Source organism: Epinephelus lanceolatus, chromosome 15, assembly GCF_041903045.1.
Source record: "Epinephelus lanceolatus isolate andai-2023 chromosome 15, ASM4190304v1, whole genome shotgun sequence".
Taxonomy (NCBI): Eukaryota; Metazoa; Chordata; class Actinopteri; order Perciformes; family Serranidae; genus Epinephelus; species Epinephelus lanceolatus.
The window spans coordinates 19,578,239-19,722,417 of record NC_135748.1 but is presented as its reverse complement, the minus strand read 5'-3'; the positions used below and the strand labels follow the sequence as shown (position 1 = coordinate 19,722,417).

The 144,179-nt window shown below is 41.4% G+C and overlaps 6 protein-coding genes across 7 annotated transcripts in view; 5 read left to right on the top strand and 1 right to left on the bottom strand.

Annotated features, from left to right (window-relative positions):
- LOC117267638 (delta-like protein 4) overlaps positions 1 to 101 on the top strand; it is an 8,272-nt gene extending 8,171 nt beyond the window's left edge. Inside the window, exon 11 of the mRNA XM_033643657.2 lies at positions 1 to 101. This exon is cut by the window's left edge and continues 1,504 nt beyond it. The gene's annotated coding sequence lies outside the window, so the exon portion shown is untranslated.
- A 2,886-nt stretch (positions 102 to 2,987) lies between these two features.
- LOC117266898 (glutathione-specific gamma-glutamylcyclotransferase 1-like) lies at positions 2,988 to 5,229 on the top strand. The gene is made up of 3 exons (XM_033642314.2): positions 2,988 to 3,414; positions 3,571 to 3,606; positions 4,380 to 5,229. Exons 1-3 carry the CDS (start codon positions 3,244 to 3,246, stop codon positions 4,797 to 4,799), a joined length of 627 nt encoding a protein of 208 aa, XP_033498205.1. The 5' UTR covers positions 2,988 to 3,243; the 3' UTR covers positions 4,800 to 5,229.
- A 21,395-nt stretch (positions 5,230 to 26,624) lies between these two features.
- On the top strand, positions 26,625 to 27,820 carry LOC117267510 (rho-related GTP-binding protein RhoV-like). The gene is made up of 3 exons (XM_033643472.1): positions 26,625 to 26,848; positions 26,924 to 26,982; positions 27,066 to 27,820. Exons 1-3 carry the CDS (start codon positions 26,689 to 26,691, stop codon positions 27,513 to 27,515), a joined length of 669 nt encoding a protein of 222 aa, XP_033499363.1. The 5' UTR covers positions 26,625 to 26,688; the 3' UTR covers positions 27,516 to 27,820.
- Positions 27,821 to 30,894: 3,074 nt separating this feature from the next.
- LOC117267134 (zinc finger FYVE domain-containing protein 1-like) lies at positions 30,895 to 42,269 on the top strand. Its single transcript, XM_033642819.2, has 11 exons — positions 30,895 to 31,743; positions 31,836 to 32,340; positions 33,076 to 33,290; positions 33,509 to 33,615; positions 33,732 to 33,840; positions 33,973 to 34,070; positions 35,426 to 35,543; positions 35,662 to 35,832; positions 36,068 to 36,248; positions 36,363 to 36,476; positions 40,125 to 42,269. Exons 1-11 carry the CDS (start codon positions 31,234 to 31,236, stop codon positions 40,352 to 40,354), a joined length of 2,358 nt encoding a protein of 785 aa, XP_033498710.1. The 5' UTR covers positions 30,895 to 31,233; the 3' UTR covers positions 40,355 to 42,269.
- A 529-nt stretch (positions 42,270 to 42,798) lies between these two features.
- LOC117266606 (zinc finger protein DPF3-like) lies at positions 42,799 to 72,071 on the top strand. The gene is made up of 11 exons (XM_033641862.2): positions 42,799 to 42,857; positions 51,919 to 52,079; positions 55,777 to 55,884; positions 60,364 to 60,491; positions 62,000 to 62,095; positions 62,420 to 62,480; positions 65,041 to 65,082; positions 65,562 to 65,702; positions 67,341 to 67,454; positions 67,608 to 68,393; positions 70,049 to 72,071. Exons 1-10 carry the CDS (start codon positions 42,826 to 42,828, stop codon positions 67,766 to 67,768), a joined length of 1,044 nt encoding a protein of 347 aa, XP_033497753.1. The 5' UTR covers positions 42,799 to 42,825; the 3' UTR covers positions 67,769 to 68,393; positions 70,049 to 72,071.
- Positions 72,072 to 76,853: 4,782 nt separating this feature from the next.
- On the bottom strand, positions 76,854 to 137,518 carry LOC117267433 (regulator of G-protein signaling 6-like). 2 transcript variants are annotated; one of them, XM_033643346.2, is made up of 17 exons: positions 137,202 to 137,518; positions 133,068 to 133,163; positions 94,923 to 95,022; positions 94,084 to 94,134; positions 93,857 to 93,963; positions 92,453 to 92,504; positions 91,927 to 91,991; positions 88,898 to 88,974; positions 87,946 to 88,027; positions 87,455 to 87,529; positions 85,035 to 85,136; positions 84,719 to 84,891; positions 84,303 to 84,428; positions 82,677 to 82,863; positions 81,802 to 81,891; positions 79,192 to 79,251; positions 78,772 to 78,961 (listed from the first exon to the last, which is right to left on the bottom strand). In XM_033643346.2, the coding sequence occupies exons 2-17, from the start codon at positions 133,149 to 133,151 to the stop codon at positions 78,911 to 78,913; spliced, it is 1,482 nt and encodes a 493-aa protein (XP_033499237.1). In that variant the 5' UTR covers positions 133,152 to 133,163; positions 137,202 to 137,518; the 3' UTR covers positions 78,772 to 78,910. The 2 variants fall into 2 exon arrangements, with proteins under 2 accessions (XP_033499238.1, XP_033499237.1); XM_033643347.2 differs by lacking the exon at positions 79,192 to 79,251 and having other exon boundaries at positions 76,854 to 78,961.
- Positions 137,519 to 144,179: the final 6,661 nt, after the last annotated feature.

Genomic DNA, 144,179 nt, shown 5'->3' with positions numbered 1-144,179 from the left:
GTCCTAAACTTGAGTTTTGAGCCCTGAACTCATCATGCACTCTTCACCACATGTAACGCCAATAACAGCAGAGTAATAATATATTAAACATACAAATATCATGAATACTTTTTAAAATGTGTTGTTTGTTGGAAGTTGTTGCGTCCACATCTGTTATTTTCAACCCCCATGCTTGTTTTTTATTAATCTTGCGTAACTAGATCTGTGTCAGCGCTAGAGAAAGGTCCAGAATCACTGATTATTTTTCTGCTATGGGAAAAAAAAGCTCTGGTTTGTTTATGTTTCTGTGAACCAACCACAATCATCTTAGGCGGCACTAAGGCCAGGATGCAGCAATGGTGCTCTTGCAAGATAGTTCATTCATTTATTTGTAACAGCTTATCCTGTTAGGGGTCCTGACATTGGGCAAGAGGCAGGGTACACCTTGGACAGATCGTCATACTATCACAGGGCTGACACATAGAGACAGGCAACCACTCACGCTCACATTCACACCTATGGGCAATTTAGAGTCACCAATTAACCTGCATGTCTTTGGACTGTGGGAGGAAGCCGGAGTACCCAGAGGCCACATCACAAAACAGATCAACATCGGACACAAGAGTCCTTCGAGACAGATCCTTGGCTTTTCCAAGTTCTTTTATTCGTTGCAGATCTTTAAAAGAATTCACCAAAAGAACAAAGCAGGCAGGCCTTGTTGCACAATGTTGTTTCCTGTAGCAAATTGCATTTGGAAACAGTAGCACGCAGAAGTAGGCAATTGTGTCTCAGGAGGCAGAGCAGGTCATCCACTAATCGGAAGATCGACGATTCGATCCCATGCTCCCCCAGTTTGCGTGTCGAAGTATCCTTGAGCAAGATGGTGAACCCCAAATTGATCCCGATGGCTGTTCCATTGGTGTGTGAATGTGTTAAAAACTGAGTAGCAGGTGGCACCTTGTATGGTAGCCTCGGCCACTAGTGTATGAAAGTGTGTGTGTGAATGGGTGAATGTGACTTGTAGTGTAAAACGCATTTGAGGGGTCGGAAGACTAGAAAGGCGCTATACAAGTGCAGTCCAATGCAGGTTGAAATCAGCGCCCAGTGGTAGACTTTTAGCCACAGACTACATCCAGTGACTCAAACTATTTTTTTCATTGACTACTGTTACTTTTAATTTTGGTACACAAACAAAATTATCTTTGGTATTGTTAGTTCTTCATTGTTCTCTCTTGCAGCTTGAATGGATGATGGCGGATTGGTTCAGACAAAGTGGACCCAGGTAATTAAGTGTGTAGAAATGAGTAGTGTTACCGTTATTTGATTCAGGAAATGAACATAAATGGATTGACTGGTGCCACACTTTTTAAATAACATACATTTTAATCTTTGGGGGGAAGGTATCAAGTATTGGGTGTTAGAGTCCAAGACAAGCTGCAAGTATTTTTTATTTTGCAAGTGCAATTCCAAAGTCAGTACATTTGTGACTCAAGTCTGAACCAAGTACAAGCCATGTGGCTCGAGTCCCCACCTCTGCTAGATATGATCTCTGATAATAAGCTCTCTCTTCTGGCTGTGAGGTGAAAGTGGGAGGGGGAGTAGGGTGTGAGGAACATAACAAAACTCAGCATGTTTTTGCGCTTGTGTCACTGATAAAAGTCTGCACATGCCCTTTCACTACTGAGCACAGCAAACAGCCGCTGACAGGCCCCCCACGAGGCAGAGGACCACAACAAACCAGCAAATGACACTTTTACTTTGAAAATGTTGCATTTTCTTCACCTGAACTCCTGCAGTCTCTACAGTGGAGCAGTGTCTTTCAGCACCACTTGGGGGCAGTGAGCTTTATGTGGAGCTGGAAGAAAAGAGTTTCTGTTTCAACTTAGCTCATCAAATATCATTTATAGTAACTGAGGGGCAGCTACAGGAAATGTTATCAAGCAGTCAGTCATAAGGGATCAGCATGTGCCCCTGGCACAATAGTGTGCTAGACAGACCTGTGCAGAACACAGACACGTAATGAGCTTAAGAGAGCACAGATATAACAGTCCCAGTTATTTATAGGTAATGTGATTACCTGCTGAACTATTTCTGACAGTTTGACACTCAAGGGTATGAGAGGTGTTTCCCCATTTAATGAAAAGAGAATGGTGGAGGAAAACGGTAGGAACAATACAGTCCTATATGAAAAAAAGAAAAATTCAAATTACTGTCATGCAAGGTTATTCTAGTAAACTAAACTAAACTAGATTAAATTAAATTAAACTAAACTAAATTAAAAAACCCAGACTAGGTGTATTTTTTTTGTTTAACTGAAATAAAAAAAAAACAAAACAATAGTCTTTGGAAAAAAACTGAAATGATATTGTGTATTCACAAAAATAACCAAAAATAAAATAGAAATATACAGAACATGTCTTTAGTATTTGTCAAATTTGTCAACACAACAAGCATAAAGAGGCTTTAGTGCATATATCTGTTGAGACCGGCATGTACGTGACTGTGAGTCAAAGTGTTTGTATTGTAATTCTTATTCTGAGCTAATTTAATCTCGCTAACTCTTCCAAGTTACAAGATTATTGGACAAACAAAACACTAACAGTGAAAGTGAACACTTGAAAACAATCATAACAGAACTGAAAGGGACAAACACAGCCAGTAAACTGAGTAAAATCAAAACTGAAGTGACAACTATAATTATTAATGAATCAAAAATAGACTGTAGACTGTAATGGCTCTGCTGTCATATGACCTGTGCGTGTGAAGGGACAGTTTTGTGACAGAAATAAATCAAGAAGGAAAGAAAGAGAAATGTAGTGAAGCCACATTCAATGCATTCATACATTTTTTTTGACAGGAGTTTCCTGGACCCTGCTGTTTTTAATTCATGTCAGTGTTCTAACTCCTCCTGATTGGTTTATCTGTCATCTGAGCCCGCCCCTCCTGTGATCCCATTGGTCGACACCCTCTCGCTCTGATGTGTCCTGAACAACAAACACACGTGTTGTTGTACATCAGTGGGATACAGAGGAGAAACGGACGGTGTGTTTTTTTTTGATGACATGGTCATAAACTCGGCGCTTTCTGTATGACTGCATTTCTGGGCGATTACTTTCGCTCTCAGCTGTATATATTAGCGACTCTGGGACGCATTGGAATGTATAACAGGACAGACACAGCAAAGGACGGATCTGAGAGTAGCCACTTTTTGACAGGCACACCAACACACTTGCCTTGTTTTTTAAACACAGCCTAGCGATCGCAATGAAACCTCAGGACATTATCAGAGAAAGAAACCACCTGTGGATATTTGGATATGGCTCCTTGGTGTGGAAGCCTGACTTTGCATACAAGAGGAGCAAAGTTGGCTTCATCAGAGGATACAAGAGGCGCTTCTGGCATGGAGATGATTTTTATAGAGGAGACAAGGAAAGGGTGAGATGTCCTCTGACACATTCATTTATTATTACATTGTATTTCTCTGATTAATTCAGATATTTTCTGATAGTTGTAATTATTTATCAATTAATTGCTCTGTTTATGTTGTGCTGAGTAGTCATGTCCTCATTGTCTATGTCCTTGCTCCCACAGCCAGGCAGAGTGGCCACACTTGTGGAGGATCAGGAGGTAAGTGCCCTTCATCGGGAAGCTCCCAGTCTATTTTGATCCTCTATGCAGCGTGTAATAGTGAATCTGCTCTCTACACTCCTAGCATTACTCTTCTATGACAGAAAAAAAGCAGCAGTGGGAAATGTAATTTTAACCCAGTCACTATTAGTGAACTTGAGCAACACTTCCTAGGAACAAGTTTGTGCAATTTTCAACAACACCCACAGAAAGAGCCCACCTTATGGTGTATACAGTATTCATATGGTTGTATATGACACCCAGTGATGCTGTGGACCTTAACCTTTCCTCAAAGGACCTTATAAACACTTATATCAAGCAAGGGCGTAGCCATGGAGTCAACGTTGACAGGGAGCAAATCTGCTAGGGGGACCCCTTAGCAACGATTAACACTTAACTCAGACGTCACATGGGTTTTCTATCAAATATAAAGAAGTAAAGCTGTTAATGTTAATGTTAATGTTAGTTGAATACACCCTGTGAGCCATGTTCTGCTTGGGTGTGGCAACACCACTTACCGCCAAACCACACACAACTACAGTGCAGCTTAATATAGAACTGGTAGTATTAATAATGGCTTTTTTTAACTGTCTTTATGGTTATGATGACATTTAGAGCATATGTGAATATCAGGGGTTTGTGTCCCTTGGTACTTTCCAAGCTGTGAATGTTCACTAACTCAGGATCAAACTCCTCCTAGGTGTCAAATCAGGTCATCACACACTGTGTTTGTTCCACCATTACCATTCCTCCTCCTCTTGTTTTCTCTGCAGGCTTGCACGTGGGGAGTGGCCTATGAAGTGAGTGACTCCCAGATCGAGGAATCCCTTCAGTACCTCAACATGAGGGAGGTTGTGTTGGGGGGTTACACAACAGAGATGGTGGAGTTCATCCCTAAGGAGAAGGGTCAGGGTGCCATGTTGGCCCTCGTCTACATAGCCACTTCCGATAACCCCACCTATCTCGGCCCAGCCTCGGACAAAGAGATCGCCGCCCAGATTGCCATCTGTAGAGGGAACACGGGTCACAATATTGAATACCTGGTCCGCCTGGCAGAGTTCATGAGGCTGTGTTGTCCCGAGGTAGAGGACGAGCACCTCTTCTCTATTGAGGCGGCGCTTCTGAACATTTTCCATGACCGTGGAGGGATCAAACCCCTAGACCAAACGTCCCTGCTGGTGGGAGCCTCATAAGTCTACATAAGGTGCTCCACTTTAAAAAAAATGTTAATGTTTTTTATTCTGGGTGAAGGGAAATGAAATCTTCTAACACATGTTTGAAGGTATTCAGTGCTTGAAAGAGGAATACCTGACTTGGTTTCAAGGAAAACAGTGATGAAATTTCATGTATCTAACAGTTTAAAGGTCACAGCCTCACAGAATAATGATCTTTTAACCTTCTGACTTGACATTTTATGACTGTAAAGGCAGAAAAAATGTATTTTAAATACTGTATACAAACTCCAGAAGCAGATGGTGTTGTTAAAACATCACACAAAGGGATGACGTCTCTTTTTTAAATACATAATATCTTATACCTTTGTTGTAAAAGGCTCTCAGAAGCAACTGTATAGTGTGCATATTTTTAAAATGTCCTCTAATAAAACACTGAAATCTCGTGAAGTGAAATGTGATTATTTTTCCCTGGCTCATGCTCAACTCACATATGAGTTTGAACAAGTCTCCTATATATTTATATTTGCAGTTGAATGCTCGATTGCATACCTTGACTCATGCTCCGACATCACGTGGCTGAGGAATGTACAGCTGTAGCCCTCGCAGGAAATGCTGACTTTTCCTCGGAGACTAATGCACAGACCCAGCAGCTTTAAGATATCTTTTGTGTAGTTACACTGTACTGCATAGATGTATTCACTCTACAAAAATGTTTGCTGTGCAGTTCTTGAGTTAATGTCACAACCAGCAGGCTATAAATACATTTTCCTTTATGATGCAAGAATTGTCACAGTCTTTAAACCCTCAAACACATAAAACTTCAACTTAAAAGTTCCCAAAGTTCTCAGAGATAACAAATATGCATGCAAACATCTAGGATACTTATCCAGAGTAATGCGAGTGTTGGTAGAAAGCTGTGTTTTAAGAGTACACACAGTCAGATATAGTAGAAACCACAGACCGTGTAAGACTGCCTGCATGCTCTACAGTATAGACAGAGCACATATGGGCTAGGCTGGGAGGTGGGGGTGCAGATAGGGTTTCTGTCCCTGTCTTGACTTTGATCACGTTGCAAAAACATGTGCACATGCCACATGTCAGAATTCTTTAAAAAAGTAGTTGCCCCTGGACAAACAAGCCCACATTTTAAGCTGCACAGTTCTGTGGCACACTGTTCTATTTTCTTAGAAATCAGCCCCAAAGTAGGTCAGAGGTTTGAGCTGTTAAAGGGAGACATACAGTTCAACAAGAGCTCACATGTACAGATCATGTATTGCAGTGAGACATGCACAGAAGGTCTCCTAGTATGCACAGATCACTATGGCCATATTTCATTAGCACAGCACTGTGTCAAGTCTTGTTCTTTTCCAAGGAGTAATGATACAGTCTTTATATGGAAGAGCAGTTTGTGGCTCATGCTATTGCTTAATTTTCCATTGAAAACTGTTTACTACTCAGTGCAAAGCACACTGGGTTCTCTGTGCTGACTGAGACAAAAAAAATGTTTTTGATAAAAAACTAATGAGATCATCCAGACAGACAACAATGAGTCGACATCATGCTGGTCTGTGGTTTCTTGCAGCACCACATAGTAACATCTGGTATTCAGGGCAGAATATGAAACTGATGACTCAGTAAATGTAGTGTGCTCTTAGCCAAATCTGCCCAACCCCACATTGTCCTTGTTCTGTCCATTAATTTGTTGTTGTGTAATTTTCTCAATCATCACTTGTGGTACTCACGAAGCACAAACACGAAACGCTAATTCCATTTTGGATTAGCTGTAAAAACATACTGTGAGCACTGTGTTTTGTTGTTGTAATTTGATGTGCTTTTATCCACTCCTTGTTGCTAATGCCAACAAAACCACAGCCCGTCCTCTCCACCCACTCATTTTGGTACAAAACAATGTGGTAGACAGACACATTAACTATTTTCAGTATCAAAACGCCAATGTCGAAATCATTGTCAGCTGTTACCACTGCGTGGAGGAAACTGCAGCTGCAGTTCTATTATTATTTCAGAAACTAGTAGTGGCTTTCCAGATGCAAAAACATGCACTGCACACAATGGACAAGAACAATAATGATGTCCATAAAACAATAAAAACAATAATAGGCCTAATAAAATGAAACTAGAATACTGCCTCATGGTTGCATGCCTCTGCAAACCAGTCAAGTTGTAGTTGCAGTTTATCCATGTCTGTCCAGACTCATATGTAGCTATGACAGTCAGCTATGCTTCATCGGTGTGTGAGAGCGTGTTAATAGTTACTGAGTAGCAGTAAGTACAAGTAGCAAGCAACAAGTGGCACCTTGTATGGTAGCTCGGCCACCAGTGTGTGAATGTGTAGACTCAGTGGTGTAAAAGTACTTTGAGTGGTCAGAAGACTAGAAAGGCACTATACAAGTCCATTTACCATTTACCAAATATGGATGTTGCTGCAAAGAAGCTATGAATTCTAAACAATGGGTGCTTCTTTGCACTGCAGCACAGTTTCAAGGTTGACACCCAAGATTAGTGTCACCAAATCAGTATCTGACCAAATGTCTTCCCTTCTGTTCCTGAAGTATGCTGACAGTGAATAATAATCAGAAAAGTGTTTTTGTAGAATATTATGATGTCACAGTGGAGATGGCCTTTGACCTTTTGGATATAAAATGTCACAACGTCATCATTTTATCCTCTTTTGTGTGAAATTTTGTCATAATTATGAATTCTTGTTCGTATAAATTCGTATGGGTTCTTGAATTATGGCCAAAAACATTTTTTATGAGGTCACAGTGACCTTTAACCACCAAAATCCTTGAGTCCAAGTGGATGTTTGTGCCAAATTTGTGGAAATTCCCTCCAGTTGTTCTTGAGATATGGTGTTCATGAGAATGACACAGACGCAAGGTTACAGTGACCTTGCCCATTGACCTTTGACCACCAAACTCTAATCAGTTCAGCTTTGAGTGTAAGTGGATGTTTGTGCCAAATTTGAGGAAAGTCTCTCAAGGCATTCAGGAGATATTGCATTCATGAAAGGGGGACAAAGAGATGTACAGACGGATAACTTGAAAACATAATACCGCCAGCCACTGCTATCACCACTGCAGGGGCATGAAAACGTTTCAGAAATGTAAGACCAAAATTTTGCCAACACCAGAGAATGATCAGAACATATGATAGAGGGCAGCTGGAACCTGATGGCATCAGATGCAGGTTGGATCTACTGTACGTCCAGATATATCCTGGTAAGAGAGGCTAGAGAGATGAGAGTCACACTTTCAACTGAAACAAGCTCTATAACGAATTTTTTTAATGTGTTTATGAGGTCTGAAATAAGCATTTATATATCTATTAGCAATTATGCTGCATTAGAGCGTTATGATTTACAACTCACTCTGGAACCTCTCATTAGCGATATAACAATAAAGACGAGTAAATCAATAGATGCCACTTACCACACTGTTAGGGCTCTTTGGAGACTTGCAGAGGGAATATGAAACCCTGGGGTCACGACGTTAGAAGGTACTTACTAACAAAGACAGGATAAAAACATGTCCATGTCTGATTTCTCTGTGCATGCACAGTGAATGTACTATGAGCATAAAACACACAATCTAATTTAAAAGTGTATTCTACTGACATGAAATTTAACAATGCATATGCATATTACACCATGCTCCCTGTGCACTTTGAACCCCTAATCAATATTATTACCCCTCCTGAGGTCATGCACTCTTCAGGAGAAGATGTCAGCCATTATCCTCTGAACAGAACACACACTGATTATGAGGAACACACACACAATACTGCTGAATGGACGTTGAGGTCATGTCCTAAGCACGTGCGTTTGGCCTATCACAACTCAGATTAGCAGTCACACGTCCCTAAAAACATAATGCACTGTGGGAGCCTCCACCTGCATGCTAATGTGTACCTAGCTTGAACTCTGACCATTGACCTTGGCTTGGTCAGTGCAGAGCTGAAGGTCACTGTGGAAGTGTGTTAAAGAGAAAATGATTGGGCCACGAATGGAGTCCATCCGCTTTAGGAGCCCCTCTCATATTGGAAGGAAGGAAAAGGAAGACCCTCCATTAAAGAGGCACAAACAATGGCTTCTCCCAACCCTCTATCAATCAACAAAATAGAAACAGGAACTAAAGTGCCATATGTTTTACTTGAAAGGACAGTTTGGATTTTTTGAAGTGGGGTTACATGAGGTCTTTATCCATAGTCAGTGTATTGCCTACAGGAGATGGCAACTGGCACGCCTCCAGTTTGGAGAGGCAGGCAGGGATAGAACAAAAGCTAAGCAATGCACTGCTGTTGATGGGGGCAGCAGCAAAATGTACTATAGCCACCTCAAAAATCAATATCAGTGTTCACTATATTTAGAATATTATCAGTACTCCAACCTGCTTCTCAAAACTAGGGGCGTGCCAGCTGACATCTACTGTTTACACTATGTATGAGTACCTTATATAACGCCACACTGGAAAAAAAAACAAACCATCCCTTTAAAATACTCAGATCAAAGGACTGAATCTGGTTTGAGGCTTTGGCCTGAGCTGCAGCTCATTTTCGTTCATGAGGCAGAAGAGAAAGAACACAGTTCAGACTCATCCATCATTGTGCAAGTGATAAACACTTTTCTTTAATCCATTCGTCACGGCCACTGGTTGATGTAGAAACTGTTTGTTCTCATCCGAACAGAACATGACTCACATCCATGGGATCTTTTAATCCAATCTGTTTGGAGCAGGACTGCGGACTGAACCAGGCTTGACAAAATTAAAGCTCCAGCCAGAGAGCTGCCTCCCGCTTCATTAGCCTGCTCCATCCCAGAGGAATGGCACTTTTGCTGCACTTAATTTAATTTCCCTAATCTCTTTTACACTCGAACCCACCACAGCTGCTTGCGCTTGGCTGAGGGGTGTCAGGACCTGAGGGGAGACGGCTCTGTGCGATAACCTGAGAGATTTCTTTTAACTTGGATCACCACAAGTATTTTTGAAAATGTGTTCTGTGTTGTTCTGTTTATGTACAAACATGAAGTCATGCTTTGTTGCCTTGATGAAAATCATCAGCTAAAACCAAAATCGGCTGAGCATTAGCTCACTAGCTATGTTAGCGTTAGCCTTGACTGACTGTTCTTTGTCTTAATTCAAATATCAAACAAAATTTTTTCATCTTTGTCTCTGCAACTGTTTTTTGTTTGTTTGTTTGTTTTTGAGTACAAAGACTTGAAATAATCATTGGTATCATTTTTTACAACTGGCTTTCCAATGAATGTAGGATTATGGGGTACCTGGGTCGCTGCTACCAGCCATCCAGTCCCTATATGACCAAACTGAGAGCCGCATCCACATACTCGGTGTAAAGTCAAACACGTTCTTGGTGGGTGTTGGCCTCCGCCAGGGTTGTTCCTTGTCACCGATCCTGTTTGTGGTATTCATGGACAGGATCTCGAGGCGCAGCAGGGAGGAGGAAGGGTCTCATTTGGGAACCTCAGAATTGTGTCTCTGCTTTTTGCAGATTATGTGGTTCTGTTGGCTTCATCACAACGTGACCTCCAGCATACACTGGGGTAATTTGCAGCTGAGTGTGAAGTAGTCGGGATGAGAGTTAGCACCTCCAAATCTGAGGCCATGGTTCTCTGCTGGAAACAGGTGGACTGCCCCCTCCAAGTTGGTAGAGAATTACTGCCTCAAGCAAGGGAGTTCAAATATCTCGGGGTCTTGTTCACAAGTGAGGGTAGAATGGAGTGTGAGATGGATGGGTGGTTTGGTGCGGCCTCTGCAGTGATCTGCAGGCCCTGCACAGGACTATCGTGGGGAAGAGGGAGCTGAAGGTAGGCAAAGCTTTCAATTTACTGGTCCATCTACGTCCAAACCCTAACCTATGGTCATGAGCTCTGGGTAGTGACCGAAAGAACGAGATTGCGGATACAAGCAGCCCAAATTAGTTTCCTCCATGGGGTGGCTGGGCTCAGCCTTAGAGATAGGGTAAGGAGCTCGGACATCCGGAGGGAGCTCGGAGTAGAGGTGGTTCGGGCATTTCATCGGGCTGCCTCCTGGGCGCCTCCTGTTGGAGGTGTTTTGGGCACGTCCCACTAGCACTTAACAATCTATGCCATGGGTGGCCAACCCGCGGCTCGCGAGCCGCATGCGGCTCTTTGCCTATCAGTGTGCGGCTCTTCAATCCATTAATTAAAACCATCGGTGTGCGGCTCTTCCATCATAGAAAAATCAGTTTATTGTTATGAGTGCATATGGCCCTTTAAGAAATGTAACAGGCTTAAGTGGAGCGAGTGAGAGAGAGATGAGTGTGCACGGGCAGGTGAGAGGGTGTGGAGTTCGGGGGGAATGCAGGACTGCAGTGCGGTGGTGATATCGCACAACAAAAAATGTCAGGGAAGAAATGCGTGTCTTTGTGTGTGTGTGTGTGTGTGTGTGTGTGTGTGTGGAGAGAGTATGAGAGAGGGAGAGATTGTGTGTGGATGTGTGTGGAGTAGTGTTGCACGGTATACTGGTACCAACGGTAGACCGCAGTAGGCTGCTACTTAAACACCACGGTACATGACATGGTGCCACTACTGTGGGATAAGTTCAAAGTCCAATCAAAGGAGGATGAGTGTCCATGCACTGGCCAATAACAGCCAGTGCTCCACGGCACAAGATAATGGCTTACCGGTGACCAAGAAGCCCGGCTCCAGGTGAATAAATTGGCGTCATGACTGCCCAGAAATACCTGAACAGCCGAGCCGTGGCGGCACACAGGTATGAGGCGTGTCAGAGGAGAAACGAGCCATTCACATTTCTCTCTCTGTGGCAGGTAACGGCCCACAAACCTCACTGCACTTTAGGGACTGTTCTTTACTTATGGAGGGACTGTTCTTTACTTGTCAGGGGAGGAGGGTGGCTGGTTGATTTTTATTTTATTTATTTATTTTATTTCAGTCCCCCCTATGTTAATCAGTTATTGATGCCGTTTTTGAAGTATGAATAAGTCAATAAGTAATTTATTCCATTGAAATATCATTGATGTATTATAGAAAAGTGATTTATCTTTTTATAAATGACAAAAGGCACATCTGCCTCATTTTTGCTGTGGTATCGTGATACTACTCAGAACCGTGATATTTTCACTGGTATCGTACCGTGGGTCCCAATTTTGGTACCGTGACAACACTAATCTGGAGAGAGTATGAGAGTGGGAGAGACTGTGTGGATGTGTGTGGAGAGAGTGGGAGAGGGAGAGACTGTGGGTGTGGAGGGGGACAGTTTGTTCGTGTGTATCTCTATTCATGGTTATTCATTTGTGTGTGAGATAAATAAATCTGGCTTTGAAAATTGGAAATGTATGGATTTTGATTTTATGTCATTTCGTGTTTGTGTGAGAGAGGGAGTGCGTTTGTAAGCACACGTGTATGATGTGGCTCTTTGTACTACCATGGTAATTTTTGTGGCTCTTGGTCTCTGACTGGTTGGCCATCCCTGATCTATGCCATAGTTTTTACACATGGTTTTTGAACTGATAAAACAAACAAAGTATAATGTTTTATCTAATCAGTGAGCATTTGTTTTGTGACAGTTGTTGCGACAGTTTCATCAAGGGTCACAGAGTTTTGTGAAATTTTCCCAGGTTTTTTTTTTTTGCTTTTGTTTTTGTTTTTGTTTCAGTTTGACTTGAATAAAAAAAACATCTGAGCTAACAATGGTATTAAGTGGGGGAGAGGCTGGGTGTGCATGTGCTTCCTGGTCCGCTTTGCAGGAACGCCAGGAAACATTTGTGTCCAACTCAGTTACTGTAAGCAATGCAAACCTCCTTCACTTTTGCAGATGTCTCTGCACGAGCATCCGCAGGTGCAGAGCATGTCATTCAGTGTACGCCCGCTTCGCTTTGGCAGCAGGCATTGCGCCGATGGCCATAGTTATCACACGTTGCGAAACCAAATCAGCCTCTTGTGTTAACTTTGTGAAGGCAGAACAATTGGGTGAAGCAGGTGGGAAAGGGTGGAGTGGGGTTTTTTGGTGCCAAGTGCAGTGCCACAGTGACATTTGGCAAACAACCACTCACAGCTGATGATGTGGCCTGGTTTCTCGCCCTCCAGCAACATTTTGAAGTCTTATTTGTTCATTCTTCATCTCCTTAATCAGTCAGTTTAGAGCTTTTCTTTTACATAAGGTACATAAGGTACCAAATGTGTAAGAGATTACAAAGAGTGAGAACACAATATCCCAGCTGTGTAATTACACTCTGTGCAAAGAACGACAGGTGCTTGTTTTAGTAACAACAACACGCTGTTTGTTTTGCAGCTTGAGGCACAGAGTGATCGGCCAACCCGAGATATGGTATGCTTACTTATTGAATGACATTACCTTTCTCTTTGCATGTCAGCACCTGCAAAAAAAAAGCTTCACAACATTTCCCTTGAAAGCGATACACCAGGCCTGGTTAGAGACATAGGCAGCTGCTAAATGTAAACAGCGACAACAGGGCTGCAACCAGGACGTCACGAAACCCCAAGGGATTAGTAAGAGGTGTGGTGGCATTTTAATTAAAAGTTCATTTGAGGTTAAAATCTGATAGAGTGCAAGACAATTAAATTCACTTGTAAACTTTGTGTTAATTCAAACGTATCAAGTAATCAAAACAACATAAGCGCTTTCTTGTTTCAGGGACAAGAGTTTCATTCTTTCAGTGGTTCAAACAGAATTTAGTCTTAAAGTATCTGCATTTATGGAGGAGAAAATAAATCCCTAATTACAACATATTGAGAAAGCCCAAGTTCCTGTTTCCTGTCATGGGTTATAACTCAGGCTCCCTGGACTGTAGCCAGCTCTGCATCACGCTTGAATCACAATGGAAAAACACATGTTCCAAACTGCGGCTGGCCAGAACATTGATATCATACTCATATTCTGACATGAGACCAGATATTGTCGTGGATTTTGGACATTGTGATGTCACAAGTGTTGTCTTTTCCTGGTTTTAAAGGCTGCATCACAGTAAAGTGATTTAATTTTCTGCACTTACAAGACTGTTCTAGTTGTTCTATTATTTGCCTTTACCCACTTAGTCATTATATCCACATTACTGATGATTATTTATCAAAAACCTTATTGTGTAAAAAATTTATGAAAGCACTTACAGTCAACCCTAATATTGTCACAATACTGATGTTGAGGTGTTTAATAGAACAAATAAATAAAAACCTTTAATTTCCCTTCCACAAATTACAGCTATTCACACCAAAATTAAATCTGAATTTTGAGAATTTGTTCATTGGGTAAATCTTGTTTAAGATTTAATGTTCACCTCTTTTTTGTGAGGAGGAAGTGTAAATAAAATATATCTTTTTTCCTTATTTTTTTAACCTCTTTAATTTCAAATTCCTAGAAAATATACATGATTTTTTTTTTCATTGAGTTAGGGTACCAATTCTGTAATTTAATGTTTTTGATAACTCTGTTTGTACAATTACTGTCACAAAAGGAAATCCCTTTGATGCAAAGCTGCCTTAGCCCAGGAGAGACCATTTTTTGAACCTTTTTTTTCCACTGGCATTTGGCAGTGGCACTGGCAAAGTGCTTTTCAAAGCAATAAAATATAAAACAGGATACAGAAACGAGTAAAAAAAAAAACATATACATATATATACATATACAGTACAGGCCAAAAGTTTGGACACACCTTCTCATTCAATGCGTTTTCTTTATTTTCATGACTATTTACATTGTAGATTCTCACTGAAGGCATCAAAACTATGAATGAACACATGTGGAGTTATGTACTTAACAAAAAAAAGATGAAATAACTGAAATATATATTCTAGTTTCTTCAAAATAGCCACCCTTTGCTCTGATTACTGCTTTGCACACTCTTGGCATTCTCTCCATGAGCTTCAAGAGGTAGTCACCTGAAATGGTTTCCACTTCACAGGTGTGCCTTATCAGGGTTAATTAGTGGAATTTCTTGCTTTATCAATGGGGTTGGGACCATCAGTTGTGTTGTGCAGAAGTCAGGTTAATACACAGCCGACAGCCCTATTGGACAACTGTTAAAATTCATATTATGGCAAGAACCAATCAGCTAAATAAAGAAAAACGAGTGGCCATCATTACTTTAAGAAATGAAGGTCAGTCAGTCCGGAAAATTGCAAAAACTTTAAATGTGTCCCCAAGTGGAGTCGCAAAAACCATCAAGCGCTACAACGAAACTGGCACACATGAGGACCGACCCAGGAAAGGAAGACCAAGAGTCACCTCTGCTTCTGAGGATAAGTTCATCCGAGTCACCAGCCTCAGAAATCGCAAGTTAACAGCAGCTCAGATCAGAGACCAGATGAATGCCACACAGAGTTCTAGCAGCAGACCCATCTCTAGAACAACTGTTAAGAGGAGACTGCGCCAATCAGGCCTTCATGGTCAAATAGCTGCTAGGAAACCACTGCTAAGGAGAGGCAACAAGCAGAAGAGATTTGTTTGGGCCAAGAAACACAAGGAATGGACATTAGACCAGTGGAAATCTGTGCTTTGGTCTGATGAGTCCAAATTTGAGATCTTTGGTTCCAACCGCCGTGTCTTTGTGAGACGCAGAAAAGGTGAACGGATGGATTCCACATGCCTGGTTCCCACTGTGAAGCATGGAGGAGGAGGTGTGATGGTGTGGGGGTGTTTTGCTGGTGACACTGTTGGGGATTTATTCAAAATTGAAGGCACACTGAACCAGCATGGCTACCACAGCATCCTGCAGCGACATGCCATCCCATCCGGTTTGCGTTTAGTTGGACGATCTTTTATTTTTCAACAGGACAATGACCCCAAACACACCTCCAGGCTGTGTAAGGGCTATTTGACCAAGAAGGAGAGTGATGGAGTGCTGCGGCAGATGACCTGGCCTCCACAGTCACCGGACCTGAACCCAATCGAGATGGTTTGGGGTGAGCTGGACCGCAGAGTGAAGGCAAAGGGGCCAACAAGTGCTAAACACCTCTGGGAACTCCTTCAAGACTGTTGGAAAACCATTTCAGGTGACTACCTCTTGAAGCTCATGGAGAGAATGCCAAGAGTGTGCAAAGCAGTAATCAGAGCAAAGGGTGGCTATTTTGAAGAAACTAGAATATAAAACATGTTTTCAGTTATTTCACCTTTTTTTGTTAAGTACATAACTCCACATGTGTTCATTCATAGTTTTGATGCCTTCAGTGAGAATCTACAATGTAAATAGTCATGAAAATAAAGAAAACCAATTGAATGAGAAGGTGTGTCCAAACTTTTGGCCTGTACTGTATATATATATATATATATATATATATATATATATATATATATGAGGTACCAAATGATTTACAATTTTAGAAAATAAATTAATTTTTTTAATAATCACATTAAAAATATCAAAAGTGCAGACAAGAGGTGCAAAGAAAAAAGGATTAAAAGCACGCCCATCCGCCTCCAGGCAGGTAGTGGTATCGTCTCCCTGACTGCATCCCACCTCCAATGATTCACGTTCTCCTTGTAAACAAACCTGTGTAGTGAAATTCAACTCGTCTGTCTTGGCAGGAGACCAGAGAGAAAGATGTTATTAAAAGTCTCTGTGTTCAGCTCTCAGTGCTTTAGTTGCTACTGACTGAATCTCTGTGGTTTGGAGTTTGGTTTCTGTCCCTGTTTGTACTTTCAGATATCTGCTTTGTTTTAATTTCATGTTTGCTTTCAGCTGTACAGGAGTCGTGTTAAGTTACTGCTGATGAAAACATCACAAAATACCGAGGGACTTTTATTGTGAAGAATCTGTAATAAGTGAAATGTGTTTAGCACCGCATTTTAACTTAATGAAAGGCTATTCCTCCATTAAAACAAGTCTACTAACACCACAGGGAGAAAAAGTAAAAGCAGAAACAGCCACAGTGAGATGTTCAATGAAGAGCTGCAGACCACAGGCTCTTACTGCACCTCTGCAAACAGCTCACCTCCAACAGGTAAACCTCTTTAACCTGCCGTGCTGCGTAATGGAAAAACACTCACAGCAATGAGTAATGTGGAACCTTTAGATGGGGTTCAGTCAACTGTTTTAAAACGTCATCAACTCAAGACAAGCTGACATCAGTTTAAAGACACACCTTCAAGTGGGTAGCCTTGTTGTAATATTTGCCTTGCTGGGCTGATGCGCCAAGTCAAACCAAGTCAGAATACATGTACGGAAAAAACACTTATGTCTTCTTTAACCATTGACCTCGGAAAGTGGAAACGAGTCTGTCCTGGTGGGATACAGCATTTAGTGAGGCTCCAGCCCCCTGCTGGCAGATCTGCGCTGTATTTTAACAGCAAGCACAACTTAAAACTTTGATTTGTGAACCACAACTGCACTATAATCACTGACTTTCAAATACAAACATCCAGACCTTGAGAATTATGAATCCCTGTTCAACTTTCGTACCTACTACTTGACATTTCCCTCCTGAGGTGGCCCTGACATCATGAGGGCTTTTCGCTCTCAGGTACTCTGACTCACTTTCTCAGCCTGAATCAAAAGGCCCTGGAGATTTCCTGCCATTTTTCTCTGGAGTGTTTTCTCTCAAAGAGCAGGAAAGGCAGCTCTGTTTCCCACACACTCACAGAGGCTGGATATCAATGCCATTTTACTGCGCGACCACTGCGGCACACAATCAAGCAGCTGCAGAGTCATTGTGAAAGTCTCACAGACTTTGTGCTGCAATATCACACTAACGTGATAAATGATGCCGGTTCATATATTTTAGGGGGAACGGTGTCTTTGCAACATTACCATAATAGCCTTTATCTGCTTGTAAATGTTTTTCAGCAGTGATAATAAGATCAGTTTATGTTGTTGATGCAAGATCTGTGTTCTCACTTCATTTGTTCTTTTATTTGAGTCTCTTCAGACTGAGAAATTCACCATTAAGGTAATTAATCATCTGCCCTCTCTCATTCTCTGGAACATTTTGTTAAAATCTGCACTCATGCAGTAAAGAAAGCACTTATCTAACACACTTAACCAATTTTGTAGTTAAAAGAATTGAAAACCTCATCAGATAACCATGAAACTTTTTAAAATTTAATTTTTGGTCTGGGTCTAAGTGACTAATAGCATCTAATGACGCTCTGTGTTTGTTTGGAAAGTTTAATCCCTTTGAAAAGATCCTGTTCTCATGTTAATAAGCCAATTGCGGCAGAGTTTCCTGTTTAAGGAGATTCTAATCAGGCTCTGCAAGAACATATGCTGCTGTGTGGATTGATGTGGAGCCAACTGAAACTAAAAGAAGACGAAAACACAGATGCTTCAAAGGCCAAAGGGTGAGACCCCTGGTGATATTGTTATCGGTTCCCTGTGATGCATTGGATCAAACGCTCAGACGCTGAGGGGCTGATGTGTGCAGTTGTACATAAAATCATAACTTGAACGGCTTCTAACAGAATTTCAAACGCTTCTCTTGATTGGTAACAGAATGAACAATAAATTATTTGTCAGATAAAACTTACGTAATCACACCTGACCTCTTTCGCAGCATCTTCCCCGGAATGAATTAAGGTATGTTACGATGACAACACATCAGTCATCACGCTTGCACTTGTCCTCACATGGCACTGACAAAACATAAAGAAGCATTTGAGGTCATGATGTCCTCTTACACATGACACTGACAAAAGGTAGAGGCATTTCAGGTCATGCGTTCCTTCCGGCAACACACATACTACAAGTGGAAATTCACACGGTGGTTTCCCAGCTTATCACAAACAAAGGATTTTATTTGCTGCAGAAATTGCAGCTCTGTGAGCCCACAATCATATTCACACTTCAAATGTAGCATTATTTCTATGTTTTACAATGCGTCCTACATGCTCATCATCAGCTGCTCATGACGGGTTTAACATTAACTTGACTTTTATTCTTTTTAATGATTATTAAAGGAAAGGTTTGACATTGTGAGGAATGTGTTTTCTTGCCAAGAACATTTAAGCTGCTCTCATATCTTTCTATCTATCTGCCTGTCTGTCTGCCTGTGTGTCTATACAGTATATCTATCCAAATATAAAGCTAGAGTAACCGGTTAGCTAACCTTAACACAAAGACAACAGTTGGCCTCACTCTAAAGCTTCCTTATCAGCACCTTATATGTGTCTATTATATCTGTTTAAAACAGGAAGTAACTGCACGCAGCGAAAAAATAGTCTGGCATATATACCCTAAGGTACAAACCCCACTTTTGGGTTTTGTTTGGATTAAATTAACAAGTTATGATGTGTTCATTTGTGGCCTTAAGAGGTTACGGCAGGTGGAGAGCCAGGCCAGCTGTTTCCCCCTGTCTCTAGTCTTAATGCTAAGCTTCATTCCAGGCAAGTTTCTGAGCCCTTAAGTCACCACTTCAAGTACGCCTCACGACTTCATAGTGTTCCAGGCAAGTTACGGCAAACTGTCAAACCAACATGGCAGCCCGTGCGGGGTTTATGTTTGTTTACGATTACTTTTATCGCCAAAGGTGCTGGTTCCTTGCTCATTTGAGCGAAACGGAGGAGGAGAAACGCCGCATAAGGTCACAGATGCTATAATACTTTTTATCTTGTGTTATCTGTGTGTTTGGAAACGTATTTTATATTGATTCATTCTTGCACTAGAAACTAGCTGTTAGAGCGGCTGCCAATAACGCGTTAACATTGGCAGATTTAACGTTAATGTTAGGGCACCGTGTATCACCAGCAGCAGCACCGCATCCATGGGGGTTGCCATTGTTGTTTAGAGGGCTGTGTGATGTCAGAGAGCGTAACTGGAAGTACATCAATCTGGTACGAGTTCACGGGTGGTAAGTTACAGGTTTGACTGCCGTTCCAGTGCAGTTTCACAGGTAGAAGGTTGTAAAAACACGGGTTACAGGTTGCCTTGAATGTGCCATAAGCTAACCAGCTGCAGGTGGTACTGATAAGAGAGGGGTGTCTATCTTCTCATCGAATTCTCTGCAAAAAAAGAAAATCAGTCCTTCATGACCCATGACATCAAAATCCCATTTAAAAACCCACATCTACTCATCTAATATGTTGCCTTTTAAAGCTACTTAGTTTCGAATTTTGGGGTGTTTTTTTTTTAAATAAAATTCATCATTGTAACTTTGTACAACAATAAAAGTTAAAGTTAAGGGGGAAATCACTCCCAGTTATCTCCATCATCAGGCCTGTGTGGGTGTGGTTTGATCAGATTCGATCTACAATGACCTGGTAACATTTGCAAACAAACCATGACACGTTTTGTCTAATTCTGATTAAAATCACACCCAGAGATATTTGCTGTCACCTTGTCCTAACCTACCCTTCCCCTTTTTAAACCAGTGAGAAGAGCACAGATAAAACAGCACATACAGAAATGTCTTCTGTGAAATAACCAAGACTCATGCAAAAAATGAATTCTGTCCATGTTGCACTGCGCTGCATGTAGTTAGAAGCTCACTAGAAGCTTTTCATGAGCTTTTAAAAGGTGTATTAAACCACCAATTCATTTATTTAATGGTCACAGCCATAAAACAATTAAATTGAAGAATACTGACAGTTTTGGAGTAAGGCTACTGTATATCACATGAGGCTCAGAGGACAGACCCCCTGTGATGCTCTCTGGAGGGTAAAGTGGGATTAGTCGGCCGCTCCTGGACCCCCGCCAGGGTTTAATGGAGCAGGAGTAACTAAATTGACGGGTCTGCTTGCCGGCCAACAAAAGCCCAAAAACACTTAGGCTTTACTTAAAAATTGGGACATGCTGACTTACCCTAAGCTGGTTGAGATCCAAATGATACAATACTGGTTATAATATTAATTCAGATTAACTGCAAATGCACTGATCCGACCAAAAAAAAAAAAAAAAAAAAAGGCAAGACATGTATATCCTCAGTCACACGACTGCGATGTATTCACAGACGTAGTTTATGCTTTCCTGCAATAACTGGCTACAAGTCAAGAATGTGAACAACAGGGGTCAGATAGGAGGTAGTGCAGGGGTGGGAGAGATCGACAAAGGTCTGAATTCCCATGAATCACTTGGTGCAGTGACCATAAGGTGCTAGAATTTGAGTTGTCCTGGGAAGGGGGCTGTATCCTGTTGCTAATAAACAGTAGAGACACATGGAGAAGAAACCCCACATCAAACCAGTGCTTTGGGCATTATGAGGACTGAGGACAACAATTTAATGGCTGAGATCTGGTGCAGACGTTCATGGTCCTCAGAGGATGAATCCTAATGACTTTGGTTATATTTTGACTTTTCCTTTAGTACCATAGTAACGTTAAAAAGGTTTTTTATGTCTCAGTAACAACTGTTTTTTGGTGGGCTAGTTTCCTTTAAATATGGTGACCATATTCATAGTCCCCTCAGGATGAATCAGTGACTCATCTCGCACCATCATCAGGTCAAACATTGTAAGTGGACATAGCCACCATTACATCACCCATTGGTTTGTGGAGTACTGTTTTGAAGCCTTGATTTGGCATTTTGGTTGTCACCATCTTGGTAGAACTGTATTCTGGTCTGATAAAAAAGACCCTGAAGAAGCATTTTAAATGGAGAAAGCTACTCACTGTTTAACTCAACACATTCTCTCTCTAACCTTGTCACATATTAATGTTTGGTCATGGACTTTCCATGTCCACATACAACATACAAGTTACCCTGGGTGTGTTGGTTGTTGATGTTCTGGGATGCTGTGTCAAGTTCTGCCTGTTACATGCATTGTCTTCTTTCAAAATACACTTCCATTTTCACAAGAAATTTACCGTTTACATACAGTCTTTTACAAAATAAACACACTACGTTGGTACAACACTGCAAATTGCCTTTTTCTCACTTCAACACCAAACACACATGGTTTGATTTAGTGAAAAAGAGCAGGGTTTGGCTTTAGAATCTTACGGGATGTGAACACCACTTTCTTGGGTGAAAGTCTGTAATTGTTGTCACCCCAGTTGGACTTTCGCCCCCTTAACTTTTGTCCTTGTCCCGCTGCATTTCCCCCTGATGCCGCCGGGCATTGTTAAACTATATCGCAACCAGCCACGTATCATGCTGACGTTTAAGGACGCCTTTTTTCGTTGGTTTCTGATGCTGCAAGTCACTGCCCACTGCACCGGATTTCAACGACCTCAGAGTGTGACCGGGCTCTTTAACTTGCTCCTGAAACCTGACACCTCTTAGCCTTCACAAGTCATCAATATTGGGTGTGCAAGGTGGGCTGGATTTATACCCTTTGGCGTGCCAGTTCTGGCCCGCAGGCCTTATGTTTGAAGCCCTTGCCCTAAAGCATACTCTGCTTTATCATATATTTTACTCTAAATGGAACCATCATTTACCAAATGAACATCATGCTGTGTTAAAGAAGACTTGAAACTGATGACTGAGACATGAACTTATTTGAAACATGTTTACTGAGGTAAAAAGTCAAGTGAGTAGTAGGGTTATCTTTGCATAGACTTGCATACAATCAGACTTCTTTTTGCAAACACTGGAGTCGCCCCCTGCTGGCCAGAAAGAATGCAGGTTTAAGGCACATAAGGCATAATGGCTTCCCTTCTCAGATTCAATTATAACTCCTAGCTAAGTACCTGCAAAACTAATGACATTGCATCAGCTTCAGCTTTGCTTTGTGTTTAGTGCCTTTTTGCAAATCTAAATATGTGCTAAACAGTAGCATGTTTGCATGGTAACATTTGCATTTCATTTGACTCCTGCAGCCCCACAAAGCTGTTGGCATGGCTGTAGACTCTTGGTGCCGTAGTTTTTCTGTTTAATTGTGCTGCACACTTCTGAAATCTGAAATGTGTTGGGCTTAGATGTTATTCTCAGTTGTGCATTTAATGTTAAATAATAGACATGCATAAAATGTGTCTGTGTGGTGCACCAGTAACGGGGTTAAAAACTTACCAACACTTACTGCATATCATCAATGAACAAAAGAAGTTAATCCACCACAGTCTATGTTTTGTGTCAAATTCAAGCAAGCAGGTCAGGACCCTTGACACCACGCTGCAAAGAGTATCACAGAGATTATGCTGAATGCATGTATCGCAAGTGACAGTGTGGCCCAGTCGTGACCCTGAAGTCACACCTAGGAACCAGAGAAGGAGAGGGGAAGGGTTTCCATTATGTGTCAGTGTGATGGAAGCACCCATCCTTCTCTAATCCCCACCACTTAAGAGCCCAGGCGATATCTACTTAAAGAGACATTATGCAGGAAATGTTATGCAAATGGCTTGTTTATCGCTTCATCTCCCTGTCAGCCACTTGTTTCGTGCTCCGTCTGCAGTGTGCCATGCTGATCTCTGGCTTAGGGAAGAGCATAATCTTTTAACACCTATCTGGCAGATTTTTCTATTGTTGTCAGATCTGATATGCGACAGGAACTTGAGTCACTTACTGGGTTTACTTTATAACAACCAGAGCAATATTTCAGGGAGACATGGGGGACACCTGAGGTTATCTCTCTGTATATATTTGCATTAATTCACATGAGTCAGTCAGCACGCGTGCAGTGAATTTTGAAGTGTGCTGTGTGTATATGGGGGGCTCTCCCTAAGCTGCACACATTGGGAGACCCTTACTAAGCAGATTACCTCTGTAAATCTGTGTCAGGATATGTTTCTGCATGTCTAGTCATGCAAAAAGAGAGAGCGTGAGAATGCGGACACAAAGCATGTTTACAGTATCAGATACACATCCCTGTTGAGTGTCTCCAGACACTGAGCCACTGTTGATGTGCCATCTGCTGACATCTACTGCACAAGTTAAGGTACATGCAAACACATTTCCATATATTTGCACACTGCCTGCATATGTGCATTTGTAGCATTGAAGATGATAAAAGTAGCTTTAACAGGAAATAGAATCTTTGGATGTGGAGGTATTTAAAGACCGTTTCCTGTGTTTGACATTTACCTTGAATTAAGGAACACAAGCATTGTGACTCACAGCTGCCAGAGGTGTAGCATGGGAGCCGAGCTGGCAACATGACGTGTGTCCGAGAGGAGGGGGGGGGGGGGGGGACCAGATGTTGTCCTCCTACCGTGGGGAATAAACTCTATCACTCACAGCGCAGGTGGTGGGAAAGGGGGGGAGAGAAAGGGAGAAGAGAACGACTGAGCGAGAAACAACGGCAAACAGGAAGCAGGGACCTTATAACACAATGCTCGCAGAGTTTCCTGCAGGCTCAGACAGATAAGGAGCAACACTTTGTTTAAAGCTGTATTTTCACCCACAAACGTTTCCCAATCTCGAAAACCATGTCTTACAATGCTCGTACGATTCCTCTGCACTTCACCTGGGATCATGTGGATTTTGAGTTTTTGAATGTGTACCTTCAACCTTAATATCTCAAACTATATGCCTGCAGTAGTGCGTTTAACAAAAGCAAAGTACAGTAAGGAAATGTCTAATTATTATAATGACCGTTGCTACTGTTACCATTATGACAATGTTGGCCTACGTCATGAGGTCAGGGGCCAGACACAATAAGCATCATCAGCAGCACATTTCTTATCTTAAACACAAGCATGAATCCCACACTTCCATGTGAAACAGCCATGCATAACTACATAATAATGTCACACAATGCAAATAAACATTGTTAATGCCTGGATGTGACAGTCACAACTTCTTTAGACTGTATTGAGGTGTGACTGGCTAGGAAAGAACAATTAATCCACACCTGACACTCCCTTTTGTGCATGTTGTTCTGCACTAGTCATTACACTGGTGCATCTAGTGCACACTCCAAATGAGCATTATTTATTCACTGGCAGTTTTGCATTACAATCCGCAAGTGAATGTTTATGATTGTGGAATTGTGGGGATTTTAATTTCTAGTAACTGCGTAATATTTTTTGTGTGTATAAATGAACCCAGTCATCCTTGAAAAACGACAGGATGAAAGATGACACATGAAGTTTGTGCTGTAAACTGCAGCCGGTGACAGACTAACAATGCCCCCTCAGCTGTGCCCTTTGCCCCTTTTACATGGGAGAATAAAGCTGCCTTCTAAAAACTGAATTTATAGATTGAAAACACATGAACAATATGACAAGGTGATGACAAACAAGGGTGTGGGTTTTGTTTCAACACTGGGGGGAGACACATATGAACTGGGGGGTGTAGCAGTCCTCTGCCAGAAAATTATGAGCATCAAACACTTTTTTTTCTGAATCAAGTGATGGTCTAAATATCTTTTATTTTGTCAAAATAAAAGTACTTTCAGGTTTTCATTTGCAGGGGACAGATGCACATGCTCTAAATCTTGAATCCCTGTGTTTCCCCTGATATGTACACCTATGCTGAGAGCTTAGCTAACAAGTAATGAAATTAATTGTGACATGAAAAACAGGTCTTTTGTTAAAAATGTCAGGCTTAACTTCTCTGTCCCACTTGAAAATTAACAATACACAATACAGTGTACACACAGCGTTCATTACGTGTCTGACTAACCGTGAATACTCACCAAGTTCTGTTCAACAACCTGACAACAACGTCTGGATGAAGCGCAATGTAGACACCAACATGGAAACGCCACAGCTGGAGCAACATCTCCCTCTATGGACCAATAATGGTATTACACTCAATAATCAAATAAATTCAGTAAGGACATTACTGAGTAACAGACGTAGGAGCAAATTGGGGGAAGGACGATTTTTTTTTTTACATGACAGGGTTGCCTGAAAATAAGATTTCCAAGCCCTGACAACAAGTCATGATATTACTTACATATATTACACAAAATACACTTTTGAGGACTATTTTTGCTTTATAATATTTCACTCTCTCTACAGTAGGAGTTGACTGTTGGAGGATATATGGGTGATTCTTCAACTATCTGAACTGTGTGTCCCTGACAAAAAAAACCCAAACACGTTATTTATTTTTGTTTTTATTCATTATGTGTAGCTATATAAAAACTTCCCTTTAATGTGTAGGTTTTGCTGTATTTTCTTTGCCCCTGGGGCAAATTTTGGACAGTCAACCCTGCTTAAATTGAAATTTAATACTGATCTAATATTAACGTCAAATACAAACGACAAATGAACACCCAGTTCATTAAAATTAATCTACGACACATGTCCCTTGGAATTAATGTAATTTCCACTTCTCTGTAAAATGTAAATTTAGTGAGATTTTTTTTTATTTTTATTTTTATTTTATTTATTTATTTATACTTGGCGACCACCGCATTAGTCACGTGCCAGCAGAGCACATGGCTGAAGATATCAAGGTAAGTTTTTGTGGAAGGACGAGTATGTTTCCTGGCTGTCATTTCCAAACAGCTTATATTTCCGTTGAATGTACAAATAAACTGCATTTTATATCGTGCAGCCAATTTCGTGTACTGTTATATTTAATACCACTAGCAAGCAAGCATAGGCCTATCATGAGATTTTTTAATGTGACAAAATGTCATTTACACAACATCACAGAGGCACATGGAAATGAAATGACAATGCAAGTGATATTTTACTGAAGATACTGTATCAGTAGCCTATGTATCCCCAAATATGTGGTAGATTTTGTTAAAGTTTCCAGACCAAAATGGACCATAGTTGAAGAATGACATACGTTTACATATATATACAAAATAGATCGCACTATCACCATATCATGGAGCATTCAAGGTGACATCAGCTGACTTTGAGCAGCGGTCAGGCCCGTCTTAGTGGGAGTGACTATGTAAATCAGCATCAAAGGGACACAGGCTAAATGCTGGGGCATCCCTCATCTGATTGGGCGCCTTTGTTCTTTCAAATCGAGGTGTCCTCTCCCCTTTATTGGCACCAACGGGCCCCTGAGGGGGACAAGACGTGTTTTACAGTAAGACTGTCCTCCATGCTGCATGGACTGTTACACTGCTGGGATGATGGAGTGACACTGTAAAGGAAAGATGGCCTGTCAGAGACATGATAAACCAAACAGACTGAAGGAAGAGCTGAGCTGCATGCTGGTTGGTGATGGAGCTGTGGGGAAGACCAGCATGATCATCAGCTACATCTTCAATGGATACAACAGCGAGTACAGACAAACAGCGTTTGATGTTTTCACTGGTGAGTAAAGGTTATGTTACGAAGGTTAATGGCTGCTTGACTCAGTGGTTAAACTGATTAATGCTTGACTTCCAGGTTTGGTTCATGTGAGTGGAATTCCAGCTCGAATCAAGCTGATAGATACTGCTGGACAGGTAAATGCTCCATGCCACACTGTGATTTCTTTACCAGAACAGTTTGTCCTTCCCTCCTAATATCTCCTTGTCTGATCTGACAGGAGGAGTTTGGCCACCTTCGCTCTCTGTGCTATGCCCACGTGGACGTCTTCATCCTCTGCTTCAGCCTGGTCAACCCCGTCTCTTTTGACAACATCACCTCTAAATGGATCCCACAGATCAGAGCCGGCAACCCGACCTCTCCCATCGTCCTGGTTGGAACTCAGTCAGACCTTTGCCACAATGTGGACGTCCTCATTCATCTGGACGAGCGTAACACCAAACCAGTGCACTTCAGGCGGGCCAGAAGGCTGTCACGCAGGATCAGAGCTCATGGCTACGTGGAGTGTTCAGCTCTGACACAGCACAACCTCAAAGATGTGTTTGACTGTGCTATATTTGCTGCCATCAAGCACAAGAGCACTGGCACCAAATCTAAAAAGCTCAGCCTGCTGAAACGTTTGAAGACTTTTTGTGATTGTGGATGGAGGAAAATCTCCAGATTCATCTGATGTGGAACCAAAGAGTGGATTAACTGTCGCTACTGTGATTAGTGGAGGCAGTTTTTTGGGGGATTCTTATGACAAATCATGCATTTATATCAAACTATTTCTCCACAGAATATGAACTGTACAACCTGCACTGACATGCATTCAAATGTGACAGTATCTATCCAACATTGCTGTATTAAGAAGGCTTTATATTCTGCTCTTTTTTATCTTCTCTTTCCTTCATCTCCTTTATTTGTTGCTGTTGTCCATATTTCTGTGTGTATGTGTGTCAAAGGTTTGTAATAAATGCACTACAGCTTAAAACACCGAATTACCAGTTGCTGTTTTTTCAGGGATTGCTTTATTTATATAAATGTGAGCACAGACAGTCTGTAGATCCTGCAGTGCGAGATACTGTCAGTGAAGAAATGGAGGGAAAACACAAAGTGCTATTTGAGACAAATGGTTCCTGCTGATTCTTTGAAGTGCTACTTTACAAGACAAAAGCCATTTAGATCCATCCTCTGTGTGAAAGCTTATCTGCTGGGGCATGTCAATCCAAATTACTTTTAAAACAGCCACACACATGCACTTCTCTTTAATAAAATGATGACCAATTTTAATACCAGTAATTAGGGTTTGCCCCAAATTATTGTGATATCAACAGAAACCAGTACAAAAGATGAACTGTGATATTTGGAGTATCTTATCAATATCTTATTATGTTGCATAGTCTCTACTCATTTGAAGAGCACAAACAACACTAAAGAAGAAACACAAGACCCAACAAATAACACATTATCTGCAAAGTAATCTCAAATATGTGGCTTCTTGCTTTCATCCTGTAATAGTCTGAGTGTCATGTAGGAAAGACTAGGTGAGAAAAATGTGACACTTCCCCTCCTTCAACAATTGTTGACACACAACAGTGTTAGGGAGTGGTGAGATACATGTAATTTAACCAGTAGTTCAACCACATTTTGCAGTAGCTTGCTGGTAGTTCAACTACATTCATATTTGCACAAAGCTGCAAGTAGTTCAATTACTTTTTTTTTTTTTTTTTTTTTGCTTTTTTTTGTGTAGCTAACTACTGAAACTATACAAACAATGTTGTGGCATAAAAGGAAAGGAATGATTTAATTATTTTATCATATTTTTTAATTGCTTCTTTGCTGTAATTGAACCGCCACTGACAAATCACAATTTGCCTCACAGGGCTTTACAGCATATGACATGCCTCTGTCCTTTGGACCCTCACAACGGATAAGGAAAAACTCCCCAAAAACCCTTTAATGGGGGTAAAATGGTAGAAACCTCAGGAAGAGCAACTGAGGAGGGATCCCTCCTCCAGGACGGACAGACGTGCAATAGATGTCGTACAGAACAGATCAGCATAATAAATTAACAGTAATCCGTATGACACAATGAGACCGAAAGAGGAGAGACAGAGAGAGATGCAGGACAGACGGTAATGACAGTAGCTTACAACAACATTCAATTAAGTAATAATATTATGATAATAATTAAGGCTATTGTGGTACAATATGTATAGGTATAGTATATGTATGTGACTATCATATATTAATCTATACCTACAACATATTGTATGTCTGTACATATTGTGCCCTAGTACACACATTGTCTCGTCACATGATCAAACAGAGACTCAGCACTTGAAAACATCAGCATATATGTTACCAAGCAATCATCATTGCATCTGTATATGACCAAAAAATACCAAATAAAATAAGAAATTATTAATTTAATCCTTTTATGGTTTATTTATAGTTTATGTAGAATAAGCATAGACATGTGTTATAGATTATAGATGCTACTGACTATTTTACAAAAATAAATAAATGGTACATGCCTGCTCTCTCTATGGGCCTCCCCACCCCACAGGCCCCAGTGCAACACCACTGCCTGCACTATCTATATTTACGCCCCTACTATTGATTATTGCTATTCATTAACAAATGTTCAGTGAAGTAGGTGCATGTTATTCTAGAAGTTATTTGGCTAAATGAGTAATCCTTCCTGGTGCAAAACCCCCTGTTGGACTCTTGTTTATGGAAGGCAGGTGTCTGACTGTTGGACATTGGAATAAAATAAAATAAAATAAAATAAAATAAAATAAAATTAAATTAAATTAAATTAAATTAAATTAAATTAAAAACCAAAAAACAAACAAAAAAGCTGACATTCCTTGCACTTTCCCTTGAATTATTTTATAATTATAATTTCAATTTTATAATTATTTTTTGGTTTATGACCTGCAAACAAGTTGGCACTTTGTGCAATAAACTCAATTTAGTGTCATTTTTTGTTGGCATTTTGTATCATATTTTGTTATAATTTTGTATCATATATATATTGTCAATTTGTCATCATCATTTTTATTTATTTATTTATTTATTTATTTATTTTTTTTTTTACAGAGTGTGACCTGCTTTTTCTAAGTAGTTAATCCGACCAGATTTCTCCCTTTGGTAGCTTTACTGCATTTTCATTTATTTCAGTGCTTTCAAATTAGCCTCCCCAACAGTGCATACAGGACACCCAGACCCTGCAGCACTAATAAATAATTAGGTTTTATGGCGGTGGCCGTTTAAAAGTTCAGATCTGATTTTGTGAACACCTGACAGCATTTTGTAAACAGTACAGAAACTGTTGACTCAGCTCGGGTGCCTTCAGAACTCCATTTCCCATCATGCAGCAGCGCGCTAGCCTCCTCTGACCCTGTGACTGAAAATAATCTGATCAGCTGATCTGACCTGGCAACAAAATAACGTATCTAGAGAGAGCTCTGCCAGGGAGGGGGCTGAAGAACAAAACAATGACACTGCTCGGAAAGATTCAAAGACACTAACACTTTTTAAAAGAGTTTCTAGAAACGGAGCAGCGCGGATTTCCCTCCCGTTTGAAAAGCAGAAGAGTCCGCTGGTATCCGAGCTGTTTGACATCGCCTGCTTGTTGTTTTTGTTGAGATGTTGTTACAGCTCAGTTGACAGACTGAAGGCTAGCTGCTTGTTTGGACGGCTATGAACTGTTGGAGCTTGCTGGCCCGCTAATTAAAGCTTTTTCTTTGGGAAAAAAAGTTAAAGCTGTCCGTCGAAACCAACTAGCTGTGAGCTAAGTGTTGCTGCTTGGATGCCAAAATATCCACCGAGTTTGCCAGCGAGCTACTGAGGGTCAGTTTGCTAGCTAGCCTGTTGTTAGCATCAACATTTGCACATTCATCCTTTCAGGGAGAGCTCATTGTCTCGGTCGGTACTGGCTACCTGTACATGTTTCTGTATTATTTTACAGTTTTATCCGCTAACCTTAAATATTATTTATGTAATGCTAAAGCTAAATGCTAACTTTGGTTCATGAACAAGCTAACTAGTTAGTAGTGTTAAAGAGATATCAGGTGTAACTCAAAGAGACGGCTGTTTGTGCTCCACTGCCTCACTGTTAGTTGCACTAAATGACTTTAATAAAAGCCTTTTAAGTGTTTTAAATTCATTAGAAAGCTAGCTTATTGTGTTACTGTTTAGAGTTGCAGCTATTGGATCATCATCATTGGATCTGCTACCATGCAGCTGTTGTAACTTGATTTAGTCTTTGTGTTTGGACATTTTATTTGTCAGTGTTACTGCATGTTGTACATTTTTCATTAACTGCTGTTGGACATAGCTGCTACTGTTGCTACTCCAACAAGCACTGCTCTGTATTCAAGTTTACCTTGTAAGAAACGATGAGTGGGAATGGCTCATCTTCAGAAAAGGGAGTCAACACCAACCTAATATGTCAAGAGAGTTATACCTGTGGTGGCTCTGAGGAGGCTGCATTTGAGTGTGATGAATGCAAAAGCTTGCAGTGTGTCCGTTGTGAGCTCGAGCTCCACAGTCAGGAGCGTCTGAAGAACCATGAGCGGGTTCAGATAGGACCTGGGCACGTCCCTTACTGTGACAACTGTAAAGGAGGTAACGGAGACAATGGCAAACGCCATAGATCTGTGGTCCGCTGCCAGAACTGCAAAGTTAACTTGTGCCAAGACTGCCAGAAACGCACCCACAGCGGAGGCAACAAAAAGAAACACCAGCTCACATCTTATCCCCCACCGCCCAAACCTGCTGAGGTCAACTCCGTCCAGACGTCTGTCCCAACTGCTGTCCAAATAGCCGATGAGACCAAATCTCAGAGAGCAAAACTTCTGGAGAAGATTTCCAGTTTTCTCTTGGTCGATGAGAACGAGGACATGCAGGTGAGTTGTGCAAAAGTCACATTTGTCTTTGAGTAGGAAAAGACTCAAAACACCTCAACATATTATCTCTTCTTACTTTTGTTTCCTTGAAGATAAAAGATGAGTCTTCATTTGTGAAGAGCCTGAGCTGTAACCCTGACCAGCTGCTGAAGGTGGTGTCCATCTTCGGCAACACCGGAGAGGGCAAATCCCACACCCTGAACCACGCCTTCTTCATGGGCAGAGAGGTGTTCAAAACTTCTCCCACACAGGAGTCCTGCACCGTGGGTGTGTGGGCGGCGTTTGACCCCTTCCGTAACGTAGTGGTCATCGACACGGAGGGCCTGCTTGGGAACAGTTCCAAACAGGGCCAGAGAACCCGTCTGTTGCTCAAGGTGCTCGCCATCTCCGACCTCATCATCTACCGCACCCATGCCGACCGTCTCCATGACGACCTCTTCAAGTTCCTCGGGGATGCCTCGGATGCTTACTTGAAGCATTTCACCAAGGAGCTGAAGGCCACGACGGCCCGCTGTGGCCTGGATGTCCCTCTGTCCACCTTGGGCCCTGCGGTGGTCATCTTCCATGAAACAGTGCACACTAAGCTGCTGGGTTCAGGTGAACACTTGTGTCACTCCCTAGTTCTGCTAGGAATGTTTATAGTGTCTGTTGCACATTAATTAGACAAGTCAATGCTTTAAACATAATTTTACTAGAAAAAGTCCATTAAAACTAAAAACTAAAATACTCTGTGACTGTATCACCATGAAGGTAGGTCTGCACCACCCTAAGGGATGGCAGGTGGTGTCTTTAAAGTAAACTAAGGGATCAGTCCTGCAGATAATGACAGGTTCAGCAAATATTAGCCCACAGCCTACTTTAACATCACAGGAGGTAGCGACCTGCATTCCAGCTTTTTGTGAAATGTGGACACACTGCTTTTTGAACTATAAAGAAAACTGAGCATGCTGTGTAGTTAAGTCAAAGATGTCACATATTTGTAGCGATAATCCAGCAGCCAGTTTTTATTGCTGCAACCTATACTTTACATTTCTGTCAACCATTTTCCAGTGTGTGCAGTCTACTGTAGTTTAAATGTCACTGTGTCGGAGGGAGAAAAAACACATTCAAGATAAGGCTGGCCTTGGAGCATAAAGTGCACATGATTTGTCGTAAATGTGCTAAAACACAATGCACACTGGTACAAGCCTTTCAGGACTTGGGACAACAAATGTAACGTTAAAAAGTGAGCTACACGTGTTTGCTCATAGATTTATCAAGTATGTGAGTTTTATTTTTACTTACTTACTTAGTTACTCTATGGTAACCTATTCATCTGTGTTTCGTTTTTAGATAAATCGTCTGAGTCAGTAGATCGGCTGCTGTTGGAGCGCTTCAAGAAGCTTTCCCGTTACCCAGACGCCTTCAGTTCGGTGCAGTACTGGGGCACGCAGACTCTCAGCCCCCCGACTGACTTCTGTGGCCTGCAGAACAAACTGGAGCAGCTCCTGGATAACAACGCCACCCGTTCCCCACGCACCCCTGTGGTCATCTTCAAAGCCCTGCAGGTAGGGCTGTAGGCCTGTGTTGAATATCAGCCAGTACCGAGCTAAACTGATGGACAGTTTGCCTTTAAACTGGATTAAGATAAAGATGTATTTATGTTACTGTTTGTAAAATGTATCTGTTCTTTCTGAGCAATATTACTGTACGCATGAAGAGGAGGTGCAACACTTAGTTTAGTCTGGGTCTAGCTAATCTCTGCTGGTCCCTGATTATCCCACAGGCACTGAGCGAGCGCTTTAATGGGGAAATTGCAGGTGAGCTTGTAGCCCACAGCTGCTTCTTTCCCGACGAGTACTTCACCTGCTCCAGTCTGTGCCTCAGCTGTGGGTCAGTACCTCCCGCCCTTTAAAAGGAAAATTATCACCACAATTGCCTCTCCTTCTATCTCATGCTCTCATGCTTTCAACATTGTTTAACATTCGGACACTTTACTTTTATCCCAGATCTGGCTGCAAGAACAGCATGAACCACTTAGGAGAAGGAGTGTGCCACGAGGCAAAGCATCGTTGTCGTTACTCTGCTCAGTATGATAATCGCATTTACACCTGTAAGGTAAGCACGGTGGCTCTACTTTATCACTTAGACAGAACTAATCCTTCTCTCTACACCATTGACTGTGTAATTACTCTTGTTTCATGACTAATGAGATTAAAGTTAAAGTCATTGTGTGGTGCATCACTTCAGGGTTGCTATGAAGGGGGAAAGGAAGTGGTGGTTGTTCCAAAGACCTCGGCTTCCTCAGACTCTCCGTGGCTGGGCCTCGCCAAATACGCCTGGTCTGGGTGAGTAGCAGCTGGATGACCTGCAGGATGATAATAATAATAATAATAATCATACTACTACTACTACTACTACTACTGCTAATTATAATAATGATAACAAAAATAATATAATAAAGTTTATTTATAGAGCTCTTTTAATACAGGAGATGTAGCCCACAGCGCTTTGCAATAAAAAATAATAATGAAAATAAATAAAGATAAAAATGCAACACATTAAAACAAGGGCAAATAGACAGTAAAATTAGAAAACAATAATTAGAAAATTATAAAGAAAAATATATAAAAAAAAACATTAGAAAATAGTCAAGTGAAATAAAAAAAATATAGATAAGAAAAATGTTAGGAATAATAAAGATTAGAGAATTGGAACGACTCCAATTCCAAATATGTCAGGATGCTATGTAAAACGTACATAAAAACAGAATGCAATTGTTCGCAAATCCTTTTTGACATGGAGTGGATAAAATAATTAGTAGCTATTCACGTGAAATTTAGACCAAGACTTTCGGCTTAACTCAGTAAATTTACACAGATAAGGAAACTGTAACGTTTCAGTCCAAAAAGTTTTGTGCAATAAAGTGGAATGACACAGGAAAAACTTATTGAACATGCTAACTGGCATTAATTTAATACTTGGAGAAGCAAGACACTTTCTCTCTGAAGAAATTAATCTCTCAGTGTTTAGATGGGATTTGGGCCCATTCTTCCGCACAGACAGTCCTTTAATCTTGAAGATTTTGGGAAGCCTGTTTGTCAATCTTATAAAAGAATTTAACTCTCAAAACTTAAACTAGTAGTGTCCTCAGTTCCCAAACACTTACTGAGTGTTGTGTAAAGAAAAGTGGATATAACACAGTGGTAAACTCAGAATGAGTCTATATTTACAAAAACACAATAAAGGTTTATCAGTTTGAACATTAAATGTCTTGTCTTTGTACTGTATTCAATGGAATATCGGTCGAAAGAGATCTGCTTTTTTTATTCATGGTTTACGGAATTAGGGAATCGGGGTTGTACAATGATAATAACATTTATTAAAAGCCAAGTATAGGTTTAAAATGTTCACAGGGCCTGCGCCTCTCATAGCTCTTACAGAGCATTACATAATATTGGAGCCTAGTTACAAAAGCTGCCCTGCATATTTCATGCGTAACAACCCTAACCTTAACCGTAACCCTTGGGTCAGGCTTATGTTACCTTTTCGCAAGCCTAATTATAGCACTGCTGTTACAGACTCTGACCTAAAATCTAATTAGTCTATTTTCATCATCTTACATGTTCCTAGTTGTACTTCAGATACTTACATTCATATTTTCACACAGACTTGCACATTTATGTATCTGCTGTGTGTTAAGGTATGTGATTGAATGTCCCAACTGTGGTGTGATCTATCGGAGCCGTCAGTACTGGTACGGGAACCAGGACCCTGTGGATACAGTCGTCCGCACTGAGATCCAGCATGTATGGCCAGGGGTAAGAGAAACATGCTGTTTCATTGATTTATCTGATGTAGATTATATGCTCGTAATTGTCTGTTCTCATACAGATGTAGCATTATGGCTAGAGGTAACTAGAGGTCTACTCTTTGCAGTCGGATGGTTTTTTAAAGGACAATAGCAATGCAGCGCAGCGTCTTCTGGACGGAGTCAACCTAGTGGCCCAGTCTGTGTCAGAGCTCAGTGTCAAGCCTGCCAAGGCCGTCACCTCTTGGCTGACAGATCAGATCGCCCCAGCCTACTGGAAACCCAACTCCCTCATCTTGGTGAGTGACACAGACAGCCCCACCCTCTGCCACCCGCCACCAATAGCCAAGTCAACACTTTCGTGTCCAGAGCTGTGTTTACTGTCTGTGCTGTTCTCTGCCTATTACACAATACATGTTTGCAGGTCATAAGTTAAAACCTAGATAGACTCAGCTTGTGTCCACCTCCCTCCAGCTCTTGGTCAATAACAGCTTCTGTTGTTGTTGTGTGTTTTTTTTCTCTGTCTCGTACAAGGTGTGCCATAAGTGTCACGCAGTCTTCCAGGACAATGACACCAAGCATCACTGCCGTGCCTGTGGGGAGGGCTTCTGCGACGGCTGCTCTTCCAAAGCTGCGCCCGTCCCTGAGAGAGGCTGGGGTCTTGCCCCTGTCAGAGTCTGTGACGTCTGCTTCGAGCAGAGAGCTTCTTACGCAGGTACACACACTCTCAATAATGCCAAATGTCTCTTTTTTTTCCTCTTTTGTGTGTCACTCAGCCGTGTGGCATTCGGGTGAGCTCGGCTTGAGCAAAGATATTTTCTTTGTGCAGAGCTGCATGAGGCAGAGCTTGAGGAGGAAGAAGGTGGAACCCTCGCCAGGAAGGTTGGAGAAGCAGTCACCAACACCATCGGGGTCGTGGTCACTGCTATTGACATCCCACTTGGTGAGTGTTCCTCAAAACAAAACCTTAAGGGGATTGTTACATAACATAAATGTGTGACCCAGTAAATGTATGTGATTGGATACAACGCCCTCTAGTGGCAGAGGCGTAACATGCTCATTTACAGTAAGAGAGAAAAGCAGTGAGGTCTTGTTTCCAGTTTGAACTCTCAAAATGTTATGCAGGAGTCTGGCCTGCAAAACCTCCCTTATAAGGACTATGGGATGCCCTAATGACCTAGTTGTAATAGAGCCTGTACAATTATCAAAAAGCTCACAGTCCACACAGCAGCAGTAGATTCCCAACCTGCTTAGTGTGTGTACTGCTTCAACGTTATGTATGAGTGATTGAAATTATATGTGTCATCAAGCAGAGTGAATGACTGTAGCTTGTTGTTCTTGCCAATAAAAAAAGTTTATGGACTACAAATTTAAAATCCTCCCACACACACTGGCTACAGAACCTGAAACTGCCTTTGACAATCTCCTCAGGACATGTCAGTGAAGTTCTCTGCTCCCTAACGTTTCACATTTCAGTTCTTGTATCTGCTGTTTAGTCGTAGTGCAAAGGTGAAACCGATGACCAGTTATCCTGTTTATTCAGTTCACTTTACGAGACATCCTGCTGTAAACTTAACTCACCTTAGTTGTATATTTGTTGAGTCAGTAACATAAATGTTTTGAGGTTTCCTGACTTGACATGCATCGAGATTTCTCACAGACTGCACGGTAGTCTGAATGAGTCACTGCCACACTCTCTGCGCTGATGTCTAGGATGCACTTTGGTCCAGTGTTTATGAGAAGAGCATTTTTTTTATAACAGCCAATATGACTCGTTTCTGTCAAGATAATGAAAATGTGTTTTAGATGGAGAGAACTGGCTCTGCTGCTGGGAAGAGATTGCGAAGAGTTGGCAAGAACAAGTGCTGTACTTGCTCAAATACACACCACAAATCATAGCTATTATTTTCCCTTCAGGTTGTTGTTTCGTGCAGGTTTCAAACATATTTGGAAACTCTATTTGTGTAACCCAAAGCACAAGCAGTATGATTATTATTATATGTTAGGCTGCTACGTGAGCCTGTTGTAGACCTACTGTATAATGGCTGGTAAAGGGCACAGATAAATATGTGTTTGATAACCTGATATCCTTCTGAAAACTTCTCCGTATCCATCACCACCCCAAAAATACCTCAAAGCAAGGTCTGCTCCAATCACAACAAAATCCTTACTTCCAAATCCAAATCTTGTTTCCACGTTTCCATGGATACCCCAACCAAGACAGCTAAGGACGTGGTAGTTGCACTGTTTGTGCACTTCAGACAGCAGTGAGGAAAAATGAGCATGGATAGAGCTTCAGTAGAGCAATTGCAACTGGCAACTGAACTGTCGATAGTCTACTGTTTTAGTCAGAGTGAGTGAACGCACCCCTGAATTAAAGGAATAGTTGGACATTTTGGGACATTCATGTTTTAGAGGGAGGTTATGTGCTGGACTTTTTTCTTGCCAGGAGCAGTTGCCAGGCAACCAGCGAAGATTATAGGACGTTATTGCTCACTGCCAAGAAAAAGTCCGGGACGTAACCCCCGTAAAACCTCAACTTGCCGCTGTTACACTTCAGTTTTTTCACAGATGAAACAAACAAGATATAACGTGTTAATCAGTGAGCTTCAGAATCAGTAGAGCAGAATTTGTCACCTTTGGACAGAGACATTGATATGCTCCGCAGTATATCAGTTTATTAATCAGGTTATTCATCGGTGCCCTTTACTAGTAAATATTAGAGCTGCAATGATTAGTCAATTAATCAGTTAATCAATTAATTTTTTCAAAATTGTACCCCCTTTTAAATATTTTTTCAGCTGAGTACCCCCCTGAGGACTGCAAAACATTTTGGGTAGAAACAACTAGTGAGCAAACATGAACATGACTGCGGTTAAATGTGGTTCATCAAACCTTCACATTACATTTTTATTGAACTTAATGTAGTATAATTATTATAGGAATTATGCATGGCCGATATTTTTTACATGAACATTTTAAAGAAATCTCACGTACCCCCTGCAGCACTCCAAAGTACCCCCACCCCCATTTGAGAAACACTAAATTAGTTGATTGACTGAAAGTTAATTGCAGACTTTTTTGATAATTGAATAATCATTTTATTAATGTTTTAAGCAAAAAAAATCCAAACATTTTCTGGTTTCTTGCTTCTTAAATGTGAGAATTTAACGATGGTCTTTGTGATACGTGATAGTAAACTAGATAGCTTTGGATTTTTGAACTGGTGCTGACGTCACCTTAGGCTCAGGGAAATTACACAGGGCATGTTTCACAGAGACTGACTAGCTGTTTTCCTTTGAGTCCAGTGTTTATGCTAAGCTAACCTAACAGACATGAGAGTGTTATCCATAAGTCATTTGACTCGCTCAAACAAAAATGGCGATTTTTGTTAGCTGTTAGGTGACGTTACACATCACTGAGGCCGTAAGTGTGTCATAGTCACATTTTCTAGTTTAAGAACTCTGTTTTGTCCTATTCTTACACATATTTTTCTTATTTAACAGACAAAATACAACCATACGCCAATCCAAGTTTCTCTCTTTTACCAAACCAAAACCAATGTTAGCTTAATTGCCTTGTTAAAGGAATACTTCACCTATAAAATGACCATTTGTAAACCATTTAGTCATGCCATGTTACCCTGAATTCATAAGGAAAACTGTTTTTCTGGCATGCCTCCACAGAAGACAGTGAACATATTGATTTATTGAATAACTGGGGAGCATTTTACACAACAGCAAAACTATATGAAAACATCCATTTACAAACTCTCACAAAACTGTTGTAGTGTGATCCAAGTCTCATTTATCCAGTTGTGTGCTCAGCATTTCCCAAACACATGTATTTTTGGGAAGCAATGAGCATACGGCTGGATAAATGAGACGTGGATTATACTGCAGGAGTTGTGTGAGTTTGTAAATGGATGTTTTCATATAGTTCTGCTGGTGTTAACTCCCTGAGCAATCAATAAATGTCTTCTATGGAGTCATGCAGGAAAAACAAGTTTTCTCTAGGAATTCAAGATAACACGGCACGACTAACTGATTACAAATGGTCATTCTGTGGGTGAAGTCTTCCTGTAATGCATCATAAAACACAATTCATTAAAACTTGACAGAGACAAAATAAAACTCACCAAACCTGCCTGTCTACTGTTAGTGTTTCCACTGCTCCAACAATCACCAACCCTGGTTTAGTTGAAATAAACCACTGAGAACGTACCACTTGAAAACATACAACTCCACTGCTTGTTTGGTCATCACTGCGAACCCTCACCACAGCGAGTTTGTGACTTCCTGTCAGCTGGTTTGTTTGTGTGGAACTTAGCCTGCTACAACGGTTACAATGGCAACGGTACACTTTAAAATGGCCGCCGCTCTGACCATCCTGCTATGTTAATTCTAATGGGAATGTCCATCTATCTGTTCTATTTCCATGGTGTTATTGATCTTAGCAAGAAAGCGAATGAGCATATTTCCCCAAACTGTCGAACTGTCCCTTTAAATGTCAGTACTATAAAGTTTAAAATGATTTAAAGTGACCGTTTACCCCAACAGATGTGTGTATTCATGTTACGTGTCCCCTGCAGGCCTGGTGAAAGATGCCGCCCGTCCTGCCTACTGGGTGCCCGACCAGGACATCCTGTGCTGCCACAACTGCCAGCGCGAGTTCACTGCCAAGCTGTCCAAGCACCACTGCCGCGCCTGCGGCCAAGGAGTGTGCGACGACTGCTCCCCGGAGCGCCGGCCGGTTCCATCGCGGGGCTGGGACCACCCCGTGCGCGTGTGCACCAGCTGCAACCAGAAACCTGAACTTTAACAGGGACGGCCTTCCTTCCACAGAACACCGGAGAGAACCACTCACTCACTCAGCTCGCAGTCTGTCACTGCTTTACCTCTGTTACTCTAATGGTTCTGTCTCGTATCTGTGGAAAGGAAGTTTTTAGGCTTATATATATACGTATATATATACTTAGGACATTTAGCAGAGTTCCTGTGGCCTTTGTAGAACAGCCAGAACATGAGTTACTTGACTGAGTGTGAAACCTGCATTTCCACTCTGATTATTCAGAGTCAATATTTTGATTCTTACTGACACGTCCCTGATTTTATGTTACATAAGGCTGTTGAGCTATTTTTCTACTATCAGAAAATATTAAAAAAATGTATCATTTAAAGAATACTAGCTAGTTGAGAACCCTGTGGGGTTGGTGTGATTAGTTCCCAGCAATTCTTATTATTGAGCATTGTTTCTCTGATGTCGCACGTGTAATGGCAAGGAGATATTTTATATCCGTGCAGGTAACACTGCAGGTTCCATTGCATGCTGTATTGCAACATTTTAGTTTTTGCACTAAGCCTTTTTCAGCTGTTATAGGCTGTTGCTTACCATGGCTAAAATCCAGATATCCAGATGATCAAGTAGCACGTCTCAAGCTGAGCTGAAATCTACCACAGTAGGTCTAGATTGTGGATATCTGGTGTGCCAAAAATCATTCAGGTCACTGTGTCTGTGCTGGCATAATGTTTATATTTTATTTTATGTGGTTGTATGAAGACATAGAGCTATGTTAGAGGAGTGTACATTTGAAACGTTCAAAATTATTTATGTATTGAAGAAAAAAAAAAAACGTATTAACACTCTGGCATGCATGAGAAATCCATGGCCTTTTACTCGTTCAGAGGACGGTCTCTGAACAAACCTCACTATCTTTTACCAAGCGGCAATCTAGCGTATCCATGTTGTAACATGTTTGTATTTCATGATTTGTTTTCTTGACACCTTGATTTTAATTGTTTTCTAAGTATTGTTGTCTGCCTGGTTGTATGGATATTGTTTTGCAGAACTGAAGAATATCCAAATTTGTCTTTAGACCAGTTTTACATATTACACTCACGCCTCCAGGTTTCAGTAGGCACAGACTGACAGGATAAGGATTCCTGACAACACATTTTAATTCTCCGTTAGAGCTCTTCACAGCTTGTTTTTCCGTTATTGTACATCCGTTATTGATGATGTGTATTTTCTTTCTCTGGTTTTTGTTTGGCATTACTGTATGGATATTTATGTTCTTTGTAGCGACTGTATGCGAACCACTCTGTCTCCCCAGTCTTCTTATTTTTGTCTTTAAGCATAACACAGAAAAATTGATGCTCGAATGTGGAAACCGTGAGATATTGAACCATGTTTAGAGACAGAGCTTTAAATCTGGATATCCTACAAAGCACAAGGTGATGCCTTTAACACATATGCTTGTATTTTGTTGTTAAAAATGAGAAAAAAAGGGTCTTTGTCGATTGTAATGTTTGTAGATAAAGTGAATTCTCCCTTTGCTCCCAACGTGGAACTTTTTGGTTCTGATGTCTGATGAGAAAATGTTGTGTCTGCCTTGTCTCGAAATAGATTTATCTGTCTGAATGTTGCATCACACTCTCACACACACACATCCTCCTCTGAGATGCTAATATTGCACAGTATAGAATAGGAAATACATCGTGTCAGATTACTTGTACTGGAGTTCATTCTCATGCAAATGTGTGCAGTCTGTTGCTTCAGATATCTTATGCATTTTGTGATGTCCAGGGTGCTATCATCGACACTTCTCACCTACAAACTACAAGCCGAGCAGGACTGATTTTAAAAACTGTTGGGAAACTAACTGTGTGGATACTAAACTGATGGAAGATTTGCAAAAGATTAAAGTTGTATCAGCTCCCATCTGTCAAAAACACAATCTGGAATTGCCTCCATGTCTTCAGTGTGTGTTTGTGTGTTTAAATCTCCCCGTGTCAAACCACTTACTGTACTGCATGTGGGAGGAATAGATCGTGTGCACGCCTGTGTGTGCTGTGTGAGCCTCGCTTTCCAATCCTCTCCAACACTGCAGCTCCAGATAAAGTGAGGGAAAAAATTATTTGCTCGGTGCTTATTGATGATGATAAATGATTTATAATTATTTTAATAAATAATTAAACACAAGCTTCCATGTTGATAATTCTGTGCCACTTGCACTGCATGGTGCCTGCACACTCCAGGAGGGGAGTTTCACTTGGTACGAATCCAAGCTCGTCAGGGTCTCTTTAAAAGTGCTGTTATTCAGTTGTGTACAATATAAATACAAGGGAAAACCCTTTAAAATAATTTTGACAGTTTACCCTATGAAGCCACGCCCCGTCCGCGCATCCTGCAAATCTATTGGTCCACGATTTCACCCCGCGCTCTGATTGGTCCATTCCCGTAGGTTTCCCTCAGAACTGCAAGACGCCGATATTGCGTTACATTGTAGCAAAATGGCGGCTGTCATTCAGAATCCACTAAAAGCGTAAGTAATTTAGACATTTAGGAAATTGTGAATAATTACTTTGTTGCCAACTTGTGCGTTAAAACCGCTTGCTCGTGCATGTGTTTCCCAGCCGTGTGCACACGGCACGTTAAGCTGTCCAAATTCATTTTTGTGTACTTCTTGCATGGCAAAGTAGCCTCGTATACTTCTTTTATTCCACGAGATTTTAACATTTAGTGTCAAACATGTGCGATAGGCTGCCTGACATTTCGACTGCACTACAGGAGCTTTTCCTCGGCACGGCTGTGCATTCAACACAACACACTGTCGTCTTTTCCTGGGCTGTAAATTTATTTGAAAACTGTCGACACAACGTGCCTTTGCGCTGCACCGAATAATTAAAAGCCGATTTTCTCCGTGCTCGGTTGGGCATAGCAGGGAGAATATCGTCTGACATTCCGAAAGTCGTTTATAGTTGGTGTGAATTGTCGACATGTCAACTTTGGCTCCTCGGAGCGCAGACGTGGTCAGGACCCGGTAAAGCAAGCAAGGGAGGAGGCATTTTGTATTTGCATGCTTGCTGGCGAAATCGACAAAAGTGACAGCAGTTGGAGTCCGCCGTTGGAAATAGCTTGACACTGTGCTCACAGCCCGAGCTGTGGTCGTTTTTATCCCTCAACTTCAAAGAAATGCTCCACCTTTTTCTCCATTTCCCCTTTGTTCCTGTGTGTTTCACCAATTCCACTGCCTAACATGTAAGTTAGACCCAGATAGCCTCCTGCTTCTTGTAATTTTATTATATTTAAACTATTATTTTAAGCATTTGTTGACATTTCAGTTGGCATGACAAAAGCGTCCAGGGCTGTACTGATGTGTGTTACCATCACCATCACGGCTCCCTGGGACTGTGGAGGTAGAGCAGGCACTCCACTGTGCCTTTAAGTGGAGGAGTGCTGGAGATTAGCTTGGTCCAGGATCCTGGGCCCATCTGTCAGAGAGATGCTCCGACAGAGAGGAAGTGTTGGGCACAAGCAGGAGAACCATCTGCTCCTCCATAGAGGTACCCTGGCACCTCCGTGGACTGTAAGCACGAGGGGTGGACCACACATCACCCACACTGTTGCCATTGTTAGCCGTTGTGACATTGTTGCAACACCTTGGGAAGGGTGCAGAAGTGTTTGTGTGATACCTGGTTGACCATTTCAAACTAGTTATTTCCATTGCATGTGGCATTTTTTTGCTGAGGATACTTTTGCATGTGTCCAGTTTGGTGTTGTCTAAATACTTGAATTTATAACTTTGAAACAATACCTTGAAAAATATCTACATTCAGTATATTTTTTATCTTGATACCTCTATGAAATCAACATTGAGTCACCCCAGCTTTTGTTTTGTATGTATTTTTAATTTCTCCTAGCTCTCTGGGATCAGTAGGACCTGATAAGTATAAAAAAAATAGCATTGCCTTTGAACAGTTAGTAGTTTTAGAAAAAATGATGTCCTCATGTGGAGACTATTGGGTGTATTTTTGATAGTGACAGTGTGTTTTTAAAGTATATCACCGTTCATTTCCATGCCTGGACATTGTTGTGCAAAAACCATATTGCAAACAATGCAGCATATTTAGCTCTGTGAGTTATGGGTCGCTTTTCTAGTCTAAAAATGTTCAAAACTGTTCATTTCAATGCCTGAACATTATTGTGCAGAAACAAAATTATAAACAATGCAACATTTGTTCAGTATTTTATAACTCTATGAGTTAGGGGTTGCTTTATTAGTCTAAAACTGTTCAAAACTGTCCATTTCAATGCTTTAGCATGGCTGTGCAAAACAAAATTGCGAATAATGCAACCTGTCTCAAAGCTTTGCGATATGTTTTTTCTGTAACTGAATTTTCCTCGCACCACACTCTGAGCTAGGAATGTCTTTTCTTGTCTGTAGGAACAGTTCGTCACATCTAATTGGCCTGTGTAAAATGCTGCAATAATAAGTCCCAATGTCCTCAAACGAGTACTTCCTAACAGTGTCGCAACTCGTTACTTTTGCTAAAATTGGTCGAATTTCATCCAACTACAAACGTTATTAGGTGTAAATTAACAAGTTTAAACCATAAAATTTGATCAGGTTTTGTACCTTGTCGTCTTTTTTTTAGAACCTTATTTTTTATTTATTTTTTATCAACAATAATACAGTGTATACATATCCCTTTTTTCCAGCTGTATATAACATTTGTACTCATTATATTAACAAATTACATAAACATAAAAAGAAAACAGCATAGACATTCACTACAGCATGTATATAGTCAAACCCATTGGTTAGAAAAGGCAAAATTTAAATAGAAATTTAAAAAAGGAATGAGAAATAGTACACATCATAATCACACAGATACAGGTGCAAAACTTGTTCTCCAGACAATGACATAAAATGTATGTATGTGATATGTGCATAGGTGGAAGATTAAAAGTTTGGCAGAGCCCTACTGGATGATAAACCTTATTGTATTAATAAAGCCATGACAGGACTCCATTGTTTAGTAATTTTATTGAATCATGTAATTTGTTCCATCTGATCTGTCTGGATCGGCTGAAATGTCAGCCATCTTGATTTTAAATGGATTAGTGTATTGTGGTCTTGCTGCCACTAGATGGCACATAAAAGTGTCCACGAACAAGGACAATTGGTCTTAGTTAAGCAGATTGAAGTATAAGGTGCTGTAAACCCAAAATGCAATGTCCTCGTGTAAGGACGCAGGGTCACAGGAGGATAAAATGGCTACAACATGACATCGACATCTCTTGAGTAGTAGCACAAAAAAAAATGTAGTAGCCTAGATATTACCAATAATAGAGAGCGACAAAATGCAGCAGGTACTGGTGTATCAATACTGAGGAAAGTAGGTATTAGAATTGTTTTAAATAATATAAATCAATATTTTTGACAACACTGGTCCAGGTCAGAGACTAGTTAAATTTAATAATTTAATGGGAGTGACTGCGCCCACACTGTTTGATGCTCTGGATGGTGCTTAAATGCAAAATGTCTGCTGAATCTGTATTTTTGCATTAGTTGACTGCACTTCTCATGCAGCGCCTCGCTTCACAGTTTCACAGGGAATTGTTCAATACAATCACGGCGTCCCTCTGCTGGCACCTGAGCAGCTCAGTGAAGCACTTGATGTTTAAGTACTCGGTGTAATGTTAAATGAATAATACTTCCTCTCATCACGCATCTGTGTTGTTATCTTTTATATAAGAGCAGGATTTTTATTGGAAAGTACATTATCATTATTACCTTGTTGGACTGTTTTCCCTCTCTTGTGTCCCAACAAGCTTCGGCGTGCGTCTACTGTCAAGCTGCTTTTTCATCTCGGAGTCGCTTTAGCATTCTGATGTGGAATGTCTCCTTGCTATAAACTGTGCTTAATGAAGTGTTTCAATGTGCTATAATTAGCCTCTGTCTCGGGTTTCTGACTTCATTTCACACGTTTGTCAGATTATAATTAGTCACACTTGACACTAATTGGATGTCGCTCCTGTGGACCAGTTTGACCTTTTTTTTGTATTAAGATGATTCACTTCAGGGAAATGAAACGCTGGTTTGACTTTGTTGTAGAGATGTGGCGGATGAAGCTGCGGCGTGCAAGCCTGTGCACGCCTGTGTGAGGTCTGTCCCTCCTATGAGCACAGGGGGACAGTAATCTCCAGAATCTGCTGATTAAAATGGAGTCTGGAATATTTGATTAATAAAGAAGCTCATAACGCTGCTCATTAAAATTTTAGCCACAGCTGGAGTTGGACACATCTTCCAGCCACAGCTCTCCTTGACAGCGAGATCCTTCCCCATTCGTCAGCTATCTTGTCATTGGCGTTGAGTAGACTTTGAGTGAGTCAGGCTTGCTGTTTATTGGCACTGCAGTGTGGAGGTGTATGGTCTGGTTTTACTCCTGCCCTCACCCAGACTGTGTTGTTCTGATTGGTGTAATCAGCGGTTGTTGTCAGGATGCAGTCACTCTGTAGGCCCTCCTCCTCCTCCTCCACCTCCTCCCCCTCTCCTGTTATGTGGTGGCTGTAGCTTCCTGTGAAGAAGCAGTGCACCTGCAAATTTGAGAAACCTCCTGAACAGAGCTGAAGTTAAGATTTTGATCCTCATTTATTCTTCACACCGGTCACATCTCTGGAGTGCTGGACCATTTTGAAGCAGGAGCTCTGTCATGACTGTCATGATCACTTTGCCTCCGGGAGCTGCTCTCTCCTGCAAACTAAAGTTTGTCGTCAGATATGCAAAATGAGTGTTGACACATGCTCGCATTACGGACGCAGCCATGTGACACGACGAACCGTTGACAGGAACACGCTGATAGCGGAGGCCCCACTGGCCACAAGATTTGCTTTTGTTCCTCGCCCTTATGCACACACTCACCTTCTCTACTCAACTGGAAGATATTGAGGATGTGTAGCACATACCTCTGAGGCACCTTTTTAAACCCTGAAACGCAACAGAAGTGTTTCTGGTTTAATGTGATTCCACATCATTTTGCCTCCTTTAGGCAGAGCTAGACTTTAAAGCACAATTATGGTTTATTACAGCTTGGGTCTTATATTTTTAGTTTCATTTCAGTTCTGGTGGAACTTGATTCATGAAAGTAAATGTTGAGATCTCAATCAGACGGTTTGTACACAAGCCAGCAGATTATCTAAAGCAGTGGTTCCTAACCTGAGGGTCTGGACCCCTCAGGTGGCTGCAAGACAAATTTAAGGGGTTGATTAGCGTAAGAGGAAAGCAATTAAATACATATGTTTTTTTGTCTTTAAAATTACTGCTTCATTTTACTTCTTGTAGACTCTCAATCTTATAAATCTGCAACTAGGGTTGATGTTTTGCAAGTAGACAGATAGTTCACCCTAAAATTAAAAATATGTAATTCTCCTCTTACCTGTAGTGCTGTTTACCTGTCTAGATAGTTTTGCTGTGAGATGCTGAGTGAAGGAGATACCAACAGTAGCGATGTCTGCCATCTTTTGAACATAATGGAACTAGATGGCACTCAGCTTGTGCAGGGATGGAACTTGATAAGATTTCATACCAGTGCCATTATCGATTCTGTATAGGGCTGCAGCGATGTACTGGTTTTAAGGTATACCGTGATATAAGAGTTGATGGTTATCATACCGTGTACATTTGCTTATCTATGATATTGAAAACAAATGCAACTGGTGGAAAATATCCACTTTTTTTTTTTTTTAGTTATTTTCTAGGGGGCGACTTTTTACACACACGCCCATCACCAAAATAGTTTCAAGTTTCAGTTATAGTAATAAAACATTTGTTCAACCAACAATAACCCTTCCATTTTCATTCCTTTAAGGGTCATTTGGAGTGATTATAATATAAATTCTGTAATACTGTGATTCCGTGAAACCGCAATATTTTCTGACACGGTTATCATACCGTGAAAATCTCAAACAGTTGCAACCCTAATTCTGTACAGCTCTGTATCGATTGCCTTACTGATTCCTGATCAGTTGTCTGTGTGGAGGAAAAAGTAGGTCTACAAGGGTTTTAAGCATCATCACAGCAAAAAATCTTTTAAGACAGCCTTTGTGATGCTAATGCTATTATAAAAAGATATTTTCCCTAGGAAGCAGTGGCATTTGTAGAGTCAAATACATGACACATGCATTGGAAGTGGTGTTTCCACCCTTACTTGAAACGATCATCTTACAGACATTACAAGCAGCACTGTCATCTTTCTTTTTGTAATGAAGCCCAGCTTTGGACTGTTTTTCCTCTCCTCCATGACTCTTCTCATTGCAAGTATCTGGCAGCGTAGATGCAGGAGTGTGACATCATTATTTTGCAATACGTAACTGTCAGAAAAACCTGCCTGCATTGATAAAAGGAAATAATAAGCTTGGAGGCATACAGTTCAAGTGGATAAGACAATTTGGAACTGGTTCTTCATTCCTATCCTCAGGCTTGTGGTGCCCGAAGTGCCAAAACAATATGTTTGAAAAACTTAACAGCAATGTCTTTTTCCAGTAATCATGACCTGGTTACTCAAGATAATCCACAGACCTTGTTGTGAGCAGTTTCATGTAGGAACTATTTTCTTTCTACCAAACGATACATCAACTGTATCACTGCACAGAAGAAGAATGCACCTACTCACGAACGAGAGGCTTGTGCTCATGGCAGCATGAAATGTAAACATAATGACATCTTCCTCAGCTGAGCTTTAACGTTAGCTAGCAGTAGATGCACACTTTTTTTGACACTTGGATACAGTTGGCAGGTGTAGTTCGGTAGAAAGAAAATAGTTCCTGTATGAAACTGCTCCTCACATGTTCTTTGGATTATCTCAGGTATCTGGGTCATGATTTTCTGGAAAGAGACACTGCTGTTGAGCTTTTCAAATGTATATTTGTATATTCGTGCCATCTTGTTCCATTATATTCAAGAGAAGGGAGACATCTCTACAGCTGATATCTTGAACCCTTTGGAGTTGGTGGATTGATAAATAGCGCTAAGTTAAAGTTTTAATATGATACACTTTATTTGGAGGTGAAACTGAAAGTGAGTGCACTTGAAATGTCGGTAATCCTTCATCGTACAGGAAACTGTGTGCGCACATCTGTGGCAAGCACGGTAGGTCAAAGTGAACCAGGAAGCTGGTCTGTAAACTGTAATGGATGTTTACAACAGACAGTTGAGTAATGGTTGTAGTGTTTGCCTTTGTTTCCCTTTCCAAGGGCTGGTTTAAAATCTGTATGACTGTCAGATTGCTCATGTTTTTGACCCATCTGACTCTATTTTAGTGATGTTGCTCAGTTCCCTGTATTTATTCCTTAACAGAAACGTGTGGCTCACAACAGACAAGGGGAAGAGTTGTGTGCTGACATAGGGGTGGTGTGTGTGTCAGTGTGACACACTCTCCCCTCCTGTGTCGTTGGATGTGTGGGTCTTGTCACTCATTACAAGTGTCAGAGAGATCTCTCGCCTAAGCCAGTGCACCTGCTGCTCGGGGCAGTGGGGCTCTGATGGAGAACGTGTCTATGCACAGACAGACAGCACCCACGAGAAGACTTTAACCACTTATTTGTTCTTCCCCCGCTCCCCTCTGACCCCTCCCTGCACATTTCACTTGAGACGGACCAGCATCCTCTCTTGGTTCGTTCAACTCGAGTAATCTCGTGAGTTTCTTGGCACTTTACGGTGTGTACCCTTTGAGTGTGCACACGTAGCTGCCTTCAGCGAGCATTTACAGCTGATCTGCTTTTAGTAAATTGATATGTCACCCTGCGTCCCGTCAGAGCTGTGTGTTGATATCAAGGAATGGCAGTGAAGCTCACAGGTTAGTTTGACGGGGTCTAACTGTTGGAAACGACAGCCCACACATATGATATAGATCCGAGATTTATACATATCATGACACAGCTGTTTGTTATTATTTTTTATGAGCCAGATACTTCTCTTTCAAAGAAATTCCTGAGCTACTGGTGAAGATGTCGGACGTATGAACCTGTGTGTTCAGCTTTGTGGCCAATCTGTTTTGAATATATCCCTGTGTGATACCTCTTGTAAAAATTCCTGCATGTTAAAGGGTGAGAAAGTGCCGCTATATCTTGGAAATCTGTGTTTTGAATGCACTAAGAGAGCCTGTGTGACATTTTTACAAGGCAGACAGTAGTAGTGATACGATTATTAACGCCAGTAAAGCCAAGCCAAGTCTCATAGTATTTAGTTATGGTCTGCTTGTTGGCTTGTAACCTCCTTTTCTCACCATCTTGCCTTTTTGAACCCTGTCTTGTTTTTGTTTTTCTCTTTCTCACACCTTTCCACCCCTCCCTGCACTCACTCTGTACCTGTGACTGTTTACTCTTCTCAGTCACACTGACACGAAGCCCTCTCTTTCCCAGAAGCCTCACACACTGTGGCTTTGTCTGAACCGCAGAGCAGTGGGCTTTGTGCGGGACAGCATTCCTAACACGGTTGTTCATCTGCTGGACGTTGTCTCGTCAAGGGCCGGGGTAAAGGCGAAGAGAGGGAGAGACCGAGATCTGGATCTGGAAGACGCTGACGAATCAGGCTCCCACCTCTCCTGCCTCTAGTTTAAGATTCCAGGCTCGACTCGCAGCCCACAGCTCATTAGTTTCACTTCAAAATGGCCGTCTTCCTAATGTTGTAATTGAGAACACGTGGAGGAACTTCATTATGCGGATGTGGAGATGTTCATACGGGGAGAACCAGTGGCTCTAATTTGCCCTGTTGCCCCTGTGATATAACAGCCGGCTGTGGAAAGTACATACAAAGTACCTCGCCACGATTTCAGAGTTGCAGCATTTACCCCCATCTTTGATATAGTCAAATTAGAACCTGCCCTTGTGCTAGGCACTCTGCTGAGATTAATTAAGTAGGCTAATTACCATACCAGGCGTGTGGCAGCGATTGAGGGCTTGAATGTGAAATATCCTCCCCCATTTCACTCTGAATATTAACATTGAAACCCTGAGGGACTGCCAAAATCTCAGTGGCGCTAAGAAAAGTGGAACTAAAGTGTGAGAGTCTTTGCTGCTTGCTGATCGGAGGACTTCCTATCAGGCCCCAGATTTTATGTTGTTGTGATAATGTAACTCAGTCGATGCCACTGTAGCTCAGAGGCTATCTAGAATCAGATCAGACAAAGAGTCCACAGAGATAATAATATGTTTAACCTCAGGAGGGGGAGCAGTGTAACTGGGTTGCATTGTTTTTTCCTTTCCACAAATTCTTCCCAATGGCAAACTGGAAGAGGAGAGAGGAGCTCGGCTGTCAGTTTGAGACTTCTGATTAGGAGTTTGAGCAGATGTTAACAGCATTATTTGGGTTGAGGAAAGTTTCTAAGGGATACAAATTGTGTAGCTGCCTCTGCTCACCAGTGTGATGATCTGTAGCCACAACAAGCAACAGGCTATCGTCAATGCATTAATGCATGATAAAAAGGCTCATTTCCATATCAGAGAATCTGCAGATGTGATCACATTATAGTTACTCATCAAACCAGCTCGGCTGTATCAATCACATTGTCCAGTGTCACTGACCTCTGTTACCCTCTCTGCAGGTTGGGTGACCAGTTCTATAAGGACGCCATTGAGCAGTGCCGCAGCTACAATGCTCGCCTGTGTGCTGAACGAAGTGTCCGCCTGCCATTCCTGGACTCACAGACCGGCGTGGCCCAGAACAACTGCTACATCTGGATGGAACGACACCACCGCAGCCCCGGTGGGTAAACACACATATGTGCTTACAGATAGTGTTTCAGTGAGAGTTAAGACCGTTTTTGGCACATTAAAGGTGCAGTGTGTGGGGTTTAGTGGCATCTAGGGGTGCGTATGCAGAACTGAAACTTCTCTGGTGTGCCAAGCATGTAGTAGAATGACGGTGGCTGACACAAAAACGCAATTGACCTATGGCTAAGCCACGCCCCCCTCCACTCACTTGGACAAAATATCAACATTCAGTGAGCGGCGCTATGGCAGGTGTCACAGTACACGGCATTTCGCAGGAGGCAATTAGGAGACATAACAATCAAATTTTGGTGCATCAAGGTGCCACTGAAGTTAAGGTTTTTGGCTCAGAATATGAGAAAAGGATAACGGCCTTTTTACCATCGTTACCAAGAGTGTCTCTCCGTTAGTTTGGTGCTACAGTATTTACATTGAATCATTCAGCATAACGTTTGCCAACCTTTGTTATCTCTGCAATTACAGATAAGTTAATGAAGCTAAGCTCCAGAAGTTAACGTTAGCTTAACTAGAGCCCTTTGGACAACAGCTAACAATGATGTATGATCACCAAAGTACAAAAACTAGAACAAAATAGGCTAATGAACTCCCGGCAAACAAGGTGACATGATGAACACAAAACCCTCTGATACTGTCACACATTCGAAAGGCAATAAGTGCACATAAGAAACAAAACAGACCTATGCAGCAGAAGCCTATGTGCAACCAGAGGGAATAATAATGATAATATACTTTATTTTTATAGGGCTTTTCAAAAACAAGTTTACAATGTCCTGTACAGACATAAAAACAAAACACAATGTGCAATTACAAGATTGGAGTAGGTTCAAGTTCAGTGTAGCTAAAAATGGACATAAAATATTTGAGGATAAGCAAAATAATGAAAGCATAAAACAAACACACACACCCACACACACACACACACACACACACACACACACACACACACAAACTCTAATCAAAAGCCAGTTTATAAAGATTAGTTTTAAAAGAGTTTGAAAGAGGACAACCGGTCGGCTTGTCTGATTCCCAATGGAAGGTTGTTCCACAGTTGTGGAGCCCTAACAGCAAATGCCCTACTACCCTCTGTCTCAAGTCTTGCCCTGGGGACTGATAACAACGGCTGGTCTGCAGATCTGAGAGTGCGAGCAGGGGTGTAAGGGGAAAGAATGTCATTAATGTACGATGCCACATTTAAAAACAAGCAATACAATTTTAAAATCAATCCTGAGCACCACAGGTAACAGGTGCATTGAGGCTAGAACAGGGGAAATGTGTTCATATTTTTGAGTTCGAATGACATGAGTGAAGAGCAGACACCTCTGTGAGTGAGTGAGAGGAGGCAGAGTTATGTTGGCACTGCAGCGGTGTGTGTCAACTCGCTATTTGAGAGAATAGAAACCGAGAAAGTAGTATCGATACTATTGATACTGAGGAAAATGAGCATTATCTACATCTACATTATCTAAAGCAGCGGCACAGTGGTGCAGTGGTCAGCATTGTTGAGTTTCAGGTTCCAACCCTCCAAACAGAAGATGGTTGTCTGTCTCTATGTGTCAGTCCTGTGATAGTCTGGTGACCTGTCTAGGCTGTACCCTGCCTCTCACCCACTGTCAGCTGGGATAGGCTTCCCAACAGGATAAGCGGTTACAGAAAATGAATGAATGAATGATCTAAAGCTCTTAACAAGAGTTGCAAATACCTGTAATTATTTTCATTATTGATTTTTTTTTTTTTATTCATTTGTTTTTTGTGTTTTATTTGCTGAAACTGTCACTATATCCAGACAGTTGTACATGAGACAAGTAATCATTGGAAAAAAAAAAATCTGCCTCCTCCCAGTGCTTCTAATGGCATTTGCCAGAATCTACTGCGGCTGTAGGAAAACAACCAATCAGAGCCGAGGAATCACTAAAGCAGCCGTTAATCATGTCAATCCCTGCTCATGAACTGCAGTCAGACTGTGAAACTAGGCCATGCTGATCAAATGTGAATCAATATTCTGTTACTGCATTGCCTATTTCTCACCTCCAGTGTTTTCACATACATATTTTAGTGTACTGTTTAGCTGTTAAATGAGAAAGTTTGTGATGCAGGCACCATGTTCGATACAGTCGAGCCAAAGCAAATGCCGCCCATGGGCTAGAGCAACTTTCTCATTTTACAGCTAAACAATACACTAAAATATGTTTGGTAAAACATTTGAGGCGAGAAATTAGCCATGTAGTTACCAGTGTTGGGCAAGGTAATCTCAAAATGTAATATAATACAAATTACTAGTTACTTTACAATATCACTTTTTGTAGAGTAACAAGTTACTTATTACAATACTTTTGCATTACCTTCACCAAAATGACCTCAGAAGAACTAATAGGCATTTTAAACGGATGAGGAAAAAAAAAAAAAAAAAATGAGCGTCATGTTTGTTTCAAAGCACAGAAGCTCCAGTTTATTACAGTTCATTCCAAATCCAGTGCTGCACAGATCTGACCCAGTCATTAAAGAAAAAATCCTAATGAAAGGTTAAATAGCCTAGACCTTTTTAAATAAATAAATAGCCTTGGACACAGAGCCGGGCAGACAGAGGATCAAAGTCTGATCAATATTGAGATATGGATAAATATTTGTGGTCCTATGATATGAAACACAATGAACAAATTTCAAGGTTAGCATAACAAATGGATCGGCGTACATTTAACTCATTATGCCGAGCACAAATTATTACACCAGAACTGGAGGACCCACCTGCCTGTTCCTGGTGTGCCGGTCAGCTACGGCAGCACCACAGAGAGAATTATACACAAGTACGCGATGTGTGCCAGTGTCGCTCTGCAGTTGTACGAGATGTGAATGGAAACACATCCAACATATAGGCTACTAACATCACTCAGGCCAGATGTGCCAGTCACTGGGACGAAGAAAAAACAAAGCAAAAGCAGAACGGGATACGTTGTACGTCATTATATTAATGGAAACAAACTGAACATGATAACGCACAGTACGGCATGACCCAGATGTGCCAATCACTGGCACCCTTCTATGATGTAGTCTGCCGTGACATGACAAGACTCAACAACCTTTGGGGGATATTTTTTTGTATGTGGCACACTGGCTGAAGTGGAGCGGTGTGGATGAATTAAAAATAAAAACGATAAACAGTTTATTTCAGGTGGTAATGCATTACGTGTTACGCATTACGTGTTATTCTTATAAAATGTATCCACTACAGCTTTAATACAGTGTGATAAAAATGTCCCTTACAGTTTCAACAAAGCCCAAGGTGACAGCTAGTATTGTTCAACCAACAGCTCAAACCCAAAAGATTTTCAGTTTGAAATGAACAAAGAAAGAAATCTGTCAGTCATCTAGTAATATTGGAGCTAATCAGTAATGGTTCCAGCAATCTCAATGTAATAATCTCAGTAACGCCTCAGAAATTATAAGTCTATAAATCTCAACACCAAAATCACTTACAAAAAAAAAAATAAATAAATAAATATAACCAGTGTGACAATTTGACTCAAAGATGTGAAGATCTTCACGTCTTGTAATATACCAGATCTGGTTTTCTTCTTTTAATATCTGCAAAGTGTTTTTACATGGCAAAGATCGTATGGCTTTTTCAATCAATGTGTTTCTGTCTTGTCGGCATGTTTACAACTGTTATTGTACAGGGGTCGGCGCCGGGCAGATGTACACATACCCCGCCCGCTGCTGGAGAAAGAAGAGACGGCTGCACAACGCCACAGATCCACGCCTGGGCATCTACGGTCTCCAGCTCGGTAAGATTCTGCAGCCTCTCCTCAGCAGCCCACCTGCCCGTCGCTTTCTGCTCCTCTTGGTTTCTCCTCCCGCTCAGCCGTCTCTCCGCCCCCTCCCCTGTCTCCCACCTCCACCACCTCCTTCAGCTCATGTGATTACTGGTGATGATCTGGAATAATCTGGCTAAAAGCATATCACTCTGTCTCCGCGCACCGAGCAGAACAGGGTGCCAGTCATTTTCAGAGGATGAAATGTGGCTGTGTTCAGCCCGGCTGGTAAACTTGTTTTGTGAGAAGTAGAACATGTAATTAGATTTACCACTGCTGGGAGCAGCGAGACAGAGTTCAGCCACTGCAGACACTATTTAATAAATGTTATGGAATGAAGTTTGGCCTTCTCGGGCTGCCACTTGAAACCGCTCACTCAACACATTTACCCTCTTGTCTATATTCTCCCTCTATCTTATTTTCTCTTTACTACCTCCCTCGCTGATTGGTTTTGTCTCTTTTACTCCAACAACTCTTTCATCTCTCCTCGTAGTCTGCCATGCCGTCTGTGCGTGTGTGTTTGTAGCCAGTGATCCTGAGCTCAAGTAACTGGTCCATTCTGTGCCCAAGGCTTGCATACCCGCTGGGATGTTACACTATCCATAGGAATGAACATGACAAAGAGGAGAGCCTCCAGCAGAAACATTATGTTACATCTCTCACTTTCAAGTAGTTTCTCCAAAAGACTGAGAAATCCATTGTGTTTTTTAAACGGAAATAACGATCATGATGCCAGCTCAGATTTAATTTCTGCATTTCATGGTGGAAAGACAAATGTTTTGGAAGTTGAGAAAGTAAGAAAGAGGGAGCAGGCCTGGAAAGAGAAGGCAAGATGGAAAGATAGCATATGAACCAAGCCTTTGTTTCCCAAACACATCCCACTGTAGCCTATTGTTTTCCACTGAGCTTGCGCTGGCTAAGACCCCACCACCACCACCCTGCTGTCCCTTCTGTTCTCCAGCAACAGTGGATTGTGTGCGCTGTCTGCCAGTGCCCAGCGGAGGGGAAACATACCCTGATTTAACCTGGCGTCTCTTATACGGAGCACGTTGCACAGCTGGCCAGAGGTGGCCAGCACAGGGCAGCAGCCAGAGTCTGTCTCGCTGCCTCGGCAGGCTGTCTAACTGATGGTGTGCTAGAGACGGGGGCTGCATGCAGAATCAGCTCCGTGCTGCAGGCTGCTGCCGGCTCTATTTTTAGCCCCCCAGCTCCCATGGGTTGGGAGGGAGGGAGGGGAGGGGGGGGTTCTGTCTCGTCGCGGAGAGTTGAAAGTCAACGTGTGCAGACACAATGGTGAGGGGCTGCTGCCGCATGGTGGAGGAGGCCCATTTTAGAGGAGCGTGCTGTATCTGCTCCTCACGCCTACCTCATATCTGCCTCTTACCTATGCTGTCTTCTGTCACTTCAGCACTTCATGTTCAATATTCTGCAAAAGTCTTTCTAGTGGGCGCAGTGGTGAGATGAAGGGCTGATAGAAAGCTGGAGTCAGGGGGCTTTGAAGTGTGTCCTCTTTTCAAACACCCACAAAGCAACTGGATGATCATGAAGCTGTCTGTGGAGAAGAGATTGTGTAAATAAGATCTGCAGATCTGACTGACTGTCAAAGCTTTTGTTTGCTCTGCTTTGTCTGCTCAACCTGCTTGCCTCCTACACTGTTTGTTTGGATCCTCAGCTGTACTGTGGGAGGAGATATCTGCATGATGTGTTCAGGTTAAAGCGATAAGCCACTTAACTACAGTGTACCTCAGAGATTCCTGTGGACAAAGTCAGCCTAATGTCTGCACAGTGCAGCATCATTGGGAGCACAGCAATGACAATGCTTCCTCTTCAGAATGAAAATATACATTCTTCAGGAATACAGTGCTGTGAATAATAGTTGTGATGACACATACTGTTGCAGGCAATAAAGATGGAAACCGCTATAACAAACAAAAGCTCCAGCAATTTGCCACATGCTTTTATTAGGTCTAGTGTGAGTGGATGAGACACAATGAAAACATGTTCATAGAAAGCTGCTCACATAGGTTAGAGACTGTAGCTCTGATGCTTCCTGTCACAGTTACAATTCTTGATGGTGATGAAGGAGAGGAAACAGCACATGCTAGAGGACTGTAACACACTGCACCTTTGGGATCATTAACAATGTACAGACTCCACTGCTTCAATCATATACCTGTGGAGTTTTTTATTTACCTAAAGTGAACAATAGACATGTGTTTGCATGCCCTTACAGCAGTGTTGCTCAAAGTGCAGCCCACTGCCCTCATAAACATTTTGCATGGCCCCTGAACATGACAGGGAATGCATGCATTATATGAGGGATGTCCCGATCTGATCTCAAAGGTTGGTCTCAAGGCTGATCAAGTCATTTTTTAACTGATTGGGATTGGTTATATCGAGCCAGTAAGAACTTGACCCAATGTTTTAGCTGTTACACAGGTGTTTTCCCTCTCAAAGTTTTCATGCACTGCAGCACAACAAGTGCAGCCATCATTAGCTCTCCAACGCTCCGTCTCTCCTCCACTCTGCTGAGCTACATGTGTGTGTATGAGCAAGGGCTGAGCCCCGCCCTCTGCAAAACACCACACGCCATAAGCGACAGCAAAATGCAATATGAGACTGTTTATTGAGGTTATTTACTGAAGTTATAAGCACTTTTTCCATTTCAGCTCAGTGTGAGAGTCTCTTGCATCCTGTAATCTATGATGCATGCTGTTTCACCGCCCTGCTCAGAGGACAGATAGACATTGGTGCAGAATCTATGACAGCCACAGTCACGACACCGCTGCAAGTGCAACCAAAGCCACAATAACCACGACCAAAATAAACACTCAGTGGTATACATTTCATTCAGGTGGGCTCACCCAGGCAAGGCTGCAGGATAATAATCTCTTAAAGGGACAGAAACGCTCCCTCGAGACAGCGGCAAGGCCACAAAGAATAAAGAGAGGGTTTGTTATTTTAAACTTTGTTGTTTTGTAAATAAAAGAATAAAAATTATAGTTTTAAAAACACAAAGGAACAGATTGGATGCAGTTTTTTTTCCTGAATGCATTGCAGAGCTGTTGAATTGTAAAGCATAGGCTTTATATTGGATTGTTTTTAATAACTGTAATTGCTTGAAGTGTGCACTGTGCACTATCATCCAGGAAAATACAAGTATCAGACAGGGACTTGTATCAGCAGATACTCAAGATTAAATTGCGTCGATTGTGGGCAAGAAAAATCTTGATATCTCTGCATTTACTTTAATTATCTGCTGTCAATTTCAGTGCTTTCATTTTCAGTGACTTGGCAGTGTTGGGCAAGTTACTCTCAAATTGTAATATATTACATATTTCTAGTTACATTCATCTAAAAGTAATATGTTACTTTAAAATATTTCTCTCTGTGTAGAGTACTAGTTTACTTATTACAATACTTTTTAGTTGCTTTCATCAAAATGACCTCAGAAGAACTAACCTGCAGGTAATCAAAGCACAGAAAACTCATTCCTGCATTCACATACAGTGGTTACCACTTTGTATTAAGATCCCCTACTTGTATTAATAATAGCTTGATGATATAGAACAGTTAAATAGCCTAGACTGTTTAAAATAAATTAAACTCCCTTGGGCACACACAGGGAGGGTCAGGCAGAGGATCAAAGTCTAATAATAATGAGATCTGGATAAATATTTGTGGGCCTGTGATATGAAACACAGTATCCAAATATTGAGGTTAGCACAGCAAACAATGGCATGTCAGTCAGTTACTATGACAAGTTCAAATTAATACACTGGAAGTGGAAGACACACCTGCCGGTTCCTTGAGTACCGGTCAGCTACAACAGCACTGGCGAGAGAGTTATGCATAACAACAGAACAGTGTGCTGGTGTTGTTTGGCAGTTGTTGGGTATGTGAATGGAAACATATCCATGGTAGAAGTTGCAGGTGTATTAATGGAAACACACTGAATATGATGCGGCACTGTCCCAGATGTGCCGATCACCGGCAGCCTTCTAGGTCCATAATGTAGCGTATAATGACATGAACAACAACATAAACCTTGGGGGGATATTTTTCCTGGTGGCACACTGACGGAAGTGGAGCCTTGTGGATGATTGAAAAATGAGAAAAATAAACAGTTTATTTTGGGTGCTAACCCCTAATACTGCTATTTGGAGACTACTTTAAACCGCGCCCCCCCAGACAAGTGTCTGCCAAGTGAGGGATGACGACCTACAAAAGGCAGTTAGTGGCACCTCATGAGTGTCATGAGAACCATATCAACACCAGTGCTGTTAGGTAAATCTAGCGATTTCAGTGGACAAGTTGCAACTGCACGTAGCTGGCCCTCAGTCACACGCTGACTCCCTAAATTGGCACTCAGTCATTACAGTTTTGAGCACCCCTGTCTCAAAGTATGAACACTGTGTTGATGATTAATCACATGTTTTTGTTTTTGTGCAGACGGTGGCCTCATGTCCAAGGACTCCTTGCCCACCCAGAGCACCACACTGGAGGCTCTGCTACGAGGAGAGGGTCTAGACAAGAGGAACAACTCTAAGAACGACGAGGAGAGTCTCCTGGAGATCCAGGTGAGTTACTCTAAACGCTCACTGTGTGTGTCTGTGTGTCTGTGTGTCTGTGTGTGTGTGTGTGTGTGTGTGAGAAATGTTTGAAGTGTAAATGTTCAGTGATATTACTCGTGATTGAAGGGCCTGGCATTGAGAGTGAAGTGTTGCGCCCCGACTGGTTGTCAAGACAACTTGCCAAGTTTTTCCAGCAGACCTGCAGGGCTCATTAGGTGACTGCGTCTCACTGCGAGGCATTTTGGACAAGTAGACTTTGAATGCCCATTTCACTAAATATCATATTTGCTCATATAGATAAGTTATGCTCACATAATGATACATTTTTTAAAAATAGGGGAAAAATATGTAGATTCAGTAACTGTGCAGGGCCACAGACACCTAGGAACCAGGTCAGTTTACCTCAGCCATGGGTCACAACCTTTAAATAATGAGCTGGAATAAGTGCCAGAAATACAGATTTGTTAGGGCTGCATTTATCTGAATATATATCTATTCATTGATCACCCATCAAATATTTTTATTCAAAGTGTAAACATTGGGGTGCTGAGTAGCTCACCTGGTGGAGCAGGCACCCCATATACAAAGGCTGTGCCCTTGCCGCAGTGGCTGTGAGTTCCATGCCGGACGGCAGCCCCCTGCTGCATGTTGTCTCCTCTCTCTTCCCCCTCTCACACTACCACTGTCCTTTCAAATAAAGGCCAAAAAGCCCCCCAAAAATTTTAAAATAAAAGTGAAAACATCGATAACTATTGTTATTTTTAGGAAATTTTCATGGCACCATTTACATCCAAAAGCATGAATCAAATCTAAATCATATTGTCGCAGACTTTGTGATATCAGCAAATATCATACAGTTGTCCAAAAAACTGATGTATAGTATCGTCGTGAAACTTATGATTTACACAGCTAATATTTGTAACAAACTTTCTATAGTATTTGAAAGTCACCAAAAAGGTTTCGGATTTTTATCTTCCTAATTTTTCTTGACATAGTAGCCAAAAACATTTTTACTTACTTGCCTTATAATGTGATAAATGGTTTGGACAGTCACTACTGTAAGATCAAAGGTGAGGCTGGTGAGCCTTGTGGAGATCTTCTTGTCCTGGACATGAGCAAGACCCACAGCAGGCTCGGCTCTGTGCATAACACTGCTGGTCGGTCATATCTCAATTATGTTTACAGGAAGGACACAAAGGAAGGCAGGGCTCAGAGCATAATGGCTCGTCTCTCCTCTCAAGATAAACAGATAATTTTTATAAATTCATTTATAAACTGGTACTAAACAAATTACCAATAAAGGAATTGTCTGGTCCTTTAATTACCTGTATGGTCTGTAAGCATTTCAACATGTGTCACCAAAGCACCCATCTTATGTCTAGAGCTGAAAAATTCATTTTTCCTTCCTCTCTGTTGTTGCTGGGTGTGCTTTTTTTCTCCCAGCAAGCTGGTGCTTTAACGAGAGATGAATGAGTACTGAAATGGTCTGTCCCTTGTCTTTCTCTCTGTCTCAGAGGGTTCTGGAGGCAGACGCAGCAGAGGATGCTTTCAATGATGATGACGACTACGAGGTGGACACTCCCAAGAGGAGACATCGGGGCAAAGGAAGAGTAAGTGCTCAAACTACACAGGTTGTCATGCACTCGAGTTTACTGTCAGCTGCACTGTGGTCAGAGCTCCACTGGAGATTTAATGATCGTCAGATTCTTGACCAGTTTTGTTTCTTTATAAAACACACAGTGAACATTGGGTTAATTGTTCAGTCATATTATATACTACACCTTAACCACATCAAATCCCATTAAACCCAGTGTGATTTGTTTTGCATAGGTAGTGGCTGTATGATACACACTTGTGATGCTGCAGCTGTGTGTTGGAAGGCATTGGACGTAGATTTCATTTCAGAGTTACAGTATCTGGATGTTTTTCCTCAGGGTCGGGGTTCAGGCCGCAGGAGGGCAGATATGGATGACGACAAGCCATACGTCTGTGACAGTAAGTAAAGATAAATTCTGAAACATGAGCTTTGTTCCAGTGTCATATCCTTTTATCCAATGCTTAGTTTAGAGTCATCCAGGCCACACTGCCTGTGGAGCAGTGCTGCTCAGAGACAGCTCAGCTGCTGCTCAGAGACAGAACATCGAGAAATTAATAGTCTCACCTATTTTTTTCCCCACTGGACGTGAATGGTTGTTGCAGAAATAGACCGTAAAAATGGTCCTTTGATAATCACATTTAAGTTATATCACCTTTCAGTACAATTTGTCTCAGACATGATAAAATATATTTCGTTTTTACTCAACCTTTCCTGTTCCTGTTTCTAAATAAAAGCCCTCTGAGAATGTGTCGACAGAATCCCCTCATTTGTTAACACAAGGCTTTTTATTGTAAAATATTGTCATGACTGTGTTGTTGACAATGCAGTGGCTTGCAGGGCTCCATAAATGAGTATCAGCTTTCAGTAGTTACAGCAGCAGGCAGCTCCGCAGCAGCAACACTGTCTGTGTAAACACTGCACGCATGCGGGCCGCAGCAGTTCAGCAAGGTAGCCGTCAGACACTACTCATGCAGGCAGTGTATTCTGGGTGTTAGGGCCTCATGCAGCAACATTCTCTGAAATTTCTCTTTTCATTTTCTCTGAAGAGAAACAATAAAGTCAGTTTAAGATGCACCAAACATTCTGAGCCATTCCAATCTGCTCTTACCCAGGTGTGCTGAGTGATGAATCCTACTTGATCATATATCCCCCATTAGCATAGGTAGCACCCCCCTAAACACTTTACAAGTGCAGGTTTTGAAAAATTGATGAAGTGCCACCAAAAAAAGGCTGTGCGAAGAAGAATTTCTGCAGTAGTGTAATAGACATACTGTTAAAGAAACTTAAACAAAGTACACATGATTTATGAGTGTCAGTACAGGAAAATCCAGCGATTGCAAATTGTTTGTGATGATGTAAAATCCATGTCTGCAGCAGCGGTGGAGGAAGTATCAGATCCTTCACTTAAGTAAGAATACCAATATACTACTATAAAATACTCTGTTACTTGTACAAGTCCTGATTAAAAGTATTGCATCATAATAATAAAATATATTTATACTCAGTGCAGAAAAATTTAAATTTGATGAATCAAAATAATTTTGCAGCAAGTCCTACTCCTGATGTTTGAGAAGCTGGAACCATGAAATGTGTTTACATGAAAAATGACTACTACAACTTTAAAATCAGTTGCCAATTAATTTTCAAATCAACTGACAAATTGTTTCAGCTGCACTTGTATATTTTTTCAGATGGTTTGTGCCCAAAAATCTTAATTTGTAAAGTTGTTTTTTTGGTTTTGTTTTTTATGTTACCGAAATTTAAAACTTCCCCATACTGGAGAAACAACTGGTGGACAGTGAAAATGAGATCTTTTTCCTATTATCTTGGTAAGAGTGCTCTTGACCACACATTTGTCTGACGTCAGAAAAGAGCAAAAATACGAAAAAATCAGTGAATGCCAGAAAACAATGAATAGTAACAAAAAAACTAACAAAATTAGAACAAATCATGGATACGAACAAAAATAAGAGAAAATTTGTTTGTGTAAGACCTCCTGCATGAGGCCTGTAGTGTGACATATACTATATTTTAAAAAAAAATCTACTCCTAATTTTCTCCACTCTCACTAAGGTTTCTTTTCCATATTCTAAACATTTTTTAAAGGCTATATTCAAGCATGTTTTAAAGTTTTGCTAAAGAAGCAGTTATAAAAAAGACCCGCAGTCTTAATTGTCCTCTTCTTACTTATTAGCTTCATACTGTGTATGTTTATCCACAGATCAAGAGGTTAATCCAAAAAGTGATATCTCAGGGCCAATGCTGTCAAAAAGTTGACCCACTGTACTCATTTACCAGCACAGTTTTTTTGCCTCCACAAAAGAAAACTGAGGGAATTTCCTCAGTTTGGCACAAATGTCCACATGGACTCAACAATGAACTGATTAGATTTTAGGCATAATCCCACACATATATCTTAAAAGAATAAGATGATGAAATTACGGCATTTTCTATTTAAAACCATGAACCTCACTGTGACATCATGAAGTTCTGCAAAAACACTTTTCAGGCTCCATAACTGAGGAATAGAAGGAGAGACATTTTGTCAGATACTGAATTGGTGACGCTAATCTTGGGTGTCCATCTTGAAACTGTGCTGATTGTGTAGCTCATCTGTGCTGCCAGGTTGAAGCATCCGTGTTTTAGAATATGCAGCTTCTTGCATCAATGTTTGAAGCATTGTCAGCTGTCATGGCAATATATGAATCTGGTCAGTCATGGATGTTAACTTTAACTGCAACTTGACTGGTTCTCAGAGGCATACAACCTTAGAGGTGGTAATTCTAGTTTTGAAATGGAACCACAGGATCAAACCAGGTGAACGAGTGTCACTGTAGCCTTAAGTACTCCTGTACATGCAAGTTGTATGTGGAAACTCCAGTTGGGCAGTATTGGATGTTGTGACTCTTCACATACTCATGCTGTTTTCTCCGTCTCTTTCCCTCTTTGTTGTTTCAGACAGATACAAACAAAAGCAGAATGCGAAATCTTCAGCCTCAGGTACCTTGATTTTTTTTTTTGACAGTAGTTTTTTTTTAGGATATTTGTTTTGATGGGTTGTTCAGTGGTCATGTCACAAGTGCTGTGATTATTGATTTAGACCCTATATTATCTTACTCTTGTCATGCTGAAAAGTGCCCTTGGGGCTGTGAAACTGAGACATGCTTATTATGTTGTCTGTGTTTGTCTTTTATTTGACTGACTATTGTAATCAGATCTAAAGTGCTTACTTTTTCCCCCTCTTACATCACAAGTAGAGTAGTTACTTCATTAAATGCCATGACTATTTATTTTTTATACTTGATGATGCTCACCACACACTGGTGGGTGTTTGACTCTTTTCTTTGTGAATGTCTCATTACATTTAAAGCATATTGAGGCCTTTATCCTAAACACTAATCCTGCAGTTAGAAACGATGTGTTGCCTAAATTATTTTTAGATACAGAAATGCAACCTGAACATCTGCCCTCTGTTGCAGTCTGTGCAAAGCGCTACAGGAACCGCACGGGACTAAGCTACCACTACACCCATTCCCACCTGGCAGAGGACGGCAGAGCCGGAGAGAGGAGCTCAGTGGCATCTAAATCCCCCACTGCACAACAGACAGACAGACACAAACGTAAGAAGTCAAACTGCTGCACCTGTCATGTGTCCTAATGTTTGGTTTCATCAAACAAACCATTACTCACCATTACTATCTAAATGTATGTCTGTCCCATCAGAATGCTCCACTCCAATGCTGCGCTCTCTGTTTCTATTTAACTTTATTCTGCCAGTGTCTACATTAGAATTTTTGCTTATTGTGGTGTAATTTCTTTGAGTATCTCGATATCTCTAAAATTTGCACAACCCAAGCGAAAAGGATGTGTAAGTCAATAAATATAATAATTGACTAATGTATTAAAATTGTCATAACTTAAAAAAAGATTGAAAAATCTGATGTTTTTTCATCAAATTTTACAGAATAAACACACAGGAGATATTGATCAAAAATATTTCTAAATGTAGCAACATTGACAAATGTTTCTAAACACTCCATAATAGTTTGAACTACGTTCATTGTTTAGTTTTGTGTTTGGTTCACCATTTATTTCTGTTTCGCCACCGCACGTTTTTGTGGGTTTTGCACTGCACATAATGAAATCATAGTCGGTCTACAACATGGTGACGTTCAAGGTCACCACCACAGCGATGCTGTAAAATGGTGTTCGGCATGATGATGCTCTGTAGTCTCATTTAGCCACCTGTTAGCAACCGTGTGGCCTCAGAATTCATGAATAAGGTATTTGCTGACATATTTTATGCTTTAAAACAAAACATGAGATGTTAGTATGCGTATATTTGCATATTAGTTGCATTAATACAGATAGCTCTATACAACTGCCAGTATTAAATATGAATGTAATATCATAATATGAATGTTGTGGCACTGGTGTGTTGTCAGTATGGCTGTCGTTAATAGAGGAGCAGTTGAATCACCTTAAAAAAGCTGTTTTCTTGACGAGTAACATAAACGTCTCTTAAGCTTGTGTTAATCACAGACCTTATTTCAGGCATCTAACCAAAAACCCATTTAAGAAAAGCCCATTATCTTTAAGATGAGGGAACCAGGAGTGCTAAAATGCCAATTTCCGGGTTTTAGGACTCATTCCTGCAGCTCTCTGTTCCAGGGAAATATCGGCGCCATCGTGCGTTGTAACCAGATTTGCGCCACATATTTGTACTGCATGGTTGCACACGCATAATCCTTAGCTTTCTGCTACAGAAACAATGAATGTTTCTGTTTCTATTATGGTTTTTATGGTTTTTATGTTAGATTCATATAAACAGGATTGTGCAAACAACCGTCTCTGGTGGCCTTGTGCAAAGAAAACTTCTTACATTCAATGAGAAAGAAACCACAAAATACAATTTTATATATGAACAATTAATGCTTAAATGTTATATATTAAAAGTTTAAAAAAAAAGACATTCTAAAACTAATTAAGTCACTGTTTGAAAAATGTCTGTATGATGACAGTATATGTTATGCATCTTAGTCACAAAACCACCAAATACTCCCATCATTTTAATTCCAACTCCTTGTGTGGCTGATGGGATGAAGACACTGATTGAGTTTCTTTGTTAAATGAAAAAAATGTGTAGTTTATTTTGAGCGAAGTAAGGTAAATAGAAATACAAAAGTATTAAAAGTATTAATACACACAGTGTAAGTGTTGTACTTAAAAAAACGTTATGTTTTTTTATTTTCTTGTAGGTCCAAAAGGTCCAGGTGGGACCAGCATTCCCAACAACTACTGTAACAAATGCCAGGGTGCGATCAAGAAAACGGGTAAATCTGGGTCTCCCTTCTCAACCTGCCAATGCAAAAGTGAGTGTACCAAATTATGATATACATACAATACACAACGTTTCTGTCAGAACTGATACTCTTAATGTGTGTGGAGGGGTGGATGCAGATAGAAATGTATGATGAGAAATAATTGGTCCACTGACTGTGTTCCTGTGCTGTCCTGTGTGCCAGCTGACCGTGGAGAAGAGAAGGAAGACGGGACTTTTACTGGAGCAGAGGAGCTGTTCGGCACCACCTCGGAGAGCGACACCTCCACCTTTCATGGCTTTGAGGACGACGAGCTGGAGGAGCCCGCCACAAACAGCAACGGAATATCTAACCGACACAGATAGAGAGAACCTTCTAGATTTAAAGAGACGATTTTTTTTATATGGATTAACCTCTGGCAAAAATCTGCTGCTTCTTTTTCAATGTTTTTTGTTTGCAGAAAGCACAAAGTGATAATTTCAGGACAGAAATGCAAGTGGTATTTTATCTACTGAACATTGTTGAATAATTTATGAACACCTTTTTATATATAAATATATATATTAACTTTTAAGGCTATGAACGACTGTCAGTGTTTCTTGACAAGTGACTCAGTCTCCATGCAAAACAGAAGATGGAGTGATTCTTTTTTTTTTCCCCCGTCACTGGAGCAGAAGGAGCATAAACGTGATGAACAAAAAAACACTGGAGAAATCTGAACAATTGAAAAATTTAAAGGCATAAATTATACAGTACGTTTGGGATATGATTGAATGTCACTGCAGACCTGTACCTGAGCTGCTGGGTGTTTTTGAATCAGCAGTCGGGTGTGACGATGAAGGTCTCTGCTTCTGCTCTAACTCTGGATTAAACTTGTATGAAAATGAAGGAACCAATGGAAGGACTGCTACACGCCACTGGAAGTGTTTTGAGATGAAGAAGCCTTTAAAAAAAAGTCTTTACAGAGAAAGACGACTAAATAAATGAAAGGTAAGCAGCAGTTTGTTTTCTTGTTTGGAATATAAGAAAATTTTACTGATGCTTGATTAGCGCTGATTTGATTATGTCTAAATACATCTTTGTAATGTGCTGATTTTTTATGACATACTTTATACTATGACTTTTTTTATAGACTGACTTTGTGTAACAATTTTATGGCATATAAAACTGTGACTTTTTATGTCATTTTTGACATACTTTACTAGGGGTTGGCAACCTTCACTAGCAAAAGAGCCATTTTTGCCCAGAAATAATTTTAAAAAATCTGTCTGGAGCTACAAAACATAGAAAGCCTTACAATGAAGGAAACATAGCCTATTAAATCTAAATTGTTGTGTCAACATTACAAATAGATCTAAATGAGCATTCATTACCATGTCTTGCCACCAGGTGGCACTGCAGTGGGCTATGTATGAATATTTGGACCTTTAACATGGCAGAGATGGCAGTAAAAACAAATTAGTCTCTTCAAGCACAGTTAAATTCTGTTTTCTCCCTAAACGTTTACTTTTTTTGATTTGTAATTCAAAGCTAGCCAAGCCAGGGAGACTTGAAACCACTGCAGCCACCACTATTGAGATTTGGTGAGATTTGGCAAAATGTAGAGGACAAGGTGCTGGGCTCAAGATGATCGACGTGCCTACAGCATTGATAAATGAAAATTTAAATGTTAAAAAATAACTCATTAATTTCCACGTTATTTTTTGTTTGTTAGTTGTTTTGTGTTTTTTTGTTAGTTTGTTTGTTAGCTGAAGGGGGCCACTGGAGAGGAGCTAAAGAGTCGGAGGTTGCCTATCCCCTTTATAACATTTTTATGACATGCTACACTGTAACTTTTTAATGTTATTTGTAATGACATACTATATTATGACTTTTCTTTAATGTCAATTTTTTTTTTGACATACTCACTATGACTTTTTCATAACATTTTATGACATAACCACACTAGGACTTTTTTTTACATTTTTCATGGCCTTTTTTTAATGACATAGTATACTATGGCTTTTTATGACTTTTATCTTTTACATACTATACTATCATTTTTTATGAAATGTTGAAAACTGAAACTTTTTTGACATACTATGTTGTGGCTGGACTGGATACTAGTTGAGATTTCTCAAGAGAGTTTGAGAGACAGCTGAAAGCTTACATCAGTTATTTAAATCTAGAGTGTGGGCCTCTCACCCTAGTGCTACTTTAATTTTCAATTTTTAAATATTGCAAAAATAATGTCACAGATTTTGGAACCTATAATTTAAAGTGTCAGTTAAACGAGTATCTGGCCTAGCCACGACCCCAGCAAGCAGTGATTCCCTCTCCTGCAGAGCCAGACCTTGAACGTCTGAGCATTCTCAGATGTGTTAAAGGTTTATTGTTGTGCTGAAATTCTGCACTCTGTGTTTTGTCATAATTGGCAAATGTTATCAGACTAACACCTTGATGATGAACATGGTAAACATTATACCTGCTAAACATCAGGATGTTAGCATTGTCATTGTGAACATGTTAGCATGTTAACGTTAGCATGTAGCTCAAAGGACCTTTGTGTCTAAGGACAGCCTCACAGAGCTGCTAACATGGCTGTAGACTGTTGTCGAGACATATTAAGTGTGAATCTAATCCATATTGTCTGTCCTATACTGTAGGAGCACTCAGCACATTGGCATGTGGCCCAGAGGTGGGGGTGACCAGTGAAGAAGAGGATTTAACTCTGAAAAACTAATGAGCCTTCATGTCCCTTCTGATTTGGGCCTGAGATAACTGACTGAAACGGATGAACAGACATCCACCACTTCTACAGGCCATGTGGCTTAATTGAAGCAACTGCTCCCTTGACGATATGTATTGATCCCTTCTGAACATTTGAAATGTGAGTAGATCCAGCTTCATTTCATCCTTTCTGCACTGTGCTGGAACTCCACTGAGCTATGGGAACACTAAAGGCCAGGCCTTTGGACTGTTTGTGCCCGACGGGTGCATTTGGGGCCCCTGCGGCCCAGCCTGCCCACTCCTGCTCTGTGACTGTGTGTTTGCCGTGTGATCCGATGTGACACTAGGACGTCATTATCCTCATCACTGTGCCAGCCTGCCGCTCTGCACTGGAAACCAGCTCTGACAGCCATGACCCTCCAACCCGATTGGACCAGTGACCCCCTGACCCCCAGCCATAGACACGGTGCTCAAATCCACCACTATTACATGCAGACCTCTGGACTACTGTATTAATATGCTGACATGGACGCAAAGGTTTTTATCTTTCTGCCTCTGTCCCTCTGTCTGTTTTCGCTCTCTATTTCCTGGGCCTCTCTGATCTCACTCTGACTCAAATGCGTTGCAGTAATATAACTCTTTTATTTTCATCTTTTCTCTGTTGTATGATATTTCTATGTTTTGAACTCTTTAAAGTTTGATTAGTATGACTTCTTGGGTTTGTTCAGACTGTATTGATACCTCTGTCCTGATCAGGTGCACAATAGCCACAACTACTCAGGCATCTTTTCATTTCCTCTGCTGTTGATTGTTCAGCCACTCAGCCCTGATTCATGTGATTGTATTCAGTTGGCAAGGAGGGACAATAACGCCACACGTGGATCCCATCATAATCAGCTCCCTGGAGGGATTCGGGATGTTGCAGTCTTATGCTATAGCAAGACATCGCAATAACAAGCTTCAACTTCGTCTGGTCTCTGCTGATTTTTGCCTGGTGTCACGCTTTCCGTTTGAAACCTACCGTCTCAGCAGACAGTGACAGCAGTGAGAATCATCTCAGATGCATTTGAGAACAATATTGTTTGTAGAGAGGCATAACTCTGCTCAGACCCACATACTGAGAAATGAAAACTGTAAATCCAAGTTATGTGACATTTCCGTTGAGTGCTTTAGAGGGCCTAATTGCTTTATGACATTTAGAAGGTGCTTGCAGTACTGTATCAAACAGCCTTTTAGGTCCATAGGTTGCACATACTATGTAAGAGGTCTGTGTCCTTCCATGTGATTATTCAGTATCGCTGCAATGTAATAATAGCCGCTCCGTTTTTGAAGCTAACCATAAATCCTATGTGTCTGGTGTAACTCGCGTTAAGTGCTTGTGCATTCAAACCATCTTTCTTCGCTTCCCTCAGGGACCCTCCACACAACAGTTTATCTCCTCTGGACAAAGAATGGATCTGAGACTTCTCAATTATCTTGTCTTCTTCTCTTGTATCAGTTATGTGGTGTTTCCACAGTTAAATGGGTCATTGTGTCTTTTATCTTCCAAAGTCATGCCAGTAAGTGAAAGCATGTGTCATCAATCATAACCTGCTTAATGTTACCTACCGTATATGAACAGGCCTAGTGTGGTGCAGTTCTGAACAAAAGGAGAAGCTCTTAAATGCAAAAGTCAGTGATGTCTGCTTTGAACTGTGTGTCACCAATCATTGAATAGCCTGTATACCTCGTCAAAGACACAGCAATAGGCCCTGGTACTCTCTTGTCAAAGCCTGCCGGGGGTGTAGAGGGAGGAATTGGGGTGGGAACGGAGCCAAGAGGAGATGAAATGGACATGACTGAGCGTTTGTTTCCTCTTCAGCTGTAAATACGAGTCGAAATGGAGAGAATGAAGAAGTCTTTGTTTGTTAAACTATTTTTATTGTTCTGAAAAAATAAAGAAAAAGAATAAAGAATGAATGTTAATGCTGGATGAGGTTTTTCTGAGGGAGACCGGGGGTCGTTTTGAGAAGGCAGCTGATAAGCAGAAGAATCCTAGACTGGATCGATAGGTTGGAGTGACCCTCAGACTCTGTGAGCAGACGGAGAGGGGAAAAAAAAAAACACGAGTTTGTGAGAGCAGAGGTAGCTTGGGACTCTAAATAGGAACAAGATGACACGTAGACTCTCCAGCACAGGGAGCTCTTATTGATCGGTAGCTGCTCCTTGAAAAATCACAAGTTGGTTGAAGACATATATAAGCAACAGTGTCTGACTGCAATAGGTATATTTTCTGTGTTAACTGTAGGTTTAAAGAAGAAAGCTTAAAAATAATTGACTCCAGTGATTTAGGCAAATACTTACTCCAGGAAATACAGTAGTATATCACAAAAAATGCCATGTGTAGAATGTCATAAAAATATAAGATAAAGTCACAGTATAGAATTGCATAAAAACTAAGGAAGTTAAGTATATCATTAAAAAGGTCATTGAAGAGTAATAAAAAGTCCAAATATCATATGTCATAACAATATCATATTATAATATGTCAAAAATGTGATAGTATATTTGTCGAAAAATTATCATAGTACAGTATGTCAAAAAATATCATAGTATAGTGTGTCGAAAATTGTCATAGTACAGTATGTCAAAAAATATCAGTATATTAGGTCAAACAAAAGTAATAGTATAGTTTGGGGAAAAAAAGTCACAGTATACTATGTCAAAAGAATATCTTAGCATAGTATGTGGAAAAATATCATAGGATAGTATGTCAAACAAATTCATGGTATAGTAGGTCACAAAATATAGTATAGTATGTCAAAAAATGTCACAGTATAATTATGTAAAAAAATTCCATACTATACTATGTCAAAAGATATCGTATGTCAAAAATATAGTATATTGTGTCATAAAATATAGTAAAGTGTGTCCAAAAATTATCATAATAAAGTATGTCAAAGAATATCAAAGTATATTATGTCAAAAAAATATGATAGTACAGTATTTCAAATTAGTGCAGGCGCCCCATATACAGAGGCATTGCCTCGCCGCAGCGGTCGCGAGTTCGAGTCCGGCCTGCGACCCTTTGCTGCATGTCAGTCCCCACTCTCTCTGTCTCCCCATTTACCACACTGTCTTGTCCATTAAAGACAAAAAGCCCACAAAAATAATCTTAAAAAAAAAAAAATCACAGTATAGTATGTCAAAACATATTGTGGTATAGTCTGTCAAAAAATTATCATACTATAGTATATAAAAAAAGAACATAGTGAAGTATGTCAACTAATATCACACTATATAATGTCACAAAATATCATAGTATAGAATTTTAAAAAAAGGCAGTACACTATTTCAAATGATGTCAAAGTATAGTATGTTAAAAAAGATATAGTGTAGTATCTCAAAAAAGTCGGAACAATGGTGTGTGGAAAAAATGTCATGCTATAGTATCTTCTCCAAAGTCATGAAAAAAGTGATAGTAAAGTAAGTCGTCCCAAATCATGTAAAAAAGTCAAAGTATAGTATGTCGTCCAAAATCATGTAAAAACGCCATAGTATAGCATGTTGTCCCGCATCATGAAAAAAAGTCATAGTACAGTATGTCGTCCAAAATCATGAAAAAAAGTCATAGTATAGTATGTCGTCCAAAACCATGAAATAAAGTCATAGTATAGAATGTCGTCCAAAACCATGAAAAAAGTCATAGTATAGTATGTCGTCCAAAATCATGAAAAAAAGTCATAGTCAAGCATGTCGTCCAAAACCATGAAAAACGTCATAGTATAGCATCTCGTCCAAAATCATGAAAAAAAAGTCATAGAATAGCATGTCGCCCAAAATCATGAAAAAAAGTCATAGTATAGTATGTCGTCCAAAATCATGAAAAAAAGTCATAGTATAGTATGTCGTCCAAAATCATGAAAAAAAGTCATAGTATAGTATGTCGTCCAAAACCATGAAAAAAGTCATAATATAGCATGTTGTCCAAATCCATCAAAAAACGTCATAGTGTAGTATGTCGTCCAAAATCATGAAAAAAAGTCATAGTATAGTATGTTGTACAAAACCATGAGGAAAAGTCATAGTGTAGTATGTTGTTCCAAATCATGAAAAAATGTCATAGTATAGTATGTCGTCCCACATTATGAAAAAACATCATAGTATAGCATGTCTTCCAAAACCATGAAAAAAAGTCATAGTATAGCATGTCGTCCAAAATCATGAAAAAAAGTCATAGTATAGTATGTTGTACAAAACCATGAGGAAGTCATAGTGTAGTATGTTGTTCCAAATCATGAAAAAATGTCATAGTATAGTATGTCGTCCCACATTATGAAAAAACATCATAGTATAGCATGTCTTCCAAAATCATGAAACAAAAGTCATAGTATAGTATGTCGTCCAAAACCATGAAAAAAGTCATAATATAGCATGTCGTCCAAATCCATCAAAAAAAGTCATAGTATAGTATGTCGTCCAAAACCATGAAATAAAGTCATAATATAGCATGTCGTCCAAATCCATCAAAAAACGTCATAGTATGTCGTCCAAAACCATCAAAAAATGTCATAGTATAGCATGTCGTCCAAAACAATGAAATAAAGTCATAATATAGCGTGTTGTCCAAATCCATCAAAAAACGTCATAGTGTAGTATGTCGTCCAAAATCATGAAAAAATGTCATAGTATAGCATGTCGTCCAAAATCCTGAAAAAATGTCATAGTATAGCATGTCGTCCAAAACCATGAAAAAAGTCATGGTAGTATGTTGTCCAATATCATGGAAAAAGTCATAGTATAGTATGTCGTCCAAAACCATCAAAAAAAGTCATAGTGTAGTATGTTGTTCCAAATCATGAAAAAATGTCATAGTATAGTATGTCGTCCCACATTATGAAAAAACATCATAGTATAGCATGTCTTCCAAAACCATGAAAAAAAGTCATAGTATAGCATCTCGTTCAAAATCCTGAAAAAATGTCATAGTATAGCATGTCGTCCAAAACCATCAAAAAAGTCATAGTATAGCATCTCGTCCAAAATCATGAAAAAAAAGTCATAGTATAGTATGTCGTCCAAAATCATGAAAAAAAAGTCATAGTATAGTATGTCGTCCAAAATCATGAAAAAAAGTCATAGTATAGTATGTCGTCCAAAACCATGAAAAAAGTCATAATATAGCATGTTGTCCAAATCCATCAAAAAACGTCATAGTGTAGTATGTCGTCCAAAATCATGAAAAAAAGTCATAGTATAGTATGTCGTCCAAAACCATGAAATAAAGTCATAATATAGCATGTCGTCCAAATCCATCAAAAAACGTCATAGTGTGTCGTCCAAAATCATGAAAAAAAAGTCATAGTATAGTATGTCGTCCAAAATCATGAAAAAAAAGTCATAGTATAGCATGTCATCCAAAATCATGAAAAAATGTCATAGTATAGTATGTCGTCCAAAGTCATGAAAAAACGTCATAGTATAGTATGTCGTCCAAAACCATCAAAAAATGTCATAGTATAGCATGTCGTCCAAAACAATGAAATAAAGTCATAGTATAGTATGTCATCCAAAACCATGAAAAAAGTCATAATATAGCGTGTTGTCCAAATCCATCAAAAAACGTCATAGTGTAGTATGTCGTCCAAAATCATGAAAAAATGTCATAGTATAGCATGTCGTCCAAAATCATGAAAAAATGTCATAGTATAGCATGTCGTCCAAAACCATCAAAAAAAGTCATAGTGTAGTATGTCGTCCCACATCATGAAACAAAGTCATAGTATAGTATGTTGTCCCAAATCATGAAAAAAATCATACGAAAACATATGATAGTATAGATGTCAAAAAAGTCATAGTTAAGTATGTAAAAAAACAGTCACAGTATATTGTCTAAAAATTTCATAGCATGCCAAAACAATGTCAAAATCATTGTCAAAAAATATCATAGTACAATATGTGATAAAAAATAATGTCAGTCATTGAAAATCATAAAAAAGTTATGTCAAATATATCGTATATTGTTAACAATGTGAAAAGTAACTGAAAAGTCAGATGTCATAGAAATATGCATGTCATAAAAAAGATATAAAGAGTAGCATAGCATAGCATAGCATGTAATAAAACAATCAAAGTGTGTGCACTTTGCTGTGTGTGGCCCTACAGTATATGGTCTTCAAAATTGTGCTGAGTCATTAAAAGTCCTCCTAAAAATCTCCTATTCTACATTTTGAAACATTTTGTTTCAAAGGTTTGGTTTATAATGGTCAGTTTAGCTGATAAGTTTCTGACAATTACACCTGGGGGTAATTCCCCCCAGACCCACCCATGGAGGGTTGTGTCACAAAAGGCATCCCCAATGTTAAGTGATCCCAGCCCTGAAAATACCTGCAAACATAATGACATTCCCACCAACGTCAGCTGTGGTTTGTGTTCAGTGTTTAATGCTAACATGCTAAACTAAGATGGTAAACATGGTAAATATAATTGTGTCAGCATTGTTATTGCAAACATGTTCATGTAAGCATCTAGCTCATACTTATAGCCCCACAGAGCTGCTGGCATGGACCATCTGCTTAACCTAATACTGTTTGCTACTGATGAGTACTACTATACCGTCATGTACAACAGCAGTGACTTCATGGAGGTGAACACAGAGAAAATGTCAGAATAAAACACACACTGTAATATATCTGCAGCCCTGGATTGTGATACACCTGATATAGACATCAAACAACAGCAGAGTCACAGGAGAGACAGGTCCAAAGTTTTTTTTTTTTATTATTTGGTACCCATGAATAGATAGCAGGTGCTTGAGTGTTTTAGAGTGCCAGTAGTAATCTTGCTGATTGAGAAACTAAAAGCACAAAATGCCCTGAATATGTTACATGCATAGTAATGTGCCCATATCATAATAAAGTGTGCTTTTTGGATGACATTTAGCCAATTTACATCTACAATGCACCCTGTACATAGTGTCATTGTGTTTGTGCTGAGAGTAACATTTGGTACATCAACTCGAGTTAAGCATTTCTCTCTACCTTATAATCAAGAGGTTATTGGTTTATGATATTATTAATATGACCTGTACAGTGCATTGCAACGACTCTAATAGAAAATAATAGGTGATTCACTCATTCAGCAGTGTGGTCTGTCACTGTGTGCAGTCACTGGCCTCACAGGGGCGCTGTGAGACTAAAACCTCCTCAGTCCGAGCACTTTCTGTCTGTAGAAGAAGTTTGACGCCACAGTGGAGCACAGAGGCCTTAATGTTCAGTGTGCTGCGCCCGTGACAGGACAAATGTTGTTCCCAGTTGCATGTCAGAGCTTCTGATGTCCAAACACTGAGAAGTGTCGCTCCAGTTCAGGGCTGTGCCGTCTTCAGAGAGTCAAACCATCTTCCTCCGATGCCATTATGGTCCAATAACATGCACCATTCCCCCCACAGTCATTAAAACACATGACGATCATTAGCTGGAGAGTACATTTTGCCATACAAAAGTGGGCAGGTTTAATTGTTTCGACAAACCAAAAGATGAGATATCCATGCAGTAAAAAAGCAACAAAACACAAATGATCCCGTATTGGGCTGCAGGCCTTGTAATATCGCCAGGATCAGAGAACAAGTTATAGTTTTGACATCATGATGTCCTGGTGAGCACAGTTTAATACAGTCTGTAACACTCTGTTACTGGTCCTGTGGTTTAACCACCACTAGATGGACCCATGGCACTGGAAACATTAAAACCTACATTATAGTCCAAAAAGCAGGTGGATGCTATTTCACTGAGACTGTGCACACTAAAACTGGGACTACGGGTCATGTTTGTATTTAAGCTTCTCAGTTACTCACACAGACTTTTTAAATGGACAAATTTGGAACTTGCAGCCCAGGAGTTCAATGAACCAATTTGCCAACTGGATTAAATTAATCTTTGCCACAAGTCTCATTACAAAGCACTGTTGTAGGGGAAAAAAAACCTCAACAAAGACATTTAGATGAAACATGCAACGGTGCAGTATGAATGCTACATTAAGCCCTTATGCCAGATTTTGGAATGTAATGAAGCATGGACAGTTGTACCTTTTTTTGTAGACGTTGTTCACCATGTAGACGGAGAAAAAAAATCGTATTCATTACTGCCAAAAATATGCTCACTGTTTAATTGACATGTCATGTGCTTTATAATATAGTAATAGAAATTTTAAGGATATAAAAAGGATATATTTCTAAAAAAAAAAAAAAAAAAAGTGGTCTCACACTTTGTTTATTGCTGGCTGCCTTGTGAGTCGAGATAAATGCAAAATGCTGTAGGTTGTTGTCTGTGTTGATGCCACAGCTACACCAATAGTCAATTCATTGCAAATGTGGTGGCAAATAGCTTTTAAATGTAGTTTTTTATCAACACCACAGATGTGCTTTCAACATCCAATAATAAACACGTCTAGAAAACAAAATGAAAACCGATCAGCTTAGTCGACAAACAGCCTGACGACCAGTTCGCCGACTAAGTGATGAAAAGAGGGCAGCCCTAGTCTGAATGTGCTTATACTGTATGCTGCATGCCATGTGGTGTGTCGGCTGGCTGAGGTTCCCCTTGTCAGCATTGTCTTTTCCCTCAGTGGTTCCGTTTGGGGCGTTCACCCCGGCAGGCCCAGTGCTGCACTACCAGAACGGCAGCAGTCCTCGGAGCAGTGTGTGAGAGCCTCCACAGCAGCCCTGTCCAGCCCAGCTCCAATGTCTGCGCCCCCGCCCTGGCCCCTGTGTGGCGGTCACCCCTCCAACAGGGTCTGGCTGAGCTCCTCCGGCACAGGCTGTGTCAGGATGACTGCATCAGGCCTGTCAGGCGCTTTCCCGTCAATGACTTGCCCTAGAAGGTTAATTAGAAAGGAAAACACATGAGACGCTGCGGGTATGAGCGCTTCATAATTCATGCGTTTTCTAATCTAAAATGCTTCATGTGACTAGCATGTTATCATCCTATAACAGGTATGAAGAGCCATAACAGAGTGTAATATGGATATAACTGCAAAAAGCCACTGATAGTGAGCCAGCCAGTGTGGTTTGTGATATGAACAGCCCCAGCTACAAATGACTTACCACACTGCGGGTGAACTTCTCCAAGGAGGTGCGGCGGCCCTGTTCAGTGTCTGCTGGCTGCTGTTTTGGGAGGGGGGGAAGCAGGGTGAGTGTTTGGGTCAGGTACGGGTGTTGTCGGGGGGTCAGGGAGGTGGGGGTGATGTAGTTAGTGAGGAGAAAAGGGGCCAAGCATTGCAAAAAAATGAGGGCCGAGGACAATGTGGGAGTTTTTTTTTTTTTTTTTTTTAGGAAATGGAGTGGGGTCAGTGACAGGCCAGCAGGAGGAGCAGTGTCCAAACGGGAAAGGGCAGAAAGGCTAGCATGAACAGAGGCAGCTGTGATTTGCTTCAAAACGCTCCATATTACACAGTAACAGCTAAATGTTTATTTAGAGAGTACACTGACAGCAAAATAAAGTCACCATTTCTCTGACAACATTAGGCTGCGTCTGTCAACCTCTGTGCTCTCTGTCATATCACTATACTGTCTGTTGCTTATTTCTATTTACAGCATGACTGCTGCTCCTCTTTTACACAGCAGGTTGCCTGTGCTTGGCATATGATGTCATGTTTCTTTTTTTTTTTTTTCGGGACTGTTCCCTTGGCATTTTACATAATTTAGCAGTTTCCTTGCACCTGCATCTTGTGCACAGTTGTTTTGCCTTTTGGGAGCTCTGTTAGTAGTCCCATGACAGTATCACACTGCAGAGTGTCAGACAGTGTTAGGAGCTGCCAAATGTCATTAAAATGACCCACCTCTGTAGTGTGTAAGTGTGATCACATTACCCTCAAGTGCAAATACTAAACCCTGATCAATAGTGGTGGAAAAAGTATTCAGACTTTTTTCTTTAAAAAGTAGCAATACCACAAGTGTCAGCATCAAAATATGCTTAAAGTACCAAAGGTAAGTAAATAAGTAGAGCACAGTTAGTAGTTATACATGGGTAGGTCTACACAGCGATACAGCCATTCATTATTAAACATGCACTTCCCATGCATTTGCAGATATATAAACTAGTAGCACTTGTTAATTTCCTTGCTCGTTCATTCGTGCCACCGACTAGCTGCATGTGCCATTAGACCAGACCGGCACATATTGTCACTTGGCAAAACATCAAAGCCACGCCCCTTTTGTGGACAGAAAATCAAAAATCCATTTATTTGGTAAAAGGACTGCCCTTTCTAGTCTGCTGACTACTTAAAGGGCTTTCTACACTACATTCACACACTAGTGGCCAAGGCTACCGTACATGGTGCCACCTGCTACTCAGTAACCAATCACACACACTCACACACCAATGGAACAGCCTCTGGGAGCAATTTGGGGTTCAGTATCTTGCCCAAGGATGCTTTGACATGTTAAACTGGAGGAGCTGGGGATTGAACAACCTGCTTTACCTCTGAGCCACAGCTGCCCCCAATTATTTCTTGCAAAGAAACACATTTTTTATAGACATGTCTGATAATTGTTTTGCAACCTTGCCTTAGCCTGACCGACGCTTTAATAAATTAAGGATGATCGTCATCGTGTTCCATCCGTCTTCCCCCTGTCCAAGTGGATCAATGACCCAATACAGTGGCGGATTTTGCTGTCTTAATCTAACATTAGCTATCCATCAGTAGTAACTGTGTGCCCTATTTAAACTGCTCTGGCCTGCCTACTGTTGCTGCTTCCTCTGCAAGCCACTTTGCAACACGCCTCCACCCCAGCTCCTCCTTTTCATGCTGTGTCTGACTTATCAATGTCATTTCTGTTTGTCGTTGATGCTGCTCTGTTCTGTTCCTGGAGGGTCTTTGCTGCTGCTCTCCCTGCCTTAGGCTGTCCATGGAAGGGCAGGGAGGTTTGCTCTCTCTGCCTCAGGCTTTCCTCGTTTGCACATGGAAGGGCAGATGGGTGTGCTCTCTGCCTTAAGGTTTTCGAGGTAGGCGCGTCGAAGGGCAGGGAGGTGTGCTCTCTCGGCCTTATGCTTTCCACATAGGCGCATGGAAGAGGCTTTCTGTGTAGGCCCGAGGAAAGGCAGAAAGGCCCCAGAACAGAGCCATACCGCCAAATATAATACTGCAAATGGAAATAAAGTTTTCTTTGACTAAAGTGTTCCTGACTGAACAACATGTTCCTGTTTCTCTCCTTATGTGACAGCGCGTTTCTTTCCCTGAAAAAGAGGTGTGGCTTTGGCAATGATGCACTGCTGGTCTGGTCTCTGTGTGTCACATGATACTAGTAATGCTTCAGTGGTCAAAGAATGCAGCACTAGATTTTGAATTAATAATACAAGGAACTTATTTTGTTTAACGTTAGACATGTTTTGGGATTTTAATGAACATATTTTAAGGCTTAGCCAAAGAAATGTATAATCAAAAGGTTTTCAAAACATTCTCCTACTTCCAAACCTTATCCAGGCCTGGAAAATTGTTTTGCTAATTTATAAATTTTTCCAAGAATTTCAAGACTATGGGAACCCTGGATTAAAATAGTGCCCTATGTCTAATTACTGACTACATACGTACAACACATATGAACCTGGAATGTCTTTTAAATCATAAGAAGAATCAAACCAACATGAAAAATGCAACGAGAGACAAACTTTTGCAAAAAGAAGAGGTGAGGTAGGGGTCAGTGCGTGCAACTCACCTTCTTTCTGGCTAACAGGAGGTCTTGGTAGATGTTGGATCGCAAAAAGCGTGCATAGCTGTCACTTTTCATTAGCTTGAATATGTGCTCCTGCAACACACAGAAAAACTGATGAGTGTGTGTTGGCCAGGTAGAAAAAGGGAGTGAACAAATAAAGTGCAGAGAAATAAAGGAGGTCCCATTATGGTAATGCAGCGCATGCATGTGTGATTCAGGATCGGTGATGCACACCGAGCGTGCTGGCATGAACGTCAGAGTCCCGTGAGACAGAGCTGAGTAATGTCCTGCCAGTGAGAGGCGTTCCACGTCACACATCACCAGCCCACTCTGAACCAGAGGAATCCATGGTGAACAACCTATTCATGGCATTACTCGCCTCATTAGGCCCTGGCACAAACACACTCTGTCATTCTTCTTCTCTCCTCTCTCTTTCTGTTCCTCCGTGCCCTCTCTTTCAATCACTTGTGTAACATGAGTGGGGTGGAAGGGTTCAGTGTTTCTGTGGGCAAGTGGATGGAAGAGGAAATGAATGGCTGTAGTGTGAGAGTGTGTTGTAAACAGGGATGTAGTGGAAAGGAAACCCATCTGAACTCAGTGAAAGGACCTTTTATACTTGGAAAATAGAGCTAATACGTACATGAAATAATTAATTCATTATTTTGTCTTTATGAAGGCGACAGTCTCAGCACTTTTTATATCCCACTTACGCAATTTTATGCAGAAATAGAGACGTATTGGTTGTATCTATGTGTGCAGGTACAGGGGTGTTGGCACCATATGTGCCTGGTGTTTATTCATACTTGTGTGAGCGTGTGGTCATGCGTGCATGAACATTTATAGTCATGTGAATTCATCCATGAGGAAGAACAGTTCACCTGAGCGTCCTCATAGCTGTATCGGCCGGGGTCTTTGAGGTTCTGGCTGGTGCGCTCATAGCTGTGAGAGTCCAGGTTGATGGAGCTCGGCGCTCCCTCGGCTAGAAACTCCTGCCAGATCTCCTGCGCCCTGGAGGACACTTCCTGGAGCGGCCGCCGCTTCAGATCCTGCACTGCTAACCAGAACCTACAACAGCATCACATCTAATCAATACCAACTTCCCAATAATATAAGATACAGTGTATAAAAAATTGGCAGTTAAGCTGCATGTTACATTAACTGGTATACTGACAATGCCATTTAATGTGACTACTGAGTTAATATGAATACTGATTAAATATTAATATTTTTTATAATATGTTAACACATTTGTTTCTATGTAATGGTAGAAGAAGTATTCATACTTAATTACCTGGAAATAGCAACACCACAATGTAAAAAAGCACTATTCAAATTTTTACTTGCATATGTAATTTATGTGTCAGTGGTAATACAAATACTGATTAGTAGTACTCAGTATTATATAATTTCATGATGCAAACATGTAAGCAGCATTTTAACAGTGTACTGTAGCAGGTGGAATTAAAGCTATTTTTTTATACTGTTGCATCAAATATTTCATAACAAATCCTCACACAAGGTTGACTGTGTAAAACCATAATCAACAAAGTAACTAAAACAATCACAAGTTCTCCCTGTTAAATGTAGTGGAGCCGTGGTGCAATCACAATAAACTTTAGAGGGTACAAGTACCCCTAAATATTCAGAAAGAATTTCATTGTCCATCTCAATAATGCATTGATTCTGACTATTTCTATGCTCTTGGAATGTGCATAAAATTTGTCACCAATTGACATTAATTTCCAGTGCAACAGTGAACCTTAAACGCATTTAACAAGACCATATTGACGTGTCAAATCTGGGTTCAAGGAAGAGAAAATCACTGCTTGTTCAAGTCATGGCTAGACCAAATACTAGTTCTGTCGAGATTGCAAAACAAGGCTTACATAATCTGTAACCTTACCTTTGTAATAATTAAAAGCAGCAAAGTGATGCTGATGTAAGCCAGGTCTACACTCTACTAACAGTAAAGAGCTGACACGAGCTTCCAGCTGTCTCTGAAATTCTAAAACTCTCAACTACATGATGACATTAAAAAAATGACATAGTATAGTATATCATAAAAATATCGTAAAAACTCATAGTGCAGTGTGTCATAAAAAAGTCCTAAAAAAGTCACAGTATTGTTTGTCATATAAAAAGTCCTAAAAAGCATCATAGAATAGTATGTTATAAAAAAATCTTATAAAAATAATAAACTAATAATAATAATATTAATAATAACAATAATAATAAAAACATTTAAAATATCATATTAAAAAAATGCAGAAAATATTCATAGTATAGTCTTTCCCACAGTGTGTATAGTGTGTCATCAAAATGTCAATATAAATTTATAGTACAGTATGTCATTAAAAAAGTCCAAAAAAAGTCATAGAATTTTTTTCTATTATTGATTGGTCAGTGTATCCACGGCAACTGCATCATGCAAGTAATCACCTGATCCACTGCTGGTATAAAAAAAATTGATCATAGCTTATTTTAGAAAGTCTTGATGGCCTCACCGCAGATTCTCTGAGCTGAACTCTGACTCGAGGAACTTCAGGAACTGGTCTCGTCCTGCCGGATCTTTGAGCGCCTCCTCCAGAGAGAAGCCCCATTTCTTCACACGCTGCTGGCTGGGGTCACGACTGCTCCGAATAAAACAGATCAGAGAAGAAAAGAATAAAATAGGTCATTTTTCTGCATGGTGTACAGAGAGCAGAGGCCAGAATATCAGAGCAGAGTGAACCTTTGGGAATGCCAGCATTAGTTCTCATTTGAGATGAGATAGAAACAGACAGACCCCCTCTAATTCAGGAACAAAAGTTCATCAGCACCGAGACCTTTTCACTCCACCTGACCTCTGTGTTGGTTTAAAGCAACATCAGCCTTCTGTAAACTCTCAGCCCACATCCCGACATGACCCCTACAGCCTCACCTTGCCTCCAAGTCCCAGAAGGAAGTGTCATCACTGATCCAGGGGTTGGAAGGCTCTGTGGCCGACACAAAGGGGTCATATTCCATGAACTGCTCTGTGTAGCACATCAGACTGTCGGCCACTTTGGAAACCTTCATACAGTGTCTGTCCAGCTGGATGTTCAAGAAGGTAATCTGATGGAGAGGGGGAGAGAATAATGAGGAAGCTAAATAAGGTCACAGCCCATCAGTCTGCGTCCCCGTCTGTCGTTATGATGGATGGGTGAGGCAGACTGCTGGTAATGACCTAAGGAGAAGACTGTCACACCGCGAGTTACCTCCTTCTGAACGTCCTCTTTGGTGGGCTTCCTGGTTGGCTGGGAGCTGATGTGGACGGGACTCGGCTGGCTCTGGCCATCATCTGGGACCCCGTAGACTGACTGGGGAAGACGAGAGGAGAAACATGTTGTTTTGTTTTGCTGCTGTTGTTGTTGTTTTGATCAACTATGACAGATCAGGGACTAGATATTGTGGTTTGATTAATGTCAGGTAATAGCTGTGGGAGCAGGGCTGTAGCTTCCATTGATGTCATCGTGGCCGCAGGATTGTGTCTGGGAATTGGGGAGGTTTTAACAACTCAATGGGAGTCTATATTCTACAGTTACACACAGATCGCACATGATGGGTTTGAATTTGTAGAAATGGTTGAATCTTCTGTTTTTTGATTGCTTCCCTCACAGGGAAAAGGTCAGTATTTATACATGTTCTGTAAATAATTCTATGTTTTATATGTATTATAAAATGTCTACTTTTTGTAAAAAAAATAAAAAAAAACATATATACAGACAATGTCATTTCATCTTCTATATATACTTTTTTTAATCAGAATTATTTTTTTCTTAAAATTATTTTATAAATTATTATCTATTTTTTAAATAAGCTGTTTTTAATTAAAAAATCTTATTACAATACCAAAAACACATTTAGATTTTTTTTGCCATTTTGTGGGATACAATACTAAAATTTAAAAAATAAATACACTTTTAAAAAAAGACAAATATTATATAATTTAACAAAAATGAGGGTGACATATTTTTCATTTTATATTATTTCTTATTCAAATATTTTAGAAATATAACAAAACTTTATACAAATACAAATGTTTTTATGAGTATGCAAAAAAAATGCTTTCTGATTTTTCTTCATTTTGAATAAAAAATAGTGAACACAGGAAAAGGCTTTGAAACACTGAGAGAGATCAAACTGACATAAAAAAGTAATGGAGTGGCTAAATGAAAAAAACAATTGAATTAAAGGTTTTGATGACTGGTGAAAAAAAAAATCCTTTGGGACTGGTGAGTAGTGTTGTGTCGTCTGCGAACAAGTTGTTCAAAAGAACAAATCTTTTGGGTAAACATGAACTGAAGCGAATCACTTCCTTAAATCATCTTTTCATTTCTTAGCACAGTTGAGCTCTCAGTCAGTTACTACATGTATTATACAGTGAGCACAAGTCGCTCAAACACGCCCCTCTTCCCTCTCCCTCCCCCTCATGTCTCTAAGTAGGAAGTAGCACCGGATTTTTTAGTTTATAATTCATTGTCGTGTCAGTGTCCAAATAATGCGCTGTACATAATAGCAAATAAATCTTAAATCATAACCTTCAACTCTGAAGCAAGTTCCAAGTCACTGTGGTAAAATTAAGCAAGTCAGGTCAGGTCAAGCAAGTCACAAGTCAAGTCATACTCACAAACTCATAAAGATAATATGACTTAAACTGCACCCAGTGGAGGAATCCAACTGAATAGATTTACTACTACCTCTACTCCACTACATTTATCTGACAGCTTCAGTTACTAGTTACTTTACAAATAAGATACAGCTGGAACTATGAGTCAACTATTTAATTGGCAGAAAATAAATTTGCTACTATTTTAATAATCATCTAAGTCGTTCTATAATTCAAAAACATTTCATGGATCCAGCTTCTATCACAGCAGGCAGGAACAGTTGTTACACACTGTTGCAGTATCAAAACCTCGTACAATTTAAGAGGAAAATGGCCAGGCGCTCACAGTGTGTCGCTGGTTGCAAAGCACTGTGAACAAGAGGTTGGAGAGCTTATAGCATGAGGATGAATATCAGCCAGCGGGTCCTCCCCCACTGCGATTTATGCGTCGTCATATTTTAAAAACAAGATGTCGATCTCAATATCTAGAAAAATACAAATATCAAATATAAAAAACTGGTCCTTTTAAGTCATCTGTCTCAAATCAAAGTCAAGTTGAGTCTTTCATCAGTGTTGGTCAAGCAAGTCTCAAGTTCTTAAATTTGCCACTCAGGTGGGACTTGAGTCAAGTCATGTGACTCAAGTCCCCCACCTCTGCATTACAGACTAGGACTTCAGCTTTCGGTTTGCAGACTAAATTCTCCATTTTCAGTTCACTGGTTTGCGAGCTGGACTGAACATTCAGCCATGTTTCATTTCAGTGAGCGGGACTACGTGCAGTCGGAGCTCTGGTGAAGCACTTAACAATTCGGTGATTGAATCTTTTGAGTGAATCTTTTGAATAAATGGATTCTATTGAGTCAGTACACTGAAGAACTGCTCTGCCCATCAGTCGTGGTGAAGTGGTACTGGACTTCATTATTTTTAAACTACTGAGGTCATCTATTGCAAAGCTCTGCTAAAAACTTTTGCTGAGATAACAATCACACCAAGGTTTGGAAAGCTAACTCCATCGTCTCCTCTCCTCACCTTTTTTACCCTGTGTGGGTTCCTCTCTCTCCGGCACTTGCGGATGTCCATCTCTGTGGTGTTGACACAGCCTGGCTGTGGGAGGCGACAGGAGACAGAGCGTGTTTCTGGGTCAGATAACAGTGTTTCTCCGGCATGCATTCAATTCAATTCAATTTCATTGTCTGCGCCCGTCCTCCTCACACAATATGATGCTGTTTCTCTATTCAGCAATGCCACGCTCACAAAAGGCTTGTATGCAAAGTGACTGGCACCAAATCTGATTCTGCTACCGACAACAAAACAGAGCTCTAAGCTGAACAGTGTGTGTCGCTGAATCTGCTGTTTTCAGGCTTTAAATGCTAAAATTGTCTACCTACATAACAGTTCTTCTTTTCTTTCTTTCTTTCTTTCTTTCTTTCTTCTGTGTTAATTTCCATTTTTACACTGTTGCAGCATCTGACCCTCATTTCCTTTCCTGTCCTTTTGCCATGACTTTGGCCTTGACTCACCACTGGCCGATGGACGTCCCAGAAAGCCCTCTCCTGGCTGTCCAGGATCTTCCTCTCTGCCTTGTCCTTCTTCCGGTCAATCCTGTCAACAGAATAAGCAGGCCACTCATATATAGAACACATACATCTGAAATACAACCACAATAAATCAGGCCATGTAATGAAGTCGCACACTCTTACATCCATGATAATACCACAGGCCAGGCTGAGCTGAAGTCTTAACCTGTCTGCTCTCTTCACCAAGCGATGCCAGGTTTCACCGCTGGTGGGGCCGAGCTCTTACATAACTGACATTTACCAATCAGCCCTCGCTCTGTATTGTTTACTCCCCAGATGTAAGAGGACTTACTGCTTTCCATAACACCCCCTACTTGTACAATACAGCGGGCCAGTAAACGGTGACGTCTTTAAAGGGTTTTACAGACAAAGAGATGAAGGCACTAAAATGCTGGAGATGTCAGTGCTGTGCTTACACATACAAGCCACCAGATGGAAGTCTTACTAAGAGATAGAAGTTAGGGAGACTTGTGTGTGTTTAATTCCATAGGGGGATGCTTGTTGTATTTAATGCATGTAAGCCTGCAGTCAAAACAGGGCTTTGCTAATGAGAAAGGCATTGGCCCAGCGCCCAACTGACAGCGCACACTTCAAACCCCTGAAGGGTTTACAGGGAATGCTCCTTTACATATCTTTCAAATTATATGTTGTATCTTTTTACATTTATTATATATGTAATTATACAAATAAACAAACACTGTAGCCTCCACTCTTCCTTGGAGAAATAACATTCAAATCATGCATGTAGCCAGCGGCTAGTTTGAATGCATATGAACCTGATCTCACCGGCAGCTCTCTATCCCCACGGCTCTCCTGCTAAAAGTATGTCATGTTAGCATGACTCTGACGTCAAGTGGCAACATGTTCTGACTCACATGTACGCTCATGTACTCACTTGACTTGAGCCTCAGCTTGCATGAAGATAAATTCCCACTTCCTGGCGAAAGCCCTCTGCAGCCGGGCAAGGTTTTCCTGGTGGAACCAATCAGGCATGGCGTTAGGGGAGAAGGTTATTTGAATTCAGGGCCTTTGGATTACATTATCCAGTCACAGCAAGGGCCACAGCTGCCATAACTTTAGATTACCATTGCTGAGATGAGGCAACCTCTCGCTAACGTGTCCCTGAACAAGTTACTCAGCTGCTGATGTCACATAGTATTTGGAGTTTCAAGCACAGGACTTGTTTTGGTTTACGTGCACACTAACATTCCACTATTATTCCCAATATGACAATATTCTGTATTTGATACGGGTCATGTAAAGTGCATATTCCATTGAGATATTCCCAATTAGGCGTTTATCTGAATGCAGCATGTTTTGATTAACACACGCAGGATATGAATGTATCATTTAGATCTAAGAGCATTCTTTGGGTGTGTATACAACACATTCAAAATGTGCATCTCAGTCAGGGTATTTACCATCATCTCTGTGCATGGTCATGGATGTGTTGTACACAAACCAACAGTCTGCAAGGCTGTGGGGTAGAGATGCATGCCCAAAAGAAAAAGCCCAGATAAGAAGAATGGTCAGAAGAAGAAACACACCTGCTTTTAAACATTTTGAAAGACTGGATATCAGCAGGATTTCTGAGCATTTGCAAATACCGCAAGGCCGACCTTTTCAAGAAGCTGGTTGAAGGAAAGGAGAAGGCTGTGTTCAAGTCCACCACACGTGAAAAACTGGCACAACAGCCGTCCAACTTTTCCACATTTGATAAATGATATATTAGGGAATGTTAATTGGAGTATGCATGGCTGCACGTAAACAGAAATATTAGTGGAATATTACTTTTCATTAGCCACGTAAAAAAAAGGTAAGAATATTGTCTTTTTCAGAGTAAGGGCAAAAACCTGAATATTTTGTGCATGTAAACATAGTCTGTGTACATTCTGTGTTTGCTTACTTGCCAAGAGTTAAATGACAAGACTGACATCACTCTTCTCGTCTGTACTGTAAATATGAAGCTAGCGCAATAAGTCGGTTAGCTTAGCTTTCATTCATTTTCAGTAACCGCTTATCTTTAAACAGAATCGCAGGTGTGCTGGAGCCTATCCCATCTGTAATAGGGCGAGAGGAGGGGTACACTTTGGACAGATTACCAGACTATGACAGGGCTGACACACAGAGACAGACAACCATTCACGCTGTGGGCAATTAACCTAGCCTGTATGTCTTTGGATTGTGGGAGGGAGCTGGAGTACCTGGAGAAAATCCATGCTGACACGGGAAAACATGCAAACTCCACACAGAAGGGCTCTGGCTGGCCAAAAGATTCAAACCTAATCCTAGGTTGTGCTAACCACTGTATCACCGTACCAGCTCAGCATAAAGTCTCTGTCTGAAGGTAAGAAAATCCATTGGTCAACACCTCTGTGGATCTGCTTTTGTGGAAACGAGCCTCCCGTCTTCAACGGGCTTGAGACGCGCCCTCGTTGAGGACTTGGCTCAGATTCCGGAGTTACTTCTTATCCACTACAACATCTAATGTTTTATTTGTGATGTTGTAATGACGTTATTGCAAGTTGCTACTACACCATTTAAATGCTACACAGCAACCAATACTCTGTGGTATTTTACAACATCTGTTCAGCATCCTCTACATGACATTGCCTGTACTTAATATAATGATGCTGCAGTGGCGCTGCTTATACGTGACAATTTAGCAGGTATAATAGGTTGTTGTTCAAAGTCTATGCAGCTTTGTTTACAAGTCATAATTTAACAGCTATCCTATATCCATTACAGCAGTGGTTCCCAACTGGTCCAGCCACACAGTCCAGATTTCTCCTTAGTAATTAGTTCAAGGTCCACACAGTTTAATACATTCAGCATCAGACCTGTGTTTGGCCATGTCGTTAAGCTAGTTTGCTGTATCTTTCAAGTAGCTGTCCACTCGCTCTACAGCAGGAAATGTCACTTCAAAACTGCACTTTAAAACTTCTGCGCTGGAAATTCACTGTACTTGAAAATAAAGTGTGTTTTTTCCAAACTTGAAACGTTCGCAAGTCACTTCCTGTCCATTCAGAATTGGCTCATGACCCACTTTTGGACCGTGACCCACCAGTTGGGAACCACTGCTTTACAGTATCTGCATCTTTACACTGTTTATGCAGTGGTTTTACCTGGGGGTTATGTCCTTAATCATTCCAGAGTTGCATTTTATTGTATATATCACCTCTGATGTGAGACCAGCAGATGATTACTAACAAAGGTCACGACTCACACCACAAGCTCATGAATTTATTGAGTGCAACTCACCGCACGATAAACTTTGCTTAGGTAAAAGAAATAAAAGCTTCATGAGCTCTTTCAAACACCATAATGTACACATAATCAAAGCTGCATACCAAATTGTGCGTCCTTAATAACACCATTAAAACAAACATCTGTCAAAGATACACTACATGACCTCATTACAATGAGTACCAACTAGCAGGCATATTAACAGTGTGAGCAATGAGGCCTGGAGGCATAAAGTGACCTGAATAGGAGAGAAGGGAAGTCTACTGGACACTAGTTGCAGAGTGATTTAGAATATAAAAGTGCAGAGGACTGCTACTGTATAACAGCAGGAGATCAGCACTGCAGTAATGCCCCTCTTGAGACTGTATTGATCTGCTGATGCTACCATAGATATTTATATTTGGGGCCAGTAAATAACTGCATAGTAGTCTGCCCAGCATGCCCCCCAAAAATGAAAAACGACCTTTGACAGATTTAAGTGTAATTTGAGAATGGCTTTTTGCTGGGATGAATGGTTTTCGGCTTTTCCGAGGCCCCAGCGGACGCTGTTACGGCTCTTTTTGTTTTTCAGCAGTGTGATACAAAACAGGAAATTCAGAGTATGGTCCATGCACAATGATTGCATTGAACTGAGAGCTTCCTGGCAAACGTAAAAACCAAAAATGACAGTGTACTTACAGCCTCGTAGTCGGCTAGCTCAAGCCTGGCTTTATTCTGCATGGTTCGCTTGCACAGGTAAATGGCTGGAGGGGGGAAAGAGAGGAAGAGTGAGACATGAGGAGGGTAATTGAAGTGGTCAGGTGGGTTGTCTGCTTTGTAACAACAAAATAAAAAAAGGAATATTTCCAGTGGTACTGAGGTCTCAGCTGTGTGAAGCAACACTAATGAATGTTTTGCAGGCGATGTGTTGTCTTCTGAAATAACAAGCCTCAAGTAAATGCCACGCAGAGAGCTGGAGATGTGGTCATATCAGTGGCTGTCCCTTTGTTTTGTTTGGCTAATCCTATCCCGCTGGGTTCTCTGTAGTGGGGGCTCCTCGGGGGGCAGATACATTACAGGGAATGGCCCCGTGGATCGATACTCTGCGAGTGTCAACAACAGATCTACGGTGTGAGTTGTGTTGCAGAGAGACAGCTGAAGGCATTAGCGAGATCTTACTGGTTTGGACAAAGAGGCAAAAAAACTGAGACAGTGTGTGACTCACCGTAGTCTGTGTTCTCAGGCTCCCAACAGTTTGAAGGCCAGAAGTATGGAGACTGATGAAAACAGAAGGGGATGAAACAGATTTTGTTTATTTACTCAAATAATCAGAATTACATTCTTTTCTTGCCATAAGCGTCTAGATACACAATAATATTCTCCAATATGAGTGTTAGAATCTCATTTCTCCCGCCGCCCACGCTCCCTCTGCAAAGTCAAAAGACAACTCATTGCTTGATGATGATCCTTGACGTCCGTGTGCTGCTAACTATCTGGGGAGCGATGGTAGCTATGTTCTCCCTATCCATATTTAATTGTCTATTGCAACTGATATTACAGATTCAAAGTTCATTCCCAAGTCCATTAATAATGGATCACTCACATCTATCATGCATTCTTAATAACGGGGCAGAATTAGAAGTTGGTGGTACTCAACCACATATTTCATTTTCCACTATTACTCATAACGGTAATTAGCCTAAGAGCAAAAGGCCGACGCTGATGAATGTGCTTGTTTGAGTGTAATGAACAAAAAGGTTAACATGCTCTCATTAGAGAGGATAAAGTTGAACTGTGAGACTTCACTGCAAGCACAAAAAACGAAAGCTAAACTGTGACAAACGCAAGGCAGTTGTCATTAAATCTGGGTCTTCTACCAGACTCGTGTCTTTTTATAGACTTGCAAACAAAAAATCCCCTGTCACTATGCCTTACAGCGCAGCTATGGAGACTGGCCAATGCATTTCAAATGCACCGTGGACTCTTTTTAGATGTTCTGATGACGTGGGCCTGTTGCATCACGACAACATCAGAGGGAATATTTTTAGCCCCCGCTGAATGAGCAAGTGTGACACACGCTGCCCTCCCTGCGCAGGCACAATAATGGCTTTTAATCTTGAGCAATAGAGGTGAAGATAAATGCATTCAGAGGTAGATTGAGGGGGAGGAGCGGTGGGGGGTTAGGCTGGTGACAGTGAAAAGTGCAGAGCCAGCGCGCAGCCGGCTCAGTGCTTCCCATAGGGGAGCCTGCCGAGTGGAGCTGGCCGGGATTAAGATGCTAATGGCCCAGTCACAGTAATGAGTCATCGTGGAGCCCGTTAGCCATCAGAGGGACCTGTCAAAGTTCATGCTGGATCAGACGGAGCGAAGAAAAAAAAACACCCCTCTGACAAGCCGCATGGCTGGCCCATAGGCCTTGTTCTGCGGCCCACCTCCTGCTCTGACGCAGCGTCCAGCAGGGATACACAGTATTGACCTTGGTGGGGTGAGTAATAGGCTTAGCAAGGATTGCTCTCATTAGCATCACGCAATAAACATATCCCTCTGATAAACTAGCATCACCTCATTACTCTATTTAAAGGCCTCCTAACACATATCAAGGATACTCCCACGGTGGAGTTTTCTGTACCTGAAAGCGATAAAGGGTTCCATCATCTTTAAGTGTCAGGACATGGTCGGAGATGGGGAAGATGTAGCCATGGGCGGCGATCAGGCTGCCAAGGTGGATGGCTTCAGCTGTCGACATGAGAGAGGGCGCACAAATGGGAGAGAGAGGAAGGTGATTTGAAATTGCTATCCTCTTCAATTGAGCTCTATTGTGCTTACATGTAATGACAGATTTCTCAGCAGGCTTACCTGGATCCTCAATGGAGAGGTTTTTCATCAGCCACTGAACAATGTCCGCCCCTGGCATTCAGAGAAGGACATTGGTTAGAAGTGGTGCCACAGTTCTACATGTGCAATAGTTTCCCACAAAAGCTGCAATCCACAAACACAAATTAGTTTTGAGGAAGTCTTTGTGATGCGTCTGTGCGGGTCAAAGCTGAGTAGGTGTCTGAATAAAACATAACGTTAACAAGTCTGCAGTCCTGTCTCGCTCCCCGCTCCTGGACAGCACAATATCTGGCCTGCTTTTTGTGCCTTGGCAGAGGCTGCTGAGAAAGATCGCGAGGCCATTGGGCCTGGGGGGAGCCATGTGAAGGAGTGACTCCGGAACAACCTTTGGGAGAGCGGGAGCGACCTCGTTGTCTGGTGACTCATGTCATACACAAGCACACGCATGCACAAACACATGAGGGAGTAGAGTGCATACACAGAGGGACACAGACAGAGAGAAGTAAGAGTAAAGTGTGACAAGGGCAGCGTCACACCACAGGCAGTTTCCTCAGTAGCTTAGGTCTTATTGGCAAAGACATTATCTGCCTCCAACCGTAGAAGCAGCAATTTAAATGAGCCCAAAAGGTCATATTTGCTTTTCTCATCCTGACTCGAACGTTTTCTCTAAGTACGCTTGCTGGGTGACACAACAACTCACACACACACAATTATCAGCACATCAAGAAAGCCAATTCCTTATTAAGGAAGAGACACGCGAGGAACTGCAGCATATGTAAATGTGCAATCACACGCAGCCACATACAGTAAACAGGCATGTCCACACACACATAAACATACACATACATACAAATACCAACCTGACACCACACTGGGGATCTTGGAGAGGAAGCTTTTGACAGTCCGGATGGCTACACCTCCTGCTTTCTCATCTTGTATTCGTGTAACAATGTCTTCAATCTGTGGGGAGGCCAGAGGGCAACGGTGTTAAAGATTCAAACACACAAACATAAAAAACACTCTACTTTATACAGCAGATATTTAAAAAATAGAATAGAAACATAATTGGGACGCTTATGCTTATTCTTTGTCTGGATGTGAAACTCCTCAGTGATAGAAAGACATTCGATGCATTTGCTAGTTTTCAATAGTTACAGGAGCTCTTTAAACAAGTATTGAAATTCGTCGTTTTACAGAATCTCTTTTAAAGAAGAACAGGATTCACTTGAAACTGTCAGAGTTTGAAGATATATTGGTTTCAGCCAGGTCTCCCAAGGGTGTAATTTCAAAGTTTTATACTCTGTTGTTTCATCCTGACTCGTCTGTGTATGATTCCCTGAAGCCGTTGTGGGAGGGGGTAACACTTTGCTCTGAACTGATAGATATCACGATGTAACTTCCTAACTTGATTACTTACATCAAGACAAATATTTTTCATCTTAACACTTTTTCAGAAATTGTATGTTTTAATTTTTATACAATGCATTATCTAATTAAATATGTTCTTTATGCATACATTTCCAGAACAAAACGGTGAACTAAAATAAACACCTAAATGTGTATTTACTACTCGTGGCGCCCACTTCCTGTTCACAAATTTAAGGTTCAAGGTTATTTATTGTCAAATGAACAACAATTACAAGTGCAGTCGTTGCCATTTAAAAACTTGGGTCACAGGCTCCTTCCAACAATGCAATTTAAGTATGTATAAAATGAATAAATAAATAAATAATAATAAAATGACACAAGTAGAAACAAAAAAAGAAGCTGATTATAGGGATATAGGGAAGTAGCGCAAGGTATAAAAAGGATATAACATAAACAAGATATGAAATGATGTAATCAGTTTGCATTAATATACAGAATGTAACAGGAATGTGCTGTGGTAAAATGTACATTCATGAGACTGTGGATAAATATGTACTTACGGAGGTGCAGACTGTAATTTAAAGAAGGTAAAGTGACATGTAATATAAAGTTACAGTGACCAAAGTGATGAGTTCAGAGTCCAACAATCTTATGGCCTGAGGGATGAAGCTGTCCCTGAGCCTAGTGGTGTGAGCAGATTTTCATACTACAGCCAAACAGTGCACTAAAATATGTTTCTCCAACATTTGAGGCAATAAATAGACTATAAAGTAAGGGTGGGGGAAAAAAATCGATACAGTATAGTATCACAATATTTTTGTGCGATTGTCGTATTGTCACACAGTGCCAAGTATCAATTTTTTTTTTATTATACTATATATTATTAATATTACAAATACAAATTAACCTACATGGAAAACATGATCAGTTGCTTTTTCTGTCCACTACATACATTTTGCTGCAAAAAAACTGACAGAAGTGAGATGAACAGACTGAAAACTTTATCTGAATGGATGATACAAGCGTTAACAAAATTTTCTTTGGGAACATTATTTGCAGTTGAAAACAGGTAATAAATTCGCAGTATATTTTCATTACTTTTGTGTGTAGAAAACTGAGTCTGCCCAAGACAAAATAGTATATGTTGCCTTTTTTGATACCACCACTGGGGGCACCACAACTAGAAATGTGGAATTCTACAGATAGCAGCTTTAAGGGTTGGGAAATAAATGAACTACCCAATGAGTGGACCCCAGACAACAGACTGGAAATTGACCTGTGACAATCCAATTCCACCCTATGATATCAGGGTGGAGGCTAAAGAGTTGAGTCTACACACAATGTGGTTTTGATAGTGATCTAAAGTGACACCCTGTAGAAAGCACTCTATAAAGCTCTGACCCTAAAGATAGAACAGGTCAAAGGTTCAACAGATCGAACAGTTTACTGACACACACATGTACTTGCGTGGTAGTATAGCCACATGTTGGATTGATTTATTTATCTGTAACACGTGCTTCGGTCAGAGGCTTCGGCCAATTGAAAAAAGGCTGTCACAGCTATTTGCCAGAGGCAGAGATAAACATCACACCTCAGACACAGCCAGAGCCGCAAACATATCACACTTCAGCCGCCTAAAATTAGGGCCAGGCACGTCACAGCTCACCACTACACAGGGGAGAATGCATACAGTAAACAAGCGAACATCCAGTCAACAACATGGACACACAAACACACATGAACATAAAGAAATCCATAAAAATCTGTGTCTGGTTGAGTCTTAAACAGGATGTTTATAGAGCATAAGCAGTCAGGTCAGGTCCCATATTGATGTGAGCAGTCAGTGCTCTGTTCAAGAAATCAATCTGCTTAAAAAAAATCCTGATTTTGCACGCTTGCAGCCAACCATATGCAGTACAGTTGCTGCTAAGGTTGTTGCGCTGGCTATTTAATTCTTTATGGCTCCCTAAGCATCTGTCTAATAAGTAAGCACATTCACATGCTCGCACACGCACACACTCACATGCATATGCACACAGGCATACACGCTGCTACAGTATGACAAAGCTGATTAGGTGAATTTCAAGGGTTCAACTCACAGCCTCGGCACACTCCGAATTAAAAAGAAGCCTTTCCTCTTCTTTTCATCTAAAGTAGGCAATATAGCGTGTTCACTCCTTATCGCACCACATTTACAGTTGACCTCAAGCATACTTCTGGACTCTCTTTTCTCTTTCTTCCTTCCTCCACTGCTCATTCATCATTTAACACAGCATATCTGCGAGTGAGCAACCACCACTATGGTGGGCAGACAGGCTCTAAAACACTGAATACAGTTACTTGCGTTTTACTTTGTACCTGTTCTTAGCGTGTGTATGTTTTTTTGTTTTGTTTTTCAGCTATGCTAGGCTTTATGGATGACTGATGTCGGTGGGTCTGTTACCCCTTTTCCACCTAACGGTTCTTAAACCGGTTCTGTTCAGGTCTATTTAAATCTTGGTGCTATCTAGTAATCCAGCCAGTGTTTCCATCAGTTTTGAGTAGAGCCATTGTAATCAATGATGTGTCATCAGCGGAGTTTGTTGCACAATGCACAACAGAAGTAGTAATAGCAAGCTGACAGATCGCATTGATTACCCTCAAGCTTTTGTCCTGTCCTATTGGTGCAAAGTGAAATATTTCAACAACTCCTGGATGGACTGGCATGAAATTTTGTAAGAACATTTAAGGTCACCTGAGGATAAATTCTCCAATAATTACAGCATGCTGTCATTGACCAACAAGTCAAGTTCAGATTGAGGTTTTCAGGCGTGTGTGTGTGTCAAATGTGTTCTTCCTTTTGAAACAAGGGGCTCCAAACTGTTTCGAAAGGGGGCCAGATTAGATCATGTGAAAATACCTGGGGGCCAGCTCTTTCTCACATCATACAGGTTATTAAAGAAACATCATACAGATGACACAAATGCAACTGTTTCTGCTTTATGTGAAAAGGTATTCGACTTTTCACTGCTCCTGAAAGCGGTGATTTTGGTTTGTCTCCTACCTAGCAGGAAATACCTGCTATTAGATAACCCTTCGTTATTGTCGTTGTCACTGAGTTTATTGTCATTCAAACATGTTCAGGTCCAGCAGCGTACAGAATAAACAACATTTAAGATAGACCTATGATAAATAATTAAATAACCCTAAAAGCCTATAATAAACACAACACAGAGTTAAAAAACCAAGCAGCATGTTAAACTGCGTAACAGTGCATCAACAGCAGCACACAGTCACAGCAGTATAAAGTGAAAAGGACAGACTTAAGCTAGAGAGTTCATAAGCCTCACAGCCTCTGAGAAAAAGCTACACTTCAGCCTCATTTGCTTGTTTTCCAGCTGTCTATGAAAACACATCAGTTCAGCCTGTGTAGTTCCTGCAGGGTTACAAAATGTATGTGTGCCCACTGCCCTGCCATTGTGAGGTGAATGAAAAAAAAAGCAAAGTGATGTTGCCTGATTAACCAATATTGCGTTAATCAAATGGTATATTTTAAAATATGTTTGCTGGGATGACTGTAGCATTTGCATGAAGCCTCTTATCAACTCTTCATTCATAAATATAATGTTTGTCCACAACCCACTTCTTGTCATAGTTTAATTCTGCAACATTTTGTAGCCTTAAAGATATGATAGGGCTTTCCTGAAAAACAATGTATAGACTCATACAAAAGTAATTCCTCTTCAACCATCACCTATGACCCACTAAAAGTGTGTGGTGTTGTATCTATCTGCAGAGACTCTGCCCTCAGCCTGTATTTTCTTCCTATTTCCTATGTTTGGGACATTTATTGCTGTGTACCCCCACAGTGCTCATGTGAGGTCAGGGCAAAACACACACACAAAAAAACCCCAAAACAACGCAAATATAGTGAAGCAAAACATGAAACAAGTGAATCTGGGGTTGGCTTTTACTTTCACTTTCTCTGGTGGTGTGTTTACATACAGTAACCGACAATCCTGCATAGTACACCTCTACTCCCAAAACAAATTTACAATGTCTTTTGTAGAAGTGGATGGTAAGGTAAAGAGAGAACAACAACAAGCACAGGGCGCAGCAAGCTACAGCACATTAACTAAACCACCATTACAATCAAAGGTAATCATCCTGCCTGACAAAGCATTAAATGGATGGTTCATACACATGCCCCATAAATCTACAACAAAACACCCCGTTGCATATGGATTTAATAACACACATAATGCAGAGCGGCGGGGAGGGCGAGAGCACTGTGTGGCAAGACAATTACCAATCTCTCACCATAAGCTTGAGAGAGTGTCTTGGCATGAATTACTGAACATCCACTATGGAGAATTACTGCCTCAACTCTTGTTGATAAATCTCTCAGGAGGGGAGGGGAAGGGGAGAGATAGAGAGAGCTGCATCTGCCCTCTGTGTTGTGTACAGAGCCTTGGTATTTTCGGCCTGCTTTCGCCTACATGGGAGCATAAACTGTTTTACATGAGCACAATCAGGGGCACGACAGATTAGCACTGACACATCGCAATCTTCCCTTTGAAGACGAACCTTCCAAGCAAAACAACAGGGCCGAAAGCTTTGAAATCAGCTCTCTTCGATCCAAGGACTCCTCAAATCCCCCGAGGCACGGCAACATGGAAAGGATTAAGTCCTTTTGTTCTCGTGTAATAATGGACCTTGGACTGAGTGTAGCGGTATAGAAAGAAGAACTCATTATCTCCCTATAGGATGACAGCAGACAAAAAGTACTTGGCGTGGCTACAGAAAGTGCACATCCTATCGCCTGGATGTACAGGCTAATGGTGTTTGCAGCTTGGTGTGGAGGGTTTTTTGAGAGATGAAAATTGCTGCTGGCGTGCGATAACAGCACTTTGCCCCTCGCCACCGAGGTCTATAAATGATTATCAGGAGAACACTTGTGTATCTTGCCACCCTATGTTTGCATTTGCTGCACACGTGAATTAGTACCAATGCATGGCTGCGTCTGTGTGTAGGTGTGTGTGTGCGGTCCATCTAATCACTTATGGCTGAGGGCAGCGCTCTTTTTGGCACATGTAGGAGGGTAACATAGGGAGAATGTGAGGGAGCACCTAGAGGTGAATACCAACGATTAAGGCCACCGGTTAATAAAAAGCATTTACTCCACATTAACGTCAGGAAAAGCCTGTGCGCTCTAATGTCTAATACAGGATCACTACTTCCTGTAACATGGTTTTTTAAATTGGGACTTAATGAAGTGAAATAAAACCTAAATGAGAGTGTCGGTGACATAAATAGCCATCAAATAAAAGCGACATGCTGAACTCTGGTAGGCAGACTGTAAGTGCGGAAACACTCACTTCTCCTACTAAGTGAAACCCTGTGTCCTTTTTCCAAAAATGGCCAGATACGAAGCTATTAAAAACTTGCCCGGTCTTCAGAAATGAGACAGCTTCTGCTAAAAGATGTATCAGGCGGTAATAGCACCATTAATGATTCAGCAGTCATCAGTGGAGCTCAGGCACACTTGTCATTGTTGAAAGACATTTGGTTATGGGAGAAAAACGACTGACGTCCAGGTGACGGGCGGAAAGATAGATTTCTGGCCTGGAGATAATGATGATGTGACGGTGAGAGCTGAATGAAGATGAAATAGTGATGGTGAGGCTTTGAAAAGTTTTCAAGTTTGCCAAGTCATTCTCTAACACCTAAAGCAGCCATGTTTTTTCTGGTGTGTACTTGTTTTGAGCAACCCCAGGATTCATTTGTGCTTTAAATGTACTCAAAAGTCATATTAATTTGTCATTATAACAGAACATCCCACTCAATAATCAAACATAACTATAGTTTAAATGTATTAGGATTCATTAGGATTGTATTATATTATGCACAATGCTATTATAAATGAGAGCATCTGGCTAGAATTCACTGCTCATTGAAAATACAGCCACAGCATGACATAATGTCCCTAATATGACAGAAGAAGAAGAAGAAGGAGCAGAGAAAATAATAGCCCTATTTAGCCTATTGATCTTAGATAAGTCTCACAGTGACATTCAAAATAAAAACTTACAGTTATTAAAATAATCAATACCTTACCAGGGCTCTCTACAGGTCATGCTCTGTAATCCTCAAGTCCTGTAAAATATGAATAATTCTTAACCTATGTACCCTTCAACAATAAATGGTAATGCTGTAGTGAATGATTCATCATCTGACCTCAGCACAGATCCTGAACACGTTCACAGCTAAATGATTTAAAAGGTAGTTTGTTCTAACTTCATAGAGGTTTAGAGCATTTTAAAGACCACGTCAGACATGATGGAGGCTGTTGTATGCAGCTTTGAACTAGGAGGTCCTGCTACACGCAGAATCTTTTACCCCTCGCTGCATCATCGAAGGTTAGGACCATAGGATGTATAAAAGAAGTGACGTCATCCATTAGTTTGTAGACTCCTGTTTTGAAGCCTCAGATTCATCCCTTTGTGTCTCTTCCTCGCGTCTTAGCTCCGCACTTGTAAGACGCAAGGGAGAGATGCAATGATGAGATGCCAGGAGAGCGGAAGTGAGGAAATATGTACTTAGAGAAATGAGACGCCTTTTCCTCTGAAGCGTCACGTAAAGAGACGTCTCTTTGTGATGGCGGTGGCAACTGATCACGCTCAGCTGTCAGGAGGCTTTATTAACAGCTACTACATAGAGACTTTTGATGGAGTTTGTGTGCACACTCATAATATATTATATACACCTATATAATGTATGATAAAGACACAGTTATCAGAGGCAGAGCAGCAGTTTTCTCTCTGTTCGACAAACACCTGCACATGAATAACAACCTGCGTTCTATATTTTACTGTGTCCTGTTCAAAGTCAGAGAATGCGTTCATATGATTTATTCATTATTTGCATCTGTCCTTATTAATATTCTCATTGTGAATTCATTATTTAGAAAATGAAATTATTTATTAGGCTAAATGTTTCAGGGAAAAGTGAAATAATGTAACTCATCAGCCCGACGCTCAGGAATGATGACTGGAAATGACGAACAGTGGTGTAAAAAGTGTTTCTTGCTGACAGACAGGCTCTCTCTGACTTTTACTGTCTCCATTATAAAAGTTAATGGGGGAAGTAACAGATCATGAGAAGAAAAATCTGTCTAATTAATGAAGGCCGTTGTTTGTGCTCCTTTTCTTGTTCAGATTTTTAACTAGATGGTGAATGAGAAAAGGAATGTAACATAAAACTTGGGAGTGATGCACTTGAGTTTAATATCTTATCTGTCGTCACTCTGGTATGAAACTTTGGTCATGTTGTGATGTATCAGATAAGTCCAATCAGCTGCGGCACTGCATGTGTCCAAGCTATGGCTAATATCCAATGGGGGGGGGGTTGGTATAGACTTCTGCGAAGGCTGCACTCATCCTCTCTTCCCTCTCCTCTGAAAGCCTCCTCAACTCCACCAAATACATTTAAGGAATTGGGACATCCTTCACAATGGCGGGTCTCAATCAATTTCCAGGTCAAGTGATTGAGGACAGAGGAGTTGAGGAGGAACACTGGGATGAACCCCTTGAGTTTGGCATTTTGGTCTTCACCATCTTGTTTATTTGGAGCCAGAGGTAACCGTATCTGGACAAGAGGCTGGAGCTGGGAAGGACATGCATTGCTATGCCTCTATACTGATTAAGAGGATGTGGTGACAGGAAGTGGCAACTTGTCAATCACATGCCCTAAAGCAGGGATTCTCAACTTGCTTTGCCCAGGGGCCACTTTTGCAAAATGATTTGAGGCCAGGGGCCAGTTCAGTAACACTGCCCTAAAGCATACCCTGCTTTATTGTCTCCTTTACTCTGAATAGGACAGTTATTTACAAGGTAAATGGACTGGACATGTATAGTGCCTTTCTAGTCTTCCGACCACTTTTACACTATGTCACATTCACCCAATCATACTTGTGGCTGAGGCTACCATACATGGTGCCATCTGGTACTCAGTAAGCATTTGCATGCACTCACACACCGATGGAAAAGCCATCAGGGGCGATTTGGGGTCCAGTATCTCACCCAAAGAAACTTCATCATGTGGACTGGAGGGACCCTGGGATCAGACCGCCGATCTTCAGATTGGTGGACAACCTGATTTGAGCTTGCGATTGAGACCATAAACTCATTAAGAAAATGTTCATTTGCTCATGCTCATTTGCTCATGCTCATTTTTGCACTGAATAGAGTGTGCCAGGGCAAAACCCGGAAGTTTAGCATCGCGCTGGTTCCCGGAAGAGAAAGAGAATGTGATTTTTGCATTGCGTTTTGGATTATGTCAGAAAATATGCTCTGTGGCTAACACGAGTTTATGATACTTACAGGTTTTGTTCAGTGAGATAATCTTCACATATGAACACCTTTCATGCCGCATTTGAAGCTTAAATGCGATCGCCAGAAGTAAAAAGCTAATGTTAGGCTTTAACGGACTACATGACTACTCCACGGTCACATGACTCTTTACTTCACCGCCACTAAGCTTTCAACTCATTTCGGCCGCCTTATTTTAAAAACATTGTATAATGGGGAAATCAGACTGTTTAAGCTAAATAAGAAGCTGTAATGGCGGACTGCCAGCACTCTCGCCTGTTCGGGGGTGATGACGTTTAATGTCCCCGACAGGGTTTGTAGTCGTATTGAGCAACTTGTTAGCAACTACCTTTTTTACGACACGTAAAAGCTTCAAAATTCACAAGTAGGGTATTTACTGACGCGTTTTATGTCATAGAACAAAACCTGAAACTCGCTCAAGCTTTTGTTAACCACAGACCTTATCTGAGGCATTTTACCAAAATCCCATTCAAAAAACGTATTGACTTTTAGACGAGAGAACCAAAGTGCTAAAAGCGCTAACGGAGTTCCGGGTTTACTGGCACACTCTATTACATACAATTAGACTCCTTTAGGAAACCAGTGGAGTTGCCCCCTACTGGCCATTAGAAATAATGCAGGTTTAAGGCACTTCCAAATTAATATCGATAAACAGATATCTACATATATATGCAGATATCTGTAGGCAACGGGACAAAATTTTGGTATTGGAAACATTTCGGTTTCTTTTTAGTCTGAGTGGGCTAGTATTGACCGATCATGTTTAAGTGGCAAGTAAACAGTCCATATGGAGAGTCGCAATGCATTGGCTGAAATATAACCTCTGAACCCACTGGCTATCTTCTGACAACAATTACATTTTTTTTTAATCTGAATTTAAATGCAGATATCTGTTTATAGAGATTAGCCAAATTGAGTGGCACATAGAAGAAGTCTTGGCTCGAATATCTGCTTGCTGTACTGGATCTTCCTAAGTACTGGCCGTTGCCCTCAGAGGCTTGTCATCATCACACAGATAGCTGATGTGTTCTGAGACTGCTTATGCATTGGCTTCATCTCTCAGACCTGGAGGCTACGTCCACTTCTTTTATGCACATGGTCATATATGGTCAAGACCACATTAGTCTCCACCCTGACAATGTATCCATCCTCTGACTCTGAACACAAAAGAATTTATACAAATACAATATAAGAGCCTCCATCTGCTCAAGCAGCTGGATGTAAGTCTGCCTGGCTGCAGCATTCTGACTTTTTATGTCTTTGTGTTAATGTTTTAATGCAGAGAATCAACATAATTGTTTTTTTAATAACTGTGTCTTCAGAAGGCCTGAAGCAGCTACTGTACTTTGCCTTTGCTTTACAGTACCTCTGTTGCTTTGCTTCGCCTTCTAATTTGCCTCCAGTCTGCTGCTGTGTCAATTAGCTCTGACCTATAGATGAACTGTTGTGTGTTTACCCTCCATCATATGAACTGCTTTATATGCTTTTAATTCCTTTTTTGCCTCAAGACACTGTAGTACATTGTACCCTTTCTGTCTGTATATTATTTGGATTGCTGATTGCTGCATTGCCCCATCCAGCCTTAAACTTTGACTCTGTTCCTTCACAGTGAGTGACTGAGGCTGCACTGAGCTCCCGCTGGTTCACAGAACAGTAGCCTTCCCAATGCATGCTTTCACCCTCAGTGTGTTGTCATAAGCACTGCCTTCTGCAGTATTTATGTTTCCAGACACTTGTGGGCTACTAGGACACCACTAGCTTGGTAACCTCCCTTGGCATTTGGCCTGTAGCCTTATCTGTACTTCTTGTTCACTCTGACTTCTGATATTTTTAAAGTATTTGTGTTCTTGCATATGTATTCCTGGATACAACAAATCTGAATAGATTTTTTTATATTTAACTGATTGAAATTAATTTTATGTAGTGGCATTTTATTTCTCTGAAAAGAACTGACTCAAAATACATGTTTGTTAGGGCTGGGCGATGTGGACAAAAATTCATATCTCAGTATTTACAGGCTGACTGGCGATACACGATATAAATCTCATATTTTCTACAAAATGGGCTACATGTTTTCAGTTGCGAGTCAAAGTCACATTTGAAATGACACAAGCATTTTTATAAAAACAGACTGTGATAAAAAATAAAATGCAAAGACAGGGATTTTATTCCCGTTTGAAAACAGTTACACCTCCAAAACACTAGTCTGGGTTTCTGTGAAGTGTTGTAAAGTTTAGCTGATTCAAAACACACGTTAAATATGGCTTAACAGCGACAATTCCAAACACAAGTACACAAATCGGCTTCATTATAACTTGCAGCATTCACAGATAAAGCACTTGTCTTTTGCTGGACACATTTTCCCCACAAATACAACATGCTAATGTTATTAGCACGATCCTATGGCATTTTACATTGTATAAATTAGCCTAGCAGCTAGCAGACTTTTCCTCTACTCATACGAAGCCAGGGACAACAGCAACATTTAACAAAGGTGACGTAACAAAATTCGGCTCCATTACAACTCAGAGTTCATCGACAAAACAACTGTCTTATATTAAACACATTTTCCAAACAAATACAACATGCTAACATTATTAGCACAAGCCTACGGCATTTTACATTGTATGAATTAGCCTAGCAGCAAGCACACTTTTCCTCTACTCATATGAAGCCAGGGACAACAGCAACATTTAACAAAGGTGACGTTACAAAATTCAGCTCCATTACAACTCACAAGGTTCACTATTTGCTAAACACGTTTTCTAAATAAATATAACATGCTTAGCACAAGCCTATGGCATTTTACATTGTAAAATTAGCCTAGTGATTAGTGAAGATTTCCTTTGCTCATATGAAGCCAGGATAAATCACACACAACACTTAAAATTCTATTTTGTGGAGGCTTTATTGTCTTCACAATTTATTGTTTCTTATCTGTGAAATTAAAGTAAATAAAAGCTTTGTTTCCACTGACAGAAATGGTTTCAGCTTACAAAAATAGACAGAAGATCTGCATCGCTGTGAGTAAGTGAATGAGTGGGGTGGAGCTGTGCACACTGAGATGCACACTGGTATGCCTCATGTAACGCAACTTGACCCTTTATCGACATAAACTGTGTCGTATAAATTTGTATCTTGCTTGAAAATACATCGATATGTTGTACATAGTCATCATATCACCCAGCCCTAATGTCTGTTTGTTTTTGCAAAATCTGTGTATTCCTACACACTAAAAACTAATTCTTCGTTTTAACAATCATTAAAAAGGTGCACATTTGAACTTGTGCCTGCTGAAACACTGTGTAGCTGATGACAAAAACTGCTGTTATTTCTAGTTGATACAGTTCTTATCATTGCTAATATAATCACACTGAGGCCTCATCAAAATTCTTATCTCAAATTCTCCTTGTTCACTTTCACCCCCATTTAGAAATGAGCACAAGATCCATTCTTTTCAAAAACACTAATATACTGTAGTTTTCCATGCTTACTTTGTCCTCAAGCCACTTCACTTGATATTTTGTATAATAAAGTTCTCAATTTTCTAATATAATGGCTGCAAAATACAACATATATATTCATTGCACACATTCTGTCCTATAACTTGTCGGATATTATGAAGTAACTTCTCCAAAGTACACAACCTGTCACACGACAGTTTTTTTTGAGTGCCATTTTGACCTCTGCGCCATGCCGTGTGCATAATTAAGTGAGTTCCAGCTGGTGTGTGGTGCCCTGGGGAACGAGGTGAGAATAAAGCCTGCTGGAGAGAGAAGACTCCCCCCTTTTCTCTCCCATCTCTCCACCCCACTGCCACCGCCGTCCAACTCTCTTAACATGCCAAGTCATGATGAGGGAGCTGCGAGAGCTTCTCTGCTGGATCCGACACACTGGGGAGAGACACTGACAGTTGCACAAGAAGCAACACAGCAGACTGGAAAAGCCCTGCCATCCCAGCATGATGGTGATGGTTGGAAACTTATACTGCTTTTGGGGACGTGCATGAATGAATCGCATTTTTCACATATTTGATCATACACTGGCATGTACCCGCAGTCACGTGTGCAGCGAACACATGCACGACGACGTTGCCTCAAAGCTGTTGGTGATTCTCATTACAATAAAAATAACATATTAATCACCTGCTATGTCTAATATTGCATTTCAGTGAGGCATCAACTATGTTCTGAAAGAGACATATTCACTCATCCATCTCTTCTCTAAATTGCCATCTCCACAGGAATGCCCTGCAGGGAAAGGCTTTTCTCTCCTGCAATAAACAACTGTTTTCTCATTATGTCCTGCAGCTGAAAAAAAATGGCTTTTACACTCCAATGCAGCCATTTTCCCTTTTGCCAATACCTTTCATGGGTAATCCCTGTAATCATTAGTGGCGATGGATTGTGAATGCACTAAAGTTAATTGTTTGAACGCGTGGAAAAGGAATCCTGTTCACTCAAATCTGGGCTTTCTGGGTTACATCACTTCCAGAAAAGCCTGCTGAAGGTTAAATGTATGCAGGAGCACATCTTTGTATTGTTCTGCCAAATTGTTTCCTCAAGGATGAGGTAACACATTAAGAGCATTAGGAAGCAATCTGTGTTTCCTGTCAGTCAACATGTAAACAATCCATTGTAGCGATTAAGATCGTTCACATTCATTCCTGCCAACCACTTCCTCAAGTCAGGTGTTGGCCTGCGGATTCATGTGTAATTTAATCATACCAGGCATTAGCAGTCTCTTTAGCTCAAGTGGCGACAACACAACAGAGACCTTGTCCTGAAAAAGAGGCCCAGAGGTACAGGACTGTACCAAGAGTCCAATTAGCTGCTGCTTGATTGCCCACCCAGCTGGATGCACCCCAGGGGAAACATGCGGACATCCACAAGAGTCCGACTGTGCTGCTGCGCTTCACTCTGAAACAACCACACCCATATGTTGGGACAGAGAGTGTTAATGTGGACGTTTGTCACTTGTCTGGGCCAGTTGAGGATCCCTTATGGTAACTGATGTGGGTGCGATGAGGCGATTTCGGAGATGGGATGGGCCGGTGTGCTTGTGTCAGCTCGGATTCTTCATCTCCATGGCAACACAGTGGCAAGAGGAGCTAAGCAATTAAAAGTTTGTCAAGTTCGGCTCCGGCATGGGCAGGAAGCCAGCTTGACTAAATTACAATTACAGATCGAGCTCTTTGGACGGGAGGGATAATCTTGTTGTCAGTGCTTTCTGACTCTCTCTTTTTTTTCTTTTTTTTTAAAAAAGAGGAATTAATAAGCTCTCTTTATGCTCCCCCAAATCAAAAGCAGATACTTAAAATCAAAGCTTTGATGTTGGCACAATTCGTGCGAGCTAAACGGAGATGGAAACACTGCTATGCTAAGACAGGCTATACTCAAGAGAGCAGCCTACCCACAAACCACAGTGACTCATCAGGTCACCTTTCTGTTGATGAGACTCGAGGAGGACAGAAAAAGATCATCTCCCCTCTTGTAAATGTCTGTTGTTAGATACTCCACGGGTTGCTAAGGGCTTGAGTGCAGGGAAAACAGGAGTCGGCTGCTCCTCTCAATAGTTAGTCCACTCTAACACAAAGTGGCCTGGGCAGATACAGGGGCTACTTTTGAAAGAGGCACTGGCTGAAATGAAGGGCACCGGCAAGCCACATATTCAGCCGGCTGCTATTATGGGCTGGTTTCACTCTGCTGTGTATGAATCTGGTTTTATTACATGATGAACCGCAGCTACAACAAACCACAAAAGGTCATCTGCTCCAGAGGGAGAATCGCATGACCTGCAGTTCACTCCTCTGCAAGATTTACCTTAGAGATCATTTACGAACAGCAATTTACATGCAGGGAGGCTACTTTCACTGCAAACACCTCTCACACTACCTGCATTCTGAGTGCCTATGGGACTCTGTAAAGGTTCAGATCTTAATAAGGTTCAGTATCCTTACAGCCACTAGTCTGTAATTAGGCAGGAGAAGCAAAGGAAGGCTATTTGGTTGTGGAGTAATGAAAAAACAACAGAGAAGGAGAGGTGGGATGCGACAGCTCGGTATGGAGAAAGAGAACAGATTGTGACAGGCAAAAAGCATCTGCTGCTATCTGCCCGATTGTCAGTTTCAAAGCAGTCCTTTCCAGAGAGGGTTTTCTATCATTTATCAGCTTTTTTTTTCTCCCCAGTCTCTCAGTCATGGGAGAAATCTACGTCTCGCCTCAAAGTCACAGTGTGTTCACTGTTATGCAAGACAGGGGTAAGCTGCTAAAATGTAAAAGTGGAAATCGACAGTGGTGTGACAGTGTCGGGTGAGTGGCAGTGGATAACACAGTGCTATTCTGAGGATGTGGGTGAGGATGCTCGCCCATTTAGACCCCCTATGGGCGCCTCAGACTGGGCACAATTCTCTCTGCTGCTGCCAATTTAGGAGCTCAATGGCTCATTGAAGCTCCTCTTACACACCGGCGACACTGAATTCAGGTTCACTTTGAATTTTCTCCACTTTTTTGATCGATACGTCTTCATCCTGGCTTCATATCTGGGACACTGCACCAGGTAATCGTGTAATAATATCTGCAGGAGATTGGTTTGAGGTGCTAAAACCTCAGGACCATCTGTCTATCTTTGATGTTGGCATCGTCCCCTGACGCCCCGCTCCTGCCGGTCCCGTTCCTTAAGGCCTGGTGGTAATTGGGTTACAGACAGAGAGAAAAGGGAGAGAGAAGAGGAGGCGTCTTCAAGCCCGGGTTTGCCTCGTCCCTCACCGGGCCCACAAGCCTGTTCTTGATGTCTGTGACACAGGAGACAAACTCTGTCATCGCAGAGTTGAGTCATCTCAGAGGAAAGGAGAGGAGAGGAAAGGAGAGAAGAGGAGAGGAGAAGAGAAGAATTCAACTACATAACTCCTTCCTTTCAGTATTTACACCAGATTCTACTTCATCTCTAATAGTTGGCAATACAGCGTCAGAACTAGTCCCTTGCACTTGAATCCAAGTGTCCTTCCACTGAAGCACTGATGTGTGATATTTGATTGGCTGTTAAACACATGCAGCCAGCGTCCAAAGTGGTTATTTGAGATGACAAGAATGCGTTCTCTAGTAACAGTAAAATGCAAGTGGTAAGCGGGTCCGGCCTCTCCCATCTGCGCTCTGCTCCATCCATTACAACACCCGCAGATGGGTCTTTAGCCTGTCATTAGCACACTGTTGAATGGGTAATGTGTGCACGTGTGTGTGTGTAACATGTAGAGGCATTTTACCGCCATATGATGCATTACATCTCAATCAGCTTAGCCAAGGCAGCCAGGAAGTGCACAGGGCTGTGAGGCTAATTTTCATAGTGGCCAGACAGTGTAATTACATCCAGCATGTGATGCCCTGTAGCCCAAAAAGATTTTTTCGTGCGACATCTGTAATAGTGTCACAACTCCCATGAAATGACTTGTTTCACTATCAGAGCTTGATCAATCCGGTCTGATAACATTTCAGAAGTCTTCAAGAGCCGCACGATTTAATAATTTTAACCTCATTTAAGTTAGCAGAGTGCTAAACTGGAAGTAGCATGCTTCAGCAGAAGCAGTGCCAATCATCTGGGTAATTTCATATGCAGCAGTTGAACTTCTTTGGCTTCATTCCTTTAATAGGAATGAACAGGGCCTAAGTGGGCATCAAAACCTGCACAGTCTCCTATACGAAGAAGTCTTTTTGGTGCTACATTGTGTGTGTAGCGATTGTGCAGCCAACAGAGTGTGTTCGTGAGTGATGGTGATGCATTACTGTGAGGCTGCGGCGTAGCATTTGCATTGTTTCATATTTATATATTTAAGTATACGTTTTAATCTGTTAAGCGTTAATATATTGTTTAATTTCAAGATCAAATTTGCCTTTGAAATATATAAGAATGTTCTGAGCATCGTATTACACTGTTATTATTTTCTAATTAGTGTTCAGGCACAGACAAACGGTACCATTTCGTCACTTGTACTGTTTTAAAAGTACCGTTTTACCAGCAGTGTCAAAAAAAAACTAACCTAACAATACCCATCTGTGATGGGGCCCAGCCTCCAACGCTGTATCCAGTTCTCTTTATACATCATACCTAAGTTTTGATTTTAAGGAATTTTCTTTTTCATGTTATCACTCTATAACACCGCCTGCTTTCGTATTCCTTCTCTCTCTCTCTCGGGAGGCGGTATCATATCTCAGCTCAAAATTATACTGTTTCTCAGATGCTCACATGCAATCAGTGAGTAAGAGAGGCCCTTGACCTTTCAAGATGCATGGATTTCCTGTCACGGCTACCAGTATAAGAGAGGATTTTTATAGCTCCGCTGTGTATCATTAAGCTCCATCCCTTCCTCCCTTTACCACCGTGGTACGACTGTCACTCACATGCTGCTGTAACTGCAGACCTGATGTCCTTATTACCTGTGTTGGCTCTCCCAGTGAGTGTGGGAATGCTGACAGGCTTTTAGGGGCAAGGAGTGTTACTGTGACAACACAGGCACTAAGTGAAAAGGGCTGTTATGAAAGAGAGAGGAGGCGTGGTGGAGCACGGTGGGGGGAAATGCACCTCTGGACCCTCAAAGATCTTTAGAAACTCACACAAGCCGAGGCTGCTGTCAGACGGTGAGCGGCACACTCGTGTGTGTAATACCGAGCGGAATCAGGATATTTTTTTTTCTTTCAAGTCTGGTGAGGTGCTATGAAAACAACTCTGTTCTCGCTGGGTGACAGATTTCCAATGCTGGCAATAAAGTCTTGTTACTTCCAACTCGTAGGTACAGGTAATGAAATTCGGGTGGCTGGGCTGACATGTGGATGGAAAATCTCATCTCGCAGTGCCACTGGGCAGCAGGCAGCGCCACACACCTGTAATGTGCTTTGCTGCCCTTGGTCCCTGCGGGGATGACTCCTCCGCCTGACAGGGACCTGCTGAGGACATGTCAGCGGCGCTGGCCTTTGTCACATTGTCATCCTGTTCCTCACACGCCACTTGTCCAATTATCATCCTCTAATCGTCTTTTAATGAAACTGAAAGGGGCCTGAGGAGGCTGGGGGAAGCTCCTACAACTGCATCATGGGCAAAAAAAGGTGTTTCATAACAGTCTATGTTACAGAGCTGTATTACCTTAAAGCCTGACTGACTAAATAGAATAATCAATGGATAGTAAAGCAAGAGCACTACAGTAGGTATTTTATGCCATCAAATCCTTACTCACTGCTGATTGATTAACTATAATGTCAACAAACCACATGCAGTGCTGGCTAATGCATCGCCAGGCAGTGACCAAATTTGCTCGTAAATCTTTTATTCTTCCACCTCAGGGGAGTCAAAAAATGAACCATCTATTATGTCCGCAAAGCTAGAATTTGCAACCTAACCAGTGCACCCCCTTGAATTATTGAATAAGCTTCCTAGAAAGGGAATGGCCATGCTTTGTGATCTAATATCCTCTCAACATATTTCAAAGTGAAGTGAAGTGTCCTTTTCTGTTTTCATTCCCGGCTGTATGCTATCTGTGCGTGACAGCTGGCTGTAATTTAGCAAGGGTTTGTGAAGGCAATCTGCTCAGCCTCACCTGCTTTGGGACTTTGCACATCAGAATTGTCTGGTTATTTCCTCCACAACTGCAACTGCTAACAGCACTTCTCGGACCAGGGCTCAGGATATTCCTATCACAACCTATGAATTAAATATCATACAGAAAGACTCACTGAAAAAATAACAGTAAAAAAGAAAGAAAAGGGAAAAATGTTGGATTCACCGTCTCACCACAGCGAAGCCTGCAAATTGTCCTCTAAAATCTAGACGTCTTTTTTTTTTTTTTTTTGGAAGGCAGGACACGGTTGACCTTGCATTATTGAGATAAAATTCTACAAAGCTTGAGACATTGATTGCAAAAAGGCCATGACCTGTTTTATACAAAGATTTAGCATCTGCTAATGTCCTGCCTTCTTCCTTATAATGCAAGTGCATTTATAATTAATGGATTCTTGACGTGCAAAAAGTTCATGATAAAAACGAAAACCTTTTCTTTTCCATTGAGGCTGAATGTCATACTTTAGCTCAAGAAGATCAGAGTTTAGCTAACACCATTATTTGGCAAGAAGAGAGGATTAAGCTTATCACAGTGTGACCCCAAAAATGATCTGGAGCTTTTCGAAAAAATGGACACAAGCTCGGGACAGTTTAAAAGGACAGCCTCTGTGAAAATAGACACACACATAGCAGTACTGCGTTACTGAGTATTAGGCCTATACATTTACAGTTTGTTCTGACAAAGTAATTTGACATAAAATATGACGTAAATATAAACAAATTTCCACTAGTTACTTTTGAATTAAATAATGATTGGTTGTCAGAAAAGGACAAAGGGAAGGAAAGAAGCCTGGATACTTCACTGCAAATCTCCAGGTATGCTCATATGATACCAGAGGACATCCCAACACACTGTCTGATTGAGCTGATAACTCTCACATGCCACCAAAGCCACTGTCAGCAGACTCTTATTTCACTGGTTGCACAATAAATGGAAAACATACAGATGAATGTACATGATATCAAACAGCTGGTCTGCACTATCACGTACACCTACACATAGTAACAAGCTAGTGTGCAGGAATGTTTATGTGTTGCCCGGCAACAGTCCAGTCCAAGTCCAGCTGTGGAACTATTTGTGTTTATGGAGCCAAAAAAATAAAGATTAAATCGCTTGCTACTGGTCACTAATAAACACTCTCAAGGTTGTGCTGTTGTACTGAACATCAGCCCGGCTATGTTTATTTTCTGGACTTGGTCTGCGGCTTGCACCTACAATCTAATCAGACCTGTGCTGATATTTGGTACAAAAGTGCTCCCTCCTATAAGATATAAAGGAGTATGAGTAATGTGATTACTGTTATCAGTGATATGCCTATGACATGGACACACACTTTTACTTTCTCTGACTAGGCTTGTCTTAGTAACTACTTTTGCTGGACAATTTATTGTCCCAGAAATAATGCTGATTAACAATATGATTGTCAAATTATACTTCTGATTTCCGGTGGCGCGCTACATGGAGTGACTGCCTAGCAACAAAGCTCCGGTATCTGCCTTAAATTTCCCCCAATTCAAGGGTATATATTCATTCAAGTCTGTTCACATCGATTTAATAATGAGTGGGGACAAGACTAGGAAGGGTGGATACAAGTTACAAACTAATGCCGAACGGGAAATTGTGAGAGAAGATGTGGCCAGCGACATTTCAATGGGACAAGATGGCAGTCACGGAGTGGTGAGTAAAGTCTTGACTTTGGGGATGGCAGCGCTCCAGGCCGAATTGAAGAGAGATCTCGGGAGGACATTAAAAAACAAATGGACGTATTCACAATGGAAATAAACTGGAAAGTACAAGACGCGACAAGTCAGGGAGAAGGAGTAGTGAAGCGCGTAGGAGAGATGGAAGGAAACATCAACGATATGGAACGATGGGACATCGGAGTCAAGGGTGTCCTTACCCAGCTGCTCAATAATCACTGAGTGTGACAGGATAAAGTGTCTGATCTGGAGGGGCGATCCAGACGTAAGAATATCAGGATTTACGGTGTCCCAGAGGACGACAAAGGCACCTCAGCAGTGGCGTTTGTTAAAAAAATCAGATGAAGTCGGAACTGGGAGGCAACCTAGGCCTGGACCGCGACCGTGACCTTGGGACAGAACATGCCCCCCAGGCACCAACAATATGATTGTCGTCTTAAGACCATAATGATAATTTAACAGCACAATAATCCAAGTACACCCTTTCAAATATAAATGAAAGAATATTCAGACATTGGAGAAAAATATCCCCCAAAAAATAAATACATTTTTCTTATTATCCTGGCAACATGTTGGCGAAAATGATGGTGACATTCTTATGTAAACTAACACTCATGTAAATACAAGGACAGTAACGTCGTACAGTACAATATACTGTCCATATTATGGACATGACCTCGACATTTTTCCTGACCTTGATAAGTAGTTAATATTATTTTCATGACAGGCCTTTGTACTGATGTTTGCACATCATGGATGATGAAAAAAAGCATTAAAAAATGGGTCTTACGGGTAAAGAGTGGTGTAAGCTGATAGAGGAGTTTAGTGTGGGGGGGGCTAAGCTTTATAGGTGCACTGAGTGGATGATAAAGCTCTCACAGTAGGTAAGGTGTGCTTGGTGTTTAGAAAAAAAAAAAGAATGAACAAATTAACCACGAGCACGTGACAAATGAATATGACCCTTCCGAGTCGATGCATCGGTTTAAAGTCCCGATCCTGATTCGGGGACAGCGCTAGCAATATTCTAGTCTCGCTCACCAGACCTTTCTCAAGAAAAGAAAGGTCTGGCTGGGCCGACTCTCACTTTGAGATTGGAGAAAAAAACGCCCCGGCTGCTTGTATTTCTTTCAACCAATCACACTTCTGGGTGGTGCCACAGCAACGGTGCGCTTGCAAAAATATTGCTGGGGGGAAACAGGTTTTGGTGTAACACGCCCACAAAAATATCACCTACAGGACGCAAACCATTGCAGAAAAATGGCTACATCCCCGCAAGATCAAACACCGCAAAAGTTAGTAAAGGACGTGTTGAAAACGGTTGAAAACTGCTACACAACTGGAGGTGGTAGGGCGGGACTTCAGCGGGTGGCTCGTTCCGCCCAATGAGAGGCTGATCTCTGCAGCAAACTTCTGCCCACTCAGACTAGCAATATTCTAACCCACAGCCCTTACTTTGGAAACAAATCACCGATTTATGCATGTGCATTTGCTCCTTGCTACCAGCTGTGCCTCTGAAGCGTGGGAATAACCATGTTAGCCTCTTCTCGTGTTACCACCCTGCTGCAGCACCATTGCTGCCTCCCTCTCCTTCTCTTCTCTCTCTGTGGCCTCAGCACGATCGATTCTGATGATTATTACAAGCTTAAAAAGCTCCGGCACTCCCTTCCTACTGTCATTTCCGTTAATGAAGACCATTTTCCATTTAAAGCAAATGCAGCGGTGTCAAATTCAAAGCTGGGTGTATTGGACTGTCTAAATAAATTAGGATCATGTTGCCTGACACGTGTAAGTGGTTGAGAAGGAAGGTGGGATTAATCAAGGTGTCTCGCTCTGGTTAGAAGATATAGGATACTTGGGTTAGAGGAGTATCTCATGTGAAACATACTGTAGTCAGGCTAAACAAACTCCATGCAAATTGCTGACAGAACTTTCTCTCCAAAACAAACAGACCAGATCAGTGTTGTAGAGCCATTGTTTGGTTTGTCTGTTCTAGGCTACTGTAGAAACATGGCAGTGCAACATGGTGGACTCTGTGGATGAGGACCCGCTCCCTATGTAGATATAAACTGCTCATTCTAAGGTAAAAAAAAAACCCATTATATTATCATCTTACTATATTATATTATTATTATATTTAATGCCTTTTCTGCCAGTATATCCCCCTAAATCCTACACACTGTACCTTCAGACAAAAATGTACGAACAGGTTTAATCTCCATCAAGCCGAGCTCAAAAAGACCAGGATCCAGGTTCATCGCTGAGGTTTTCCTCTCACTCAGTTTGATGAAAGTAATCACGGCTTTGTTATGGATTTGGCCTCTGCTGTGTGAGTTATTGACAGAGCGATTGGAGTGGAAATGGGAGTCGGCACACAGCAAGGTCTCCCACAAGGACATTTCTATTATATTCTCGGCGAGGAGGAAGAAAGAGGAGAATCTGCCACTGATTATCTAACTCACTCACATAATGTCAGACAGTGCAGCTTCCCTAACGTCACAAATTCACTATGAAATCTCCCTGCGCACCAGAGGATAACACTGTCACTTTTGACAAATGGGTTGTTTAGACCTTTATGACTGCGGCTGTGACTAAACCGGACAAACACACAAGGACATTTCAGTCATTTGTCCAATTAATTTTGCAGTTTTGTGTTGTAGTGACAGCGTATGACTTAACTAAGAACTCCCACGAGGCAAAGTTGCAGAGTCTGGGTGGTCTGACCTGAGCGGAGGTTGGGGGATGTGGTTTGGGGGTGCAGGTCCGCGCTTTGGAGTGAGGCCAAATGTTCTGGTCTCTCCTCCGAGGGCCTGTTTAGTCAGACTCGCTGGCCATGGTGATTAACATTTGGGGCCTGGGTGACTCATCCCTGCTTCAGCCTCGACCCAGAGACAATTACAGGGAGTCACAGCACTCCAGCAACAGACACTCCATCATTACCTGTGGTTCAACAGTGCACAGATGACACTCTATCCCTCTCGGCCTGTCTCCCGCTCATCTGAGTCAGACCTTCTATTTTTGAGGGGAACTCTATCCATCTATCAACCCATCAGATGTGTCTGTAAACAATACGAACAGGGTTGTTGGCAGATGGTGCGTGATTATCGCACATTTGTAAGGTTGTTGATCAGTGTATTTAATTTACATTCTTCACTGTGTGACAAGCTGTACTGCTGTATTATGCTCTTTATCTTTGTCAGAAGTAATTAAAAGCTGTTTGAATGTCAGTGTGAATGAGTGCGACCAGATTCTCCTGTTATTTGTCATCCTCACAGAACTTCTTTTAGTTTCAGAGGAGATGGAGAGCTGTCTAATGAGGCATTCAAAGATTAAAATATGAAATATCTTGTGATCGGGCAAGTGGCATGCAGCTCCTTTCTCTGTCACATAACCATACTTCATCAGCTGTATTCAGCACATTGAGGACATTCTCATCATCGGCTGGTCTGCCAACTCAAGGATAAAATGTACCACCAACAAAAAAAAACTGTCAGCAGTGACAAAATACTCCTTCTCTTTGATTAGCAGTGTAGTCAGAGTGAAAATGGGACAAGAGGAGGAGCGTTTCTAGACAAGATCCTCGGAGGTTTGAACAAGTTGGAGTTAAAGTTGCAGCTGAAATTGAAGCATGAAGAAGGGCTGAGCAGATTCCAGAGGCAGGGTCCGATTTTGAAAATAACACAGCTGTACCGCAGCAAGACACAGGCATGAATCTGAAAAGTGTCACTTAGTTTTACACTGTATGTGAGAACTCTACGCTGGGGAACTCTAATCATATGACTATTTCATTTTAATGCTCCTTTAAAGTTGTTATTTTGCAGGACAAATGAATCATCTGCTCCTGCATCCTTAATGCTCAGCTATCAGCTATTAAATTTTCATCAGCCGAATTGAGTAAAAGCAGACTTACTGCTCGTTCTGCCCATACGCTGCACGCACAAATGATTTGGTTAGCCACTTTAATGACCTATGCTCATCAGCCTTGGATGCTACTGCACCCTTGAAAACTAGATCAGTTCACAAAATTAATCCATCTCTGCGGCTTAATGACACAACCCCAGTCATAAAAAAAAGAAGACGGAAAAGCTTAATACAATTACAAAGTCAACTTCTGTAAATATGTTCTGCTATTATGAAAGAATGTATTAGAAGGGGGGCAAGGGTGCATGAATTACATAAATCTTTAACCTAAAATCACAGCTCCACTTTATTGGTCATGTATTACTGGTCAATAGAAAGCTGTAAAATATAAAACTTGTTCATGGAAAGTATTTATTTATTGCTGTTTCTTTATGGCGATTTGCTATTGCTATATTGCTATATTGCCAACTCATAACTCTGACAGTTACTAATGACTTTGCTGTTCCCTTCAACTCTACACAGCTTCGTAACTCACTGGTTGGGTTTTACGAAAGTTGGTCCTTGACTTTCAAAGTTCGTATAGTTGTTTTTGGTCACAATGAAGGCTGTTAGTGAGAAAAAAAGCTCTAAAAACCCACCATATTGAACACAAACACACATAAAATAGCAAACACACTAAATCAGAGTTAGAAAAGATAGATAGCATTTAAAGAGCAGCTAAAGAGACAGATGTTTTTATCAGGAGTTGGTAGAGACTAAACCAGAGCTAAAATTAGAGTGAATAATGTATGTACATTCACCAGGTGGCCAGAGACATGACTCCAAATGTGTGCACCCATTTTGAACATTAATTAAATAGGTGTTGTTAGCGGATATCAGTGCTAAAGATATAGGTTAGAAGGCTCCTGCTACACAGATTATCATGTTCAGAATGCCGTTATCACCCTATTAAATGGTCGCTGGCAAAATTTTACACTTCTTTATGTTGCAGCAACACTGTATTTAACATGTGGTTATGTACTGGTACAAAAACACTTGGTTACAGTTAGGAATGGATCATGTATTGGCTTAAAACACACATGTTTGGTGGCACAAAAGCCATGGGAAATGCACTGACCAGTCACTAAAAAAAAAAATAAATCGCCCATGCTTGGGGCAGATACACCACTGAAAACACAGTGACAGGTCATCAACATTTGGGAGAAGAAATGCTGCTAGAAATGCAGCAACGAGTTGGTTTTTTTGTTGTTTTTTTTTTATATACTTTATTAATCCCCGAGGGGAAATTCAATTTTTCACTCTGTTGTCAATTACACACAGGTCCGAACACACACATCCACAAACTGGACCTATACATGCACTAAGTGGAGAGATGTCAGAGTGGGCTGCCCGTGATAGGCGCTCCGAGCGGTTGGGGGGGTTCGGTGCCTTGCTCAGGGGCACCTCAGCAGTGCCCAGGAGGTGAACTGGCACCTCTCCAGCTACCAGTCCACGCTCCATATTTTTGGTCCGGATGGGGACTTGAACAGGCGACCCTCCGGTTCCCAACCCAAGTCCCTATGGACTGAGCTACTGCCACCCCAAACTGAGCTACTGCCGCCCCTGTTAAAAGAACACCTACATTTTGAGGCAGACACACAACTAAAAACGCAGTGACAGGTTGCTAGAAAAACACCCACATCTTGGGCAGAAACACCACTGGAAATGCCATCCTAGGTCGCCAGAAAGTCACCAACATTTGGGGGAAGAAATGTTGCTAAAAACGTAGCAGTGAGTTGCTAAAAAACACCCACATTTTGGGGCAGAAACACCACTGGAAATGCAGTGACAATTCGCCAGAAAGACACCATTATTTGTTGGAAGAAATGCTGCTAGAAACGCAGCAATGAGTCGTTAAAAAAACACCCTCATCTTGGGGTAAAAACACCACTGGAAATGCCATGATAGGTCGCTAGAAAGACACCAACATCTGGGAGAAGAAATGTTGCTAAAAACGCAGCAATGAGTTGCTAAAAAACACACATTTTGGGGCAGAAACACCACTGGAAATGCACTGACAATTCGCCAGAAAGACACCATTATTTGTTGGAAGAAATGCTGCTAGAAACGCAGCAACAAGTCACTAACAAAATAGCCACATTTTGGGGCAACATCCAAGTTTCAGGGCACTTAACTCCGCTGGAAATGCATCGATGTCTCACTGTTGTTGTTTGGTGGTCTCAGTGGTATGCACATTGGCAGATGTCTTGCCTCCGTATTACATCATCCATCTTCCCTTCCACCTCCCAATGACAAAAACAGCTGATATACATGTTGTTAATAAAGGGATAATGTTCAAACTTTGTGATGTAACGATTCTCCTCCATATCTGCTGAACGTGTAATCATTTTATAAGTTGATATGTGGATGTTGGGTTGACCTCCAAGTGGCCAGAACAATTTGATATCATACAATTTTCCTCCTTTAGACACAGAATATTCCTCAGTCTTGCTCATTTGAAGCTGTACTGCAGCATTCAGCACAGTTGATTATGTAATTATAATTGACTGCATCATGGACTTAATCCTGGTTTTTAAATAGAATCTTCTCAGCAGATGTCACCTGTCTGGGTCATATAGGTCTCAGTGCTTCTGTTGTTTGCTCCATGTTCCCTATTGGCATCTCCATTCCCGACCAAGCGTAGCACAGCCTGGCCAGCTCCATACATTCCTGACTTTATAAGCTCAACTTGGAATCCTCAGGCTGTAATTATAAAGCGTATGGGGGTTTATCATCAGGGCTTTTTACAATTATTTTCTTTCTTATTACTATCTCCTTTCAAATTTTGCTTCATGTTTCCTTTTGTTATCTTTGCTTTAATTACTTTACTCTTCCTGTATCGATTCCCTCCTGGAGGGAACTTTGTAACATAAGTGCAGTGTGGGTATATAATTATTGTCTCTGTTACTGTGAATGCGTTTATTCTAAAAAATGTGACAAAACCATGTGGGACTGTAATAGCTTGTTCTCTTTCTACATCCTATTTTTTACTAATTCAGTGTGTCAGCACTACCGCAGGGCTACAGTTTGCCCAGCGAGTCACTGCTGTCAGACTGTCAGAGTGTCACCCCAAGGCACTGAGGACCAGCAGCTTTTAACACACTAATGTCAGAGCCGATTCCAATAACCCATTTAGTATTTACTGTGCATAGTTACACAAGAGATTATTCCTTATTAGCATCATCAACAACAGTTAGACTGGGCAACAGTTTCCTCACCGATGCTATTACATATCAACCCAAAGACAGTTACTGGAAACCTTATCCATTATGGAAATCCTCTCAAAGTAAATTGCTGTAATTATATCCACATTTCTAATATTTTCATATAATCCACTCTGTAGGAGTGCAGTGAGCTCCCTCAGTGTCCTGCAGAGATGCCGAGGTTATTCAGATTACAGCAGGAGGCATTTAAGGTGGACTCCAGCCCTAGTGCGATTCCAAGCAGCCTTTTCAGCATGCGATAAGTGGGAGGCTCAGGGGGGTTTGGAGGGCATTTAAAAGCTGGACGCAGTGGTGCCAACCATCAAGCTCCCTATTAACATCACCCTGTGCATGCATATGCAGCTTTACACTTCAGTGTCCCAAAACGAAGCACAGAAACACTGGCTGCATTATTAAATGCGCTCCTTTAAGAGCACACTGTCAGCAATGTGCAAACGGGGAGGGAGAGCAGGAGAGGCACTGGCACAGGAAGGACTTTCCTCACTGGGGAAAAGCCTTTTATTTCAGACACAGTGATTCTCTATGGATGAGGTGAATAATCCTGTCAACACAGTGTGCAGGCTGCCAAAACACTGTGAATTATCATCCAATTATGATTTGTTTTTCAGTGGACTTCCAGGATTTTCATGTGTTGGTCCTTATGCTCAACTGGAAAGAAGAGACGGGCTAACACATTAAACACACACGAGTTGGTTATATAAGAGATAGAGCTTTACGCTGTTACTGTTGTTTTATCTTATTGACCCAACTAGGAAAGCAACCCACACTGGCACTTAGCATACAGGCACACGGGCTTCAGCGTGACCCTGATAGTTCAGCCCATACCGGCAGCGCGTCAGATAAAGGCTCCCGTGGTGCAAGTGGAGACGGTGTTAAAATGGTCATGCATGATAAAGCAGTGGGAGAACCCATCCATACAGCTGCAGGAGTGATATGCAGAGTGTTCGGCTGGACTGCGTTATCTTAAGTGCACACAGGAACAGCGAGTAGTGGCCCATACTTGGACACCTAGGATGGAGGTCAGTCTTAAAAGAGGAGCGATATACCCTGCATGGGCCCTGGGGGCACTTCAGAGAGAGAAGAGAGTGTGACTCATGGGGCAGCAGCAGAGAGACAGACAGGCAGGCTTCCTTCAGACCAGCACAACCAGAGCGATTCAGTCCTTTTAGTCTTTTAAACCCAACAAGCTGCCAGTCCCTAATGCGGTAGGCGAATAGACAATGTGAGAAGTTACTGTATACAGTAATTTCCCCTGCCACTTGATGCAGATTCTCTCCAGTAGTGTGATTGCTGTAATTTTATACATTTTTCCAGTATGTCCAGATCATCCACACTGTAGGAGTAAACTGAACTCCCTATGTGTCCTGCCTCTAAATCATCCTAAACCCAACCAGCTGGCAGTCAATGACGTGGACAGTGTGGGAGGTTGGGACTGGCATTGACAGTAATTTCTTCTTCTCCGGTCTCTCAGGCAATGTTAGATTCAACATCTATTCAGTGGGAAGGAATGACACAGGTGTGATAACTCATGTTGGTCCCCCCCATAGCTCCTGCTACTGGAGCAAAAATCAATTTATCACAGCACTGTAATGTTCATGCAAATTCAAATTCAAAGATCTGTCCAAGTGCTTTAGATACTGTGCTTTATTAAGGCATTAAAAGACATCTAATCTTTATATCCTTTGTTTTTTCCCTCCCTTTAGTCCTCCCCTCTTGACATTTAGAAGCACATACATGGATAAAAATACCAAGTGATGATAAAAACTGTGCTGGATATGAATAAATGAAATGGGGGGGGGGGGGTATGATGTCTCAGAGGACCACATATTTTTCCAAAGATGGAATGCTTGAAATGAGATTCAATTATTAATTAGCAAGAAGCAGAAGAAAGGCTGGAAAAAAGGAAATGGTGGGGGGAGAAAAAGTAAGGAGGAGGTAGTTAAAAAATAACAAGACTTCAGCAATGACAGCAGCTCTGTGTGGTGGTATTTAGCTACTGCTGTGCTTTGAATTCGATACCATCAGAATGCTAACATGCCCGTAATGATATTATTATAACATGCTAATGTTTAGAAGGTAACATTTTCCATGGCCAGTGTAGTTTAGCACGCTAGCATGCTAACATCTGCACTAGCACTAAATACAACCTAGTCTGATACCGAATTGAAAATCTCTAACATGTTCGCATAAACTGGGAAATTATCTAAAATTTGAGGATTCAGAAACACAACAAGTTCTGATATGTAAAATAAAAAAAGAAGAATTTAAGATCCTGCAATATTTCATTGTCAGCAATCAAATGTAAGCAAATCTGTGGCACTGACCAACAAAAGCTCAGATTTCCTTGAGTTGTATCTTTTCCATTGAAGCATGCATTCAGATGGCACCCAGGAGGATTTGATATGCTCATCTGAGGCTCATTCAAGTAACTCAACTTGCAGCCAGAGTTGCAGAGTTCATCTGTTATGAATAGTTTCCAGCAGACCGTTGCTTACTACTCATCAGTGTGATAATGGGAAACATGGCATTAGAGCTAAGTGAGAGTGTCAGAAGTCAAATTGTTATTCTAAGCAAAGAGGAGCTTTCTCAGCATCAAAACATGGCTTAACTACAGATTTCTAAGTAGGCAGTGCATGGAAACACTTTACAAGAACTCCATGACTGGCTGTGGCTCAGGAGGCAGAGCGGGTCGTCCATTAACTGAAAGAGCAGCGGTTTGATCCTTCATTCAGTCCACATGTTGAAGTATCCTTGGGCAAGACGCTGAACCCCAAATGGATCCTGATGGTGTGTGATCAGTGTGTGAGTGCATGTGAATGTTTAATTGAGTAGCTGCTGGGACCTTGTATGGTAACCTCATCACTTTGAATGGTCAGAAGACTAGCGAGGCAGTATACAAATGCAAGTCCATTCCATTTACTTTTATGACAACCAACGTGTCCTGACTGTCATGGACTTTCCTCCACAGTTACCTCACCTCAAGCCCACTGAACATTTAAGGAGGCAACTGAAGACTGGGGAAGCCATCATTCTGTGACATCACAAATAGCTCTTTTGAACATTGCCAAATCATGCTGGGATCACACGGGTCATCAGGTTTTATCACAAACTTGTGGAGTCCATGCCAGCTCAAGTGCATGCTGTCATTAAAGCAAAAGTGGGGCATGCCAAATACTAAGATATTGTAAAATTAAAAAATGTTTTACATTGGAAACGTTCAAAACAGAAGTAGCTTGGTCCGTGTATCATTCATTCATTCCATTTTTAATTTAAAATCAAAAAATCAAAAAACGAAAAAACGGTTTGTTTTTTCATCATTCGTTTAATAATCAAATTCAAAAATACAAAAAACGGTTTGTTTTTCTTATTTAGGATAAGGATCTCGTAATTACGAGATCTTTTCTCGTAATTACGAGATCAGGAAAGGTGCCACATTGGCCACTGCTTCGCTCAGAACCACATACTGCACATCCACGAAGGGGGGTCAGAACTACTGTAACCAGCTGCCACTCAAGTGGTGCCATCTTGACTATATCCCATATCTTTATTATAGTGTGTATATATTGTAAATTACGACGGAGTATTAGGGCCAAATTGAAGAAAAAGAAATTCGGAGATTTCGAGAATAGAGTCGAAATATTATGAGAAAAAACTCAGAATATTTCAAGAATAAAGTCATAACTGAGAAAAAGTCCTAATATTACGAGAATAAAGTTGAAATGTTATGAGATTAAAGTTGTAATATTTCAAGAATAAAGTCGTAGTTTTTAAGGAAATGACCAACAACAAACAGAATGTTTGTCTTTCATGCCGTTGTAAGTAACCTGTGCAGAGCCTGTGTTATATAACAACAATAACAAATTCCAGCACTTGAATAGGCCATAGTTCAACACAGCAGCACGTTACATCAGACTGTACTTAAGTCCAAGGGTGGTCTCAAGTATGGTTCTCTGTAACGGTTCACATCAAGTGAAGTGAACGGAAGTGAACTGCTATTTAAGGCTTTAACAAGTGTCAGCTAGGGGTGTCGTGTATACCAGTATTGATGATGATTATAATATTTAAAAATGATAACCTGTTAATAATACATATATGATAATGTCTTGTAAATAATGCAGTTTAATAATTTCCATTTCCCTGCGGTCTTCCTTTGTCTTCCTCCCATAACGCCATCTGGTTGCCTTTCACTATCCATTAAGTGTAACTGCTGTTTTATACGCTTTTGTACAGTTACAGACTCTATCTCCACCTCCCTACACTTGTATTTTGAGTGTAATTCATTTTCCAAAAGAAGAGGCAAAATGCTAGCCTGGAAATCCAGACCCAAATCTAAGAAGATTTAGGGTTTGGCTACGAGTAATGCAAATGGCCCAACTCGAGGGGCAGCACCAAGCATCGATTTGAAAATATCACTGCACGCAATTGGATAACACTACGACCAATCAGAACAATACACGGGGTGACGTATCCAGAGCACTACGAGCGGAGCTAACTGGTAGATTACACTCTTGCCGTATCCAGTCGGCAAAATAGCAAAAACGTCCTTCTTGCAAAGGAAAGGTTCGAGCGCCGTCTTCTGTTCCTCTTTTAGAGAAAAAGCCAAGTCTAACTCGTTCATTGTAGCGGCCAAAGCCGTTTCAAACAACTGGTGTTCATCTTGCAATGGTTACTGACTGATTCCAGACTTCGTCGTCGCAGCATTGTCGTCATCTGTTTAGCTCGCCTCTGGCCCACCTATATCAGATACACCGATGTGATTGGTGCAGCTTGGCTCCAAGGGCACGGGTAATGAGCATCATTACTGATTGCCAGAGTGACTCGCTGAGCAAATTCAAATTGTGCTCTTGCAAGAACTCTGGATTTCCAGGGTAGCAAAATGCACAAGTTAAAGATGAATTTGACTGACAGCATTTTTTCCACCAAATTTTCATAAATATCACGATAATATTGTTATCCTTAACTCTTGTGGTGAATCTGATATTGCGCCAGCCCAAGTTGCAAAAGTATTATACCAAAATCTGTATTTGCATAGCGACCGCCATTCTCATCATCTCAATTGCACAGCCATCAGTGATGAAGTAGGAAGGCAATCGAAAGGGTCGTTGTGACATTATCTCCAAATATAAAGAATAGAAGACATAATAGGAAGCTCAGCTCCATTGTATGGGCTTGGGATCCTCCAATAGGTGCTCTTTTACACACTGTCATGTCAACATTAACAAATCTCATGTAGATGATGACACAAGTGCACTCAGGTACAAACTAGCACAACTAAACTGAAAGCAAAGCAGCGGGGAAGTGGAAGGGGTTGGCAATTGTGCTCAGACACTAGGGCTGTGTTTTAGCAAGTATCTGGCAATACGATATGCATCACGGTATAGAGAATACGATTCAATATATTGCTATAAAAGGTGCATTCTTTATGACTCAGCCTGTTTCCTAGGGCTTCTACACTGAACAAAAATATAAACGCAACACTTTTGTTTTTGCTCCCATTTTTCATGAGCTGAACTCAAAGATCTAAAACATTTTCTATATACACAAAAGGCCATTTCCCACAAATACTGTTCACAAATCTGTCTAAATCTGTGTTAGTGAGCACTTCTCCTTTGCTGAGATAATCCATCCCACCTCACAGGTGTGGCATATCAAGATGCTGATTAGACAGCATGATTATTGCACAGGTGTGCCTTAGGCTGGCCACAATGAAAGGCCACTCTAAAATGTTCAGTTTTATCACACAGCACAATGCCACAGATGTCGCAAGTTTTGAAGTCGCGTGCAATTGGCATGCTGACTGCAGGAATGTCCACCAGAGCTGTTGCCCGTGAATTGAATGTTCATTTCTCTACTATAAGCGGTCTCCAAAGGCGTTTCAGACAGTTTGGCAGTACATCCAACCGGCCTCACAACCGCAGACCACGTGTAACCACACCAGCCAGGACCTCCACATCCAGCATGTTCACCTCCAAGATCGTCTGAGACCAGCCACCCGGACAGCTGCTGCAACACCAAAGAATTTCTGCACAAACTGTCAGAAACTGTCTCAGGGAAGCTCATCTGCATGCTTGTCGTCCTCATCGGGGGCCTCGACCTGACTGCAGTTCGTCATCGTAACTGACTTGAGTGGGCAAATGCTCACATTCGATGGCGTCTGGCACGTTGGAGAGGTGTTCTCTTCACAGATGAATCCCGGTTTTCACTGTTCAGGGCAGATGGCAGACAGCGTGTGTGGCATCGTGTGGGTGAGCGGTTTGCTGATGTCAACGTTGTGGATCGAGTGGCCCATGGTGGCGGTGGGGTTATGGCATGGGCAGGCGTATGTTATGGATAACGAACACAGGTGCATTTTATTGATGGCATTTTGAATGCACAGAGATACCGTGACGAGATCCTGAGGCCCATTGTTGTGCCATTCATCCACGACCATCACCTCATGTTGCAGCATGATAATGCACGGCCCCATGTTGCAAGGATCTGTACACAATTCTTGGAAGCTGAAAACATCCCAGTTCTTGCATGGCCAGCATACTCACCGGACATGTCACTCATTGAGCATGTTTGGGATGCTCTGGATCGGCGTATACGACAGCGTGTTCCAGTTCCTTCCAATATCCAGCAACTTCGCACAACCATTGAAGAGGAGTGGACCAACATTCCACAGGCCACAATCAACAACCTGATCAACTCTATGCGAAGGAGATGTGTTGCACTGCGTGAGGCAAATGGTGCTCACACCAGATATTTCCTGGTTTTCTGACCCCCCCAGACCCCCCCAATAAAGCAAAACTGCAAATTTCAGAGTGGCCTTTTATTGTGGCCAGCCTAAGGCACACCTGTGCAATATTCATGCTGTCTAATCAGCATCTTGATATGCCACACCTGTGAGGTGGGATGGATTATCTCGGCAAAGGAGAAGTGCTCACTAACACAGATTTAGACAGATTTGTGAACAATATTTGTGGGAAATGGTCTTTTGTGTATATAGAAAATGTTTTAGATCTTTGAGTTCAGCTCATGAAAAATGGGAGCAAAAACTAAAGTGTTGTGTTTATATTTTTGTTCAGTGTATGTTTAAGCTAGCGATATGTTGTTATGTTGGCATGGAGGAGTGAAATGGCTAAAGATAGATCACAACACTGTATGTAGTGGTCAGGGGTTTAAATACAACACAAAACTGCCACAAATCTTTGCATGTAAGGTATTAATTAAAAACTTAAGAGTGTTTTTGAGAATCAATACAGCATCACAAAACATAGTAGCGCTATACTCAAGTGTATCAATATTTTCTTGCACTGCAACTGTGCACAGTAAGAATCAATTGCACCTAATATGAAAACACCCTAGGTGGGTAGATTTGATATGAAAAGAAGCAGCAGCATGTCCAGCAGCACAAGCTTCTTAGGTTTTCTATAACACTTTAGAAGGAGAGGTCCGCCAACAAAACCTGCCCTATGGTAGCCCAAGCAGAACATATCACCTGAAAAGTAAGAAGAAGGAGTCATCTGCTATCAAACATCAAACACTCAGTGAGACGTTTCTGGACAAAGTGATGGACTGACCAACCCACAGAGTGTCATTGCCATCTCAAGGGTCATGTTGTTAGCGTGGCTAAGATGTGGACTCTGTGTACTGATTTCTCTCACAGATGGAGCTTTTAGAGCACTGTGGCGTTGCATCAATTTACCAGCAGAGAAAATGCAGCGTATTGAGCTACAACACAACACAGCTGCAACTGTCGACCAATCTGTACTCTTTGCTAATAAAACTTACACACGCCCAAAGGCCACTGGCACCAAGTAGTGCCTTTGAACTTCTCGTCATGGCTCATTACTAATATTTACTCACTAATGGCTCATAAAACTCATCTGGGTAAAAGTTTTGCGTGATTGTACCACTCATACGATGGCGATAATACCCGCCTTCAGGTATGAGTTGACTGCCAAGAATTATCCAATCAAACATTTAATGACCTGAATAAAAAGAAGAGGGGGTTCAGCAGGAATCCTAAACTCTTTGCGTTTTGGTCCTTTGGCGACAAATAATTGCGTGTTTTCAAAAACCAGGCAGCCGTCACGGCTTGGAAGAACCAGTCTTAGCCCTCAAGTCACGAAGGGGAAAAAGGGGAAGATACACACACACACACACACACACACACACACACACATTCAGGGATGAGAGATGTTAGCTATTAATAGTTTGTGAGCTTTACCCCGTCAGAGCAGTAAAGTGGAGTCTCTCCTCTGCTTAATTGCAGTTCCCAGCACAGTAGTGCTTCTCATCATGATTTGAGTTTCGTTTTTGTGCGTCTCTTGGTGCCAATCCTATTCATCTACCATGCCATATTCTGTCTGCTAAGCATGCCAAACATAGCAAGGAAAAACACAACAACTCAAACGAGTAGTGTGCATTAAAGCGGCATTAAGCTTGTGTACGAGTTCCTGTTCCTGTGTGTGTATGCATTTACAGTATGTGTGCAACCTACTTCTTCTGTTAGACCAAAACTTCTTGAGGCAATAAGACGTCCTGCAGTTATTGGATTGTTTTGCTTCACTTCCTCTTTTCGTGGGAGGAGAGAAACAGAGCAAGATAGTACTGCAGCACCTACACTGCATGGACAGAGACAGCCTCCTCCCCTCGCAGGCCTCTCTAATGGCTAAATACATCACATTCACCTTTATCTAACAGCCTACACAGTTAACTTAACGGTTCTGCAACAGATAACGCCCGTATAAGTAATATGTATTTTCACCCATACTCTCTATACATTTCACAAAAGGCGCTGCCCACACTTGAAATATTTTTATCCCCTGACGCGGACTACACTAGCCTTTAGTTCCTTGCATTAAGGTGCTGATGTCTTCCAGCTGACAGGGGCTCAGGCCTTTGGGATGAAGCTGCCAGTGTTTTCCCAGGCGGCTGAGCATATTGGTGGCCATCTGCCTCTCTGCAAGCAGCGCCTTCACACTGTGCCAGGCTGCCCACCCACGGAGTCCAGAGGCCGTGGGCGCTCTGCCCTCAAAGCCCCAGCACCTCTCTGTCGTTTGGCCTCTTTGACATCTTCAGCTAGTGAGTGGCACTGACGTAAAATGTAAGACGTTACATCAATTAAATTAAAAGGTCAGGTGCTACATTAAGACCACATATGAGGTGTCACATTATTATTTCTTTGTATGTGAGAAATTCTTCTGCATCCTCGGCTTTCTTCCTCAAAAGCTTCAAATCAAAAATGTCATTTTTCAAAGACGAAAGGGGCAGGGGAAAAAAAAAAAAAAAAAACCCTGTCACTCTCAGAATCATCTGTCTGTTGTCACTGCGTATGACTAAAACATGAAATGATGAATATTCCCTCAGGCAGCATCCTGACAAGCAAAAACTAGCCTCTTAAATGCATTGCCTCCAGGCATGTGTAACGTTACATAATGAAGCGCTGCCGTGAAATCTAGGAAGATACCCAGTTTTACATGTGACTACAGTATGTTCTCGCTGCAGCGTGACAGCTTCCTAGAATACATGGAGAATAATGACAAAACTGAATAAACAATGAACGCATTACCATGTTGAACAGACACACAAAACAGACCCTCATGCCGTGCACAAATATTTTTGACAGCAATGTGACGCCTGTCATGAAATCCAGGCTTCGAGGGAGAGAAGCCATTTGTCTCGTGATCGTCATATTTGATTATTGATAATCATTTCTGGATCCCTGGCAGAGACTTTAGGAGACTGGAAATGACCACTGCTACCCTACCAGCTTGAGTACTTACAGTAGACAAGTGAATTGTTGCTGGAAATGCACATCCACTTCCTTTCATGCTGCCAACTGCTGACGTGTGACACTGTGTTCAGGACACACAAACCAAGCAGCATCGTAATCAGAAATAGAGATTTATAAGGTGTCTGAGTACAAAGGAGGTCCTGACAGTTTTTCTGGGTGAGTTGCAGACTGGAGGTGTTTATAACAAAGATGGAGGTTTGCAGGAAAATTTTCAAGTTGTTGCCACAGTGACACATGGTTAACAACATGCCAGAAAGAGAAGTTTTACCTCTGAAGCAGCTGCTGTCAACTATCATTCCACATCCTGTCTTTCCCATCCCTCCGCTAATCTGTTTACCTCACTATATAAACGGACAATCATTAGGAGCGGGATGAAACAACGGATTTGGGACAGTGGGACAGGATCAGTCAGCCACGGCCTGCTTATAGCACATTTCTTTACCGTCATCGGTAGCAGTAGATCCCGTGGTTTAAGTCTGATCAAAAGAAGCTTTTTTTTTCTTTTTTTTTTTTTAAGTGGGCTGTCAGAGTACTGGCAGAAAAATAACAAGCTATTCGTCGGTCAAGGAGGAATAACCACCCCCTCATTGGCCGTTCCCAATCCCGGCCCTCGAGAATCAGCTACTTCCTCCCCGCCGAACATCCACGTAATTAGCCACCAATACTGCTCACCCTCTCCAATCAAACAGCAGCTATTGAAAGTGAGGCGCCATGGGGATGAGGTAATTACCCTTGACATTAAAAGGACCTCTCATCGCCCAAACCCTCACTGATGGGATTGAGAGCTTATTAAAACATTGGAGGGCTGGAGTTTGCCAGACTAGTGGTGGTTCAGTGTTAGGAAGAAGGTCCTGAAGGACTCAAAGAGAGATAGGCTTGATTTTGTTTCAAGATGGCTGACAGAGAGGCTTCCTGACACCCGAGCATGTGGTAGATACACACTGATACGGACCAGTGGGCTGTCAGGAGCCCATCTACGGGTCACTGCCTTCAGAGAATGTTTCTTTCTACATATAGACCAGACACTGTAGCACACACACACACACATAGAGTCAGCCTTACCTTTCTGTACACAATCATATTGGGGGAGTCCTCCTCTGGATCAGTGGTGCCCACACCTCCCTGGTCTCTGGACCCCTCCGCCATTTTCACTCAGTCCTGTCGAAGAAACACATGAACCCCATGAAACACAGCACCAGGCATCTGCTGGACAGTGGAAGAACAAAAAAAAAAAAAAAAAAAGACAACTCGATAAACATCAGTCAGCATTTCTATTTCCCCCCGGGGACCAAAAATTCCTCTGGCTTTTATCGTCATGACATTCAGCTGCCAAAATGTGTGCTTCTGTCTCGGTAAGGAGACGCCTGTCAGAGTCGGGACAGATAAGAGAGCTAAGGTAGGCTGATGGAAGCTGAATATTAACTAAGCTGCAAAGTCAAATCACGAACATACAATACCGCAGTGGTTCCAAACCAGGCATACTCCTGGGGCACTTCTGCACTTACCATGAAAGATTGTAGAGTGGTTCGAGTAATTCGATGATTTTTCATGGTTTGAATAAAAAGGGCCCACATTTTAAAGTCCCTCTCCAGACAGAATTCTTACATTAATATATTCTTTACCATGTTTGTCCCACATAAAAAACTTTGTAAAAGGGCTGTAAACAGATCTACTGCTTCTCCCTCATTGGGAAATTACTATAAGTTTTACTTTCTCCAGTGCTGCTTGCACTTAGTTGACCCATGTAAGAGCAGAATGCATCAGGATGGCCAGCGTTAGAGGAAACTTAGGAGAGATTCAGCCATATGTGTCTGAGCTTCAGTCAGACCCATAATCAGATGTGGGGTTTCTTGTGCACCAAAATCAGCGACTAGAAGATGTATCAGAATGGTAAGTATAGTTAGCATCTCCTTATTTATGTTGTTTGCTAGCTTGTTAGCTTGTAACTGGCAGCGGCTGACATTAGTGTTTGTGACACAGAGTAATATCTGCGACAACTGGGGTTTTAGTATAGTATAATGAAGCTCCAGGGTCAGGTTTAGATCCAAAAACTGCACACATAACCATGTTTGCTGTCAAAACTTTCACTATGCTAATGCTAACTCTGCTCTCTGTATTGACAAGTCAACTCTGCACTGGACTTTTCAAGTTTCTTTGCCTGCGTTGCGTCAAATTCTGTTCCCCCCCGTCCATATGTGTTTCCTGTATTAGACAGTTGTTGGCTTAAAATTCGGTATAGTCAAGGTCCGACATGTAAGGGACATAAACATAAGTAAAATTTAAGTTTGCTGTAACACCTGAACTTGCGATTGGCTGTGTGTTGATGGGTTAGCATCAGCAGAGAGGTCTAAACTGTTCGTAAAAGTAATGGATGAACACAAAGCTAGCTGAAATAGCTAAACTTCACTGGACGAATGGTTGAAATAGATAACGTTAGCGAAAAGTAATGCACAAACAGTTAAAATAGGTAACTAAAGATAATGGATAAATGGTTGGATATAGACGACTTTTCGACCATACTCGGATCTTCACAAGGTCAAAATGTTTGGCAAGTGGAAACCACACGCATTTTATATATCATGCACACCAATAGGCTGACAGGCTCAAAAACTGCAGGTGTGGTAAGGCATCCAAATTACCAAGGGTGATAAAACAACGGACAAGAAGCAATTCAATAAAGTACACTGAGAAAAAAAACAGTAATAAGAAAGCCATACTTCAAATTTTCAATCAAATATCTTAATTTAAAAGCCACATCAAATTCATCATCCAACATAACACAGTCTTGAACGCAGGTGATGTTGACTATGACATACAGGATGACGAATGTGATATTATTTGTTTGACATTTTTAAGTATTTATTTTATTGAATTGTTTATTGTCAAGTGTTTCATCGCCCTGTATGGTTTAGGTGGTGAACCACATCTGCCGTCACACAGCTTGTCAGTCTACTGGTGTGCATTAGGTATAAATATAGGTGTGGTTTCCACTTTTCAATCATTCTGACCTTACGAAGATCCACGTAGGATTGAAATGTTGTTTTTATTCAACTTTTAGGGCATGAAGTATGTGTACAGGTGTTGCTTTCTCTTCGTATACACTGTTTTCTAATAACCTACATAATGTGCGTGTATTTACTCCCCTTAAAAATGGATAAACCGTGGAAACTTTTCTCGCTCGATGTGGTAGCAGTCCAAATGCAAACTTGACCACACTGACAATGCAACTGTATGAAAAACACATCGCACTAACATCCACTTTTAATGTAATCAATAGTGTCAGATAACATCAAATTAAAAATCAATTCAGATGCACGCAGGTTGAGAATCACTGCAGTACAGTGTATCAGCGCGACTCGGGGGAGTCGGGATGGCAGTAATTATGTATACAGCACAGATGTGTGCCTACAACACACAGTCAGTGTGGCTGTGAGGAGATGAGTCATCTTTCCTTACAAAAAACTGATGTTCATAATGAATGAACCCTCACTGAGGTGATACCAAGAGTTTAACTGTGGTCAATGCGAGCCGCTATGTTTTTTTTTTGTTTTTAATGCGAAGCATTAATGTTGGCTCCATTAGCTGCAATCATACGATGGTTACCTCTGATTTGCCTGCACGCCCCACAATAACCCCCCTCCCCTCCCCCCAGGCTTCGTGCTTTGAAAGCTGCTGTTAAGGGATTTATTTACAACCCTTACACAGTCCCCATCACTTTCTCTCCCTCCCGCGCTCTCTCTCTCAGTCTCTCAGGAGAATTAATTCTGCTTAACTAAGGATTTCCATAACCTACGCTGACGACTGGGCTTCAACGAGCCCCCTTAGCCCCGTCTACCCTTTGCCATTGAAGGCTCCTGTGTGCATTAAACGGGTTAAACCATTTATTAGTCCTTTAATCGTGCTGAGGAAAGAGGGGTGAAGGGGATGGATTACATAGTTCAGCACATTCATAATTTGTGGTACTTATAAAGCGCAAAGTGCGAGAGGATAAAGCTGGCAGGGAAAAAAAATAATAATCGTGGTGCTCACTGGGCGTCATTATTCACTGTAGAGGCTATTTGTGTTCCAAAAAGAACTATGATGAGCTATTGAAGGGAGAAAGCACAGAGGACACAGATAGCATTTCATGACAGGCACACATGAGCGGGCACAATATGAAACCTTCATACATTAACTGAATTAGTAACACTGCATCTTGCCAAGGGCTAGCCGCTAGTAAGGGATTTGGAGTAGCTGAATTATGTAATTGTTGCCATGCAGTCTTACAAGTCTGAACAACTGCAGATAATGGCTCTGATGGAGAGAGGGGGGAAATTTAAATTGTTAAAATTCACCCGCTTGTGCAGCAGCACACATGTGAGGTGGCTTTGTCACCACAGTTGAGCACTTTAATCTATTACAACACAGAGTGTGGTGATGCGCATGGGTGAATAAGTAATCATCCGCTCTCGCCTTAGTGTTTGTTATTGCCACCAGAAGTGCGGAGTGCAGCACTCTCCATTGGTTAACACGTCTGTGCTCTTTTTAGAGCCTGAGCACATTAGACAGCTAATCTTTGCATCTGCCTCAAGGGCCGTAAAGAAAGGCAGGCAGTATGGATTGCATAGCACCTGCTTAAAGGAAACAATAGCGAGACAATAGGTCCCTTGTGGACAGGAAGCTGTAATTCTGAAGAACAACTTCCTCCCAAAAGAGCTGCTCGAGTGTGCAAATCAAACTCCACAGAGAGGCCCGCTCAAGATGTTAATTGAAAGCTTGTGTCAAATGGAAATGGATGGAATATGGACAGTTGCTAACAGAGAGCCAGAGAGCACCAGTATGCCCTCATGTACAGCACAGGTGTGTCTTCGCACATGCCTCAAATCCAAGCAAACAGTTATTTATGCAAAGACAAACATGAAAGGACACCGCACATATTCACAAGGCAGACCCCCCCCCCTCTGCAACAGTGCACATAAACAAGCCAATACACGTCCGGTCAACTGAAACAAACTGAACAAACCGCAAAAGAGTTCACACACACACACACACACACACACACACACACACACACAGAGTGAACCATGCTCCACACACACCCACAACCATATTGTGGCTGTGAGTCCCAAAGCCATGTTCAATTTCAGCAGGCGAGCAGCCGAGTGCGATGCAACATCTGTGACACCTGGCAGTTGCCATTACTGAAGCATTCATTACCTTAGAAACAAAATAATGCCTGGTCCACTCTGCTCCCCCGGTTGGCTCCCCCTTAGCAACAAGCAGCGGGCAGGTTCATGGTATAATTGGCAGAGGGGGAGAGAAGGGGATGAAGAAGAGAGGGTGATGAAAGCAGCGAAGCAGCGAGGAAGAGAGAGAGGGAGAGAAGCTGGCTGGTCACTGCAGTATTCCTCTATTACTCCTCCTCTTCTCCTTCTTCTTCTTCTTCTTCTCTCTTCACCAGTCCTGCCTTGCCCCGGCAGTTTAGGAGATCCTCACATGTGCGCACCTCGTTCATCCCCCCTCTCCCTCTGTCTGCATGTGCTCGGGTCTGAGCGAGAGCGAAAGAGTGTGTGTGTGTGTGTGAGAGAGAGAGAGAGAGAGAGAGAGAGAGAAAGAGAGTGAGGGAGGCAGGGGGATGCTATGCAATAGAGAGGCAGATCAAGTTGGAAAAGGGGGAGGGATGAAGGAATTAGAGAGAATATAAAGAGGAAAATAGAGGGAGGAGAAAGACAGACAGAGCGAGGGTGTGTGTGTGTGTGTGTGTGTGTGTGTGTGTGTGTGTGTGTGAGAGACAGAGAGAGCAGTGGATACACAGCGGAGAGGAAAGGAGGACAGAGAGATGCACACTGCAGCAGCGCCCACTGATGCTGAAAATAAGAAACATTTCATTAGGAGGATATTGAAATGCTAATATAAAAACAAGTTACTGTTACTGAGCACACACAGATGCAGACTATAAATACATACTCCAGACTCTTTGAGCGAGCGCCCTCAGAGATAAGGCTTTTCAATTTCTATTCAAAGCTTGTGTGTGTGTGTGTCTTAAGCAGGCTATGATCCAAAGTTAGACACATTTCCACAACTTATATTTGTATTTCTGAAGCGTTTTTTTTTTCCTTCCTTTTATCTCCTCACATTAGAAATTCCATTTTTGTGCTTGTGGATGGCAAACATGCACTCTGTCTCCACTCTTGCATGTCTCCTCCTTCCCTCCCTCTTCATGGAAACTCTGGAATCAGTCAAGCTTAAATGGCAAACCCGAACGAATGAACCTTTTTTTCCCCCCCTCTTTGCGATAAATGAGATCCCAAAAGCCCCCGAGGAAGATACTGCAGAAATACATGGCATGGCCAATTTGTGAATGCATGCATGCAGAGTGAACACACACAGACACACACATACAGATGTTTGTGTTGACAGAACCAGTGCACCAGTCATCAGAGGAATATTTTGCTTGCTTTCCTCCACCATGAGTCCTCCTCTCTTTCAGCAGAGCGCTGTTACCTAAGTAAGGCAAAGGTCCCGGCTCTGTAAAGCCACCTCTGCGTTGCTATTTGAAAACATTTGAGGTGCTTTAAATATTCCTCACATGCAGAAAAGACCTTAAATGAACGAGCTAAACAGAAGGAAAAGCCCAATTTCCTTCAGGCCAAAAGCAGATGAAGTTGGAAAACTGAAACAACTCAAAATTGCTGTTCTCAGTAAATGTGGTAACCAAGGGAAACTGAGGTCACACACCCGCGTGAGTGTTGCACCTATTAGAGTGCGAAACCATTCATCGGCCCACGGTGCTTACCCTACACATTTCTCTTTCGGCAGGAAGAGAACAGGTATATTACACCCCCCATCCCCCGTATTATTAGAGCTCTGCTATCACAAGCGCTCACACACTTCTCTGCACATCTACCATACTATAGCACATGACATCAGCGCCCATCCCTTCTGATTACAAGCCACACACATGACCTGCACGGCAGTAAACCGCCATCAGCTCATCTTCCTGTCCCATGAGCTGCTCCGGCATTAAGGAGTGCCATCATTAACAAGGTGACAGACAGGCAGGCGGGTAGACAGACAGACAGACAGACAGACAGACAGACAGACAAGGACTCCTCTAATCTGCTTTAAGGGGGCCAGCCCTGCTATAATCTGCATTAATGCTAAATTATTGAGCAGCCTGTTCACAGCCACACCACTGCCAGAGAGCAACACTGCCGGCCACGTATGGAGACACTGAAGTTTGAAAGAAGATATTTAAGGGATCTATCTAGAACAATAGTCATATGCCTCTATGTGCACTGAAAGAGATCATTCTAATCACTCCTTCTCTCCATGCAGGCCGTGCAGAGATCCCTCCTGATGCATTTTTAAGGTAGGAGATGGGGTTTTTCAATGCAGAATGCACTCTGAAGTTCAGCTACAGCAAGTAAGGGGAGTCAGCAGGGGTGTAGCACCAAATTCTGAGCCCTGTGCATAAGCAGTCTCTGTGGGCCCCGCCACACCTCCTCTCTTTATCCATGTCTCTCTCACACACCTTTTGAATTTTTATTTTTACAAGTCAGTTTGATTTCTTTTCTTTTCTCTTTTGGAACCCCGATTTTTGTTTTTGGGTAAAGACACAACAGCGTATGTTGGTGCTCCAACAGCTTAATGAACATTACTTGGCTATAGCTGCGTTCAGAGATGAATCCTATTGCAGGGCCGGACTAATGCATTTTGCGTCTTCAAGGGGGGAGAGGGGCCTCAGAAAGCTGCCACTATTTTTAATACACATTTCAGTCTTTCAATTGATTTTTAAGCCAATTTTAATTAAGTTATGACACAAATCACTTGGCAATAAAAACTGCAAATACCAAATGTTTCATTCCAGATTTTTCAAGGACCACCCTCCCATTGGGGCCCTGGGTAATCAGTCCCACTTTTTCTCCCACTATGACACCCCTGGGTGTCAGCAGTCTGAGTTATGCAAATCAAGTTGGTATCTTCCAAAGATAACAAACATGCTAGCAGGGTGGCCCTAGAGGAGGTCATCCCTATGTCCCCAGGGTCCCGTGTTCCCAAGCGTTGAGTTTTGAGCATGTGTCTCTTGTTATAAACCAACAAGATATTGGTACAGGCTATCCTGGCAGTTCAAATAGCCAGTAAAAAAGAAGTGACGGGATGTGATGTTTCAAATGCAGTTTAAATGGTAGAAATCCCTTCTGCCACTGTGGACAGATCAATGTCTTAAGTCAATAAAACTGTCTTGCCTGAGAATCTGAGAGCATAGGTTTCAAAGAGTAATGATGTAACATCAGTAGGCTGTCAATCTCAGAACCCATGGGTGATTGTCTCACAGTAAAATCTGCATACAAATGCAGATATCTGTTTATAGGGATGAGTGGGCTATAAAGTGGGTGAGTTTAACATACTGACTCAGGGAAACATATATTGAACTTGGGCTGGGCAGTATGTCAATATTATATTGATATTGTAATATGAGACTATACTTTATCTTAGATTTTGGATATAACCACTTAGGCATTATATCTACATTACTGATGAGTGTTTATCAAAAATCTCATTATGTAATTATAATGTGAAAGCACCAATAGTCAGTCCTACGATATCAATATCCAGGTCTTGGTTAAAAAATATTGTGATATTTGATTTTCTCCACATTGCTCAGCCCTGCCTTGCTAGTACCAGGTTGGACCCCTTTTGCCTTCAGAACTGCCTTAATTCTTGGTGTCATAGATTCAACAAGGTGCTGGAAACATTCCTCAGAGATGTTGGTCCATATTGACATGATAGCATCACACAGTTGCCACCACATCCCAAAGGTGCTCTATTGGATTGAGATCTGGTGACTGTGGAGGCCACTGGAGTACAGTGAACTCACTGTCATGTTCAAGAAACCAGTTTGAGATGATCTGAGCTTTGTGACATGGTGCGTTATCCTGCTGGAAGTAGCCATCAGAAGATGGGTACACTGTGGTCATAAAGGGACGGACACCGTCAGCAACAATACTCAGGTAGGCTGTGGTGTTTAAACCATGCACTGTTGGTACTAAGGGGACCAAAGTGTGGCAAGAAAATCTCCCCCACACCATTACACCACCACCACCAGCCTGAACCGTTGATACAAGGCAGGATGGATCCATGCTTTCATGTTGTTTACACCAAATTCTGACCCTATCATCTGAATGTCGCAGCAGAAATCCAGACTCATCAGACCAGGCAACGTTTTTCCAATCTTCTATTGTCCAGTTTTGCCTGATGCTATCAAGTCAATATGGATTATACCCACATATAAAATGAAATATTATAAAATAAGGGAAATGGACGTTTCAAATGCAGTTTCAGTGATACAAATCTGTTAAAGCCACCATGGAGATATCCAATGGTTAAAGTCAAGAGAACTGTCTTGCCTACAAACCTGATGGTTTCAAGTAAGCTATGAACTGTAACTGACAACATTAAACCCTTTGAAAGGTCTCCTTAATGTGTCATATAAAGAGCACATTGATCTGGGGAACACAGCACCCTTAATGTCAGCCATCTGACATATCTCATTAACTGTTGGATCATGACTGCCATGACACTTGCTTCAGATATATCTCAGAGGACAACTTTTAATGACACTGACATTTCATCTTGACTATTATTAAGTCGCAATTGAAAACTTTTATGCCCCAATGCCTCAGAACAGCTTTGTGTTTAACTTACAGCTAACGGACAGAAGTTAGCATGCTAACAGGCTATTTACAGTTTAAACATTAGTATGTTAGCATGCTCACAGTTAGCATGTTAGCATGTTGACTTACCTTGTAGCTCTTGGTCCAGCCTCACAGAGCTGCTGACACGTCTGTACACACCACTGCAGCTCATCAATGAAACACTGTGGAAACAGAAGAGGACATTTACTGCTGGAAAGACGAGGTCGCCCACTCAAATTTACCAAACCTAAATTTACCTCATTTTAGCCGCATATTAGCCTCTCCTTAATAATATAGGGGTTTTTTTTTTTGGTTTTTTTTTAAGAACTAGGACTTCTTTTTGTTATCTATACTGTAAACCTTTACACATCCCCTTCAACAGATATACCCAACTTACCTTGCCATGGATGGAGGCCATTTTAGCGCCAGGAGGACAGTAGCAGCAGCATCACACAGGGCAGGTGTATGCAGGGGCGGTTCAAGGATTAGAGGACTCTGGGGGCAGAGCCCGGACCTCTGCTGGGGGGGTCTGGGGATCCTCCCCGGCACTTTATTTTTTTTATTTAAACGAGCTCTTTTTGGATATTTTTTAATGCACTCTGGTGTCTTATTTATCGTAAAAGCACAAAAAGTAGCAATAAAAGCATCAGCATGAATTATTTTATTGTCATTGTGACTTAGAAAATGGTTGAGGGAGCACCCGACACCCTATCAGCCCGCAGGCTTTAAGTGGAGTAAATTGTACATACTGTAAAACTTCAATTAATAGCCTAGTCACTGAACTCAACAGGCTTATATTTAGGACAGGCCTGTAATTCCTTTTAAACAAAACTGTTCCTCAGCAAAAATGGGAAATACAATCAAATTGTTTATATAAACCAGTATGAATGTTACTTGTATAAAAATTAGGCTTCAAATAACATATCAGTTATGAATCATTCTGTTGATCTAGCTCCTATCTTGTTTACCATGCGGGTAAATCTGAATAAATTACGATCTTCTTTGGTGCTCATGGTTACATTTGTATGTGTGATCGAAGCAGCTAACTAACATTAGCTCAAGTAGGTAGCCAACAACCCAGTTTTATACATCCAAGAACTTCTATAGAAATTGACTTCTTGGCAACCACACCAGGCATTGCCACACTGGGCTAGTAAATGGGACTGGTTTAATTAGGACTAGGCTTTTTTAGTTGCATTTTTTTCTATTTTATATTGATGTTTTGTCTATGCATCAAAACAAACAAATCCAGGCTTACACATAATGTAGGTGGGTGTGGCTACTTTGAGTGACGGGCTGTCTGCAGGTAGTGTCCTTAGGTTTTCAATCAGATCCACCCCTCACTCCTCCACAGCACCAGTCTCTCGTCCAAATATGGTCACTTCTGGCTAAAAAAAAAACATGATGGCGACAGCTGAAATGCCAAACTCAAGGCTTCAGATTGGGAGTCCACAAACCAGTGGGTGACTTGGCAAACTTGGCAAAGATTCTAATAGATTTGCCACCCGTCTCTGCCCATATGATCACATCGATATTGTTTTAAGACAGACTGAAAAACGTGTATCCTTTAATCTAATTGATTAAATATCCACAAACAGCTTTGCAGCAGTATACCCATCAGTCTGCATGACATCACACCCTTGTCCTTTCATGGATCCATAACCGTACACGCCTTCACCGTGTGGTGTCTCTCAGGTTATCCTCATCCATCAATCTGTCTGATCGAGGCTCGTCTCCATCGGGGCAACTGCCTTGTGTAATCGTGCCTAAGTGGAAAAACAGCAGCTCTCTGTTAATCACAATACAGCAGCGGGCAGACACCTCCTGCCAGGCCTCTGACAGGTATCCATTTACTCTGGAAGTCACCTCAAACGGCCCCATGCAGCAGCGAAATGACTTCTCCCCATTTCGCCAAGCTAAAAGACTACGCCGTGACACCAAGTGTAATTCAACAAAATATCTTTAATAGATATAAACTTTTTTTTTTACACATCACAGCTCAATGGAAACAGAATCACATGCTGTCACACATGTTAAGAATGAAGGTGCAGGGGCGATCTGCTGTGCTGGGGGTGGGGCGGGGGGTCGTTTGGGACTCAATCGTCTGAGTCACTCTTGTGGTCTTTGTCCTGTCTAATGTCTCCCCTCTTTATCTTTCATATTACTCCTTTCACTCTCCACTATAACCAAGCCAATAAAGCAGAAATACATCAAAAAAACATAATCTTAAAAAATAAGAATGAAGGTGCAAATTCTGATTAATATCAAATTCTCCGTATATACAGTTGCACAGTATCTGAGTACAAAAGGAAACAGGTGTGAGGCTTAAATAAGGACTCCGTGTGGTCAGCTACAGAACGAATTCAGGTCGAGCTTACAGGCAGATTTACACACTACAGGAAGTCTGTAGCTGGAGTTTCAGGGTTTTCACATCTCACTCATATATTTAATAGTACCGATTGAGTCTATGGAGAGATTTAAGGATCAGATTGAGGCC

What these genes read in the sequence shown, in the direction of transcription:
- LOC117266898 (XM_033642314.2), top strand. Translation starts at nt 3,244, where the DNA reads ATGAAACCTCAGGACATTATCAGAGAAAGAAACCACCTGTGGATATTT. An exon ending in ATAGAGGAGACAAGGAAAGG is followed by an intron (nt 3,415 to 3,570) that starts GTGAGATGTCCT and finishes TTGCTCCCACAG; the next exon opens with CCAGGCAGAGTGGCCACACT. An exon ending in CACTTGTGGAGGATCAGGAG is followed by an intron (nt 3,607 to 4,379) that starts GTAAGTGCCCTT and finishes TTTTCTCTGCAG; the next exon opens with GCTTGCACGTGGGGAGTGGC.
- LOC117267510 (XM_033643472.1), top strand. Translation starts at nt 26,689, where the DNA reads ATGGCCTGTCAGAGACATGATAAACCAAACAGACTGAAGGAAGAGCTG. An exon ending in AGCGTTTGATGTTTTCACTG is followed by an intron (nt 26,849 to 26,923) that starts GTGAGTAAAGGT and finishes CTTGACTTCCAG; the next exon opens with GTTTGGTTCATGTGAGTGGA. An exon ending in TGATAGATACTGCTGGACAG is followed by an intron (nt 26,983 to 27,065) that starts GTAAATGCTCCA and finishes CTGATCTGACAG; the next exon opens with GAGGAGTTTGGCCACCTTCG.
- LOC117267134 (XM_033642819.2), top strand. Translation starts at nt 31,234, where the DNA reads ATGAGTGGGAATGGCTCATCTTCAGAAAAGGGAGTCAACACCAACCTA. An exon ending in CACTAAGCTGCTGGGTTCAG is followed by an intron (nt 32,341 to 33,075) that starts GTGAACACTTGT and finishes TTTCGTTTTTAG; the next exon opens with ATAAATCGTCTGAGTCAGTA. An exon ending in TGCTATTGACATCCCACTTG is followed by an intron (nt 36,477 to 40,124) that starts GTGAGTGTTCCT and finishes TGTCCCCTGCAG; the next exon opens with GCCTGGTGAAAGATGCCGCC.
- LOC117266606 (XM_033641862.2), top strand. Translation starts at nt 42,826, where the DNA reads ATGGCGGCTGTCATTCAGAATCCACTAAAAGC. An exon ending in CATCTACGGTCTCCAGCTCG is followed by an intron (nt 55,885 to 60,363) that starts GTAAGATTCTGC and finishes GTTTTTGTGCAG; the next exon opens with ACGGTGGCCTCATGTCCAAG. An exon ending in CAAGCCATACGTCTGTGACA is followed by an intron (nt 62,481 to 65,040) that starts GTAAGTAAAGAT and finishes TTGTTGTTTCAG; the next exon opens with ACAGATACAAACAAAAGCAG.
- LOC117267433 (XM_033643346.2), bottom strand. Translation starts at nt 133,151, where the DNA reads ATGGCGGAGGGGTCCAGAGACCAGGGAGGTGTGGGCACCACTGATCCA. An exon ending in AGCTAGCCGACTACGAGGCT is followed by an intron (nt 88,975 to 91,926) that starts GTAAGTACACTG and finishes TGGTTCCACCAG; the next exon opens with GAAAACCTTGCCCGGCTGCA. An exon ending in TTCAGCTCAGAGAATCTGCG is followed by an intron (nt 82,864 to 84,302) that starts GTGAGGCCATCA and finishes ATGCTGTTGTAG; the next exon opens with GTTCTGGTTAGCAGTGCAGG.